General features: G+C 51.4%; 1 protein-coding gene across 2 annotated transcripts; it reads left to right on the top strand.

Annotated features, from left to right (window-relative positions):
- The first annotated feature begins 3020 nt into the window (after nucleotides 1-3020).
- LOC140393615 (laminin subunit beta-3-like) lies at nucleotides 3021-121600 on the top strand. 2 transcript variants are annotated; one of them, XM_072479885.1, is made up of 22 exons: nucleotides 3021-3065; nucleotides 3484-3544; nucleotides 6935-7098; nucleotides 18221-18347; nucleotides 43384-43457; nucleotides 44985-45170; nucleotides 45445-45508; nucleotides 46428-46627; nucleotides 47812-47932; nucleotides 49391-49579; nucleotides 54350-54546; nucleotides 60816-60924; nucleotides 65770-66139; nucleotides 69092-69261; nucleotides 75033-75241; nucleotides 89009-89197; nucleotides 98875-99019; nucleotides 104442-104649; nucleotides 110257-110398; nucleotides 113139-113315; nucleotides 117569-117719; nucleotides 121103-121600. In XM_072479885.1, exons 2-22 carry the CDS (start codon nucleotides 3520-3522, stop codon nucleotides 121240-121242), a joined length of 3357 nt encoding a protein of 1118 aa, XP_072335986.1. In that variant the 5' UTR covers nucleotides 3021-3065; nucleotides 3484-3519; the 3' UTR covers nucleotides 121243-121600. The 2 variants fall into 2 exon arrangements, with proteins under 2 accessions (XP_072335986.1, XP_072335987.1); XM_072479886.1 differs by lacking the exon at nucleotides 3021-3065 and adding an exon at nucleotides 3265-3368.
- The last annotated feature ends 1297 nt before the right edge of the window (nucleotides 121601-122897 follow it).

Raw genomic sequence — 122897 nt, forward strand, 5'->3', positions numbered from 1 at the left:
TTTAACTAAATCTCTGTGATTCACGCCGAGCTTTCTGAGCAGCCTGTCTAGACAATCTCCTCAGATGGGTTCATATTGAACAACCTTTTGCTCATAAAGAAAACAAACCACCACCCTGTTATTACAACCCAATGAGACGATTTTATAGGTGTTCCAACTTGTCTTAGGAAAATTACTGCAAAGGCCTGAGGAGACAATTCAGTATATTCAGTAATCCGATCCTTTTTGGCTTTTGGAAAGGACAGCCCACATGTCAAAATGCATCAGTTTAGAATTGGTGAATTCAGAAATTGGAAATTGGGCATGAGCCTATTGTGGAGGAATGATACAGAACCTATTTAGACCATAAGATGCAAGAGTAAAAACAGGCCATTCAGCCCATCAAGTCTGCTCTGCCATTCAATGAGATCATGACTGATCTGAAATGATAATCCTCAACTCCACTTTCCTGCCTTATCTGCATAACCTTTGATTCCTTTACCGATTAAAATCTGTCTCTCTCAGCCTTGAACACACCTAATGACCCAGCCACCACAGTCCTCTGCGGGAAACAATTCCACAGATTCATTACCCTCTCAAAGAAGAAATTTCTCCTTCTCATCTCAGTCTTAAATGGGAGAGCACAGAAATCAGAGAATAGTGCAGATGAATGCGCAGCTTAAGAGTTGGTGCAGGAAGGAGGATTTTATATTCCTGGATCACTGGGACCGTTTCTGGGAAGGTGGAACCTGTACAATAGGGACGGTCTACATCTGAACCAGAGCAGGTCTAACATCCTTGCGGACAGGTTTACTAGAATCATAGAATCCCGACAATGCAAAGGAGGCTATTCGGCCCATTGAGTCTGCACTGACCCTCGGAAAGAGAACCTACCTAGGTCCACTCCCCTGTCCTATCCCCGCAAACCCAACCAACTTTTCTGGATACCAGGGAACAATTTAGCATGGCCATTCCACCTAACCTGCACATCTTCGGACTGCAGGAGGAAACTGAAACACCTGTACAGATACATGGGGAACGTGCAAACTCCACACAGTCACCCAAGGCCAGAATTGAAACCAGGGGCGAGATTCTCCGACCCCCCACCGGGTCGGAGAATCGCCGGGGGCTGGCGTGAATCCTGCCCTCACCGGTTGCCGAATTCTCCGGCACCGGAGATTCGGCGGGGGCGGGAATCGCGCCGCGCCGGTTGGCGGGCCCCCCCCAGCGATTCTCCGGCCCGGATGGGCCGAAGTCCCGCTGCTGGAATGCCTGTCCCGCCGGCGTGGATTAAGCCACCTCTCTTACCGGCGGGACAAGGCGGCGCGGGCGGGCTCCGGGGTCCTGGCGGGGGGTCGGAGAATGGCGCCCAGGATATGTAAGCTTGCCACTTCAGGAGTAGATTGGCCAGAATTCTCTGTTCTTTGCGATTCACTTTTGGCACCAGCAGCACACCCATGCCCACAGATTTCCCGGCAGCATCAGGTGGCTACAAAGGGAAATTCCATTGACAAGCGGTAGAAGATAGAATCTCGCCTGTAGCAAACTGTGCGCTGCCAGAAACACGGAACTGGGGAACCAGAGAATCCTGCCCACCGTAGTTAGTCCCAATTGTTGAACTATCAAGTTAAACATGGGGCGGAATTCTGCGGGAATCGGCGGGTCAGGCCACTCTGACGTCGGGCCGTCCCGAAGGTGCGGAATCCACCGCGCTTTCAGGGGCTAGGTCAGTGCCGGAGTGGTTTGCACCGCTCCGGCTGCCGCGGAAGGGGCTTGGCGCCACGCCAACCGGCGGCGAAGGGCGAGTAGGCGCATGCGTGGGAGCGCCAGCGTGTGCTGGCGTCAACCCAGCACATGCGCAGGGGGGGGTTCATCTCCGCGCCGGCCGACGCGGAGGAATAGAGTGCCCCCAGGGCACAGGCCCGTCTGTGGATTGGTGGGCCCCAATCGTGGGCCAGGCCACCGTGGGGCCACCTCCCGGGGCCAGATCCCCCCGCGTCCGTCCGCCCCCCCCCCACCCCGCCCCCCCGAGGAACCCGGAGGCCGCCCGTGCAGTCAGGTCGCACCGGTAAGTACCTGTTGTAATTTACGCTGGTGAGTCCAGCCTAAAACGGGTGCCCGCTCGGCCCATCGCGGGCCGGAGAATCGCTGCTAGCCAAATCCCCGGCACCAGAGAATTCGGCAGCCGGCAGGGGGGCGGGATTCACGCCGTCCCCCGGCGATTCTCCGACCCAGCGGGGGAGTCGGAGAATCCCGTGTTTGCCAGCCAGATTCACACATCGTGAAGTTGGGAATTCCTACTTATTGCAGATGCATTTAAGACCAAGCTATCATTATGATCTAACGTTGATCACCAAGCCGTCAATGGCGCATTCCTCAGCCTATTATTAATATACAGCTTTAATCAATTATGAACAATGTTTCTCTATCTTGTACCAATTTGAAAAAGAAAACTTTGTGAAATATATGTCTTGCTTAAAAGCTTTCCATAAATGCCAAGTGATCCAAGTAATAAAAGTTATTGCAGAGTGCTGCAAGATTTCTGGACTTTTAAGTTTGGGAATTGTTTTTTTTAATTTAGAGTATCCAATTCTTTTTTTTCCAATTAAGGGGCAAGTTTGTGTGGCCAATCCACCTACCCTGCTCATCTTTTTGGGCTTTGTGGGTGAGACCTACGCAGACATGGGGAGAATGTGCAAATTCCACACGGACAGTGACCTTGGCGGTGTGAGGCAGCAGTGGGAATTTGGGAATTGTTTTAAAATATTGGTGAGAAATTATACTAGGAAGCCTTAAGCAAAATTTAAATTACAATGGAAAGGTAAATATTTAAAAATATTTAATTTTATTAATCGCAAATATGAAACCTAATAAGATAGACCTAATTGATATTTAAGGTAAAGATTGTAAGGTAATTGTTTGTGGTATTACACCAGAGGATATTGATGCCAATGGGTGTGAGTATGAATAATCCTGAGACATTCCTTCATCATCCATAGACTCATACAACCTTAACCACTCCCAGGTGAAGCCGTCATTTAAAAGAGAAACTCCCATGTTCAGAGGAAGAGACGTGACTGAGACAGGTAAGAACACCAGGTGGGGGGAAAGCATAATGCTAAATTTAAGAGCTTTTACTATTGGTAATTTTTGTAATAAAACTTTCAGAATTAGTGTGAAGTTGTTTCAAGTATTTCCCTAGGAATTACTGTCAGCTCACCTCAGTAAATCCACTGAACTGAATAAGGACTTTGATCATTTTTCAGATACGTTTGATCTCATTGGATTCAAAAGCCACAAAAATCTGTAACAGTCCATGTAACAAGGCAAAACTTGAAATCTTGAGCTTGATTTCTGATGCAATTGGATCGGGATTTCATTTTCAATAGGTTGAATATGGTTAAAAAAAACTTCATATAATTGAAAGTGGTTTATTAAATAGCAGTGGAAAGCAAGGACTATTTATTTTGAAATATTGTATTGTATTTATGTTTATCCTTACAGATTAACAATTTTAAGAGTTTCCATTCCAAGGTGAAGATGTTTCTGCTGTTCCTAAATCTAGGTGAGTTTTAAAAAAACATAAAATTAAACATGAAAATAGATGGATAATTAAATAAGTCAGTGAGCAGACATATTATAATCTTTCCGTGTTTTGTTTTGAAAATGAATACACCTCGGAAGCTAACTGGGGCTAATGGGGTGGCACAGTGGTTAGCACTGCTGCCTCACAGCACCAGGGACCCGGGTTCAATTCCGGCCTTGGGTGACTGTGTGGAGTTTGCACCTTCTCCCTGTCTCTGCATGGATTTCCTCCAGGAGCTCCGGCTTTCTCCCACAGTCCAAAGAGGTGTAGGTTAAGTGGGTTGGCCATGCTAAATTGCCCCTAACTGTCTAAAGGTTAGGTGGGGGCATGGTAGGGATATCATAGAATTTACAGTGCAGAAGGAGGCCATTCGGCCCATCGAGTCTGCACCGGCTCTTGGAAAGAGCACCCTACCCAAGGTCAACACCTCCACCCTATCCCCATAACCCAGTAATCCCACCAAACACTAAGGGCAATTCTGGACACTAAGGGCGATTTATCATGGCCAATCCACCTAACCTGCACATCTTTGGACTGTGGGAGGAAACCGGAGCACCCGGAGGAAACCCACGCACACACAGGGAGGATGTGCAGACTCCACACAGACAATGACCCAAGCCGGAATTGAGCCTGGGACCTTGGAGCTGTGAAGCAACTGTGCTATCCACAATGCTACCGTGCTGCCCAAAGGTGGACCTAGGTAAGGGGCTCTTTCTGAGGGAAGGCGCAGACTCGATGGACCAAATGGCCTTTTCTGCACTGTAAGGATTATATGATTCTAGTATATCACCGAAAAGGATTAGTACTTGGGTAGGTTTCTCCGTCCCGCCACACGCTGTCAGGAGCCTCTGGGAAATCAGTCCTTATCTCACTATCATCCCATGAATGAATATAAAAAACATTGAGTTTCCAGATATTATGCATCACAAATACAAATGTGAACATGTTCATGAGAAAAATGAAATGGATGCAACATGGCAAACCTGCAGTAAGAGAAGGTAACAGTAAGTAACAGGCTGAAAGTTGGGCAGCATGGTAGCATAGTGGTTAGCACAGTTGCTTCACAGCTCCAGGGTCCTAGGTTCGATTCCTGGCTTGCGTCGCTGACTGTGTGGAGTCTGCACGTTCTCCCAGTGTGTGCATGGGTTTCCTCCGGGTGATCGGGTTTCCTCCCACAGTCCAAAGATGTGCAGGTTAGGTGGATTAGCCATGATAAATTACCCTTAGTGTCTAAAAAGGTTGGGTGGGATTATTGGGTTATGGGGATAGGGTGGATGTGTGGGCTTGGGTAGGGTGCCCTTTCCAACGGCTGGTACAGACTTGATAGGCCGAATGGCCTCCTTCTGCACTATAAATTCTATGATTCTATAACACTCCTAAATACAGCAGCAAAATCTCCCAAAAGTATCTCTGGGTGACTAGAAGCTTCAATAATTTCATTGGACAATTGACGGACCATGTTTACTTGTGAAATTATCTCCAATGGATTATACTTTCTACCACCGTCAATGAAATTTTAGTTATTTTTACCACATTTTGTTGTTCTTCAATCCACCCTGAGGGAATCTGACAAAAACAGAAAATGCTGGATAGAGTTAAATTGCATCGACCTGAGCGCAAATGGCAACATGGGTGTGAATCCCGTGAGAGAGATGTGCAGGTTAGGTGGATTGGCCTTGCTAAATTGCCCCTTAGTGTCCAAAGATGTGCAGGTTAGATGAGGTTATGGGGCTAGGGTGGTGGAGTGGGCCTTGGTAGGGTGTTCTTTCAGAGGGTTGGTGCAGACTCAATGGGCCGAATGGCCTCCTTTTGCACTGTAGAGACTCTATATAGTCTAAAAACAAGATTCTCACTGACGAGATCTCATGGTGCGATTGTCCCTGCCCCTCACTTTTGATGTAAGAAGGTTCCTGCCCAGGGAGGTCGAGAACCTCGGGCGAAATTCTCCCCAAACGATGTCCGCCGACTGGCGCCCAAAACGGCACCAATCAGACGGGCATCGTGCCGCCCCGAAGGTGCGGAATGCTCCTCATCTTTGGGGGCCGAGCCCCAACATTGAGGGGCTAGGCCGACGCCGGAGGGATTTCCGCCCCGCCAGCTGGCGGAAACGGCCTTTGTTGCCCCGCCAGCTGGCGCGGAAATAACATCTCGGGGCGGCGCATGCGCGGGAGTGTCAGCGGCCGCTGACAGTTTCCCGCACATGCGCAGTGGAGGGAGTCTCTTCCGCCTCCGCCATGGTGGAGACCGTGGCGGAGGCGGAAGGGAAAGAGCGCCCCCACGGCACAGGCCCGCCCACGGATCGGTGGGCCCCGATCGCGGGCCAGGCCACCGTGAGGGCACCCCCGGGGCCTGATCGCCCGCGCCCCCCCTAGGACCCCGGAGCCCGCCCACGCCGCCTTGTCCCGCCGTTCAAAAGGTGGTTTAATCCACGCCGGCGGGACAGGCAATTTATCTGCGGGACTTCGGCCCACCTGGGCCGGAGAATCCAGCGGGGGGGCCCGCCAACCGGCGCGGCCCGATTCCCACCCCCGCCGAATATCCGGTACCGGAGGCTTCGGCAACCGGCGGGGGCGGGATTCACGGCAGCCCCCGGCGATTCTCAAACCCGGCGGGGGGTCGGAGAATGACGCCCCTCATCATCATCCCATTAGCGAGCTGCCTCACTATATCATCTCCCCACATTGGGATTTCCCCCTCACCGACGTGACATCACATTTCCGAGGTTTACAACAGGTTCGGAGCAACATGAACCAGGAAAAGGGACCTCACCGGGGTGCACAGGTAACTACAGCCCCCAACGGAGAGGGACATAGCCAGGCAGTGCCCTGCCAGTGCCCCCTGGCATTGCCCTGTGAAGCAAAAGTGCTAACCACTGTGCTACAAGCCACCATATCAGCCATGATTGAATGGTGGAGCAGACTCGATGGGCCGAGTGGCCTAATTCTGCTCCTTTGTCTTATGGTCTTATGGAGTTTTTCCTTCTGAGCTCTGGAGACAATATGGCTGTGCAGCTGGCGCCTGGTCTGGCAAGAAGCATTCTGCCCGTGACTTTGAGTCCAATATGACTCTTCCTCGGAACTGGATTGGATATTATTCCCCCAACTTTCGAATACATGCTCATGTGAGAAATGGCCAGTTTGGTCAGCAGTAGAGGGCAGCCACCACTCAGCACCCTTTAGTCACCCTCAGCATGGAACCTAAATGTGTAGGACTCTTCCCACAAACATGGTTTTATCTGAAGCCATTTCCCACCAATAAAGGTTGTGCAATGTACGTGCTTCATATTTATTCAATGATTATTAGCATTGCTTCAGTCTGATCTTAGTGGAGCTTTTTTTGTTCTTTAATTGTGACTCTTTATGTTTTCAGTATTTTCCAGTTGTGTAACAGCACAGACAGATTGCTCTCAACGAGCATGTTACCCCACACCAGGAGATCTAGTCATAGGTCGAGTGGATAAACTACAAGCTTCATCTACATGTGGTCTTTATGCATCTGAGAGATACTGCAGCCCAAAGATGTACTACGGACGGGTCAGTAATATTGGTACTACTAACTTGTTCCTGGGTTGTTGGCTATTATCAATAATCTGCACAATTTTAAACATCCTCATTGATCATTAATTAATCTGACGACCAAATGGGCAATTTTGCGGAAATCTCTGGAGCATTTCTGACCTGCAAATTGGTCCTGTGTAAGATGCAATAGATTCTTTTGACCAATTTAAGTTGATTTACAAAATACATCTATTCAATAGCACTTGTGAATGTATCCCAGACATTGAAGAGATACTTTAGCTTTACCTTTCTTATGTATTTTCCAGCATTTTACCATAACAGATGGAAAAATTCTGATGAAAACTGTTAGGGACAGGAGGGGGATTAATTTAGACCGAGAGGCCGGCCCACCGATTGGTGGGCCCCGTTTGAGGGCCAGGCCACCTCGGACCCACCCTCCCCCACCCCCACCCACGACCCTTCAACACTCAGCCTCAGGATCACAGAATCCCGCCCTGTGTATTTCTAAATGCTCTGCTATTACACGCGTTATAGTGTGTAATAGTGAGAGAGGTTTCATGGAAATGTTCAAAAGTATGGGCCGGGATTCTCCGTTTTGCCAGCGCCCGGGGGTTTCCCGATGGCGTGGGGCTGCCCACGATGGGAAACCCCAGTGACGAGCCGGCGTAACGGAGAATCCCGCCGGTGGGTCGGGGCAGAAATGTGGCGGGACGGAGAATCCAGCCCCAGGGGCGTCATTCTCCGACCCCCCGCCGGGTCGGAGAATGGCCGTTGGCCACCGTGAATCCCGCCCCCACCCCCGCCGAAGTCTCCGGTACCGGAGATTGGGCGGGGGCGGGAATCGGGCCGCGCCGGTTGGTGGGACCCCCCGCTCAATTCTCCGGCCCGGATGGGCCGAAGTCCCGCCCAGAAATTGCCTGTCCCGCCGGCGTAAATTAAAGCTGGCATTTACCGGCGGGACCAGGCGGCGTGGGCGGGCTCCGGGGTCCTGTGGGGGGTGCGGGGCGATCTGACCCCGGGGGGTGCCCCCACGGTGGCCTGGCCCGCGATCGGGGCCCACCGATCCGCGGGCGGGCCTGTGCCGTGGGGGCACTCTTTCCCTTCCGCCTCCGCCACGGCCTCCACCATGGCGGAGGCGGAAGAGACTCTCCCCACTGTGCATGCGCGGAAAACTGACAGCGGCCGCTGACGCTCCCGCGCATGTGCTGCCCCGACATGTCATTTCCGCGCCAGCTGGCGGGGCAACAAACGCCATTTCCGCCAGCTGGCGGGGTGGAAATCCCTCCGGCGTCGGCCTAGCCCCTCAATGTTGGGGCTAGGCTGCCAAAGATGCGGAGCATTCCGCACCTTTGGGCCGGCGCGATGCCCGTCTGATTGGCGCCGTGTTTGGTGCCAGTCGGCGGACATCGCGCCGTTGGGGGAGAATTTCGCCCCGGTAGTGGAGAATCCCGATAGCGGAGAATCCTGACAGTGGGGAATCCTGACAGGGAAGAACCCCGACAGGAGAATCCCGACAGCGGAGAATCCCGACAGCGGAGATTCCCGATAGTGGAGTATCCCAAGAGCGGAGATTCCCGACAGCGGGGAATCCAGCCCAGTACAGTTGCCTGAGTCTATGAATTATATAAATGTACTCTTTGGTTCTTTAACTAACTCAGACACATCATGCAGCACTGGGCATTTTTGCGAATTCAATGATGTTTATCGATCTGAGTTACTCTGGATTGTTATCCCACTTTGAGCCAGCCTTGTGACTTTTAAGTTGTAATCCAATATTTCTGTTTGGTTTCTCTGATCTAATTATTGCCTCACCCACTTTCTTTTCACTCTGTTGGATATTAAAGGAAATAAATGCAGACTGTTGGGCGAGGCTTTTTATTGAATCAGCAGAGGTGTGTCTCAGTTCTGTCTATCCAAAGGCCCGTTCATTTCACAGTGTGCTCACTGGCAACAGTTTAACCCATTCAGGATTTAACATGAGCATTTGAGCACTGAAAAATATACTATTCGTTATAGCCTAGTCACCATAATTAGTATAGGTTGCAGTTTTAGAGCTTTGGTGAAAAACCTGAAGCCATAACGTCCTGCGTAATATTAACTGGGCAATTCCATGTTAATCACTGCAGTGTTGACCTGATCCCCTGTGTATTATTTAAATCAAACTTAATGTTAAAATAATACTCTGTACAATAGATGTGAAAAAATGTTGGTAAGAATGAAAATGTGTTATGTAATTTGCATATATCCAGTTGAATATTGAATAATCTTATTGAATAATCTTATAAATGTGAATTAACCACAGGTCCCCCACTTATTGAAATGTAGGCATCAATCTGCATAATTTACAAACAACTCCAAATGGAATTGAATATCTCAATAATATTAATTAAACAATGAAAATGATATGGATTAGTGGAAATTTGGTGTTGAATTTATTATAAATTATTGGATAATTTGTATGAAATAACTTTTGAGTTGAGTGGAGAGGCTGAATTGATTAAGTTTATAATATTTTATATATAATTACTATCTTTCTAACTGAAAGAATCCTATTGAAACGCTTGACACAGCCAGATTGAGTGAGAGAATATTTTTGAGTATATTTTTTGAATATATTTGAGCTCGAGAATATTTTAGGACATGTATATGCATTTTGAATTCTTTCGACATGATTACATGCTGATTATTTTTTTGGAAAACAATCCAGCAGATTGATCACAGAGCTAACAAAGTGCAAAATGATGCAATCGGTGATACAAGAGAGACCCGAATGACTAAGCCACTCACAACACAGGACACAGAAAATAATATAATATATATCTCAAAATAGCACAGTTGGAGAGAAGGAATATTTCTATGATCTGGCTTCTGTGTTGCAAATGACATATCAGGGGCGACATTCTCCGACCCCCCGCCGGGTCGGAGAATCGCCGGGGGCTGGCGTGAATCCCGCCCCCGCTGGTTGCCGAAGTCTCCGGCACCGGATATTCGGCGGGGGCGGGAATTCTCCGGCCCAGATGCGCCGATAAATTGCCTGTCCCGCTGGCATAAGTTAAATCACCTACCTTACCGGCGAGACAAGGCAGCGTGGGCGGGCTCCGGGGTCCTGGGGGGGGCGCGGGGTGATCTGACCCCGGGGGGTGCCCCCACGGTGGCCTGGCCCGCGATCGGGGCCCACCGATCCGCGGGCGGGCCTGTGCCGTGGGGGCACTCTTTCCCTTCCGCCTCCGCCACGGTCTCCACCATGGCGGAGGTGGAAGAGACTCCCTCCACTGCGCATGCGTGGGAAACTGTCAGCGTCCGCTGACGCTCCCGCGCATGCGCCGCCCGGAGATGTCATTTCCGCGCCAGCTGGCGGGGCACCAAAGGCCGTTTCCGCCAGCTGGCGGGGCGGAAATTCCTCCGGCGTCGGCCTAGCCCCTCAATGTTGGGGCTCGGCCCCCAAAGATGCGGAGCATTCTGCACCTTTGGGGCGGCGCGATGCCCGTCTGATTGGCGCCGTTTTGGGCGCCAGTCGGCGGACATCGCGCCGTTTCCGGAGAATTCCGCCCTAGTTATGGACAAAACTCATTATCAACGGAAGACAGCTCATATTAAAATTCTAGAATCGTAGTTCAAGTTAATAGTCTGGGTTAGGTGTGCCCACTGTGTTTACTCCCCTCTCTTGATGACATTGATGTAGTTATTGACATATAGATGGTGAGAGATGTGAAATAGAAAACCTTCCCGAATTTTACTGAACAATAGTGTAATGATGCACTTTCAGGAACCTCAGTAGTGAGAAACAAGGGATTTATTAACAAGTCATGTAGAGCAGCAGCATGTTTACAACTAATTCTAGGATACCTCTGCCCAGGTGAAAACTCCTTCCCCTGGAGTGATTCCACGCTCTGGATCCCAATTGGTCACCCAGGCCAGGTGACCTTTACTCAGCTGTGTTTCCTCGTGGACAATCACCATGAATAGCAAATGACAGAAACCGTCTCTTTGACAAGTGCTCGTAAATTGTTTAGTTAGTCACCTTGTGGGGAATGTATTCACCTAATGCATGAGCTGTCTGTTTGATACTGTAACCTATGACCTGGAAGTGGTGATACAAGCTACTTCCAGGTCCTGTACTGTAACCCTGGTGGGCTCCGCCCTCACCGGGGCCATATATAGACCGGCCATCTGTGGGTGGCACTCATCTGTGCAACCGACTCTGGCTAGACAAGTTCATCAATCTCTCGGTGAATTGACAATACATCACACCTCAAATAAGTTGATTGAAATGTTGGCCTAGCCAGTGATACCCACATCCCATAGGGCTACACGGTGGCACAGTGGTTAGCACTATTGCTTCACAGCTCCAGGGTCCCAGGTTCGATTCCCGGCTTGGGTCGCTGTCTGTGCGGAGTCTGCATGTTCTCCCCGTGTGGGTTTCCTCCGGGTGCTCCGGTTTCCTCCCACAAGTCCCGAAAGATGTGCTGTTAGGTGAATTGGACATTCTGTATTCTCCCTCTGTGTCCCCGAACAGGCGCCGGAATGTGGCGACTCGGGGCTTTTGACAGTAACTTCATTGCAGCGTTAATGTGAGCCTACTTGTGACAATAAAGATTATTATTATTAAATTAGGAAAGAATGAGGGCCAGGATTCTCCATTTGCCGATGCCGAAATGGCGAAACGCGATTGGGCGGAGAATAGGTTCCGATGCCAAAATCGTGGCGGGCGCCAATTTGACGGCAAATCGCAATTCTCCATCACCTCGACAGCGGCATCAATGCATACTGGAACGCACGTACAATAAAAATCGTTTACATATCATTAGCCACCACATCAGCTTTACGGTTGGGGCCGTGGTGCATAGCCCTGGCGAGGGCAATGCCAGCCAATGGTACCTCTGGCATTGGGGCACCAGAGCCTGAGGTCTCCATGGTGCCAGCCACCGATGGGTCCAGGACTGCGGGGAGTGGGGAGCGGGGGGGAAGGGAAATGTGGGGGCAGGGTCCGGTGTAGCGCGGTAGACCTGGTTGGGCACGGGGGGGGTACGCACCATGCTAACCTATGCTAACATGTCGGCCTTTTGCCCCCTGCCAACAATGGATATTGGAATTCAACCAGAAATGGTGGCCTTCCTGCTGGTCGTCGCAACTCTGGGGGATGCCCTGCGGCTGTACGAGCTGGAGCTGGTCGAGGAGGAAGCTGCATCAATGGAGCGGCCAGCAGAGGACCGTGCTGCAGAGGCCTGCTGCGCCCTCCACAACATCGCGCAGTAGAGGGGTGATGCGCTGGAGGAAGAGGTGGAAGACAAGGCCTCGTCCGACGGGGAGGGTGCGGAGAAGGGCAAGGATGGGCAGGACATGGGGCCGAGGCAAGCACAGGAGGCTGCACGATATGTGCGCCAGAGCCAATGGTGGAGGGGGGGGGGGGGGGACTGGCCAGGGGAATTGGCACCACAAGTCACCACGCCCCCTCAGTCCCCCCTCCCCTCCCACCCACCCCCCGCCTACAACCCCCTCCGCGATACCTACCTGCCACATTATGGATGGAGGCCCTGGGGTGACAATAACAGCAGCTCTGGTCCATGAGATGGAGGATGGTGGCAACCCGCTCTGCGATGAGCTCTGGTGTTCCACATCGTTTGACAGTGTCTGACTCCTGCCCACGGTAGCACTTCCCACCTTCCACTGGGTGATTTCTGCTTGCGAGCCGGCCATTCCATCACACGGTCCCATCGAGTCCCCTGGGGTGACAGTGGTGGGGATGGTCAAGGGAGTGGGTGTGGAGCCCAGGCCACCCAGAGGGTGTGCCCATTCCCCCCCTTCCTGGCCAGCCCAGACCAGCCCACCCCTCACACCCGTCTGACTAGTACCCTGCACTTGTGCCAACGTAACTGGTGTCTAACCTTCTTGCCTTACGCTACATCTAGGTGGTTCCCCAGACAGCACAGCAGATGTGGAGGCGGCCTGCTGTGATTCCCACCCTGCGACCTGCCAGGCGTTGGCTGGCGTTTTCTGGGGCGACCCAGCCTGGATGTACCCGGTTGCTGCTCGGGTATCCCAGGTGGCGTGGTACCGCCCCGATTTGCCCGCTGCCCACAAGATGCACCAGGGACAGGAGAAGAGGAGTCACTAGAACGGGCCCCATCACCTCCTGCTCCCTTGGGGTGCCCAATAGCCCCCGGGATATTCCATGGGACAGGAGTGCAAGTTGAGCCATTCACTGAGGCTCCCCCACCATCTGGCGCTGCCAGTCCTGGAGGCCCGCTCTGGTCTCGACCAGGGTCTTCACGGTCACAGCCATGGAGCAGAGGGAGTGGACCATCTCCATCTGGGTCTGCACCACATCACGCTGCGACTGTGCCACCACCCTGAGGGTCTGTGTCGCATCAGCCAGTGACTGCGCCATCTCTCTCTGGGAGTTGGCCATCTCCCTCTGGGTCTGCGCCACATCAGCCAACGCCTGAGCAATGCCGCCGACATTCCCAGCCATGGCCTGCTGTGACTGGGCCACGCTGAGGAGAGCTGCTGCGATGATGTCCAGATGGCCCTGGCATATGTTTGCCTGTGAGTGGGCAGCCCTGTCCTGGGCCTCAGCCAGCACCGGCACAGAATTCCCCAGGCCTTGACATGCTGATCCATGGCCGAAACCAGTGCCCCCAATGCCTCCACCGCGGACGCCACCTGTGCGGTGTTGGCATGGGTGGCACGCATAACCGGCACCATCACCTGCTCCTGCACGCGGTTGGACTCATCCACCTGCGCCTGCAGGTGCTGGATGCTTGCCGCCAACCCCTCATGTAGTCCCTAGCTCTGTGACTGCATCTCCACAATCGATGGGACTGTCTGTTCCAGAAGACCGAGACCCGTCTGGACAGCAGCTAGTCCCTGGGGTCGTCCTGCCCTCCGACCATCCGCCCCTCGGGTGTTCCTACTTCCACCTGCTGTACCGGACCGACTGTGTGGTCAGCACCAGAGAGTGTCCCAGGAGTCTCTTCACTAAAATGCCAACCGAGCTGAGTGTCTCTGGGATGGTGAAGGGTGTTGGGACAGCTGCGATGGGAAATCTGTGTCCTCTTCCGACCCGAGTTTCGGGGCATCTCCCAGGGCTGCGGCTGCCCTCCGGATTGGGAAGGGGTCGGATGGACTGGGAAAATCCAGGTTGGTAGTGGATCCCAAGGAAAGGAATTTGTGGAATGCCTAAGAGATTTTTTTTTGGAGCAGGCAATTCTGGATTTGGTGATATGTAATGAGGCAGACTTGATTAGTAAACTTAAGGTGAAGGAACCCTTAGGGAGCAGTGACCACAATATGATAGAATTTACCCTGCAGTTTGAGAGGGAGAAGCTGCAATCAGATGTAACGGTATTACAATTAAATAAGGGTAACTACAAAGACATGAGGGAGGAGCAGGCCAGAGTTGATTGGAAGGGGAGCCTAGCAGGGAAGACAGTGGAACAGCATTGGCTGAGTTTTTTGTGGTTATTCAGGAGGCACAATAGAAATTCATCCCAAGGAGGAGGAAACATGCTAAGGGGAGGACAAGGAATCCATGGCTGACGAGGGAAGTTAAGGACAGCATGAAAGCAAAGGAAAAAGCATACATGTTAGGGTTAGGGTAACCCTAACCCTAACCCTAACCTGATGGTCTACACCCCAGGGTCCTAAAAGAGATAACTGAGGAGATTGTGGAGGCATTAGTGGTGATCTTGAAGGAATCACTGGAGGCAGAAAGGGGCCCAGAGGACTGGAAAGTGGCTAATGTAACACCGCGGTTTAAGAAAGGAGAAGGCAGTAGATGTGAAATTATAGGCCGGTTAGCCTGACTTTGGTCATTGGAAAGATTTTAGAGTCCGTTATTAAAGATGAGATCGCGGAGTGCTTGGAAGTGCATGGTAAAATAGGACTGAGTCAGCACGGCTTCGTCAAGGGGAGGTCATGTCTGACAAATCTGTTAGAGTTCTTTGAGGAGGTAACAAGGAAGTTAGACAAAGGAGAACCAGGGGATGTGATTTATTTAGATTTCCAGAAGGCTTTTGACAAGGTGCCGCATAGGAGACTGTTAAGGGTAAAATCCTGGCTGACTGGCAGAAGGCAGAGAGTGGGAATAAAGGGGTCTTTTTCAGGATGGCAGCCGGTGACTAGTGGTGTGCCTCAGGGGTCTGTGCTGGGACCACAACTTTTCACAATATACATTAATGATCTGGAAGAAGGTACTGAAGGCACTGTTGCTAAGTTTGCAGATGATACAAAGATCTGTAGAGGGACAGGTAGTATTGAGGAAGCAGGCGGGCTGCAGAAGGACTTGGACAGGCTAGGAGAGTGGGCAATGAAGTGGCAGATGGAATACAATGTGGAAAAGTGTGAGGTTATGTACTTTGGAAGGAGGAATGGAGGCATAGACTATTTTCTGAATGGGAAGATGCTTCGGAAATCACAAACGGAATTGGGAATCCTTGTTCACGATTCTCTTAAGGTTAACGTGCAGGTTCAGTCGGCAGTTAGGAAGGCAAATGCAATGTTAACATTCATGTCAAGAGGGCTGGAATACAAGAGCAGAGATCTGGGACGTCATTCTCCGACTCCCCAGCGGGTCGGAGAATGGCCGTTGGCCGCCGTAAATCCCGCCCCCGCCGGTTGCCGAAGTCTCCGGTACCGGATATTCGGCGGGGGCGGGAATCGGGCCGCGCCGGTTGGCGGGCCCCCCCGCTAGATTCTCCTGCCCGGATGGGCCGAAGTCCCACCGATAAATTGCCTGTCCCGCCGGCGTAAATTAGAGTACCTATTTACCGGCGGGACAAGGCGGCGTGGGTGGGCTCCAGGGTCCTGGGGGGGGCGCGGGGCGATCTGACCCCGGGGGGTGCCCCCACGGTGGCCTGGCCCGCGATCGGGGCCCACCGATCTGCGGGCGGGCCTGTGCCGTAGGGGCACTCTTTCCCTTCCGCCTCTGCAACGGTCTCCACCATGGCGGAGGCAGAAGAGACTCTCCCCACTGCGCATGTGCGGGAGACTGTCAGCGGCCGCTGACGCTCCCGTGCATGCGCCGCCCGGGGATGTCATTTCCGCACCAGCTGGCGGGGCAACAAAGGCCGTTTCCGCCAGCTGGCGGGGCGGAAATCCCTCTGGCGCCAGCCTAGCCCGTCAATGTTGGGACTCGGCCCCCAAAGATGCGGAGCATTCCACACCTTTGGGGCGGCGCGATGCCCGTCTGATTGGCGCTGTTTTGGGCGCCAGTCGGAGGACATCGCGCCGTTTGGGGAGAATTTCGCCCCAGGTTCCTTGTAACCACGGGTGGGATTCTGTAGGAATCAGCGGGGCGGGCAACTCCAGCACCGAGGAGTGGGGTGAATCACTCCGGCGTCGGGCCGCCCCAAAGGTGCGGAATCCTTGGCTAGCCCGGCGCCAGAGTGGTTTGCGCTGTGCCGGCCGGCGGAGATGGGGATTGGCACCACGCCAACTGGCGCCGAAGGGACTCCGCCGGCCGGCTCGAGTTAATGCGTGCGCGGGAGCGCCAGCATGTGCTGGCATCATCCCAGTACATGTGCAGGGGGGGTTCATCTCCGTGTCGGCCATCGTGGAGGATCACAGCGGCCGACACGGAAGAATAGAGTGCCCCCTCAGCACCGGCCCGCCCGCAAATCGGTGGGTCCCGATCGCGGGCCAGGCCACCGTGAGGGTACCCCCCGGGGCCACATCCCCCCGCACCCCCCCGAGGACCCTGGAGGCCGCCTGCGCAGCCAGGTCCCGCTGTAATATATGCTGGCGGGACTGGCCGAAAACAGGCGGCCACTCGGCCCATCGAGGGCTGGAGAATCGCCGGGGCGGGGTCGCTGCCAGCGGCCGCTGACCGGCGCGGCGCCATAAACCCCCCCCCGCCAAATCCCCAGCGCCAGAGAATTCGGCAGCCGGCGTGGGCGGGGGGTCGGAGAATCCCGGCCTATCTCTCAGTAATTCCACTAAATCCACCAAATGAGGGCTGGTTTAGCTCAGTGGGCTAGACAGAATAAGGCCAGCAGCGTGGGTTCAATTCCCATACTAGCTGAGAATTCTGAATTCTCCCTCCATGTACCCGAACAGGCACCGGAATATGGCGACTAGGGGCTTTTCACAGTAACTTCATACTTGTGACAATAAAAGATTATTATTATCATCATCATATCCTTCTGTCTCTATTTGTGTTGTTAAATCATTTTTATTCTGAATGCTCCCTCCCCCTATTCATTTTAAAGCCCTATCTACAGCCCTAGTTATGTGATTCGTCAGGACTCTGGACCCAGCATACTTCAGGTGAAGGCTGTCCCATCGGAACAGCTCCCTCCTTCCCCATTTCTGGTACCAAGGTCCCATGAGTTCAAACCCATTTCTCCCACACCAACCTTTGAACCACACATTTACCTCTTTAATCTTTTTGACTCTGTGCCAATTAGCTCGTGGCACAGGTAGTAATCCGTAGGTTATTAAGTTTTTGGTTTTGCTTTTTAATTTAGCTCCGAGCTGCTCATATTCCCTTAGCAGAACCTCTGTCCTTGTTCTACCTATGTCACTGGTACCTACGTGGACCACGATAACTGGACCTTTCCTTTCTCACTCCAAATTCTTCTGCAGCTGAGATGAGATATCCCGAACCCTGGCACCAGGCAGGCAACACAGCCTTCGGAATTCTCGATCCTGGTCACAGAGAACAGTCTCTATTCCCTTAACTATACTATCCCCAACACAATTGCATTTCTTTTTTCTCCCCCACACTTGAACAGCTCCCTGTACCACGGTGCTGGGGTCAGTTTACTCATCCTCCCCACAGTCCCCGTTCCAGTCCACACAGGGAACAGGAATCTCAAATCTGTACGACAAGGAAAGGGACTGAAGCTTCTTCAACCCGAGCTTGAAATATCCCCTGCACAATCCCATCTTTGACTATTGCAACATTCCTATATTAAATAGATCATCGGGTTAAGGTACGGACCAATTCTTGTTTACTTTAGTGCACTAATGGTTCATGAATTACAGCAATTCTGTGCCAACAGCACTTTAGCTGAAGGCGAAGACTCAATAAAGAATGAATAAAACATTCATCTTTTTATCATTTGTAGGGGAAAAAAGAGACTATCTTATAAAAAGTGAAATAATCCAGTGAAATGACTTTTATTTTGTGCCTCAGGATGTACTGCAGTGCTGCGTGTGTGATTCTAGGAATGAATACAATCCTGTATATTTCACAAACAGCTATCGAATTAAGAATGTGGTTCCTTCAGGTGCATTGAGGAGCTGGTGGCAATCAGAAAATGGTAAGATTAGCATTTATTTTATTTAAAGAGCACAGTTAAAAAAGGCATCATGTTTTCATGGAATTCTATTCCTATATTGACAACCTCATACCAAAATGACCCTGTTCGAAGCAGAACCAGAATTCGATAGTTTTGAAGTGGGTTCAATTGTTGGAATTGCCAGCAGCACACCAAAGTCCTGTACTGTAGCAGACAATTTATTAACTCTGAGGTCAAGGTCATTAGCTCAGCCTCCAGATATTTAGTTTATTTCATTATTCTGTAACATAAGGGCCCATTGCATAATTTTGGCTTCACACAAAAAGTCTAGCCATCTTGGAAACTGTGAATGTCCGTGAGGACTTCCCTGAGAAATGGCCTGATAGCCCCAACAGAGGGGAACATCGGGCCTGTTAGACTAAGCTGACTAACTTTTGAAGCCTGCTCATTCTCATTGGTTGAGTTTCATCAATTGTCAGATGTGCAGTGGGTTCAATGGCGAATGCATCTGAACAGATATATACACAGTTGACCAGGAATGATTTGGGGCTGGCTTGCAGATGGGAAAGGGCTGCTGGGTTGACCATTGCATTTGGGAAAGGAGACACATGGAGAAAGTTTTGTCCTCTGGCATCGCATCGCACTCAACTGAAAAAAATTATGGAATTTGATTGGAAAAGGTAAAGTTCAGTGAGATATTAGCTGGGCAGACAAATCAATAAATACATCACTGGGTCAACAGGAAGAAATCTCCAAATATGGCATTGAAGGGTGGAATCTCTGGTCACCTCAGCGCTCATCATCCAATTAAGGGCAGTTGGTGGGAAAGCCCAATGGGAGGGGGGCGCAGGCCTCCAGCTGGCAGACTCACGGGAGGAGACAGGTGATGAAGAGGGAATGCACAAAGAGGCCTCAAAATGGAGACCCGGGAAGGCCACAGATTTCTCACATGATTCTAGAGCTAGAAAATGTTACACTAACAGAGAGCAGTGGGACCATAAATAGATTTAAGCATCGATCAAAGCAGGAAAAATCCAACTTGCCCCATTATCCCATCATACGCTCTCGATCATAAGCAAAGTGAAGAAAAGTGTCATCAATAGTGTTCTCAAGCAACACTTACTCTCTAATAACCTGCTGACTAATACTTTGGAAATCTTCCATCAGGACCACATGGTTCCAGAACTCATTGTAGCCTTGGCTACCGTGCCACCGTGCCGCCATGCCACCATGACACCGTGCCACCGTGCTACCATGCCGCCAAACTACCATGCCACCGTGCCACCGTCCTACCATGCCACCGTCCTACCATGCCACCGTCCTACCATGCCACCGTGCTACAATGCCACCGTGCTACCATGCCACCGTGCCACCGTCCTACCATGCCACCGTCCTACCATGCCACCGTGACACCGAGCTATCGTGTTACCGTGCTACCGTGCCACCGTGCCACCGTGCCACCGTGACACCGAGCTATCGTGTTACCGTCCTACCATGCCACCGTCCTACCATGCCACCGTGACACCGAGCTATCGTGTTACCGTGACACCGTGACACCGTGCTACCGTGACACCGTGCTACCATGCCACCGTGCCACCGAGCTACCGTGCCACCGTGCCACCATGCCACCGTGACACCGAGCTATCGTGTTACCGTGCTACCGTGCCACCGTGCCACCGTGCCACCATGCCACCGTGCCACCGTGCTACCGTGCCACCGTGCTAACGTGCTACCATGCCACCGTGCCACCGTGCTACCGTGCCACCGTGCCACCATGCTATGGTGCTACCGTGCCACCGTGCCACCATGCCACCGTGCCACCGTGCTACCGTGCTACTGTGCTATGGTGCTACCGTGCCACCGTGCCACCATGCCACCGTGCTACCGTGCTACCGTGCTACCATGCCACCGTGCCACCGTGCTACCATGCCACCGTGCCACCGTGCTATGGTGCTACCGTGCCACCGTGCCACCGTGCCACCGTGCTAACGTGCTACCATGCCACCGTGCCACCGTGCTACCGTGCCACCGTGCCACCGTGCTATGGTGCTACCGTGCCACCATGCCACCATGCCACCGTGCCACCGTGCTACCGTGCTACTGTGCTATGGTGCTACCGTGCCACCGTGCCACCATGCCACTGTGCTACTGTGCCACCATGCTACCATGCCACTGTGCCACCATGCCGCTGTGCCACCAGGCTACCATGCCACCGTGCCACTGTGCCACCAGGCTACCATGCCACCGTGCCACCATGCCACCATGCCACCGTGCCACTGTGCCACCGTGCCATTGTGCCACCATGATATCGTGCCACCGTGCTACCGTGCCATTGTGCCACCACGCTATCATGCCACCATGCCACTGTGCCACCGTGCCACCATGCTATCATGCCACCATGCCACTGTGCCACCGTGCCACCATGCCATTGTGCCACCATGCCACCGTGCCACCATGCCACCGTGCTACCATGCCATGGTGCCACCGTGCTACTGTGCTAGCATGCCACCGTGCCACCGTGCCACTGTGCCACCGTGCCATGGTGCCACCGTGCTACTGTGCTACCATGCCACCGTGCTACCATGCCACTGTGCCACCGTGCCACCGTGACACCGTGACACCATGCTACCATGCCACCATGCCACCGTGCTACCATGCCACCGTGCTACCGTGCCACCGTGCTACCATGCCACCGTGCCACTGTGCCACCGTGCTACCATGCCACCATGCTATCGTGCCTCCGTTCTATCGTGCCACCGTGCCACCGTGCTACCGTGCTACTGTGCTACCGTGCCACTGTGCCACTGTGCCACCGTGCTACCGTGCCACTGTGCTACCGTGCTACCGTGCCACCGTGCTACCATGCCACCGTGCAACCGTGCCACCGTGCTACCGTGCCACTGTGCTACCGTGCCACCGTGCCACCATGCCACTGTGCAACCGTGCCACCATGCCACCGTGCCACCGTGCCACCGTGCTACCATGCCACCATGCAACCGTGCCACCGTACCACTGTGCAACCGTGCCACCATGCCACCGTGCCACCGTGCTACCGTGCTACCGTGCCACCGTGCCACTGTGCCACCGTACCACTGTGCAACCGTGCCACCATGCCACCGTGCCACCGTGCTACCGTGCTACCGTGCCACCGTGCCACTGTGCCACTGTGCCACCGTGCCACTGTGCTACCGTGCCACCATGCCACCGTGCCACTGTGCAACCGTGCTACCATGCCACCGTGCAACCGTGCTACCGTGCTACCGTGCCACCGTGCCACTGTGCCACTGTGCCACCGTGCCACTGTGCTACCGTGCCACCATGCCACCGTGCTACCATGCCACCGTGCAACCGTGCTACCGTGCAACCGTGCTACCATGCCACCGTGCAACCGTGCTACCGTGCTACCGTGCCACCGTGCCACTGTGCCACTGTGCTACCGTGCCACCGTGCCACTGTGCTACCGTGCCACCATGCCACCGTGCCACTGTGCTACCGTGCTACCGTGCCACCATGCCACCGTGCTACCATGCCACCGTGCCACCATGCCACCGTGCCACCGTGCTACCGTGCCACCATGCCACTGTGCCACCATGCTACCGTGCCACCATGCCACCGTGCCACCATGCCACCGTGCCACCGTGCTACCATGCCACCGTGCAACCGTGCCACCGTGCTACCGTGCCACCGTGCCACTGTGCTACCGTGCCACCGTGCCACCGTGCCACTGTGCTACCGTGCCACCATGCCACCGTGCTACCATGCCACCGTGCCACCGTGCCACTGTGCTACCGTGCCACTGTGCCACCGTGCCACTGTGCCACCGTGCCACCATGCCACAGTGCCACCATGCCACCGTGCTACCATGCCACCGTGCCACCGTGCCACTGTGCTACCGTGCCACCGTGCTACCATGCCATTGTGCCACCGTGCCACTGTGCCACCGTGCCACTGTGCTACCGTGCCACCGTGCCACCGTGCTACCATGCCACCGTGCTACTGTGCTACCGTGCCACCGTGCCACTGTGCCACCGTGCCACCGTGCTACCGTGCTACCCTGCTACCATGCCACCATGCCACCATGCCACCATGCCACCATGCTACTGTGCTACCGTGCCACCGTGCTACCATGCCACCATGCCACCGTGCTACCGTGCTACCCTGCTACCATGCCACCATGCCACCATGCCACCATGCTACTGTGCCACCATGCTACCGTGCCACCGTGCTACCATGCCACCATGCCACCGTGCCACCATGCTACCGTACCACTGTGCCACCGTGCTACTGTGCTACCGTGCCACTGTGCTACCGTGCCACTGTGCCACCGTGCTACTGTGCTACCGTGCCACTGTGCTACCGTGCTACTGAGCTACCGTGCCACTGTGCTACCGTGCCACTGTGCCACCGTGCTACTGTGCTACCGTGCCACTGTGCTACCGTGCCACTGTGCCACCGTGCCATCGTGCCACTGTGCTACTGTGCTACCGTGCCACCGTGCTACTGTGCTACCTTGCCACTGTGCTACCGTGCCACTGTGCCACCATGCTACCGTGCTACCGTGCCACTGTGCTACTGTGCTACTGTGCCACCGTGCTACTGTGCCACCGTGCCACTGTGCTACTGTGCTACCGTGCCACTGTGCTACTGTGCTACCGTGCCACTGTGCTACCGTGCCACCATGCTACTGTGCCACTGTGCCACCATGCCACCGTGTCACCGTGCTACCGTGCTACCATGCCACTGTGCTACCGTGCTACCATGCCACCGTGCTACTGTGCCACTGTGCCACCATGCCACCGTGCCACCGTGCTACCGTGCTACCATGCCACTGTGCTACCGTGCTACCATGCCACCGTGCTACTGTGCCACTGTGCCACCGTGCTACCGTGCCACCGTGCTACCGTGCCACCATGCCACTGTGCTACCGTGCCACCGTGCCACCGTGCGACCGTGCTACCGTGCCACCGTGCCACCATGGCACTGTGCCACTGTGCCACCGTGCTACCATGCCACTGTGCTACCATGCCACCATGCTAACATGCTACCATGCCACCATGCCACCGTGCCACCATGCTACTGTGCCACTGTGCCACCGTGCTACCATGCCACTGTGCTACCGTGCCACCATGCTACTGTGCTACCGTGCCACCGTGCTACTGTGCCACTGTGCCACCGTGCCACCATGCCACTGTGCCACCGTGCCACCATGCCACTGTGCTACCATGCCACCATGCCACTGTGCCACCGTGCCACCATGCTACTGTGCCACCGTGCTACTGTGCTACCGTGCCACCGTGCTACTGTGCCACTGTGCTACCGTGCCACCATGCCACTGTGCCACCGTGCCACCATGCCACCGTGCCACCATGCCACTGTGCCACTGTGCCACCATGCCACCATGCAACCGTGCCACCATGCCACTGTGCCACCGTGCCACCATGCCACTGTGCTACCGTGCCACCATGCCACCGTGCTACCATGCCACCATGCCACTGTGCCACCGTGCCACCATGCCACCGTGCCACCATGCCACTGTGCCACCATGCCACTGTGCTACCGTGCCACCGTGCTACCGTGCCACCATGCTACTGTGCTACCGTGCCACCATGCCACTGTGCCACCGTGCCACCATGCCACCGTGCCACCATGCCACTGTGCTACCGTGCCACCATGCTACTGTGCTACCATGCCACTGTGCTACCGTGCCACCGTGCCACTGTGCTACCGTGCCACCGTGCCACTGTGCTACCGTGCCACCATGCCACTGTGCTACCGTGCCACCGTGCTACTGTGCTACCGTGCCACTGTGCTACCGTGCCACCATGCCACTGTGCTACCGTGCCACCGTGCCACCGTGCCACTGTGCTACCGTGCCACCATGCCACTGTGCTACCGTGCCACCATGCCACTGTGCTACTGTGCCACTGTGCCACCATGCCACCGTGCCACCATGCCACCGTGCCACCGTGCTACCATGCCACTGTGCTACCGTGCCACCGTGCCACCGTGCTACCGTGCTACCGTGCTACTGTGCCACCGTGCCACCGTGCTACCGTGCTACCGTGCTACCGTGCCACTGTGCTACCGTGCCACTGTGCCACCGTGCCATCGTGCCACTGTGCTACTGTGCTACCGTGCCACTGTGCTACTGTGCTACCGTGCCACTGTGCCACCATGCTACCGTGCTACCGTGCCACCATGCCACTGTGCTACCGTGCCACTGTGCCACCATGCTACTGTGCCACCGTGCTACTGTGCCACCGTGCTACTGTGCTACCGTGCCACTGTGCTACTGTGCTACCGTGCCACTGTGCTACTGTGCTACCGTGCCACTGTGCCACCGTGCTACTGTGCTACTGTGCCACCATGCCACTGTGTCACCATGCTACTGTGCCACTGTGCCACCATGCCACCGTGTCACCATGCTACTGTGCTACCATGCCACCGTGCTACTATGCCACTGTGCTACTGTGCTACCGTGCCACCGTGCTACCGTGCCACCGTGCTACCGTGCTACCATGCCACCGTGCTACCATGCCACCGTGCTACCATGCCACTGTGCTACCGTGCCACCGTGCCACTGTGCCACTGTGCTACCGTGCTACCATGCCACCGTGCTACCATGCCACCGTGCTACCATGCCACTGTGCTACCGTGCCACCGTGCTACCGTGCCACTGTGCCACCGTGCTACCGTGCTACCATGCCACTGTGCTACCATGCCACCATGCCACCGTGCTACCATGCCACTGTGCTACTGTGCTACCATGCCACCGTGCTACTGTGCCACTGTGCCACCGTGCTACTGTGCTACCGTGCCACCGTGCTACCATGCCACTGTGCTACCGTGCCACCGTGCTACTGTGCCACTGTGCCACCGTGCTACTGTGCTACCGTGCCACCGTGCTACCGTGCCACTGTGCTACCGTGCCACCATACCACTGTGCTACCGTGCCACCGTGCCACCGTGCCACCATGCCACTGTACTACCGTGCCACCGTGCCACCATGCCACTGTGCTACCATGCCACCATGCTACCATGCTACCATGCCACCATGCCACCGTGCCACCATGCTACTGTGCCACTGTGCCACCGTGCTACCATGCCACTGTGCTACCGTGCCACCGTGCTACTGTGCCACCATGCTACTGTGCTACCGTGCCACCGTGCTACTGTGCCACTGTGCCACCGTGCTACCATGCCACTGTGCTACCGTGCCACCATGCTACTGTGCCACTGTGCTACCGTGCCACCATGCCACCGTGCCACCGTGCTACCATGCCACTGTGCTACCGTGCCACCGTGCCACCGTGCTACCGTGCTACCGTGCTACCGTGCCACCGTGCCACCGTGCTACCGTGCTACCGTGCTACCATGCCACCGTGCTACCGTGCCACTGTGCCACTGTGCCACCATGCTACTGTGCCACCGTGCTACCGTGCTACCGTGCCACCATGCTACTGTGCTACCGTGCTACCGTGCCACCATGCTACTGTGCCACTGTGCCACCGTGCCACCATGCTACTGTGCCACCGTGCTACCGTGCCACCATGCTACTGTGCCACCGTGCTACCGTGCCACCATGCTACTGTGCCACTGTGCCACCGTGCCACCATGCTACTGTGCCACCGTGCTACCGTGCCACTGTGCCACCGTGCCACCATGCTACTGTGCCACCATGCTACCGTGCCACTGTGCCACCGTGCCACCATGCTACTGTGCTACCGTGCTACCATGCCACCGTGCTACCGTGCCACTGTGCCACCGTGCCACCATGCTACTGTGCCACCGTGCTACCGTGCCACCATGCTACTGTGCCACCGTGCTACCGTGCTACCGTGCCACCATGCTACTGTGCCACCGTGCCACTGTGCCACCGTGCCACCGTGCCACCGTGCTACCATGCCACTGTGCTACCGTGCCACCGTGCCACCGTGCTACCGTGCTACCGTGCCACCGTGCCACCGTGCTACCGTGCCGCCATGCCACCGTGCCACAGTGCCACCATGCCACCATGCCACCATGCTACCGTGCTACCGTGCTACCGTGCTACCGTGCTACCGTGCCACCTTGCTACCATGCCACTCTGCCACCGTGCCACCGTGCTACCGTGCTACCATGCCACCGTGCTACCGTGCCACCGTGCCACCGTGCTACTGTGCCACCATGCCATCATGCCACCATGCCATCGTGCCACCGTGCCACTGTGGTACCGTGCCACCGTGCCACCGTGCTACTGTCCCACCATGCCATCATGCCACCGTGCTACCGTGCCACCATGCCATCATGCCACCGTGCTACCGTGCCACCGTGCCACCGTGCTACCGTGCCACCATGCCATCATGCCACCGTGCTACCGTGCCACCGTGCCACCGTGCTACCGTGCCACCGTGCCACCGTGCTACCGTGCCACCGTGCCACTGTGGTACCGTGCCACCGTGCTACCGTGCCACCATGCCACCGTGCTACCGTGCCACCGTGCCTCCGTGCTACCATGCCACCGTGCCACCGTGCTACCGTGCCACCGTGCTACCGTGCCATCGTGCTACCGTGCCATCGTGCCACCGTGCCTCCGTACTACCATGCCACCGTGCCACCGTGCTACCGTGCCACCTTGCTACCGTGCCACCGTGCCACCGTGCCACCGTGCTACCATGCCACCGTGCCACTGTGCCACCGTGATACCGTGCCAGCATGCCACCGTGCTACTCTGCCACCGTGCTACCGTGCCACCGTGCCACCGTGCCTCCGTGCCACCATGCCACCGTGCCACCATGCTAACGTGCCTCCGTGCCACCATGCCACCGTGCCACCGTGCTACCGTGCCACCATGCCACCGTGCTACTGTGCCGCCATGCTACCGTGTCACCATGCCACCGTGCTACTGTGCCACCATGCTACCGTGTCACCATGCCACCGTGCCACCGTGCCTACCGTGCAACCTTGCTACCGAGCCACCATGCCACCGTGCCTACCGTGCCACCGTGCTACCGTGTCACCATGACACCGTGCCACCGTGCCACCGTGACCCCGTGCTACCATGCCGCCAAACTACCATGCCACCATGCCACCATGCCACCATGACACTGTGCCACCGTGCCACCGTGCTACCATGCCACCGTGCTACCATGCCACCGTGCCACCGTGCTACCATGCCACCGTGCCACCGTGCTACAATGCCACCGTGCTACCATGCCACCGTGCCACCGTGACACCGAGCTATCATGTTACCGTGCCACCGTGCCACCGTGCCACCATGCCACCGTGCTACCGTGCCACCGTGCTACCGTGCCACCGTGCTACCGTGCCACCATGCCACCGTGCCACCGTGCCACCGTGCCACCATGCCACCGTGCCACCATGCCACCGTGCCACCGTGCCACCATGCTACCGTGCCACCATGCCACCGTGCCACCGTGCTACCGTGCCACCGTGCCATGGTCCTACCATGCCACCGTGCCACCATGCCACTGTGCCACCGTGCCACTGTGCTACCATGCCACCGTGCTACCATGCCACCGTGCCACCGTGCTACCATGCCACCGTGCTACTGTGCCACCGTGCTACCATGCCACCGTGCCACCATGTCACTGTGCCACCAGGCTACCATGCCACCGTGCCACTGTGCCACCATGCCACCATGCCACTGTGCCACCGTGCCATTGTGCCACCATGCTATCATGCCACCGTGCCACCATGCCACCATGATATCGTGCCACCGTGCTACCGTGCCATTGTGCCACCGTGCCGCCGTGCCACCGTGCCACCATGCCACCGTGCTACCATGCCAATGTGCCACCGTGCCACTGTGCTACCGTGCTACCGTGCTACCATGCCACCATGCTACCGTGCCACCATGCCACCGTGCTACCGTGCTGCCATGCCAATGTGCCACCGTGCCACTGTGCTACCGTGCCACCGTGCTACCATGCCACCATGCTACCGTGCCACCATGCCACCGTGCTACCGTGCTGCCATGCTACCATGCCACCGTGACACCATGCCACCATGCTACCATGCCACCATGCCACCGTGCCACTGTGCTACCATGCCACCGTGCTACCGTGCCACCGTGCCACCGTGCCACCATGCTACCGTGCTACCGTGCCACCGTGCCACTGTGCCACTGTGCAACCGTGCCACCATGCCACCGTGCCACCATGCCACCGTGCCACTGTGCCACCGTGCTACCATGCCACCATGCTATCGTGCCACCGTTCTATCGTGCCACCGTGCCACCGTGCTACCGTGCCACCGTGCCACCGTGCCACTGTGCAACCGTGCCACCATGCCACCGTGCCACCATGCCACCATGCCACCGTGCCACCGTGCTACCGTGCCACCGTGCTACCATGCCACCGTGCAACCGTGCCACCGTGCTACCGTGCCACCGTGCTACCATGCCATTGTGCCACCGTGCCACTGTGCCACCGTGCTACCGTATCACCATGCCACCGTGCTACCATTCCACCGTGCTGCCGTGCCACCATGCCACCGTGCGACCGTGCTACCGTGCTACCGTGCCACCGTGCTACCGTGCCACCATGCCACCATGCTACTGTGCCACCGTGCCACCGTGCTACTGTGCCACTGTGCCACCGTGCCACCGTGCCACCGTGCTACTGTGCCACTGTGCCACCGTGCTACCGTGCCACCATGCTACTGTGCCACCATGCCACCGTGCTACCGTGCCACCATGCCACCATGCCACCGTGCTACCGTGCCACCGTGCCACCTTGCTACCATGCCACCATGCCACCGTGCCACCGTGCTACCGTGCCACTGTGCCACCGTGCTACCGTGCCACCGTGCTACCTTGCCACTGTGTTACCATGCCACCGTCCTACCGTGCCTCCGTGCCACCATGCCACCATGCTACTGTGCTACCGTGCCACTGTGCCACCCTGCTACCATGCTACTGTGCCACCGTGCTACCATGCCACCGTGCTACCGTGCCACCATGCCACCATGCCACCGTGCTACTGTGCCACCGTGCTACCGTGCCACCATGCCTACCGTGCCACCTTGCTACCGAGCCACCATGCCACCTTGCCACCATGCCACCATGCCACCATGCCTACCGTGCCACCGTGCCACCGTGCTACAATGCCACCATGCTACCATGCCACCGTGACACCGAGCTATCGTGTTACCGTGCTACCGTGCCACCGTGCCACGTGACACCATGCCACCGTGCTAACGTGCCACCGTGCCTCCGTGCCACCGTGCTACCGTGCCACCGTGCCTCCGTGCCACCGTGCTACCGTGCCACCGTGCCAATGTGCCACCGTGCTACCGTGCCACCGTGCTACCGTGCCACCGTGCCACCATGCTACCGTGCCACCATGCCATCGTGCTACCATGCCACCGTGCTACCGTGCCACCGTGCCACTGTGCCACCGTGCTACCGTGCCACCGTGCAACTGTGCCACTGTGCCACCATGCCACCATGCCACCGTGCTACCGTGCCACCGTGCCACCATGCTACCATGCCACCGTGCCACCTTGATACCGTGCCACCGTGCCACCGTGCTACCGTGCCACCTTGCTACTGTGCCACTGTGCCACCTTGCTACCATGAAACCATGCCACTGTGCCACCGTGCTACCATGCCACCGTGTTACCGTGCCACCGTGCTACCATGCCACCGTGCCGCCGTGCCAGTGTGCCACCATGCCACCATGCTACCATGCCACTGTGCTGCCGTGCCACCGTGCCACCGTGCTACCGTGCCACCGTGCCACCGTGCTACCGTGCCACCGTGCCACCGTGCCACCATGCTACCGTGCTACCGTGCCACTGTGCCGCCGTGCCACCGTGCAACCATGCCACCGTGCTACCATGCCACTGTGCTACCGTGCCACCGTGCCACTGTGCCACTGTGCTACCGTGCTACCATGCCACCGTGCTACCATGCCACCGTGCTACCATGCCACTGTGCTACCGTGCCACCGTGCTACCGTGCCACTGTGCCACCGTGCTACCGTGCTACCATGCCACTGTGCTACCATGCCACCATGCCACCGTGCTACCATGCCACTGTGCTACTGTGCTACCATGCCACCGTGCTACTGTGCCACTGTGCCACCGTGCTACTGTGCTACCGTGCCACCGTGCTACCGTGCCACTGTGCTACCGTGCCACCGTGCTACTGTGCCACTGTGCCACCGTGCTACTGTGCTACCGTGCCACCGTGCTACCGTGCCACTGTGCTACCGTGCCACCATACCACTGTGCTACCGTGCCACCGTGCCACCGTGCCACCATGCCACTGTACTACCGTGCCACCGTGCCACCATGCCACTGTGCTACCATGCCACCATGCTACCATGCTACCATGCCACCATGCCACCGTGCCACCATGCTACTGTGCCACTGTGCCACCGTGCTACCATGCCACTGTGCTACCGTGCCACCGTGCTACTGTGCCACCATGCTACTGTGCTACCGTGCCACCGTGCTACTGTGCCACTGTGCCACCGTGCTACCATGCCACTGTGCTACCGTGCCACCATGCTACTGTGCCACTGTGCTACCGTGCCACCATGCCACCGTGCCACCGTGCTACCATGCCACTGTGCTACCGTGCCACCGTGCCACCGTGCTACCGTGCTACCGTGCTACCGTGCCACCGTGCCACCGTGCTACCGTGCTACCGTGCTACCATGCCACCGTGCTACCGTGCCACTGTGCCACTGTGCCACCATGCTACTGTGCCACCGTGCTACCGTGCTACCGTGCCACCATGCTACTGTGCTACCGTGCTACCGTGCCACCATGCTACTGTGCCACTGTGCCACCGTGCCACCATGCTACTGTGCCACCGTGCTACCGTGCCACCATGCTACTGTGCCACCGTGCTACCGTGCCACCATGCTACTGTGCCACTGTGCCACCGTGCCACCATGCTACTGTGCCACCGTGCTACCGTGCCACTGTGCCACCGTGCCACCATGCTACTGTGCCACCATGCTACCGTGCCACTGTGCCACCGTGCCACCATGCTACTGTGCTACCGTGCTACCATGCCACCGTGCTACCGTGCCACTGTGCCACCGTGCCACCATGCTACTGTGCCACCGTGCTACCGTGCCACCATGCTACTGTGCCACCGTGCTACCGTGCTACCGTGCCACCATGCTACTGTGCCACCGTGCCACTGTGCCACCGTGCCACCATGCCACCGTGCTACCATGCCACTGTGCTACCGTGCCACCGTGCCACCGTGCTACCGTGCTACCGTGCCACCGTGCCACCGTGCTACCGTGCCGCCATGCCACCGTGCCACAGTGCCACCATGCCACCATGCCACCATGCTACCGTGCTACCGTGCTACCGTGCTACCGTGCCACCTTGCTACCATGCCACTCTGCCACCGTGCCACCGTGCTACCGTGCTACCATGCCACCGTGCTACCGTGCCACCGTGCCACCGTGCTACTGTGCCACCATGCCATCATGCCACCATGCCATCGTGCCACCGTGCCACTGTGGTACCGTGCCACCGTGCCACCGTGCTACTGTCCCACCATGCCATCATGCCACCGTGCTACCGTGCCACCATGCCATCATGCCACCGTGCTACCGTGCCACCGTGCCACCGTGCTACCGTGCCACCATGCCATCATGCCACCGTGCTACCGTGCCACCGTGCCACCGTGCTACCGTGCCACCGTGCCACCGTGCTACCGTGCCACCGTGCCACTGTGGTACCGTGCCACCGTGCTACCGTGCCACCGTGCCTCCGTGCTACCATGCCACCGTGCCACCGTGCTACCGTGCCACCGTGCTACCGTGCCATCGTGCTACCGTGCCATCGTGCCTCCGTACTACCATGCCACCGTGCCACCGTGCTACCGTGCCACCTTGCTACCGTGCCACCGTGCCACCGTGCCACCGTGCCACCGTGCTACCATGCCACCGTGCCACTGTGCCACCGTGATACCGTGCCAGCATGCCACCGTGCTACTCTGCCACCGTGCTACCGTGCCACCGTGCCACCGTGCCTCCGTGCCACCATGCCACCGTGCCACCATGCTAACGTGCCTCCGTGCCACCATGCCACCGTGCCACCGTGCTACCGTGCCACCATGCCACCGTGCTACTGTGCCGCCATGCTACCGTGTCACCATGCCACCGTGCTACTGTGCCACCATGCTACCGTGTCACCATGCCACCGTGCCACCGTGCCTACCGTGCAACCTTGCTACCGAGCCACCATGCCACCGTGCCTACCGTGCCACCGTGCTACCGTGTCACCATGACACCGTGCCACCGTGCCACCGTGACCCCGTGCTACCATGCCGCCAAACTACCATGCCACCATGCCACCATGCCACCATGACACCGTGCCACCGTGCCACCGTGCTACCATGCCACCGTGCTACCATGCCACCGTGCCACCGTGCTACCATGCCACCGTGCCACCGTGCTACAATGCCACCGTGCTACCATGCCACCGTGCCACCGTGACACCGAGCTATCATGTTACCGTGCCACCGTGCCACCGTGCCACCATGCCACCGTGCTACCGTGCCACCGTGCTACCGTGCCACCGTGCTACCGTGCCACCATGCCACCGTGCCACCGTGCCACCGTGCCACCATGCCACCGTGCCACCATGCCACCGTGCCACCGTGCCACCATGCTACCGTGCCACCATGCCACCGTGCCACCGTGCTACCGTGCCACCGTGCCATGGTCCTACCATGCCACCGTGCCACCATGCCACTGTGCCACCGTGCCACTGTGCTACCATGCCACCGTGCTACCATGCCACCGTGCCACCGTGCTACCATGCCACCGTGCTACTGTGCCACCGTGCTACCATGCCACCGTGCCACCATGTCACTGTGCCACCAGGCTACCATGCCACCATGCCACTGTGCCACCATGCCACCATGCCACTGTGCCACCGTGCCATTGTGCCACCATGCTATCATGCCACCGTGCCACCATGCCACCATGATATCGTGCCACCGTGCTACCGTGCCATTGTGCCACCGTGCCACCGTGCCGCCGTGCCACCGTGCCACCATGCCACCGTGCTACCATGCCAATGTGCCACCGTGCCACTGTGCTACCGTGCTACCGTGCTACCATGCCACCATGCTACCGTGCCACCATGCCACCGTGCTACCGTGCTGCCATGCCAATGTGCCACCGTGCCACTGTGCTACCGTGCCACCGTGCTACCATGCCACCATGCTACCGTGCCACCATGCCACCGTGCTACCGTGCTGCCATGCTACCATGCCACCGTGACACCATGCCACCATGCTACCATGCCACCATGCCACCGTGCCACTGTGCTACCATGCCACCGTGCTACCGTGCCACCGTGCCACCGTGCCACCATGCTACCGTGCTACCGTGCCACCGTGCCACTGTGCCACTGTGCAACCGTGCCACCATGCCACCGTGCCACCATGCCACCGTGCCACTGTGCCACCGTGCTACCATGCCACCATGCTATCGTGCCACCGTTCTATCGTGCCACCGTGCCACCGTGCTACCGTGCCACCGTGCCACCGTGCCACTGTGCAACCGTGCCACCATGCCACCGTGCCACCATGCCACCATGCCACCGTGCCACCGTGCTACCGTGCCACCGTGCTACCATGCCACCGTGCAACCGTGCCACCGTGCTACCGTGCCACCGTGCTACCATGCCATTGTGCCACCGTGCCACTGTGCCACCGTGCTACCGTATCACCATGCCACCGTGCTACCATTCCACCGTGCTGCCGTGCCACCATGCCACCGTGCGACCGTGCTACCGTGCTACCGTGCCACCGTGCTACCGTGCCACCATGCCACCATGCTACTGTGCCACCGTGCCACCGTGCTACTGTGCCACTGTGCCACCGTGCCACCGTGCCACCGTGCTACTGTGCCACTGTGCCACCGTGCTACCGTGCCACCATGCTACTGTGCCACCATGCCACCGTGCTACCGTGCCACCATGCCACCATGCCACCGTGCTACCGTGCCACCGTGCCACCTTGCTACCATGCCACCATGCCACCGTGCCACCGTGCTACCGTGCCACTGTGCCACCGTGCTACCGTGCCACCGTGCTACCTTGCCACTGTGTTACCATGCCACCGTCCTACCGTGCCTCCGTGCCACCATGCCACCATGCTACTGTGCTACCGTGCCACTGTGCCACCCTGCTACCATGCTACTGTGCCACCGTGCTACCATGCCACCGTGCTACCGTGCCACCATGCCACCATGCCACCGTGCTACTGTGCCACCGTGCTACCGTGCCACCATGCCTACCGTGCCACCTTGCTACCGAGCCACCATGCCACCTTGCCACCATGCCACCATGCCACCATGCCTACCGTGCCACCGTGCCACCGTGCTACAATGCCACCATGCTACCATGCCACCGTGACACCGAGCTATCGTGTTACCGTGCTACCGTGCCACCGTGCCACGTGACACCATGCCACCGTGCTAACGTGCCACCGTGCCTCCGTGCCACCGTGCTACCGTGCCACCGTGCCTCCGTGCCACCGTGCTACCGTGCCACCGTGCCAATGTGCCACCGTGCTACCGTGCCACCGTGCTACCGTGCCACCGTGCCACCATGCTACCGTGCCACCATGCCATCGTGCTACCATGCCACCGTGCTACCGTGCCACCGTGCCACTGTGCCACCGTGCTACCGTGCCACCGTGCAACTGTGCCACTGTGCCACCATGCCACCATGCCACCGTGCTACCGTGCCACCGTGCCACCATGCTACCATGCCACCGTGCCACCTTGATACCGTGCCACCGTGCCACCGTGCTACCGTGCCACCTTGCTACTGTGCCACTGTGCCACCTTGCTACCATGAAACCATGCCACTGTGCCACCGTGCTACCATGCCACCGTGTTACCGTGCCACCGTGCTACCATGCCACCGTGCCGCCGTGCCAGTGTGCCACCATGCCACCATGCTACCATGCCACTGTGCTGCCGTGCCACCGTGCCACCGTGCTACCGTGCCACCGTGCCACCGTGCTACCGTGCCACCGTGCCACCGTGCCACCATGCTACCGTGCTACCGTGCCACTGTGCCGCCGTGCCACCGTGCAACCATGCCACTGTGCCACCGTACCACCGTGCGACCATGCCACCGCGCTACCATGCCACCATGCCACCGCGCTACCATGCCACCATGCCACCGTGCGACCATGCCACCGTGCTACCGTGCTACCATGCCACCATGCCACCGTGCGACCATGCCACCGTGCCACCGTGCCAGAAGGAGGCCATCCAGCCCATCAAGTCTGCACCAACCCTCTGAAATAACATCCTACCTAGGCCCGCGCCCCCACCCTATCCCGTAACCCAATAACCCCACCTACCCTTTTGGACACCAAGGGGCAATTGAGCACGGCCAATGCACCTAACCTGTACATCTTTTGGCTATGGGAGGAAACCGGAGCACCCGGAGGAAACCAATGCAGACCCTGGGGGTACGTATAAACAGTGACCCAAGGCTGGAATTGAACTCCGGTCCTGACCTTGTGAGGCAGCAGTGCTAACCACAGTGCCGCTGCAGCTTTTGAAGGCATATAGCCAGAATGTCTGACAGCAGTCAGATCTTTCCTGTAAAGCAGTGTCAGGAGATTTCTTCCTCAAAGAATATCTCTGTAAACAAGTATTCCTCTGTGCCATTGCTATTTAAGATGGATTGAGAGCTGCGATGGTTGTTTATTAAGGGTATTGTATTCACTGTATTGAGTAGCATTGTTTAAGGAGTAACTAAGCTATTTTCTGGTGTGATGCGAAAGGTTTTAATACTATGTTAGTAAAGTTTGTTTTAAAATACCATGGGCTGGATTTCCAGCTGGCGGGATCCTCCATTTCATCAGCAGCGCACTCACGCCTGCGGATTTCCCACAATGGGAAACCCCATTGGCCGGCTGCTGGGATGGGGAATCCTGCTGCCAGCGGGGAAGCACCGCAACAGAAAATGGTGGTACGGAGAACATAGAACATAGAACATAGAAAATACAGCACAGAACAGGCCCTTCAGCCCACGATGTTGTGCCGAACCTTTGTCCTAGATTAATCATAGATTAACATTGAATTTACAGTGCAGAAGGAGGCCATTCGGCCCTTTGAGTCTGCACCGGCTCTTGGAAAGAGCACCCTACCCAAACTCAACACTTCCACCCAACACCAAGGGCAATTTGGACATTAAGGGCAATTTATCATTGGCCAATTCACCTAACCCGCACATCTTTGGACTGTGGGAGGAAACTGGAGCACCCGGAGGAAACCCACGCAGACACGGGGAGGACGTGCAGACTCCGCACAGACAGTGACCCAAGCCGGAATCGAACCTGGGACCCTGGAGCTGTGAAGCAATTGTGCTATCCACAATGCTACCGTGCTGCCCTTGAGAACAAATAAATCTACACTATCATTTTACTGTAATCCATATACCTATCCAATAGCTGCTTGAAGGTCCCTAATGTTTCCGACTCAACTACTTCCACAGGCAGTGCATTCCATGCCCCCACTACTCTCTGGGTAAAGAACCTACCTCTGATATCCCTCCTATATCTTCCACCTTTCACCTTAAATTTATGTCCCCTTGTAATGGTTTGTTCCACCCAGGGAAAAAGTCTCTGACTGTCTACTCTATCTATTCCCCTGATCATCTTATAAACCTCTATCAAGTCGCCCCTCATCCTTCTCCGTTCTAATGAGAAAAGGCCTAGCACCCTCAACCTTTCCTCGTAAGACCTACTCTCCATACCAGGCAACATCCTGGTAAATCTTCTTTGCACCTTTTCCAAAGCTTCCACATCCTTCCTAAAATGAGGCGACCAGAACTGTACACAGTACTCCAAATGTGGCCTTACCAAAGTTTTGTACAGCTGCATCATCACCTCACGGCTCTTAAATTCAATCCCTCTGTTAATGAACGCGAGCACACCATAGGCCTTCTTCACAGCTCTATCCACTTGAGTGGCAACTTTCAAAGATGTATGAACATAGACCCCAAGATCTCTCTGCTCCTCCACATTGCCAAGAACTCTACCGTTAACCCTGTATTCCGCATTCATATTTGTCCTTCCAAAATGGACAACCTCACACTTTTCAAGGTTAAATTCCATCTGCCACTTCTCAGCCCAGCTCTGCATCCTATCTATGTCTCTTTGCAGCCGACAACAGCCCTCCTTACTATCCACAACTCCACCAATCTTCGTATCGTCTGCAAATTTACTGACCCACCCTTCAACTCCCTCATCCAAGTCATTAATGAAAATCACAAACAGCAGAGGACCCAGAACTGATCCCTGGGTACGCCACTGGTAACTGGGATCCAGGCTGAATATTTGCCATCCACCACCACTCTCTGACTTCTATCGATTAGCCAGTTCGTTATCCAACTGGCCAAATTTCCCACTATCCCATGCCTCCTTACTTTCTGCATAAGCCTACCATGGGGAACTTTATCAAATGCCTTACTAAAATCCATGTGCACTACATCCACTGCTTTACCTTCATCCACATGCTTGGTCACCTCCTCAAAGAATTCAATAAGATTTGTAAGGCAAGACCTACCCCTCACAAATCCGTGCTGACTATCCCTAATCAAGCAGTGTCTTTCCAGATGCTCAGAAATCCTATCCTTCAGTACCCTTTCCATTACTTTGTCTACCACCGAAGTAAGACTAACTGGCCTGTAATTCCCAGGGTTATCCCTAGTCCCTTTTTTGAACAGGGGCACGACATTCTCTACTCTCCAATCCCCTGGTACCACCCCTGTTGACAGTGAGGACGAAAAGATCATTGCCAACGGCTCTGCAATTTCATCTCTTGCTTCCCATAGAATCCTTGGATATATCCCGTCAGGCCCGGGGGACTTGTCTATCCTCAAGTTTTTCAAAATGCCCAACACATCTTCCTTCCTAACAAGTATTTCCTCGAGCTTACCAATCTGTTTCACACTGTCCTCTCCAACAATATCACCCCTCTCATTTGTGAATACAGAAGAAAAGTACTCGTTCAAGACCTCTCCTATCTCTTCAGACTCAATACACAATCTCCCGCTACTGTCCTTGATCGGACCTACCCTCGCTCTAGTCATTCTCATATTTCTCACATATGTGTAAAAGGCCTTGGGGTTTTCCTTGATCCTACCCGCCAAAGATTGTTCATGCCCTCTCTTAGCTCTCCTAATCCCTTTCTTCAGTTCCCTCCTGGCTATCTTGTATCCCTCCAATGCCCTGTCTGAACCTTGTTTCCTCAGCCTTACATAAGTCACCTTTTTCCTCTTAACAAGACATTCAACCTCTCTTGTCAACCATGGTTCCCTCACTCGACCATCTCTTCCCTGCCTGACAGGGACATACATATCAAGGACACGTAGCACCTGTTCCTTGAACAAGTTCCACATTTCACTTGTGTCCTTCCCTGCCAGCCTATGTTCCCAACTTATGCACTTCAATTCTTGTCTGACAACATCGTATTTACCCTTCGCCCAATTGTAAACCTTGCCCTGTTGCACGTACCTATCCCTCTCCATTACTAAAGTGAAAGTCACAGAATTGTGGTCACTATCTCCAAAATGCTCCCCCACTAACAAATCTATCACTTGCCCTGGCTCATTACCCAGTACTAAATCCAATATTGCCCCTCCTCTGGTCGGGCAATCTACATACTGTGTTAGAAAAGCTTCCTGGACACACTGCACAAACACCACCCCATCCAAACTATTTGATCTGAAGAGTTTCCACTCAATATTTGGGAAGTTAAAGTCGCCCATGACTACTACCCTATGACTTCTGCACCTTTCCAAAATCTGTTTCCCAATCTGTTCCTCCACATCTCTGCTACTATTGGGGGGCCTATAGAAAACTCCTAACAAGGTGACTGCTCCTTTCCTATTTCTGACTTCAACCCATACTACCTCAATAGGGTGATACTCCTCGAACTGCCTTTCTGCAGCTGTTATACTATCTCTAATTAATAATGCCACCCCCCCCCACCTCTTTTACCACCCTCCCTAATCTTATTGAAACATCTATAACCAGGGACCTCCAACAACCATTTCTGCCCCTCTTCTAGCCAAGTTTCCGTGATGGCCACCACATCGTAGTCCCAAGTACCGATCCATGCCTTAAGTTCACCCACCTTATTCCTGATGCTTCTTGCGTTGAAGTATACACACTTCAACCCATCTCCGTGCCTGCAAGTACTCTCCTTTGTCAGTGTTCCCTTCCCCACTGCCTCATTACACGCTTTGGCGTCCTGAATATCGGCTACCTTAGTTGCTGGACTACAAATCCGGTTCCCATTCCCCTGCCAAATTAATTTAAACCCTCCCGAAGAGTACTAGAAAACCTCCCTCCCAGGATATTGGTGCCCCTCTGGTTCAGATGCAACCCGTCCTGCTTGTACAGGTCCCACCTTCCCCAGAATGCGCTCCAATTATCCAAATACCTGAAGCCCTCCCTCCTACACCATTCCTGCAGCCACGTGTTCAACTGCACTCTCTCCCTATTCCTAGCCTCGCTATCACGTGGCACCGGCAACAAACCAGAGATGACAACTCTGTCTGTCCTGGCTTTTAACTTCCAGCCTAACTCCCTAAACTTGTTTATTACCTCCACACCCCTTTTCCTACCTATGTCGTTGGTACCAATGTGCACCACAACTTCTGGCTGCTCACCCTCCCCCTTAAGGATCCTGAAGACACGATCCGAGACATCCCTGGCCCTGGCACCCGGGAGGCAACATACCTTCCGGGAGTCTCGCTCGCGACCACAGAATCTCCTATTTATTCCCCTAACCATTGAATCTCCTACAACTATTGCTTTTCTATTCTCCCCCCTTCCCTTCTGAGCCCCAGAGCCAGACTCAGTGCCAGAGACCTGGCCGCTAGGGCCTTCCCCCGATAGGTCATCCCCCCCAACAGCATCCAAAACGGTATACTTGTTTTGAAGGGGAACGGCCACGAGGGATCCCTGCACTTTCTGCCTGTTTGTTTTTTTCCCCCTGACTGTAACCCAGCTATTCTTGTCCTGTACCTTGGGTGTGGTTATCTCCTTGTAACTCTTCTCAATCACCCCCTCTGCCTCCCGGATGATCCAAAGTTCATCCAGCTTCAGCTCCAGTTCCCTAACACGGCCTTTGAGGAGCTGAAGTTGGGTGCACTTCCCGCAGGTATAGTCAGTGGGTACACCGGTGGTATCCCTCACCACCCACATCCTACAGGAGGAGCATGTAACTGGCCTAGCCTCCATCCCCTCTTACCTGACAGAATATAGCTGCCCTGTGGACTAACTAGATCTCCGCCCTCCGACCCTGCTCCCAGTCAGCTACACTTTCTGTAAACTCCTGGCTCTCTTTGCACTCTTTGCGGAAATGTCGGAAACAAAATGAAAGGAGCACTTTACTCCCTCCTCACCTAACTCCCTCGGTCACCAAACTCTTACTATAGCACTCAAAATGCACCAAATTCAGCACTCAGTGCAAGCAAAGTCTGCACTGTAGGGGATCACTTTTATACTGTGAATCTCGCCTCTGAAAACTGGCCTAATCCAATTAACTAATTAACAAGCTCCAGCTGCAAGTGCCTACAAGTAGAAGCCTGTTTAAAGCTTATTGAAAATTCACCTTCTTCTAAACCAAACAGCAACTTTTAAGTTAATTAACTAAATAAAAGAAAGACTAAACTTTAGATAAAAATGAAGCCTTACACTCCCTCGGTCACCAAACTCTCACTATCGCACTCAAATGCACCAAATTCAGCACTCAGTGCAAACAAAAGAGAATCCCGCTCCATCTCCATATTTCATTGCAAACCCACTCCTGGAGCGAATTATCCTTTCCTCACAGTGTTACAAAATTAAAATAACATGGGCAGGATTCTCCCCTACCCGGCGGGGCGGGGGGTTCCGGCGGGATGGAGTGGGGGGAACCACTCCTTCGTCAGGCCGCCCCAAAGGTGTGGAAATCTCCGCACCTTTAGGGGCCAAGCCCTTACCTTGAGGGGCTGGGCCCGCGCCGGAGCGGTTTCCGCTCAACCGGCTGGCGGGAAAGGCCTTTGGTGCCACGCCAGCCGGGGCCGAAAAGTCTTCACTGTGCGACGCGGGTCCGTGCATGCGCAGGGGAGGGGGTCTCTTCCGCCTCCGCCATAGTGAAGACCATGGCGAAGGCGGAAGAAAAAGAGTGCCCCCACGGCACAGGCCCGCCCACCGATCGGTGGGCCCCGATCGCCTTGTCCCGCCGTTCAAAAGGTGGTTAATCCACGCTGGCGGGACAGGCATTCCAACAGCGGGACTTCGGCCCATCGCGGGGGTGGGCCCACTGACCGGCACGGTGCGATTCCCGTCCCCGCCCACCGGCGCGGATGATTCCCACCCCCACGGAATCTCTGGTGGCGGAGACTTCGGGACACGGCGGGGGCGGGATTCACGCCAGCCCCCGGTGATTCCCTGACCCGGCGGGAGATTGGAGAATCCCGCCCCATATTGGGGTTGGTGTCCAGTGTCCGAGTCACTAATGGGATCTGGTCTGGGATTGGAATATCAGACACAGGGGGTGGGATTCTCCAACCTCCCGCTGGGTCGGAGAGACGCCGGGGGGTGGCGTGAATCCCGCCCCACCACCCTGACGCCAGCTGCCGAATTCTCTGGCACCGTTTTTTTGGCGGGGACGGGAATCGTGCTGCGCTAGTCGCCGGCCGCTGGCAGTGGCCCACCCCGGCGATTCTCCGGCCCGCGATGGGCCGAATGGCCGACCATTTCCGGCCATTCCCGCCGACGTAAATCAATGGGGGGACCTGGCTCTACGGGCGGCCTGCAGAGTCCTCAGGGTGGCGCGGGGGGATCTGGCCCCGGGGGGTGCCCCCACGGTGGCCTGGCCCGCGATTGGGGCCCACTGATCCGCGGGCGGGTCTGTGCAGTGGGGGCACTCTTTCCCTCCGCACCGGCTGCTGTGAACCTCCGCCATGGCCGGCGCGGAGAAGAACCCCGCTGCGCGTCTTCCTGCGCTGCTGGCTGTTCCTGGCGGTGGTGCCAACGGCATGCACAGCCTCTGCCACCGCGCCCAGGCCTGGTTAACGTTGGCGGGTGGCAGCCTCCATCCCACCCCAGGAAACAGGGTGACCTGCCTCCCTCCACGGCATCCAGCAGTGTCTCCAGCTTTGCATCGACGAATCTCGGGCTGCTGCTCGGGGCGACATTTTCTTGGCTGGAATGGGGTGATTCTCTGCAGCTTGTAAGGCTCTTGAGTGTCAATCTTGACCCTGGTGAATAACACGGCGGCATGCGTTGGAATTGCACTAGTTCCAAATGGTGCCGTGCTAGTCCATTAGGATGCCTTGAATCGGCCCAGGACCGACGCCCTTATCGGGGCCGTAGGACACCCACAATTCAGTCCCGGCGTCAACACATAGGGTGCGATTTAACTAATGAGGAACAAAATCCCATAGCGAGCGCAGCGCCGATAAACATCTGGCCACACAACGCAACTCCCGTTGTAAAAGGGGCCAAGGTCACACATCGCCCTGTTTTTTACACCGAGGACCCCAAAGTGACTCCTGACCACCCCAGCCTGAATGTACTATGGGATGGTCCCCACATCCCCCCCCCAACACCCACACAGGGCATCCCCAGTCACATGCATGCACGCAAGTAATGCCAGCTTGGCACCCTGGCAGTGCCACCTGAGCACCTTGGCAGTGCCATTCTGGTATCCAGGTGGCACCAGCAGTTCCAGGCAGCTCCCTGCCCAAAGAGCATTCTGCTGTGGGCCTCCGTTCTCTATGGGAGACCCCCCACAATTACCACTCCGTCAGGTCCCCGTTTGTGGGGACGAGTGCCAAGCAACGCTTGCCCGTGGTCTCCAAGGCGAAGGGGATTAATCCTAAATCATGTACCTCAGAAATCTGCACATTAAAGTGAGACGAGCTGTCGAGCTCTAATCTGCAGATTTGCCAAAAATTGATCCCGCCCCCTGCCCTTTGTAAATTACATCTGTGCTGGAACATATTTGATTGATTTCTTCTGACACTGTCTCTATCTTTACATTTACAGATCTGGATCAAGTGTACATACAGTTAGACATGGAAGGGAAATTCCAACTTAATGATATTCTTCTAAGATTCAAGGTAAACACTCTTTAATATATTTGCCGTGTGGCTGTTTTCTGTTCCACTATTATTTTCTTCTTATATTCATACAGCCCTCAGCTTGATAATCGGATAGAACAATACCAGACAATTATTGATATCGCCAGAAAGGCAACTGACTCACATTTGCTCACACTTCTCAGGGTGAGAAGTCACCAACTTGCTCTCCATCCGACAGACATTTTGGTCCAACATTATCGGTTACAAGTGGCGGGATTTTCCAACCCCCCGCCGGGTCGGAGAATCGCCGGGGGGCGGCGTTAATCCTGCCCCCGCCGGCCGCCGAATTCTCAGGCACCTGAGATTCGGCGGGGGCGGGAATCGCGCCGCGCCGGTCGGCGGGCCCCACCCCCCCCCCCGCCGATTCTCCGGCCCGCGATGGGCCGAAGTCCCGCTGCTGTAATACCGGTCCCGCCAGCGGGAATTAAACCACCTCCCTTACCAGCGGGACCAGGCGGCGCGAGCGGGCTCCGGGGTCCTGGGGAGGGCACGGGGTGATCTGGCCCCGGGGGATGTGCCCCCACGGTGGCCTGGCCCGCGATCGGGGCCCACCGATCCGCGGGCGGGTCTGTGCCGTGGGGGCACTCTTTCCCTTCCGCATCGGCCATAGCCTCCACCACGGCCGGGGTGGAGGTGACACCCCCCCCCCCCCCCGCGCATGCGCGGGATGACGTCAGTAGCCGCTGACGCTCCCGCGCATGCGCGGACTTCCGCTGGCCGGCAAGTCCCTTCGGCCCCGGCTGGCATGGCGCCAAAGGCCTTCCACACCGGCCGACGGGACGGCAACCACTCCGGCGCGGGCCTAGCCCCTAAAGGTGAGGGCTTGACCCCTAAAGGTGCTCCGCACCTTTGGGGCGGCCCGACACTGGAGTGTTTCCTGCCATTCCATTCCGCCGGGACCCCCCGCCACGCCAGGTAGGGGAGAATCCCGCCCAAGAAGCTGAAGTGCAAATGTCAATTGAGTTCGGAGTTCAAACTCAGACCTTAAGAAATTCCATTTCTAACATTGCTGCTCTCTCAGCTTATCAGAAACACAGAGGAAATATCACTTACAAATGTCCCTGAAAATCCATGTACAATGCTGGAGTACAAAGCAGGGGTTTCTGGTTTCAGTATTCATTGCTCACTTGATAGCAACCAAAGACTTTGACCCTTCTGAATAGTGCCGAAAGAAACATATACATTAATGTATGACTGCTACTCTGATACTATTTCCAATTGTGTCCTGGTCCATTCTACTTGCAATGTGCCCTTGCTGGTCATCGTTGATTTGTAATATGCTATTGGCCAATGTCAATACTGTCCCTTCCTTGACCTATGTTGGTTCCCTCTTCCTTCACTGACTGAATCAATGCTTCCAGCTCTTTTTTTTTAGCCATGCTACTTTGAGGTAGGATATTTCAGGGAACAATGGTCAGACATTATCAACTTGGTTATCTTTACACAAATGCAATCATCTTAACAACTCTGAACTTTTTATTTTTTCTGATCTATTTTTACCTTTAGTCTCCACGGCCGGCAGCCATGATGATTGAGCGCTCCACAGATTTTGGTCAAACCTGGAAACCGTACCAGTATTTTGCTGATGATTGCGCTGCATCCTTCCCTCAAATCCAAACAGGGCAACCCCACAGCTTTGATGATGCGCACTGTCAAGTACAGCCCCGGAATCAAGATTCATCAGATGATCAGGTACAGCCACCAGCAATAGACTGAGAATCACAACTAAACATTGTCAACCTATATTCTCAGAATCACATTGTACTTTCCAACTATCCACATTCTTTTTCATTTGGGAAACACATGTCTGGTTTATAAGCTGTAACATGTAAATCAATGAGCGATATAATGTCACGAATATCAGCAATTTTATTTGTTGAATATGTTGCTAAATTACAACCTGTAAAAACTAGTACTAATTAAACAAAGCATTTTGACATTCTCTTCTTTCCATTTTTGATTCCAGGTTACATTTAACCCACTCAAGCTGATTGATTACATTAGTGGTACAAAAAGTGACAAGATTAACAGTAAGGCACTTTTTTAACCTAATAAATCCCAATTAGTGTTTATGATCTCTCAACTTTTAAATTAACTCTGAGTTTTTTGATGCTTCCATAAAGAGGTACAGTAATCAGAATAATTAGAACTTCTGTTTATCAATAGTGAGTTCCTACTCACATGTTTGCATTGGTAGAGAAACTGCTGAATATATCAATAAGCTTCCTGAACAGATATGGATTTCTGATTGAATTTTTTAGATTAGAAAATTGTTTCAAACAACCTTACAGGTTGTTTTCAAGTCAAACTATTGAATCTTTATTACATTGTTCAATGTTGTAGAACTGTTTTTTCCCCCTGTTGCTGCTAATGAACCATCAATAACCTTGAGATAATGTAAGGTTAGAGGTTAAATAATTAGGGCCAGGGAACACAATTTTAGTTTGAAAATCAATCCTTATTTTTATGTACTAGTTTAATGATATAATTTATGGTTATATAACAAAACTGATGGGAATTCGAAAAGTAGAAAAAGAATTGCCTGGGCGATCGGCTGCCAGATGCATAACCGAGGTACCCCAGTGACCACTCACAGGAGAGTGGAATGACAGTTTAACCTGGAACACAATGGCAGTTATCACCATGAATGTGAATGGAATGAACTTATAATGGAAAATGTTGACATCGAAATGATAACAGGAAGGTGTACTCAGAACGTGCAAATAGACTTATTGTAGATAAGTTCTGTTTGTTTACTTGGTGTGAGGGGTGTATATATTCTGCTTAAATGCCTCACCCTATTGCCTTGATACTTCAAAACTTGCAAAAAGACTATTATTCAATAATAAATCTCGCTCACTGTCGTGATTTAAAATGCATTCTTATAGCTTAATCATATCCAGGAGAATCACAAGATCATGTAAACAAACATTGTTTCTCTGTCCTTAGACATAGCACCATTTACAAACCTGAGGATTAATTTTATCAAACCATACAAACCAACTTTATCCCATGAGCTTCATAATGTCAATCATTTCTATGCTGTGTATGACATGAGGTTTCAAGGCAGCTGTTTCTGTAATGGCCATGCATCCAGTTGCACCTCGGAAGATAACTCTGTGGAAGCCCCCCAAGGAGCAAGAAAAACGGTGAGAATCCCATTATTATTCCATGGTCTTATTTCAATTTACTGCAGAAAAAAGCTACAGACGAACAATCTTTATTGTACACCTTTGCACACTTTGTCGAAAGCACTGGCCACTACCCTGCCTTCATGTACAAAACAATTTAATTGGATGTTATTTCAGAATAAGGTTCACAAACTGTGGAAATGGAAAGGAAATTCACAGAGATGCATTAATAAGATCAAGAGAAAAATTGTATAAGAGAAGAAATATGAAACCCAATTCCACCTAGAATACCAAAGAGAAAATGCTGGAAAATCTCAGCAGGTCTGGCAGCATCTGTAGGGAGAGAAAAGAGCGAACGTTTCGAGTCCCGATGACCCTTTGTCAAAGCTTTGTCCGCCTAGAATACCATGTACTAATTTGCAACTTATGAAAACAGCAATGTTGTTTCCTAAGGCTCACTCCCAGCTCAGCAAACACCCCTTTCCTCTTCACTAAAGCCTCTTGGTCTATTGAAGAAACCATTAGACATGCAAATTGAAGAATACAGTGGAAATTCAAGTCTTCCACACTGTTTACAATCAGGACTCAATTGGAGAACTATCTAGGGAGTAAAAATAATTTCAAGACAGTATTCGCATTTTCTTTCATTCTCAAAGTAAGAAATGCTGCTATCTCAGCAGTTCAGGGATTTCAGATTGCATTGAGGAAAAATTACACTGATGGAAATGGTACTCCTCGGTGCCTGGACCACCCGCCCACCAGGTAGGGGAGAATCCAGCCCCTGATTTTTGTTCCATGTATGAGACTGACCCTAAATAGAACGTGATTCAAATCAAAATAAACATTTCACGCACCACTTTCTGCGTAGAATTCGCCAGCATTTCCTGCTCGTGAGATTTTCTAGTCCTGACAACGTTGACCCGTGCCACAGAACGGACAAGGAATGTAAATTGCCAACAACATTGGCCGGACCGAAAGCTCCCGCTGCCGGCCACTGGCAAGGTGCCTCTGCTGTGGGAAAACCTACCATGGGGTGGGTGAATTCTGCCCATGAGTATTTATTGTAATGCAGTTTAAATGCTTTCAAATAATGGAAAGACTTGCACAGATCCCACTACAGATTGTTCAGAATTTGAGATCTCTGCTGCTTGTATGTATTTTTATAGTTGTGTTGCCAATAACTCACAGTCCATTTCTTTTAGATTCAGGAACAATGTGTCTGTAAGCACAATACTGCCGGTAGAAATTGTGAGGTGTGTGCGAGCTTCTATAATGACCAACCTTGGAAGCCAGCTGATGATTACAACACCAACCAGTGTAAAAGTGAGTCATTAGCTCAACCCTTTCTGTGACCCCAGGAAGAATTTCCTGGATTTAGAGCAGGGTAGCAATAATACGGATTTCCAACATCCCATTAGGAAATAGTATTTTAGATGGGTTAGTAGATTGTCAAACATTCATCGTTCATTGCCAAAAATTAGTACTGGGCTATACTTTCATGATATTTGACTATAGGGGTGGGGGCTGCATGGTAATTAGAGGATGGAGGCACTGTCCTGTCTCGCCCACCCTCCCACTCAACATCTGGTCTTTGGACTGTGGGAGGAAACCGGAGCAGCTGGAGGAAACCCACGCACACACGGAGAGAATGTGCAGACTCCGCACAGACAGTGACCCAAGCCGGAATCGAACCTGGGACCCTGGAGCTGTGAAGCAATTGTGCTATCCACAATGCTACCGTGCTGCCCTATGTATGGAGGCACTGTCCTGTCTCGCCCACCCTCCCACTCAACATCTGGTTCTATGCCTGATAAATTATTCCTCTCACCAATGTGTTAACACCCTTTATATCCCATTTTAGGGGTAATACTATAATTTCTTACTCCATTCAGGCACCAGGAGCACATCTGGAATTTGGTTACAATTGCTCCTGCATCTACAACTAACAGAATCAAGGAATGGAATATCTTCCTATTTAATTCCCACATGCTTAGCGAACAGTTTTATAAAATGTTCACTTATAAACTCCAGTTTTATATACAGTTACATGTGGGGCTGGATTCTCTGCTCTGACGCACCACGTTTCTGCTTCAACCCGCTGGTGGGATTCTCCGTTACGTCAGCTGGTCAATGGGGTTTGATATTATGGGCTGCCCCATGCCGTCTGGAAACTTCGGAGAATCACGGTGGAGAATCCCGCCCATGGTATATTTCAATAATTTTGTACTGGAAATAACTCCACATCCTGGTGATAACAGTCCTTATTTTTCAAATAGAACAGCAGGTAGGGCAGCACAGTAGCACAAGTGGATAGCATTGTGGCTTCACAGCGCCAGGGTCCCAGGTTCAATTTGCGGCTTGAGTCACTGTCTGTGCGGAGTCTGCACGTTCTCCCCGTGTCTGCGTGGGTTTCCTCCGGGTGCTCCGGTTTCCTCCCACAGTCCAAAGATGTGCAGGTTAGATGGATTGGCCATGATAAATTGCCCTTAGTGACCAAAAAAGGTTAGGAGGGGTTGTTGAGTTACGGGGATAGGGTGGAAGTGAGGGCTTAGGGGGGTCGGTGCAGACTCGATGGGCTGAATGGCCTCCTTCTGCACTCTCTGTTCTATGTTCAGGATACTGGCAGGGCCTTAGATCAGAGTTTGGGTTTCTAGGCATGTTGTCACAGCACCGTAGTTTCCTGGTCATGGAGATGGAAGTGCTCTGTTTAAATCTTGGTGCATTTAGGTAATGAATGGATGCAGCTTTTAGCGAAAATTTACTTCTCGCTTTCTCCTGCAGAGTGCAACTGTAACAATCACTCCCAGAAGTGTCGCTTCGACCCTGAGGTACACCGAGACAGTGGAGGAATCAGTGGTGGAGTCTGTGACGACTGCGAGCACAACACAATTGGAAGCAACTGTGAGAAATGCAAACCCTCTTTCTACCGCAGGCCAGGACGCGATATTACAGCAATCGACACCTGCATTGGTAAGTGAATTCCACATTGTATCAGAATCAGTGTTAGCAAAGAGAACATTCTAGATCAACATATTGCTGTCAAACGTTCAATTTACTGCAGTTTTGATGACACTCCAAACCTTTACATTGACTTAAACTGGGTCACAGATCATGTGGTATCAAACCCAGCACTAACTGAGAATAAATGAAGAGTCACATTTACATGAAACAGGAAGGTCTATCTGTGGTCTAAATTTTAGAAATTTCTAATCTCTCCCAGAATTTGTGATTCAAAAGCAGAGATAGCAGCAATGACAGGTGTGGAAAATAGAAACATAAATTTTGTACAAAAAAAGAAAGAATTTCCATTTATATAATCACCTTTCACAAACTTTAGTTTGTGAACTTTAGTAACAAAGCACTTTAAAAGCAAATAAATACTTTTGAAATATAGTCACAGTTGTAATGTGTGAAACATAGGAGTCAATTCACTGTTTCACAAACAACAGTGTAAAAATTATCGCAGAGAACCACCAATTGAAAAAGGCTGTAGGGATAAGCCAGGAAACTATAGACCAGTGAGTCTCACATCAGTGGTAGGGAAACTAATGGAGAAGACTCTGAAGGAGAGAATCTATCTCCACTTGAAGAGGCAAGGTTTGATCAACAATAGTAAGAAGTCTTACAACACCAGGTTAAAGTTCAACAGATTTGTTTTGAATCACCAGCTTTCGGAGCACAGCTCCTTCCTCAGGTGAGCTAGTGAATCAAAACAAACCTGTTGGACTTTAACCTAGTGTTGTAAGATTTCCTACTATGCCCACCCCAGTCCAATGCCGGCATCTCCACATCATAGAACATAGAACATAGAACGATACAGCGCAGTACAGGCCCTTCGGCCCATGATGTTGCACCAAAACAAAAGCCATCTAACCTACACTATGCCATTATCATCCATATGCTTATCCAATAAATTTTTTAATGCCCTCAATGTTGGCGAGTTCACTACTGTTGCAGGTAGGGCATTCCACGGCCTCACCACTCTTTGCGTAAAGAACCTACCTCTGACCTCTGTCCTATATCTATTACCCCTCAGTTTAAAGCTATGTCCCCTCGTGCTAACCATTTCCATCCGCGGGAGAAGGCTCTCACTGTCTACCCTCTCTAACCCCCTGATCATTTTGTATGCCTCTATTAAGTCTCCTCTTAACCTTCTTCTCTCTAACGAAAACAACCTCAAGTCCATCAGCCTTTCCTCATAAGATTTTCCCTCCATACCAGGCAACATCCTGGTAAATCTCCTCTGCACCCGCTCCAAAGCTTCCACGTCCTTCCTATAATGCGGTGACCAGAACTGTACGCAATACTCCAAATGCGGCCATACAAGAGTTTTGTACAGCTGCAACATGACCTCATGACTCCGGAACTCAATCCCTCTACCAATAAAGGCCAGCACTCCATAGGCCTTCTTCACAGCCCTATCAACCTGGGTGGCAACTTTCAGGGATCTATGTACATGGACACCTAGGTCCCTCTGCTCATCCACACTTCCAAGAACTTTACCATTAGCCAAATATTCCGCATTCCTGTTATTCCTTCCAAAGTGAATCACCTCACACTTCTCTACATTAAACTCCATTTGCCACCTCTCAGCCCAGCTCTGCAGCTTATCTATGTCCCTCTGTAACCTGCTACATCCTTCCGCACTGTCCACAATACCACCGACTTAGTGTCGTCTGCAAATTTACTCACCCACCCTTCTGCGCCCTCCTCTAGGTCGTTGATAAATATGACAAACAGCAACGGCCCCAGAACAGATCCTTGTGGTACGCCACTTGTAACTGAACTCCATTCTGAACATTTCCCATCAACCACCACCCTCTGTCTTCTTTCAGCTAGCCAATTTCTGATCCACATCTCTAAATCACCCTCAATCCCCAGCCTCCGTATTTTCTGCAATAGCCTACCATGGGGAACCTTATCAAACGCTTTACTGAAATCCATATACACCACATCAACTGCTCTACCCCCGTCTACCTGTTCAGTCACCTTCTCAAAGAACTCGATAAGGTTTGTGAGGCATGACCTACCCTTCACAAAGCCATGCTGACTATCCCTGATCATATTATTCCTATCTAGATGATTATAAATCTTGTCTCTTATAATCCCCTCCAGGACTTTACCCACAACAGACGTGAGGCTCACCGGTCTATAGTTGCCGGGGTTGTCTCTGCTCCCCTTTTTGAACAAAGGGACCACATTTGCTATCCTCCAGTCCTCTGGCACTATTCCTGTAGCCAATGATGACATAAAAATCAAAGCCAAAGGCCCAGCAATCTCTTCCCTGGCTTCCCAGAGAATCCTAGGATAAATCCAATCAGGTCCCGGGGACTTATCTATTTTCAGCCTGTCCAGAATTGCCAACACCTCTTCCCTACGTACCTCAATGCCATCTATTCTAATAGCCTGGGTCTCAGCATTCCCCTCCACAACATTATCTTTTTCCTGAGTGAATACTGACGAAAAATATTAATTTAGTATCTCGCCTATCTCTTCAGACTCCACACACAACTTCCCATCCCTGTCCTTGACTGGCCCTACTCTTACCCTAGTCATTCTTTTATTCCTGAAATACCTATAGAAAGCTTTTGGGTTTTCCTTGATCCTACCTGCCAAATACTTCTCATGTCCCCTCCTTGCTCGTCTTAGCTCTCTCTTTAGATCCTTCCTCGCTACCTTGTAACTATCCATCGCCCCAACTGAAACTTCACACCTCATCCTCACATAGGCCTCCTTCTTCCTTTTAACAAGAGATTCCACTTCTTTGGTAAACCACGGTTCCCTCGCTCGACGCCTTCCTCCCTGCCTGACCGGTACGTACTTATCAAGAACACGCAGTAGCTGTTCCTTGAACAAGCTCCACTTATCCAGTGCGCCCAACACTTGCAGCCTACTTCTCCAACCTATCCCCCCCAAGTCACGTCTAATGGCATCATAATTGCCCTTCCCCCAGCTAATAATCAGCATGGCTTTGTCAGAGGGAGGTCATGCCTAACAAATTTGATTGAATTTTTAGAGCACATGACCAGGTGTATAGATGAGGGTAGTGCAGTTGATGTAGTTTATATGGATTTCAGTAAAGTCTTTGACAAGGTCCCACATGGAGACTTATATGGAAGGCAAATGCACCTGGGATACAGGGTAACCTGATAAGGTGGATTCAAAGCTGGCTGAGCTGTAGGAAATAGAGGGTGATGACAGACGGCTGCTTTAGTGACTGAAAACCAGTGTCCAGTGGCGTACCAGAGATTCGCCAGGTGGTTAACAGTGAGGTTAGGTTTCTTGGGTTGCAAGAGGATATAGACGGGATGGTCAAATGGGCAGATAAGTGGCAAATGGAATTTAACCCTGAAAAGTGGAGGTATTACACTTTGGAAGGAGCAATTTGACAAGGAAATATTCAATGAACGGCCTGGGAAGTCCTGAGGAACAAAGAGACCTTGGTGTGTTTGTCCATAGATCTCTGAAGGCAAAAGGGCAGGTTAATAGGGTGGTGAAAAAGGCAGATGGAACACTTGCTTTAATCAATCGCGGCATAGATTACAAGAGCAGGGAGGTCATGTTGGAGTTGTATAGAACTTTGGTGAGGCCACAGCTGGAGCACTGTGTGCAGTTCTGGTCACCACATTATAGGAAGGATGTGATTGCACTGGAGGGGGTGCAGAGGCGATTCTCATAGAATTTCTCATAGAATTTACAGTGCAGAAGGAGGCCATTTGGCCCATCAAGTCTGCACCGGCTCTTGGAAAGAGCACCCTACCCAAGGTCAACACCTACACCCTATCCCCATAACCCAGTAACCCCACCCAACACTAAGGACAATTTTGGACACTAGGGGCAATTTAGTATGTCCAATCCACCTAACCTGCACATCTTTGGACTGTGGGAGGAAACCAGAGCGCCCGGAGGAAACCCACGCACACACGGGGAGAACGTGCAGACTCCGCACAGACAGTGACCCAAGCCGGGAATCGAACCTGGGACCCTGGAGCTGTGAAGCAATTGTGCTAACCACTATGCTACCGTGCTGCCCAGGATATTGCCTGGGATGCAACATTTAAGTTATGAAGAGAGGTTGGATATGCTTGGGTTGCTTTCGCTGGAGCAGAGAAGACTGAGGAAACCTGATCGAGGTGGACAAGATTCTGAGGGGCATGGACAGGGTGGATAGGGAGCAGCTGTTCCCCTTAGTTGAAGGGTCAGTTATGAGGGGGACACAGGTTCAAGGTGAGGGGCAGGAGGTGCAGGTGGGATTCGAGGAAGAACATTTTTACCCAGAAGGTGGTGAGGGTCTGGAACGCACTGCCTGGGAGGGTAGTAGAGGCGGATTGACTCACGTCCTTTAAAAAGTACCTGGATGAGCATTTGGCACATCATAATATTCAAGGATATGGGTCAAGTGCTGGAAATGGGATTAGGATTGTCAGGTCAGGGCCTTTCATGCGGTGGTACAGACGCGATGCGCTGAAGGGCCTTTTCTGGACTGTATTTTGCTGTGATTCTGAGAATGGACAGGATTGTCCAGCCCTTTCCCCCAAAATGACACCCCCTTCTTGGTGTCAAATATAATGTTGTAAATGTAAATGAGATCGGCTGTGAAAGAACCCCCCCCAGATCTCCCTCTGCTCTCCACCCGTGCCATTTTTCATGCCCAGCGCGAACTAGAAAGAGCCAGCCCATAAATTGAGAAAACAAGAATATTCTCAGGGTAGAACTGTAAGTATTTGCTTTATTTTTCAGAATGCTCATGCAATGGATTGGGGTCCCAACATGATGGCGGCTGTAATCCCATCACCGGCCAGTGTAATTGTCTACCAAATGTAATAGGCTCAAACTGTGACAGGTGCGCTGAGGGCTACTGGAACTTGAGAAGAGGAATTGGCTGTGAGCCTTGTAGCTGTGATTCCAAAAACTCTTTCAGCCAGCGCTGTGATGCGGTACGGTACAACTCACTATTATGTTCTTTGTATCGCAATTAATCGACAGAACTGTTGGTTACTTAGCCAGAACCATGATTTATTAATGTACACGTGGTAAGGTAATGATCAGATACCAAGCAAGTTATCATAAAGTTACATTACACTCTCCTGGAACTATCCTTATGCCCGACTGTCTTCATGTACGCCTTACGACCGTCTGGCGATAGCCGGATATGGCCTGACTTATATCAGCTGCCACCTGCTGGTGGGAGGCCAAACTTCTGAGTACATGTAATGTTATCTACAGGCATAACACCACATCCCCCTTCCTTGGGAGATATTGATGTTTGTGTACAAACATGGTTACTATCTTTACTTTATACATTGGTAATATACAGAAACAATATAAACAGATTTAACTAGGGTGCCCATAAACATATCCCTGGTAGTGTCCGTCTCTTTCGCACAGCTCGTTGTACCTCCCTCACGGGATCGTCCCTGCGACCATTTGGGCTGTAGCCAGCCTTTTCGAAGACTGCTTTACGTACCGGCGTCTTGCTTCATATCCTCTTTACACTGTGGCTTTGGAAGGCATGCATTAAGATTGCCACACGTGTGTCACCAGCTCCTTCTTTGTTCGTGTCTTCCAACAATGGTGTTTACTGCTTCGCTGTGTGTTTTTTGTTTCTTATGTCTCTGGCTTGTCAAGCATCACATCACCTTCTTCTCTTTTGTTTTTGTCAGTGGGATCAGCTTGCTCTCCCACTCTCCTCCTCTTCCACCTTCTTGTTTTAACAATTAGTTTGCAAATTCTTTTCATTTTATGTTTGGGTTTGGGTTTGGCAACCCCTGTTTCGGAGCTGGTCTGCACCCTGTGCTCAGAGCTGGTCTGCACCCTGTGCTCGGAACTGGTCTGCACCCTGTGCTCAGAGCTGGTCTGCACCCTGTGCTCGGGGGTCTGCACCCTGTGTTCAGAGCTGGTCTGCACCCTGTGCTCCGGGGTCTGCACCCTGTGCTCGGGGGTCTGCACCCTGTGCTCAGAGCTGGTCTGCACCCTGTGCTCAGAGCTGGTCTGCACCCTGTGCTCAGAGCTGGTCTGCACCCTGTGCTCGGGGGTCTGCACCCTGTGCTCAGAGCTGGTCTGCACCCTGTGCTCAGAGCTGGTCTGCACCCTGTGCTCGGAGGTCTGCGGATGCTCAGGTGGAACCTGAGGCGCCGGCATGCCATCACGGAATTGTGTGGCCACGCCCAATTCTGCGCCCTCCATTGGAGGTTGGAGCGCTTCGCTCTCTGGTGCCTGGGTGGAAGTCACATCTACGACAACTTGTGCTGTCCCTTCTTGGCTCGCTGGAGCAATGCTCAATGGCTCCTCATCACTGGAAATTTGGGTGCAATCACTCTCTAGCACTGACGACACAGGCGATGGGCCATCCTGGTCTTGTTCGAGTAGATGCGTGTGATCATCTTCTCTAATTCATCGTCCGGTGGAGTTGACTCAAGGATCAGTCGACTATCGGAACCATTTCAGAGACCTGAAATGATTCACCAAGTGCCTCTGGAGCAAGCTTCTCTAAGATTGGTACAATGTCGTCTGTTACTTGCTTGTTCAAGAGCTGTTCCTCTGAGATATCAGCCACTGCCATCTTACTTTTTATTTTGGAGTGCGCCACCTCAGAGCTCTTGCCCTTCTCAGTGTCGTGCGCGGTCTGGGCATCCCCCGTGACCACCTCATCATACGAACATTTCATATCTGTCTTCATCTGGCTCACCTTCCGCACCTTAGCTTTCCACCTCATCTTCGAGGTCAGCATATATATCTTTGTCGTATTCATCATTGGAGTCAGCATCGTCTGCAATGATTTCTCCTGTAAAAAACAACATTGCTCTCGGAGTTATGTGATCACGCAGGAGACAGACAATTTCAAAGCCAGCCTCGGGTTTTGCTGCCGTGCTCTTATTTAACATTCCACCCTGTGGAACCTCAGGAGGACTGAAGAAATTGAAGAGTGAGTCATTTGGTACAGTGTTTGTAACTGTTCCGTGAATGCTTTCGAGCTTTGTGCTTTGGCTTAGTTTTAATTGTTTTCAACGTGACATTTTTTCTTTTCTTCCAGTTGATCTAGCAGCCTGTGCATCCCATGATTTCTAGTTCATCAAAGAAGGAAGATTCAAGCTTGTCAGGCTGTGAATCCATCTGGTGTAGAATCATAGAATCATAGAATTTACAGTGCAGAAGGAGGCTGTACTTTTGTCATCACCACATTTGTAAAATGCCCATTAAGCTCGAACCTAAAGCCCAGAGTAAAGCTCCTCGGCTTCTCATGCTCTCAACATTTAACATTCACATCTTGCAGGTGCTTTAATACGGGCTCATCATTCCCCTGTATCACGCCACTGAGCAGTTGCACCTTCTTGAAGACTGTTAATCAGAATTGCGGAATGCTCTTTGGCTCTTCCAGCTCTTTGTTTGATATGTCATCCTCCGCCTGGATTTCAGCTGAATCCTCATCGAATGACTGCACTATGATATCTTGTAGGGATTTGTAGTATTCAGCTGGCCACCCGTCTTCTGGGACATACAATCGCTCAACTAAGTTTGGGGATTCACATGCATCCTCTCCGATGGTGGACTCAATTTTCATGTCTACAATATAAAACAGTAACATGCACGTTGTGTCGTACGTGCAAAGCTCAAGTTCACACTTGCCAAACGTCTCCATCTTTTTAGTACCGTAGTGAACCGCCAGTCCCGGCCAATCAACGACTTTCAGCTACGTGTTCAGCTTGTGCAAAGCAGACTGACTGAGGGGTTGGCCCTCATTCCAATGTCCAGGTGATAATGAGTTAATTAGAAACACCGTAATTTTCCATCCGGTTTTGATGGTTTCCGGCGAATTCTTACTTGTTTCGTTCTTTTCTGAAATTATATCTTCATCTTTTTGGGTCGGACTCTTCCGGTCCTTGGTTTTAATGAGATCGATAAAGAACTGTTCATCCGGAGACATCTCATCAACAACATTTACTGAGCTTATTTGGTCCACTGTGGGATGAAAAAAACACTGTTTTGCAAAATGACCAACATGGCTGCACTTGGATCAGACTTTTCCAAAGATCAGTCATTGCCATGGGCCATGTCGATTGCCACATTTTTGGCAAAAGATGCGGCTCCTGTCGGTGACTTAAAATGGCCACCTGTACTGAGACCATGGGGTGGATTCTCATGCCGGCAACGCCGAAATCGCACTCGGCGACGGGCCAGAGAATCCAAATTCCCGACAGGATCGGGGCAGCGCCACTTCCGCGATGGTCCGTCCGCTCTGAAGAGGCAACTCACAGAGCCATTGCCTGAGGCCTGCCCCCCCGATGCTCCGCGCCCCCCGACCGGCCGAGTTCCCGATGGCATGGGACACATCTGGTCTCACCCGTCGGGAACACGGCGTGGCGTCAGCGACTCAGTCCAGCGCCACCACAGTCGGGGGGGGGGGGGACTGTTCCGCGGGCAGGGGCAGACATATTCGGGGCTGGGGGCACTGTGGTGCGGCGGTGCAGGCTGCGCGAGTTGGCCTCGGGGTGGACTATTTCGCAGGCCGGGTTCGCGAGTGGCATCCGCCATGTAGCACGGCACGGCCGCTGCAGGCCGCCGCCGAGCGCATGCACGCCACGGACCCGGCAATTCTCCAGGTCGTATCGGCAGCTGGAGCCGAGTGCGCTATGCCCCCAGCAAAACGGGGAATCGGTGCCGTTTTGCACCAGTCGTTCCCACGTCGGCATGGGGACATAGTCTCCAAATCGGAGAATCCAGCCCCACGTTTCATTATGACATACGTCACAACACTAATGGCGCTGGCGTCTTCCTCTATGTTGCTGCCAAAATTCTTCTAGCTGAGTATCACCTACTTGATGTGTTGGGTTCTCTGCTACACAGACGAACCAACATGGTTGCGAATGATACAACTCAGTTTTATTACTAACATTTATTTACAGTGGTAAACTGGTTACTGAGGTTCGATCATAACCCTAGAATCTATGGACCTATTCCTAATACTATCTTGGAGTGGCACTCAGCACATGGTGGATGTCTGAGTGGCTTGCTGTGAGCTCTGTGCCCTGAGCTGTCTCCTGCTGGAATGCCCGGGAAGTGTTGTGTTCCCTGTTTTGTACTGTGTATGCTCTTGCCTGTGATTGGCTGTGGTGTTGTGTGTGTGGTGATTGGTCCGTTGATCTGTCCATCAGTATGTATGTATGTTTGTACCATGATGTTTACCTGAATATCATGATATCCCCCCTTTTTTACAAGAACATGTGCCTATGTGGTTATAAATAGAGATGTGTACTGAGTGCAGCTGAATGTGTGTGTGTGCAATATCTACAGCATGTACATGGGGCTAAACTATATACAAGGGGCGATGTCGGGTGCGACATAACAACAAGGTTGTACCATAAACAAAGAACGGGGAAATGTTGAACGACAAAACGAACTCCTGTAACGACAAGGAAGAACAGAAACATATTAACACAGCGGTATTATGAGTTCAATGTACAAACAGGCTCATAAGTCCAGTCTAGTAGGTGGGCGACGAATTCGGGTTGACCGCCTCAAGAGTGGGTCTGAATCCACCAGATAGGAATGAGCCTGGCCACGGGCGACGACGGAAGGGGCATGGTGGCAGGAAGCTCCACGAAGTCGATATCAGGAACAACAGGAGGGCGTGGTGCCGGCGTAAGTTCCCGTAGCGAGCGTGGAAGTAGGCGAAGAGCCCGGCGATTGCGTCTGCGAATGGATCCATCAGGCATGCGAACCAGGAACGAGCGGGGAGCCACGCGTTGAAGAACTTCGGCAGGTGCTGACCAGCCACCTTCTGGTAGGTGGATGCGGACTTCGTCTCCAGGGGCCAGGGCGGGAAGATCAGTTGCCCGTGTGTCATATACCCTCTTCTTGCGAACGCGCTGCTGTTGCAGTCTGTGTAGTACCGGAGCATGGTTGGTTGTGGATGGATGGCACAGTGGTCCTGAGGGCGCGACCCATCAACAGCTGGGCTGGTGAGAGGCCAGTGGCTAGTGGGGCCGAGCGATAGGCCAGCAGGGCTAGGCAGAAATCCGATCCGGCAGCAGCAGTATCATGACACTACTCACCACTAAAAATGCTGCTAACTATTCCAATTAAAGATGTGCTTAAATTGAGCAGCATTCTGTCTCATTCCTGTTGTTAATTAATTTATTGTCTTTTTTATTATTCATTCGTACGATATGGGTTCCACTGCAAGGCCAGCATTTATTGAGTGTGGAATTGCACTAAAAAGAAGTTGCTTTCTGACGTTTTCTTTTTGTGGGCTTACAGATTTGGCTGGTCTTATATTTCCAGGCAGAGGAAAGTAAAACATGATCTTAAACCCAAGGTTTCATAGCGCATTGTGTATTGAAGTTGTTTCTCTTCCTGCACCTAGTGTTGCACTAAGACTGACTTTCATCTGTTCCCATAGCTACTTATTCCTGGAACAGGTTGCCAGCTTGTCACCAGAGGCTTATAACTTGAGGGATCCACTCGGCACCAAGCATGACAGACTAGGAATCTCTCCCACTCTTACTGCCTCTCATTGACGTGCAGTGAAAGGATTCAGAAGGTTGATACTATTGGCTGCATTAAAAACGCACCTTTTTTGACCATCAAGTCCTGGGGTTGGACTTGAACCCTGGGTTTCTAGCTCAGTGGAAGGGACCCTACCCACTGGGTCAAAAAGCCTCCTGCAGATTGAAGTATTGATATACAATTAGTATAGGTGTAAAGCTATGAAATGTAAATTACACCAATATATTTCCCTAAAATATTTTTTGATATTTGATTGACAAAATAGATGATTCATACTCTGGTATAATTTTTACCCAGATTTTAGAGAGATATGGCGGATACGATGCAAGTGTGATTCAATTAAGCATAAACAACAACTAGCATTTACATGCCACCTTTCACATAGTCAAACATCTCAGGGGTCTCATAGGAACCTTACCCAACAAAATGTGATACGTTTAGATGACAACTATGGGCTTGTGTTCTAACAAGGTGTGTTCAAATCTACAGATTTGTTCTTTGGATAGAGAACAACATCTTTATCTTGGATGATCTTTCATAACATCTTGCTAATATGTTAAATGTCATGCTACACACAATGCTTACAGTATGTCTTTAGGACAACCCTGCCTGAAATACCAAGAAAAATCATGTTTTGAGGGCTTCTCACCCAAGCTCGATGTAAGAGAGTACTGATACGTTACTATCTTGTTGTGACCAGGTGACAGGACAGTGCCCTTGCAGGAATACAAACACTGGAAGAACATGCGGCAGTAGACATTTACATGACTGTCCAGACAACTACTACAGTTTTGGTACAGAATGCAAGGGTAAGTGTCCCAGACCTTAAATTACTTTGTTTCATGAAAAATACATAGATTTTCTCTGATTGAAACATCTGAGTATTTTTCTGTCCAACTGACCTGCTCTGTTAGATTCTACTGAATTCCTGTCGATTTTTGAATCAGGTCTTGTTCCTTTTATCCAAAATGTTATGGAACCTCAATTGTGAACACTGGGATGTTATTTATTAACTGAATCAAATACCTCAGCCTATAATCTCATTCCATTTCTTAACTTTTGACCATAGAGGGTATCAAACACAGAACCAGAGGAAAGCGGCAGGAAAAGGCCATTCAACCCATCATGTCTGTGCGAGCCCAAAAAACAGAAGAAAATTAGTTGTTCATTTAATCACACTTTCCAGCACCTGGTCCATAACCTTGTAGGCTATTGCACTAAACATACATGCAAACATAAACATATATGCAGACATAAACATATATGCAGGCATTGCGCAGCACGGTAGCACAGTGGTTAGCATTGTTGCTTCACAGTGCCAGGGTCCCAGGTTCGATTCCCGGCTTGGGTCACTGTCTGTGCAGAGTCTGCACGTTCTCCCCGTGTCTGCGTGTGTTTCCTCCGGGTGCTCCGGCTTCCTCCCACAAGTCCCGAAAGATGTGCTGTTAGGTGAATTGGACATTCTGAATTATCCCTCTGTGTACCCGAACAGGTGCCGGAATGTGGCGACTAGGGGCTTTTCACAGTAACTTCATTGCAGTGTTATTGTAAGCCTACTTGTGACAATAAAGATTATTATTATAAACATTTATGCACACATATAACATATATGCATACATAAACATCAACATATATGCACACATGAACATGTATGCACACATAAACATAAACATATATGCACACATGAACATCAACATTTATGCACACATAAACATAAACATGTATGCACACATGAACATGTATGCACACATAAACATATATACACACATAAACATCAACATTTATGCACACATAAACATAAACATATATGCACACATGAACATGTATGCACACATAAACATATATGCACACATGAACATCAACATATCTGCACACATAAACATAAACATATATGCACACATAAATATCAACATACATGCACACATAAACATCAACATATATGCACACATAAACATCAACATATATGCGCACATAAACATCAACATATATGCACACATAAACGTCAACATATATGCACACATAAACATAAACATATATGCACACATGAACATGTATGCACACATAAACATCAACATATATGCACACATAAACATATATGCACACATAAACATCAACATATATGGACACATAAACATCAACATATATGCACACATGAACATGTATGCAAGCATACACGTATAAACATATGTAAACAGGACTGGAAGTATGTAGGAAACCAACTGTTATCTGTTTAAAATGGAAACAGGTGATAGGTAAATGGTCGTGGTGATATTAATATGAGATAATGAAAGAAATAAAAGAGACACCGAGAGCCTCTGACTAGCTGAGGAAACTAGAGAAGGACGGGTTGAGGAAGTGAATCAGAACTGTACTGTCTGCAGAGAAGCAAACAGCAGGCAGACACAGACAGAATACTCTGTCAGAATAGTGATCAAATGGAAGGTTCTCGCCAATGATAAACACATTTCCCCACCACCACTCTCTGGATATATTAATGTACCCCGCCCTCATCATCAACATTTGCTGAAGACATAAACATCAGGGGTGGGATTCTCCGACCCCCCGCCAGGCAGGAGAATCGCCGGGGGGGCGGCGTGAATCCCACCCCCGCCGGCTGCCGAATTCTCCGGCGCCGGGGTTTTGGCGGGAGCGGGAATCGCGCTGGTCGGGGGCCATTGGCAGCGCCCCCCCCCCGACGATTCTCCAGCCCGCGATGGGCCGAGCAGCCGCCCGTTTTAGGCCGGTCCCGCTGGCATAAATTAGACTTGGTACTTACAGGCGGGACCTGGCTCAGCGGGCAGCCTCCGGGGTCCACGGGTGGGCGCGAGGGGGTCTGGCCCCGGGAGGGGTCCCCAGGGTGGCCTGGCCCGCGATCGGGGCCCACCAATCCGCAGCGGGCCTGTGCCGTGGGGGCAATCTTTCCCTCCGCACCGGCTGCTGTGGACCTCCGCCATGGCCGGTGCAGAGACGAACCCCCCTGCAGATGCGCTGGGGTGACGCAGCACACGCTGATGCTCCTGCACATGCGGCAACTCGCGCAGGCCGGCGGAGGCCCTTCAGCGCCGGTTGGCGCGGCGCCAACCCAACTGGTGCCGGCCTAGCCCCTGGAGGATTCCACACCTTCCGGGCCGCCCGACGACAGAGTGGTTCACGTCACTCCTCGGTGCCGGGACCATCCGCTCTGCCGGGTAGGGGACAATCCCACCCTAGGTCTATATTCTTGGTTGAGCACTCAACCCATTCAAATCTTTCTCTTACTTTGTGTTATATTTGTAATCTCTCATTCCGGTTCACTACTGTAAAGTTTCAGAATTATGACTAATCATAAAATATGATGTGAGAGCTGATCCCAGTACTCTTATGTAATAATTTTAACTTGATTTTATTCCCTTCAGAGTTTCTTCAAATCTAAGAACTGTTTCTTATCCTTTTATTTCTCTCTCTCTTACTTTTGTTTGCCGTGGGAAACTGGTCAAGTCAGACACGAACAATCCCAAGGCAGCTGTGCTGCAACAGTGGAAATCTTTCTCTGATAGTTTTTCTTTGACTGTGCAGGAGCTCCATCTAGGGGTCTGATTAAGAGCTGCAGTTCAAACTTGGTTCCTCAGATCTGTGCCGAAGCATCGGGCTGGATTCTCCGGTTTTGAGGCTATGTCTGGAGGAAGTGTCTGGTTTTACGACAATAATATCGCAAGACCCCAGCACCAACCCTCTGACCAGTGAGGGGCTGACAGCCGTGCCTTGTGGAACATCCTTACCGTTAGAAATGTCTGGAGAATTGCTGGATCCGTGGCCGCGCATGCGCACAGCGACGACCTGCAGCAGTCACGCCGTACAACATGGGGCCGGCCACGTGCGGACCCGACCTGCCAGACAGTGCCCCCCTGGACACCACTTCGCCACCTCCGGGCCACCCCCCCACCAGTCCCCCCAGCCCTCGGCGAAGCCCCCCCCCCCCCCGCCCGACTGTGGCAGCGCTGGACACAGACTGCCGTCGGGAACTCGGCCCATCGGGGGCGGAGCATCGGGGGAGCGCCTTCAAGTAACGTCCTGAGGCCGTCCCAATGGCGTGCGCCGTACCCCTCAATGACGCCGTTTTGGAGGGGGTGGAGCATCCAAAAACAGGCCCTGCCCCTGATTCGGTTGTAAACAAGGATTCTCCTCTCGATCGCCGATTACGATATCGGCATCGGGCAGCAGAGAATCATCTCATTCCAGTCTCCTACTTTTCCATCACACCCTCTAATATTCCTCTTTTTCAGCCAACCCTTTAATATTGATTCCCTCGCTGTGTCCTTAGCAGCATTGGACAGGGGATCATGGCCCTGTATTCACATGCTAAGTTGCTGATAGAAATATGTCTTATGCATTTCTTGACATTATTGAACCTCCATCATATGGCTGACAGAATGTTTGAGAAGTGGTAATACAGGCCACCCCAAAATAAATGGAACAAAGAGGAGAAACCTGCAAGTGTAAGTCTTCCCCTGTTGGAAATCAAGTTAGGTTTTGCTCTCAGTGTCCTGGTCTTGATCATGCTGCGATTCTATATTAATCACTGTGAGGGGAGGTAGTGGTGTAGTTGTATTGTCACTGGACCAGTAATCCAGACACCCAACGTAATGTTTTGGGGTCCTGTGGTTGAATCCTGCCGCAGCAAGACGGTGAAATTTGAATTCAATAAAATCTGGAATTAAAATTCTAATGGTGACCATGGGCGGGATTCTCCGACCCCCCACCGGGTCAGAGAATCACCGGAGGCTGGTGTGAATCCCGCCCCCGCCGTGTCCTGAAGTCTCCGCCACCAGAGATTCGGCGGGGCGGGAATCGTGCCGCGCCGGTCGGCGGGCCCACCCCCGCCGATTCTCCGGCCCGCAATGGGCCGAAGTCCCGCTGCTGGAATGCCTGTCCCGCCAGCGTGGATTAAACCACCTTTTGAATGGCGGGACAAGGCGGCGTGGGCGGGCTCTGGGGGGGATGAGGGGCGATCTGGCCCCGGGGGGTGCCCCCACGGTGGCCTGGCTCACGATCGGGGCCCACCGATCCGTGGGCGGGCCTGTGCCGTGGGGGCACTCTTTTTCTTCCACCTTCGCCATGGTCTTCACTATGGCAGAGGTGGAAGAGACCCCCTCCCCTGCGCATGCGTGGACCCGCGAAGCCCGTCGAAGACCTTTCGGCCCCGGCTGGCATGGCACCAAAGGCCTTTCCCACCAGCCAGTGGAGCGGAAACCCCTCAAGGTGAGGGTTTGGCCCCCTCCGCACCTTTGGGGAGTCCCAACGTCGGAGTGGTTCCCGCCACTCCATTACGCTGGGGCCCCGCCGGGTAGGGGAGAATCCGCCCCAGGAAACCATTGCCATTGTAGTAAAAACCCATCTGGCTCACTAAAGTACTTCAGGGAAGGAAATCTGCCGTCCTTACCCGATCTGGCCTACATGTGACTCCAGACCCACAGCAATGTGGTTGACTCTTAAACGTCTCCCTCTGAAATGGCCAAGCAAGCCACTCAGTTCAAGTGCAATTAGAGATGGGCAACAAATGCTGGCCCAGCCCAGCGATCCCCAAATCCCAAGAACGAATAAAGGAAACATTGATGTTGCATGATATTAGTTGAATGCTCTGAATCAATCCTCTTTGAAACTTGCTGTCTTGACAGAATGTGATTGTGACCAAAGTGGTACTGAGACCAGCGGATGTGACAAAAGTACAGGACAATGCCTGTGCCACGCAGGCTTTACCGGGAAGCGTTGTAACGAATGTGAGCGGGTCCGTGGTTACTGCTCTGACTTTCCAAATTGCAAACGATGTCACCCATGTTTCCAGATTGTGGATAACCAACTAAGCACGTTAAATATTCAACACAAAGCCTTGGTGAACATAAAGCTGCCAGCTCATGTGGGAAATCATTATGATTCTGAGATACGTGCCCTTGATAATAAACTGCAACAAGTTGAGGCAATAATGGACAATCCAGCTGTGACAGACAGCACAGTCACGAACGTGCACAACAACTACAAGCAGCTCAGGTAGGATGGATGAAATAATCGCTAAAATGTTAATTTGTCACTGTGCACTTTTGCATATTTACTCTTCTTTCAATTGTTACGACACCTTGGGCTGGTGCGCGGTCAATTCTAGCCCCACTTGACCCGGAGTTGCAACACAGGTGAAATTAGATTTTATATTAATGCCGGTGGTTTTGGTTAACCACCCGGGGAGGGGGTAGAGCAGTGGTATTGTCACTGGATTGGTGATCCAGAGACCCAGGGTAATACTCTGGGGACACGGATTAGAATCCATGGCAGATGGTGGAAATTGAATTCATTAAATATCTGGAATTAAAGGTCTAGTGATGGCCATAAAACCATTGTCGATTGTTGTAAAACCCCATCTGCTTCACTAATGTCCTTTAGAGAAGGAAATCTGCCGTCCTTACCCGGTCTGGCCTACATGTGACTCCAGACCCACAGCAATGGGGCTGACTCTTGAATGCCCTCGGGGATGGGAAAGCCACCCAGGATGAAGCTACAAAGCCAACAAAAAGGAATGAAACCGGACAGACAGCCCGGCATCGACCCAGGCACCGGAAACGACAATGGCAAACCCAGCCCTGTCGACCCTGCAAAGTCCTCCTTACTAACATCTGGGGGCTTGTGCCAAAGCTGGGAGAGCTGTCTCACAGACTGGTCAGCAACAGCCTGACACAGTCATGCTCACAGGATCATACCTTACAGGTAACGTCCCAGACACCACTATCATCATCCCTGGGTATGTCCTGTCTCACCGGCAGGACAGACCCAGCAGAGGTGATGGCGGAGTGGTGTACAGTCAGGAGGAAGTTGGCTTTAGTTGAGTTAACCAACCGGGGAGGCGGTGGAGCAATTCTCAACACCCACTCTGGACTCCATGACGTCTCATGGCTTCAGGTCTAACATGGACAAGGAAATCTCTTGCTAATTACCACGTATCGTCCACCCTCAGCTGATGAATCAGTCCTCCTCCAAGTTGAACACCACAAGCAGCTCTGGATCTGCAGGAGCGACGCTGACATCTCCCTCTGAATGCCCCGGCCGCTACCTATCATCTCCATCAGCTCCGGGTAACCTTGTTCCAGAGATTCAGCATCAGACTGGGACCCAGCTGGGTCCTGGGATCCAGCAGCCCTCCCACTGCTGTCTCGCCTGTGGGTTTCTGCCTCCTCCTGATGTACATCAGCAGCAGTGTGGTGCTCACCAGATTACACCCCAGAAGCCTGTCCACAAACATGTCCCACCGAGGTGCGTGTATCTGCGCTGGGGGAGGGTGGGGTGACAGCCGTGTCGCGCCTATCTTCGTGGCATCCACGGAGCTCTCCTCCGATGTGTTCTCCCCGGAGTCAGGAGAGGGGGCCGCCCGGGATGGGCCGTGCCTTCGGTGGAGGACCTGCGGGAGAATGGACATGTGGTCAGTGGGAGGGATGGGTCAGTTTGTAAGGCAGTAATAACTCACGTTGGACAGGTCCTCTGGGTGGAGCCCGGTGGTTCCTCACATCTGCGGCCTCCGCCAGCCTCCGCGTGGGTGACCGCCCTGTCCTCAGCCACACCGGTCACTCCAGGGCCCGCTCCTCAAAGGAGGTGAGGATTCTGTTATTCGGCACCCAATGCCAGTCTGGGGGCCCTCCCGGTGATTGTGGGAGAGCTTTTCCTGAGTGGGCATCGTTAGTCACACGCGTGGCTCAATATGGGGGGGGAGGGGTCATCTGGGTGGTTGGGGGGTGTGGCTGCTCACTCATGCTGCCCGGTGTAGGTCGTTGACCTTCTTCTTGCACTAGAGGCCAGCCTTTCTGGTCACACTGCCCGAGCTTACAGCTGCCGCCACCTCGTGCCAGGCAGCACTGGCTGCCCTAAGGCTCCAGGACCTCGGGGGAACAGGAGATCCCTCCTGACCTCCATGGTGTCCAGGAGCCTCCCTAGGTCAGCATACCCGAATCTTGGGGCAGGTCTCCTCGATGCCATTGCTGCGAGCTGGCTGGGGTTGGCTGAGCAAGTGCAGTTTAGATGCTGCTCGACCTTGTTAGCGGGGGGCTGGCGAGCGCGCTGCCGGCGAATCAGCTGGCAAGCCAGCATTCGGGGCGAGATGCCCATGAGGCCTCGTTAAGTGAATCAATTAACGATGAATTGTATTGCCGGACTCGCTGGGCCGAGCGGCGGGAAGCTCGCGGCAATTCCAGCTCACAGCAACACTTAGAAATGTTTCTGGAGAATTGCGCCCTAAGGAGTGGGAAGATGCACAAAAATAGTAAACTTACTCTGGAGTTATGTATCCTGAGGGTCATGTTGCAGTGGTTAGCAAGCAGGCTTACATTAACACTGCAATGAAGTTACTGTGAAAAGCCCCTAGTCGCCACACTCCGGCGCCTGTTCGGGTACAGAGAGAGAATTCAGAATGTCCAATTGACCCAACAGCACGTCCTTCGGGACTTGTGGGAGTTACCGGAGCACCCGGAGGAAACCCACGCAGACACAGGGAGAACATGCAGACTCCGCACAGACAGTGACCCAAGCCGGGAATCGAACCCGGGACCCTGATGCTGTGAAGTGACAGTGCTAACCACTGTGCTACCGTGCTGCCCAATAGATCAGCCGTCATTTAGTTGAATGGCAGAATAGGCTCGACAAGCCAAATAGCCATTCCTGCTCCAAAGTTCATTTCTGTTAACCAGGGTTGATTCACTCATTGTGAAATCTGCCTTTGACTCAGCATAAGGCTGCACCGTCAAACTTTAATCTATAAAATGATCTTTCTGATCTATGTTAAGAAGTTCAGTCACTCGCAGTTGTTGTGTCAGATTTGTGATTGGAGAAAAATGCAAATGTGAGAATTCCACAATAAAACTTGTAAGGGTTTTGTAGAATCTGAGTTTCACCATTCCCTGTGTGTTGGTGTCACACTAAAGCAGAACTTTATTCCTCAGTCTATTTGTTTATATTTGGACACAGGGTGGAAGCTGAGCAAATCAATCCTGATACTGATATAGTGGATCAAAGTTATCGGCTGAGCAACGAAATGGATGTCTTGGACAGAAATGTAAAAACCATCAACAGTCAGCTGCAGAGCACAAAGGAAAAAATTGAACTTTTCATCAGTGAAGATTCACAAGGCACACAAGGTATCACACCCTAGAACCACACTGACCTTCTGTTGCAGTAAATGCTCTAATGTTCAACATGTGTGCAGATAGCTTTACAGACCAGGGGCGTCATTCTCCAACCCCCCGCCAGGTTGGAGAATCGCCGGGGGCTGCCGTGAATCCCGCCCCCGCCGGTTGCCTAAGTCTCCGGCACCGGATATTCGGCGGGGGCGGGAATCGGGCCGTGCCGGTTGGCGGGCCCCCCCGCTCGATTCGCCGGCCCGAATGGGCCGAAGTCCCGCCGATAAATTGCCTGTCCCGCCGGCGTAAATTAAAGTACCTATTTACCGGCTGGACAAGGCGGTGTGGGCGGGCTCTGGGGTCCTGGGGTCCTGGGCGCAGGGCGATCTGACCCCGGGGGGTGCCCCTACGGTGGCCTTGCCCGCGATCGGGGCCCACCGATCCGCGGGCGGGCCTGTGCCGTGGGGGCACTCTTTCCCTTCCGCCTTCGCCACGGTCTCCACCATGGCGGAGGCGGAAGAGACTCCCTCCACTGCGCATGCGCAGGAAACTTTCAGCGGCCGCTGACACTCCCGCGCATGCGCCGCACCGACATGTCATTTCCGTGCCAGCTGGCGGGGCAACAAAGGCCGTTTCCGCCAGCTGGCGGGGCGGAAATTCCTCCGGAGTCGGCCTAGCCCCTCAATGCTGGGGCTCGGCCCCCAAAGATGCGGAGCATTCCGCACCTTTGGGGCGGCGCGATGCCCGTCTGATTGGCGCCGTTTTGGGCGGCAGTCGGCGGACATCGCGCCGTTTGGGGAGAATTTTGCCCCTGAAGGGTGAGAAAGTAAGAGTGTTTGAAGGGAGGAGAGAAGTTGAAGTGGTCAATGTCATGCCAGTGTTTCTTGATTACAGGATTTAGGGAGGGTAAATGGCCAGACAGAGGGGCCTGGGCCAAAGAAGTGGGTACAGAGGCCAAGAGGACTGAAGGAAAGCTCAATGTTGTCCTCAGTTCAAATTTGGTTGAGGTGGGGGTGTCAGGTGGATGAAGCTGAGGCCTTTGCTGAGGACAGATCATTCAGAGTCAGAGATGGGAAGGTCAGAGGATAAGGGGTCCACGTCCATAGATCCCTCAAAGTTGCCATCCAGGTTGATAGGGTTGTTAAGAAGGCGTATGGTGTGTTGGCTTTCATTAACAGGGGGATTGAGTTTAAGAGCCGCGAGGTTTTGCTGCAGCTTTATAAAACCCTGGTTAGACCACACTTGGAATATTGTGCCCAGTTCTGGTCGCCTCATTATAGGAAGGATGTGGATGCTTTGGAGAGGGTGCGGAGGAGATTTACCAGGATGCTGCCTGGACTGGAGGGCATGTCTTATGAAGAATGGTTGAGGGATCTAGGGCTTTTCTCACTGGAGCGAAGAAGGCAGAGAGGTGACTTGATAGAGGTGTACAAGGTGATGAGAGGCATGGATAGAGTGGACAGCCAGAGACTTTTCCCCAGGGTGGAAATGGCTGTCACGAGGGGACATAAATTTAAGGTGATTGGAGGAAGGTATAGGGGAGATGTCAGAGGCAGGTTCTTTACACAGAGAGTGGTGGGTGTGTGGAATGCACTGCCAGCAGAGGTGGTGGAGTCAGAGTCATTAGGGACATTTAAGCGACTTTTAGACAGGCACATGGACAGCAGTAAATTGAAGGGGTGGAGGTTAGGTTGATCTTAGATTAGGATAAATGGTCGGCACAACATCATGGGCCGAATGGCCTGTACTGTGCTGTACTGTTCTATGAAGCAAGGTTTGGATTCCAAGAAGGGATTGCGCATAGCGATCCGGAAGATTCCAGGTTGATTCGAGTTGATGCTGAGTCAACCATTGCTGGCTAAGAAGGTAAAAATAAATCAGTCAGGTTTTGCGCTGCAGAACACTCACCGTTTGAGAAAGTGCATGTGGCAGATATTAGGTCAACATTGGGATTGGGGTGTGGGATCCACACCTCAGATTGGAATAGCCAGTAAACTTTCACAATCAAAACTCACTTTGACAATAAGGCACAGGGTAACTAGCAGAGAATAACTGGCACCCATCAAACCAAATGAAACCTAAAGTTACAGCTTTGGAAAGCGGGAAATTTAAAAAAGATATTGGGTGGGATTATCCAGCCGATCGCTGGTGGCAGGATTCTCTGATCCCACCAGCAGTGCCCCCCCCCCCCGCCCCATCCCAGAGATTTCCGGGTGGCATGGGGTGTTTTCAATGACAACTCCATTGACAACCAGTGGGAATCCTGGCACCAGCCAACGGTGCAACCAAATTTTCTGTTCTCGTTAGCAGTGGTAGCGGGACAGACTCCCAACGAGGAATCCAGGCCATTGTGTCTTGTGAGACTGGATATTGTTGTGTTGTCTGATGTGCCAGTGGATCGCTGAAGTGTTGAGTCTGAGTCAGGCCATCAGGAGGAGGCTTTCGCTCGTCAGGTGGGGGAAATTTGGCAGTAAGTTTTCCTGTATCTCGATCTCCCTGCCTCCCAGCTCTTGGATTAGTTTGGAAAATATCGACCAATAGCTGTGAGTGTGGTGCTTGCCCAGATTCTCTGCAGGGTAGTGTGGATAGGAAGCCTATTGAGAAAGTGAAATGAAAACAAAAATCCGAACACATTCACTTTTCTTCTGAACACAAAAACTTTTAACATAGAATATAGAACATAGAACAGTACAGCACAGAACAGGCCCTTCGGCCCTCGATGATGTGCCGAGCATTGTCCAAAACCAAGATCAAGCTGTCCCATTCCCTGTCATTCTGGTGTGCTCCATGTGCCTATCCAATAACCGCTTGGAAGCTCCTAAAGTGTCCGACTCCACTATCACAGCAGGCAGTCCATTCCACACCCTAACCACCCTCTGAGTAAAGAACCTACCTTGGACATCCCTCCTATATCTCCCACCCTGAACCTTATAGTTATGCCCCCTTGTAACAGCTACATCCACCCGAGGAAATAGTCTCTGAATGTCCACTCTATCTATCCCCCTCATCATCTTATACATCTCAATTAAGTCGCCTCTCATCCTCCTCCGCTCCAAAGAGAAAAGCCCTAGCTCCCTCAACCTTTCCTCATAAGACCTATCCTGCAAACCAGGCAGCATCCTGGTAAATCTCCTTTGCACCCTTTCCAATGCTTCCACATCCTTCCTATAATGAGGTGACCAGAACTGCACACAATACTCCAAATGTGGTCTCACCAGGGTCATGTACAGTTGCAGCATAACCCTGCGGCTCTTAAACTCAAGCCCCCTGTTAATAAACGCTAACACACAATAAGCCTTCTTCACGGCTCTATCCACTTGAGTGGCAACCTTCAGAGATCTGTGGATATGAACCCCAAGATCTCTCTGTTCCTCCACATTCCTCAGAACCCTGCCGTTGACCCTGTAATCCGCATTCAAATTTGTCCTAACAAAATGAATCACCTCGCACATATCAGGGTTAAACTCCATCTGCCATTTTTCGGCCCAGCTCTGCATCCTATCAATGTCTCTTTGCAGCCTACAACAGCCCTCCACCTCATCCACTACTCCAGCAATCTTGGTGGCATCATCAAATTTACTGACCAATCCTTCAGCCCCCTCCTCCAAGTCATTGATAAAAATCACAAATAGCAGAGGACCCAGCACTGATCCCTGTGGTACACCGCTGGTAACTGGTCTCCAGTCTGAACATTTTCCATCCACCACCACCCTCTGTCTTCTATGTGATAGCCAGTTACTTATCCAATTGGCCAAATTTCCCTCTATCCCACACCTCCTTACTTTCTTCATAAGCCGACCATGGGGACCCTTATCAAACGTCTTACTAAAATCCATGTATACGACATCAACTGCTCTACCTTCATCTACACACTTAGTTACCTCCTCAAAGAATTCAATCAAATTTGTGAGGCAAGACTTACCCTTCACGAATCCGTGTTGACTATCCCGGATTAAGCTGCATCTTTCCAAATGGTCATAAATCCTATCCTACAGGACCTTTTCCATTAACTTACCGACCACTGAAGTAAGACTAACCGGCCTATAATTACCAGGGTCATTCCTATTCCCTTTCTTGAACAGAGGAACAACATTTGCCACTCTCCAGTCCTCTGGCACTATCCCCGTGGACAGTGAGGACCCAAAGATCAAAGCCAAAGGCTCTGCAATCTCATCCCTTGCCTCCCAAAGAATCCTTGGATATATCCCATCTGGCCCAGGGGACTTGTCGACCCTAAGATTTTTCAAAATTGCTAATACATCCTTCCTCAGAACATCTACCCCCTCCAGCCTACCCGCCTGTTTCACACTCTCATCCTCAAAAACATGGCCCCTCCCCTTTGTGAACACTGAAGAAAAGTATTCATTCAACGCCTCTCCTATTTCTTCTGACTCCATGCACAAGTTCTCACTACTGTCCTTGACCGGCCCTAACCTCACCCTGGTCATTCTTTTATTTCTCACATAAGAGTAAAAAGCCTTGGGGTTTTTCTTGATCTGACCCTCCAAGGACTTCTCAAGCCCCCTCCTAGCTCTCCAAAGCCCTTTTTTTTAGCAAATTCCTTGCTACCTTGTAACCCTCAAGCGACCCAAAAGCTAGGGCTTTTCTCATCCTTACATACGCTTCCTTTTTCCTCTTGACAAGACATTCAACTTCTTTTGTGGACCATGGTTCCCTCACACAGCCATTTCCTCCCTGCCTGACAGGGACATACCTATCAAGGACACGCAGTATTTGTTTCTTGAACAAGCTCCACTTTTCATTTGTGCCTTTCCCTGACAGTTTCTGTTCCCATCTTATGCTCCCTAATTCTTGCCTAATTGCATCATAATTGCCCCTCCCCCAATTATAAACCTTGTCCTGCCGTATGGCCCTATCCCTCTCCATTGCTATAGTGAAAGACACCGAATTGTGGTCACTATCTCCAAAGTGCTCTCCCACAAACAAATCTAACACTTGGCCCGGTACATTACCCAGTACCAAACCCCCCTCTTGTCGGCCTAGCCACATGTTGTGTCAGGAAACCCTCCTGCACACTCTGTACAAAAACTGCCCCATCCGAACTGTTTGACCTATAGAGGTTCCAATCAATATTTGGAAAGTTAAAGTCACCATGACAACTACACACCTATCCATAATCTGTTTTGCAATTTCTTCCTCCACATCTCTATTACTATTTGGGGGCCTATAGAAAACTCCAAACAACGTGACCGCTCCTTTCCTATTTCTAACTTCGGCCCATATTACCTCAGTAGGCAGATCCCCCTCGAACTGCCTTTCTGCAGCCGTTAAACTATCCTTGATTAACAATGGACTCCTCCACCTCTTTTACCACCTACCCTACTCTTACTGAAACATCTATACCCCGGAACTTCCAATAACCATTCCTGTCCCTGTTCTAACCATGTCTCCGTAATGGCCACAACATCGTAGTCCCAGGTACCAATCCACGCTCCAAGTTCACCTACCTTATTCCGGATGCTCCTTGCATTGAAGTAGACACACTTCAACCCACCTTTCTGTCCGCCGGAACACACCTGCAACCTTGATACCCTCCTCAGTACCTCACTACTCTCAACACTAGCTTCTGGCTACAGCCCTGACAAATTAGATAAACCCCCGAAGAGCAGTAGCAAATTTTTCTCCCAGGATATTGGTGCCCCCACCTGTCTGCACAGGTCCAACCTTCCCCAGAATGTGCTCCAAAATAACTGAAACCCTAACCCTCCTACACCATCCCTACACAATGTATTTAGATCGAGGTGACTGATGGTTTCTGTTTCCTCCAGGTACTTTCAACAACATTCTTTCATCATATCAACAGTCTGGAAAAGCAAAAGACGGGATTGTTGCTGTGGAACCCATCATTCTTAAATCTAGAGAAGCTCGGTTAACTGCAAATCAGCTCATTAAACATATAAACACAGACAACAGGAATAAACTGGAAAATCTGAAGCACGGTCTGAAGTCTCCCAACGTAAATCCTCTCATCAACAAAGTAAGGGACCATTTAAACAGTGGAGCATGTGAATTTGATGGCAGGTTCAATTTGCAGCTATGTCAATACGGGTTTGTAGTGGGATTCGCTGTTTTCATTCAAACACTGACATATGACCTCTCCGATTGTTACAATTCAATTGAATCAGCTATGTGAGTGCAAAAAAAAGTTGACAATTAAGACATTCAGAGGGCATATGTTTCCTTTTCGTACCTGAGTTTAGGGATCATTGAATATTTGCATTTCAACTATCATAACTGACAAAACACAATGGGTGAAATTTTCCTGAAAATCAGCAAAGGTCAGTAGCGGGCAGGAAAAACAATGTTGAAGCCACTGGCAGCAATGGCGGCTTAATCCAGTATATCTCGAGCACTCAGTCTGAAAAACATAAAGGGACAGCTTCCACAACATAACTCTGGCTCTGAGTCGCTCCGTTCAGCAACTTAATTGAAGATTGGGGCACTATTTTCTAAGGCAGCCCTAGTGCACAATAGTTTGTTAGGATCCACCCCGCCAAGAAAAAGCTCCCTCCCCCATCCCAGCACTTCCCAGGGACTGTCCCCTGACACTGACCCGCTCCCCCTGAGTGATACACTCATCTGAGCTCTAGGTCTGTTCGCCAGATGTACACCTGATAATAATAATCTTTATTGTCACAAGTAGGCTTACATTAACAATGCAATGAAGTTACTGTGAAAAGCCCCGAGTCACCACTTTCCAGCGCCTGCTCGGGTACACAGAGGGAGAATTCAGAATGTCCAATTCACCCAATAGCACATCTTCCTGGACTGTGGGAGGAAACCGGAGCACCCGGAGGAAACCCACGCAGACACAGGGAGAACGTGCAGACTCAGCACAGACAGTGCCCAAACCGGGAGTCGAACCCGGGTCTCTGGCGCTGTGAAGCAACAGTGAGTGGACGTTTTAATGGGAGGAAGTGGTGTTGGTGATTCAGTTGATAATGAGATGCTAATGAGATAATGAGATGATAATATATTCACGATGTTTCTGACATTGAGCATAGGGAAACGCCCCATATCACTGGTGGGGGAGGAACAATAGCATCTTATGTTTATATCAGCATGAAACGCAATTTGGGTCACTCACAAGATTTTCCACTCCGTTGCCAGCCCGGCCGATATGCAAAGTACCACCCAATATGTCTGAAGTCTATTTTCCCTGTAGTCTATTTCATTTTGCACCTCAGCTAAATAATATCATAGAAGGCCTTCGCTTTGTGGCTTACTGTCTTCATCCTTGATTAAATTTGGGTGAGAACAAAGAACATTACAGCACAGGAACAGGCCCTTCAGCCCACCAAGCCTGCATCGATCCAGATTTGTTATTTACACCGACTACCTATTGCCCAAAGGATCTGCATAGCCTCCATTCCCCGCCCGTTCATGTGGCTATCAAGATACATCTTTAGTGCTGCTATTGTGCCCGCCTCTACGACCTCTAATGGCAGCGCGTTCCAGGCACCCACCACCTTCTACGTGAAAAACTTTCCCCGCACATCTCCCCTAAACTTTCCCCCTCTCACCTGGAACCTGTGCCCTCTTGTAATTGAGTCGTCCCCCCTGGAATAAAGCTCTGACTATTCACCCTGTCTATTCCTCTCGTAATTTTGCAGACCTCGATCTGCCTTTCCATCAAAAACAATTTGAGTTTAATCCTCATAGCTAACACCCTCCAGACCCTCCTGGCAACATCCTCGTTAATCTTCTTTTCAAAGAACAAAACAAAGAACAAAGAAATGTACAGCACAGGAACAGGCCCTTCGGCCCTCCAAGCCCGTGCCGACCATGCTGCCCGACTAAACTACAATCTTCTTCACTTCCTGGGTCCGTATCCTTCTATTCCCATCCTATTCATATATTTGTCAAGATGCCCCTTAAATGTCCCTATCGTCCCTGCTTCCACCACCTCCTCCGGTAGCGAGTTCCAGGCACCCACTACCCTCTGCGTAAAAAACTTGCCTCGTACATCTACTCTAAACCTTGCCCCTCTCACCTTAAACCTATGCCCCCTAGTAATTGACCCCTCTACCCCGGGTAAAAGCCTCTGACTATCCACTCTGTCTGTGCCCCTCATCATTTTGTAGACCTCTATCAGGTCTCCCCTCAACCTCCTTCGTTCCAGTGAGAACAAACCGAGTTTATTCAATCGCTCCTCATAGCTAATGCCCTCCATACCAGGCAACATTCTGGTAAATCTCTTCTGCACCCTCTCTAAAGCCTCCACATCCTTCTGGTAGTGTGGCGACCAGAATTGAACACTATACTCCAAGTGTGGCCTAACTAAGGTTCTATACAGCTGCAACATGACTTGCCAATTCTTATACTCAATGCCCCGGCCAATGAAGGCAAGCATGCCGTATGCCTTCTTGACTACCTTCTCCACCTGTGTTGCCCCTTTCAATGACCTGTGGACCTGTACTCCTAGATCTCTTTGACTTTCAATACTCTTGAGGGTTCTACCATTCACTGTATATTCCCTACCTGCATTAGACCTTCCAAAATGCATTACCTCACATTTGTCCGGATTAAACTCCATCTGCCATCTCTCCGCCCAAGTCTCCAGACAATCTAAATCCTGCTGTATCCTCCGACAGTCCTCATCGCTATCCGCAATTCCACCAACCTTTGTGTCGTCTGCAAACTTACTAATCAGACCAGTTACATTTTCCTCCAAATCATTTATATATACTACAAAGTGCAAAGGTCCCAGCACTGATCCCTGTGGAACACCACTGGTCACAGCCCTCCAATTAGAAAAGCATCCCTCCATTGCTACTCTCTGCCTTCTATGGCCTACCCAGTTCTGTATCCACCTTGCCAGCTCACCCCTGATCCCGTGTGACTTCACCTTTTGTACTAGTCTACCATGAGGGACCTTGTCAAAGGCCTTACTGAAGTCCATATAGACAACATCTACTGCCCTACCTGCATCAATCATCTTAGTGACCTCCTCGAAAAACTCTATCAAGTTAGTGAGACACGACCTCCCCTTCACAAAACCGTGCTGCCTCTCACTAATACGTCCATTTGCTTCCAAATGGGAGTAGATCCTGTCTCGAAGAATTCTCTCCAGTAATTTCCCTACCACTGAAGTAAGGCTCACCGGCCTGTAGTTCCCGGGATTATCCTTGCTACCCTTCTTAAACAGAGGAACAACATTGGCTATTCTCCAGTCCTCCGGGACATCCCCTGAAGACAGCGAGGATCCAAAGATTTCTGTCAAGGCCTCAGCAATTTCCTCTCCAGCCTCCTTCAGTATTCTGGGGTAGATCCCATCAGGCCCTGGGGACTTATCTACCTTAATATTTTTTAAGACACCCAACATCTCGTCTTTTTGGATCACAATGTGACCCAGGCTATCTACACCCCCTTCTCCAGACTCAACATCTACCAATTCCTTCTCTTTGGTGAATATTGATGCAAAGTATTCATTTAGTACCTCGCCCATTTCCTCTGGCTCCACACATAGATTCCCTTGCCTATCCTTCAGTGGGCCAACCCTTTCCCTGGCTACCCTCTTGCTTTTTATGTAAGTGTAAAAAGCCTTGGGATTTTCCTTAACCCTACTTGCCAATGACTTTTCATGACCCCTTCTCGCCCTCCTGACTCCTTGCTTAAGTTCCTTCCTACTTTCCTTATATTCCACGCAGGCTTCGTCTGTTCCCAGCCTTTTAGCCCTGACAAATGCCTCCTTTTTCTTTTTGACGAGGCCTACAATATCACTCGTCATCCAAGGTTCCCGAAAATTGCCGTATTTATCTTTCTTCCTCACAGGAACATGCCGGTCCTGTATTCCTTTCAACTGCCACTTGAAAGCCTCCCACATGTCAGATGTTGATTTGCCCTCAAACACCCGCCCCCAATCTATGTTCTTCAGTTCCCGCCTAATATTGTTATAATTAGCCTTCCCCCAATTTAGCACATTCATCCTCGGACCACTCTTATCCTTGTCCACCAGTACTTTAAAACTTACTGAATTGTGGTCACTGTTACCGAAATGCTCCCCTACTGAAACATCTACCACCTGGCCGGGCTCATTCCCCAATACCAGGTCCAGTACGCTCCTTCCCTAGTTGGACTGTCTACATATTGTTTTAAGAAGCCCTCCTGGATGCTCCTTACAAACTCCGCCCCGTCTAAGCCCCTGGCACTAAGTGAGTCCCAGTCAATATTGGGGAAGTTGAAGTCTCCCATCACCACAACCCTGTTGTTTTTACTCTTTTCCAAAATCTGTCTACCTATCTGCTCCTCTATCTCCCGCTGGCTGTTGGGAGGCCTGTAGTATACCCCCAACGTTGTGACTGCACCCTTCTTATTCCTGATCTCTACCCATATAGCCTCACTGCCCTCTGAGGTGTCCTCTCGCAGTACAGCTGTGATATTCTCCCGAACAAGTAGCGCAACTCCACCTCCCCTTTTACATCCCCCTCTATCCCGCCTGAAACATCTAAATCCTGGAACGTTTAGCTGCCAATCCTGCCCTTCCCTCAACCAGGTCTCTGTAATGGCAACAACATCATAGTTCCAAGTACTAATCCAAGCTCTAAGTTCATCTGCCTTACCCGTAATGCTCCTTGCATTAAAACATATGCACTTCAGGCCACCAGACCCGCTGAGTTCAGCAACTTCTCCCTGTCTGCTCTGCCTCAGAGCCACACTGTCCCTATTCCCTAGTTCTCCCTCAATGCTCTCACCTTCTGACCTATTGCTCCCGTGCCCACCCCCCTGGGTGGGCACTTTCTCCAAAACATCCACGTCCTTCTGGTACTGCGGCAACCAGAACTGCACGCAATATTCCAAATGTGGCCTACCTAAAATTTTATACAACTGCAACATGACCTGCCAACTCTTGTACTCAATGCCCTGGTTGATGAAGGCAAGCATGCCGTATGCCTTCTTGACCACCTTCTCAACCTTCATTGTCACTTTCATGGAACTGTGGACCTGAACGTCAGATCCCTCTGTATGTCAATGCTCTTAAGGGTTCTGCCATTTACTGTATAATTCACACCTGAATTTCACCTCACACTTGTCCAGATTGAACTCCATCTGCCATTTCTCTGCCCAACTCTCCAATCTATCTATATTCTGCTGTATTCTCTGACCCTTCACTATCTGTAATTTCACCTATCTAGGCGTCATCCGCAAACTGGTTCATCAGACCATCTACATGTTCTTCCAGATCATTTCTATACATAACAAACAACAGTGGTCCCAGCACTGATCCCAGTGGAACACCACTAGTTACAGATCTCCATTCTGAAAAACTCCCTTCCACTGTCTCCTGTTGCCAGGCTTTATCCATCCAGCTACACACCCCGAATCCCATGCGACTTTACCAATGGGCAGCACGGTAGCACAAGTGGATAACACTGTAGCTTCACAGCGCCAGGGTCCCAGGTTCGATTCCCCGCTGGGTCACTGTCTGTGCGTAGTCTGCACGTTCTCCCTGTGTCTGCGTGGGTTTCCTTCGGGTGCTCCGGTTTCCTCCCACAGTCCAAAGACGTGCAGGTTAGGTGGATTGGCCATGCTAAATTGCCAGTAGTGACCAAAAAGGTTGAGGGCTTATTGGGTTACAGGGTAGGGTGGAAGTGAGGGCTTAAGTGGGTCGGTGCAGATTCTATGGGCCGAATGGCCTCCTGCTGCACTGTATGTTCTATGTTCTCCCCGTGTCTGCGTGGGTTTCCTCCGAGTGCTCCGATTTCCTCCCTTTTGTGAGTGCCATGAAGAATCCAGCATGAGTTGAAGGATAGAAAGAAATAACATTTATTTACAAGAACATATATATATACACAACAACAGCAGCAGCAGCAATTCCCTTGCTGCTCACTCCTCTCTAGCTGATTCCACACTGGCCAGCTTTATTTATCCAGGGAATCTGCAAATGATTTCTCCGCCCCCCTCATTGGGGAAGCTCATACTCCCGAAGGATTGTGGGATTGCCATTAGTCTCCAGCCAGTGGTAAGCAGGCAGGTTATAACATCCCTCCCCGCCCCCCCAAAGTCCAAGGAATCCACCGAAGACCCTGGTGAAGGAGGGTGTCGGACTCGTTTGGCCGCAGGCCGGACACCATTTGCATGCGGCGCTGGATCGGGCGGCGTGTAACGAGATGGAGAACTGCGCTTCCGTTATGAACGGCGTAACGGTTGTACATCCATGGCCCGTGGGCCTGAGGACTCCCCCTCTGATGCGTCCTGTGTCTCCATCTCGGAGTCGGAGTCCGCTACCTCCGTCATCTCAGTATCTCTATCTCCGCGCAGTTCTGTAACGACCTTCGCAGGCTTTAAGTGTGGCGCCAGAGGAAGGTCGTAAGGAATACTCTCCACTGTGTCTGGTCTCTGTGGCTGTAGAAGTGAGCTCCGGTGGCGGGGAATCTTTGGAAGAGATGGTCTTCTGGACCGAATGTGGTCTACATGCTTGTGCTGGAGACGACCCTGGGCTTGCACCTGGTAAGAGATAGGGTCCGTTCGGCAAAAGATAATGCCAGGGACCCACTGGACACCACCAGCAAAAGTTCGAACGAACACTGGGTCACCGGGTGCAAACTACCAAATCAGCCGATGCCGAGAAAAACAATGTCCGAGTGCGGGAATTTGCACCAACGTCCGGGAAAACCATGCTAAGGCAGGTGAGAAGTCTCCGGCCCATTCAGAGTTCCACGGGAGCTACCCCAGTCACCGCATGTGGAGTGGTCCTGTATGAAAACAAAAAACGAGCCAGTCTCGTGTCCATAGATCCGGAAGACTGCTTCTTTAGGCCCCGTTTGAATGTCCGACAACCCATTTGAAGCCGGGTAGTATGGAGCGGTGCGGATATGGCATATGCCATTCATCTTCATGAACCTCGCAAACTCCTCACTTGTGAACGGAGTGCCGTTATCCGTGACCAGCACCTTGGGAAAGGCCATGCGTACTGAAAGGCAAACGCATCTTCTCGATTGTTGCGCAGGACGTTGTGCCTACCATCTTATGCACCTCTAACCATTCAAACTGGGCATCGATTAATAGAAGGAACATGGATCTTTGAAAAGGGCCTGCGAAATCTACATGCAAGCGTGCCCAAGGCCGCCCTGGCCATTCCCAGTGATGTAGGGGCGCGGCCGGCGGAAGCTTCTGATTCTCCTGGCAAATGGAGCAGTTTTGGTGTCGAGGCCTGGCCACCAGACATAACTCCGGGCCAACATTTTCATTTTGGTCACACCTGGATGCCCATTGTGCAAGTCTCTTAGTATCAGCTCCTGGCCTTTTTCCAGGACAATCACACACGTCCCCCACAAGAGGATGCCGTCTTCCACGCTGAATTCTGACAGCTTGGAGGAAAATGCCCGCAACTCGCCTGGGAGCTGTCTATGCTGCCCACCATACAGGACTATGTGCTGAACCTTTTTCAGGACAGGCTCCGTCTGGGTCCACTCACGGATCAGAGGCTGTTTAGCACAGGGCTAAATCGCTGGCTTTGAAAGCAGACCGAGACAGGCCAGCAGCACGGTTCAATTCCAGTAACAGCCTCCCCGAACAGGCGCCGGAATGGGGCGACTAGGGGCTTTTCACAGTAACTTCATTTGAAGCCTACTTGTGACAATAAGCGATTTTCATTTCATTTCATTTTGTGATGCCGTGACAGGTAAGGAGTCCATAAAATGTAGGGTTGCAACCACCTCACCAGTCGTGGGGGTCGACATGGGGCCGGTTAATAAAGGCAATCGGCTCATTGCGTCGGCATTCGCTATCTGGATCCCTGGTTTGTGCTCCAGAGAATACTCGTAGGCAACAATGCCCAGCGCTGGATCCGTGCGGAAGCAATGGGCGGTATTGGCTTATCCTCTCGGAAAAGTCCCAGCAGAGGCTTATGATCAGTCACGATAGTGAAGTGGCGGCCATACACATACTGGTTTCCCCGCAAAAATCACCGCCAGGCCCTCCTTCTCGATCTGTGCGTACTTCCTTTCCGCTGCAGTCAATGTGTGGGAGGCAAAAGCTATCGGCCTCTCGGCGTCATTCTCCATCTTGTGGGACAGGACGGCCCCAACACCATACGGGGATGCGTCACACGTGATGAGCAAAGGCTTTCCAGGATCATAGTGGGTTAGTTCCCCAGACGACGACAATTTTACCCGCCAGAAAGCGGTTTCTTGCAGTTGACCCCAAACCCGCGTGTGATTCTTCTTTAGCAGAAGGTACAACGGGGCCAGCGTAGTTGCCAGATTGGGGAGGAACTTCCCGTAATCGTTTACGAGGCCGAGAAAAGAAGGAAGATGCGAAGTGTCAGTCGGGGTGGGGGCCTGTTGAATCGCACGCACCTTCTCTGCGACGGAGTGCAAACCTTCGCGGTCCACCCGATAACCTAGGTAGACTACTTCCTTCACCTGAAAGACGCACTTTGTATGACGTAAACGGACTCCAGCCTCTAAAAAGTGTCTAAGGACAGCCTCCAGATTTTCCAAATGTTCCTGCTCCGCGTCCCTGTTATCAAAACGTCATCTAAGTAGACAGCGACATGCGTTAAACCTCTCAAGATGCCCTCCATAACACGTTGAAAAATAACGCAGGCAGAGGATACCCAAAGGGCAACCGTGTATATTCATACAGGCCCCGGTGTGTATTAATCGTTACATATGACCGGGAGGCAGGGTCCAGCTCCAATTGTAGGTAGTCGTGACTCACGTAGAGATCCTCTGTGTGAGGCATTGGATATCGGTCGAGCAGGGAAGCCGTATTCACTGTAAGATTATAGCCGCCGCACAAGCGAACTGTGGCATCTGGCTCCTTAACAGGTACAATTGCTGCTGCCTAGTCAGCGAAACGGACGGGCCTGATAATACTCAAAGTCTCCAAATGAGTGATCTCCCCTTCTACCTTCTCGAGCAAGGCGTAAGGCACCAGGCGTGCCCGGAAATAGCGCGGCGTGGCTCCTGGTTCGACTTGGATATGGGCTACGGACTCCTTTATTTTCCCCAAACCGGGCTGGAATATGTCTGGGTATCATCCTAGCACCTCAGTCAACCCTTCAGAAACTGTTTGGAGGATGTGCTGCCACTGCAACCGCAAATGGCGCAACCAGTCCCGACCCAACAGGCTGGGCCCATGGCCACGCACCACGATAAGTGGGAAACGCCCCTCCTGGCATCCATAAACAACAGGGGTCATTGTAGTTCCTGCAATGTCCAATGGTTCCCCCGTGTAGGTGGCCAACCTGGCCTGTGTGTCGGTTAATGTAAGGGTCTGTATACCCTGCTTGATGCGGTCGAATGTCCTCTGGGCGATCACGGAGACCACTGCGCCAGTGTCCAACTCCATCTCAAGTGGGTGGCCATTGACCCGTACTGTCACCTTAATGGGGGCCACACGGGGAGCTGCCACACAATGCAGCTGCAGGCAGTCGTCCTCCGTCTCCACGTTCTCGGGAGTAGTCACCGCAGGTTCATCCAAATGGAAGGTACGGCCCCTGGGCTGGCCCCAGTTTCTCTCGGGATGATGGCGCCTCTGGCGCCCCCAGGACCGGCGTCCGCGATGGGGTCGGCGCCCACATGTCTGACACGGACATGGCTCTTCATCCATTGGTTCTGGAGAAGGCTCCCTTCGGGGAGGAACGTCCGGCAGCCACTGGCGTCGATCCGGATGCCGCCCCGCCCAAGGTACCGCAGGAGTGCGGGAGACGCTTTTGAGCAGAAGGGGTTGCGCCCCAAGACGTGCACCTCCATTCCCTGTAGCTCCTGCACTCCCCGTTCTGCGCTCTCTCGGGACAATACTATTTGAATGGCCTGTTGAAAATTCAATGTTGGCTCAGCTAACAACTTTTTCTGGGTGGCCGCATTGTTAATACCCCAAACCAAATGGTCGCGTAACATTTCTGACAAGGTCTCACCATAATCACAGTACTCTGCAATCATGCATAGCCTGGATAGAAACTCTGCAAGAGATTCTCCTGGGGTCCTCTCAGCAGTATTAAACTGGTAACGCTGGACTATTGTGGACGGGGTTGGGTTAAAATGTTGCTCCACTAAGTTCACAAGTTCATCAAACGCCTTGGTGTCCGGCGCAGCTGGGTACGTAAGGCTCCTAATCACCCCAAACGTATGCGGGCCGCAGCCAGTGAGCAAAATGACCACCTGGCACTCGTTTTTGGTGATATTGTTTGCCCGGAAATAGTAACGCATCCGTTGTGCGTACTGGTTCCAACTTTCCAGCGCAGCATCAAAAACATCCAAACGTCCATAAATAGGCTTAGTGCAACAGAAAAAAAACTTCCGACCTGTATCCAACAAAAATCCAGGGAGGTGGCTTCAGCAGTGTAGACAGCTATCCACTTTAACCCTCGTCACCAGTTTTGTGAGGGCCACGAAGAATCCAGCACGAGTTGAAGGATAGAAAGAAATAACATTTATTTACAATAAATTTGCTGGCTTTGAAAGCAGACCAAGGCAGGCCAGCAGCACGGTTCAATTCCCGTATCAGCCTCCCCAAACAGGCGCTGGAATGTGGCGACTAGGGGCTTTTCACAGTAACTTCATTTGAAGCCTACTTGTGACAATAAGCGATTTTCATTTTTCATTTCATTTCATATATATACAACAGCAGCAGTAACTCCCTTGCTGCTCACTCCTCTCTAGCTGGTTCCAAACTGGCCAGCTTTATTTATGCAGGGAATCTGCTAATGATTTCTCCGCCCCCCCTCATTGGGGAAGCTCATACTTCTTAAGGATTGTGGGATTGCCATTAGTCCCCAGCCAGTGGTAAGCAGGCAGGTTATTACACTCCCACAGTCCAAAAATGTGCAGGTTAGGTGGATTGGCCTTGCTAAATTGCTCTGTAATGTCCAAAGGACTGGTGGGGCTACTGGGTTACAGGGATAGGGTGGAGATGTGGGCTTAAGTAGGGTGCTCTTTCAAGGGCCGGTGTAGACCCGATGGGCCAAATGGCCTCTTTCTGCACTGTAAAAAAAAAATTTTTTAATTATGAAAATTCTATGCAAGCCTCACGAGCACATGGCATGGGGAGTAACCCTGAAATGACTACCCTAAAGGTCCTGTTTTTTAGCTTACTACCGAACTCCCTGTAATGTCTTTGTAGAATCTTGCTGCTCTTCCTGCCTATATCATTTGTATCAATGTGGACAATGACATCTGCCTGTTTGCCCTCCCACTTCAGGATGTCCTGTTACTGCTCTGAAACATCCATGACCCTGGTACCAGGGAGGCAACACGCCATCCTGGAGTCACTTTTGTGACCACAGAAGCGCCTATCTGTGCCGCTGACTATCGAAACCCCAATTAGTAGCTCTATTATGCTTTGCCCCCCTCCTCTGTACAGCAGGACTTGCTATGGTGCCACTGCTCTGGCTACTGCTGCTGCTGTCACCTGATGGGCCTTCCTCCTCATCAGTATCCAAAAGGGCATACTTGTTAGAGGGGGCACAGCCACAGGGGACTCCTGCACAGCCTGCCTGCTCCGTCTAAGAACAAAGAACAAAGAAAAGTACAGCACAGGAACAGGCCCTTCGGCCCTCCAAGCCCGTGCCGACCATGCTGCTCATCTAAACTAAAAACTTCCTGGGTCCGTATCCCTCTATTCCCATCCTATTCATGTATTTGTCAAGATGCCCCTTAAATGTCACTATCGTCCCTGATTCCACCACCTCCTCCAGCAGCGAGTTCCAGGCACCCACTACTCTCTGTGTAAAACACTTGCCTCGTACATCTCCTCTAAACCTTGCCCCTCGCACCTGAAATATATGCCCCCCAGTAATTGACCCCCTACCCTGGGGAAAAACCTCTGACTATCCACTCTGTCTATGCCCCTCATAATTTTGTAGACCTCTATCAGGTCGCCCTTCAACCTCCGTCGTTCCAGTGAGAACAAACCGAGTTTATTCAACTGCTCCTCATAGCTAATGCCCTCCACACCAGGCAACATCCTGGTAAATCTCTTCTGCACCCTCTCTAAAGCCTCCACATCCTTCTGGTAGTGTGGCGACCAGAATTGAACACTATACTTCAAGTGTGGTCCAACTAAGATTCTATACAGCTGCAACATGACTTGCCAATTCTTATACTCAATGCCCCGGCCAATGAAGGCAAGCATGCCGTATGCCTTCTTGACTACCTTCTCCACCTGTGTTACCCCTTTCAGTGACCTGTGGACCTGTACACCTAGATCTCTCTGACTTTCAATACTCTTGCGGGTTCAACCATTCACTGTATATTCCCTACCTGCATTAGACCTTCCAAAATGCATTACCTCATATTTGTCTGGATTAAACTCTATCTGCCATCTCTCCGCCCAAGTCTCCAAACAATCTAAATCCTGCTGTATCCTCTGACAGTCCTCATCGCTATCCGCAATTCCACCAACCTTTGTGTCGTCTGCAAACTTACTAATCAGACCAGTTATATTTTCCTCCAAATCATTTATAGATACTACGAACATCAAAGGTCCCAGCACTGATCCCTGTGGAACACCACTAGTCACAACCCTCCAATTAGAAAAGCACCCTTCCATTGCTACTCTCTGCCTTCTATGACCTAGCCAGTTCTGTATCCACCTTGACAGCTCACCCCTGATCCCATGTGATCACCTTTTGTACCAGTCTACCATGAGGGACCTTGTCAAATGCCTTACTGAAGTCCATACAGACAACATCCACTGCCCTACCTACATCAATCATCTTTATGACCTCTTCAACAAACTCTATCAAGTTAGTGAGACATGACCTCCCCTTTACAAAACCATGCTGCCTCTCACTAATACGTCCATTTGCTTCCAAATGGGAGTAGATCCTGTCGCGCAGAATTCTCTCCAGTAATTTCCCTACCACTGACGTAAGGCTCACCGGCCTGTAATTCCCTGGATTATCCTTGCTACCCTTCTTAAACAAAGGAACAACATTGGCTATTCTCCAGTCCTCCGGGACATCACCTGAAGACAGTGAGGATCCAAATATTTCTGTCAAGGCCTCAGCAATTTCCTCTCTAGCCTCCTTCAGTATTCTGGGGTTGATCCCATCCGGCCCTGGGGACTTATCTACCTTAATATTTTTCAAGACGCCCAACACCTCGTCTTTTTGGATCTCAGCCTCCCCGAACAGGCGCCGGGATGTGGCGACAAGGGGCTTTTCATAGTAACTTCATTGAAGCCTACTTGTGACAATAAGCAATTTTCATTTCATTTCATGTGACCCAGGCTATCTACACACCCTTCTCCAGACTCAACATCCACCAATTCCTTCTCTTTGGTGAATACTGATGCAAAGTATTAATTTAGTACCTCGCCTATTTCCTCTGGCTCCACACATAGATTCCCTTGCCTATCCTTCAGTGGGCCAACCCTTTCCCTGGCTATCCTCTTGCTTTTTATGTATGTGTAAAAAGCCTTGGGATTTTCCTTAACCCTAATTGCCAGTGACTTTCCGTGACCTCTTCTAGCCCTCCTGACTCCTTGCTTAAGTTCCTTCCTGCTTTCCTTATATTCCACACAGGCTTCGTCTATTGTCCTGTACCTTGGGTGTGACCACTTCTTTCTGCCTCTCGTAGCTGCACCTTCTGCAAGTTCACACTGAGGTTCCAGGTGATTCCATACAGTTGTAGGTTTGTAGCTTACCTATACCCACAATACCGGAGCTGTGACAATCTGGTAGATTTTCTTTTTAGGACTTTGCAAAACCTGTTTTAAATTTTATTAACATGGAATTGCTTTTGTTGAAGATGTATCACTATTTTCAACCAATGCTATTATGACCTTTTTTCAGATCTGTGGTGGCTCTCGGATGGAACCTTGCACTGCAGAAAGGTGCCCAGGTGATCTTTGCCCTGAGCCCTGCGAAGGTATCAATTGCCAGGGGACACTTCACCTGGCCAAGAAAGCCATTGAAGATGCCGAGAGAGGAAGTATTTCGATACCAGACGTCTCAAACAGAATCACTGAGCTTGCCAAAAGGGTAAGACATTTTCTAAAATGTTCAGAAATAATAGTGATATATGAAATAGCACAGGAATACTTAACCCTCCTTATCTATAAGTTTAAGTATTGCCATAATTTTTCCCTACAAGCTTTTTGTGGTAGAATTGGAATATTGGCAATTTTACTTTCAACAGTCAAATCTCGTCAGCAGCTATACGTAATTGAATATTCCTTCATTATTACGTCATTGCAGTGTCAATGTAAGTCTACTTGTGACACTAATAAAGATTATTATTATTTTTAAAATTCCTCCTCCCTTTCCCCTCTGTCCCCTCCCCTTACCTCAGCAACGAATGCTGACCAGCTCGTTGAAATAGAGAATTAGCAGGTGCCATCTTTGGTAGAAATCCTCAGTTGCTCCCGTCACGGTTGACTTGACTTTCTCGAGGTATAGAAACTCCATCAGACCTCCCAGCCACACTGAGGCACTGGAAGATAACCTCCATCCCATCAGCACTCACCACCAAACAATCAGCGAGACAAAGGCAGGACATCGGCCCCCGTGGCCGCCTGCGGCTCCGGCAAGTCTGACCCTCCAAATATGGCCACGAAGGGACAGGGCTTCAGCTCAATCTTCAGAATGGCCGGCATGGTGCTAAAGAAGACGACCCAGAACCCCACGAGCTTAGAACATAACCAGAACATGTGTAGATAGTTAGCCAGGCCCCTCCGACAATGCATACACTTGTCCTCCACTCCCGCAAAAAACCTGCTCATCCTAGACCCAGTCAAATGAACCCTCTGCACTACCTTAATCTGTATTAAACCGAGCCTGGATCAAGAGCAAGTGGCGTTCACCCTCCACAGAGCCTCACTCTACACCCCATCCTCCAACACCAGCCCCAACTCCTCCCATTTGGCCTTAAACCCCTCCACCGATACAACGTCTTCAATCATAATCCTGCCACAGGTACCCGATGTACTCCCCTCTTCCAACCCTTCCAGCGAAAGAACCCTCTCCATTAATGAGGTTGGCGGCACCACAGGGATGGTCGGAAAGATCCGTTTCGCAAAGTTGAGAACTTGCAGGTATCTGAACGAGTCAGATCATGAGAGTTCAAATTTCTCCGATAACAACTCCAAACTCGCAAACCGTCCCTCCAAGAACAGATCCCCCATTCCTTCCAACCCCTTCCTTCCCACCCCCTCCAAATGTAGAACCTAATCTCACAGGCTCAAAAATATGGGGCTGGATTCTCCGTTTTGGAAGCTGGTGGTCCGGGGCTCGCGAGCCGGACAAATGGGGGCACTATTTTGCAGGTTGGGTCCGCGAGCGGCCGGGGCCAGGTTGCACGGTGCGGCTGCTACAGGCCGCCGCTGTGCACATGCGCGGCCACGGACCCAGCAACTCTCCGGGCCATATCGGCAGCGAGAGCCGGGCGCTCTACGCTGTTTGGCTACTAGCCCCCAAACGGACGATCGGTGGCTGTTTTACGCCAAATGTTCAGTCGTAAAACGCCACTGTTCCCACGCCAGCGTGGGGACACAGCCTCAAAATCGGAGAATCCAGCCCCCTCTGGTCCACAGATCCCCCCCCCTCATGTTCCCCCTCCACCTATCTATAGCCCTCAGGGCAATGACCAAAGGGACTATCACCACTGCAAACAAGAGAGGACGGGGCGAACCCTGTCTCATTCTCCTGTTCAACTGAAAATACCCCAAGCTCACGTTATTTGTGGTGCTTTTTACAACAATCATCCGATGACACAAACTTAGGCCCTTTCCCAAACTTTTCCAGTACCACAAACAAATGCCCCATTCTACCCGATCAAAAGTCTTTCCAGCATCTCGTACGACACTGACTTCCAGGGACAACACCACATTTAACAACTGCCACACATTAGATGCCAATTGCCAATCCTTTTTTTTATTCAAAATTTTTACAAAACCACTACTGACAGAAGGCAACAAAAAACAAACAAACAAAAAAAAATGAAGTAACAACTTAACAAAACAAGGTGGGATATCTGCCCTTTACTTGTAAAATCTATCCACAACCCATACAGCCCCCCCCCCCCTCCCGGTTTGCTGCTGCTGCCGACCTCCTCACTTAACGTTCCGCGAGAAAGTCAAAGAACGGCTGCCACCGCCTGGAGAACCCCAGCAAGGACCCTCTCAAGGCAAACTTTATCCTCTCCAAACTTAGAAACCCAGCCAAGTCACTGACCCAAGTCTCCACACTCGGGGGTTTCGCATCCCTCCACATTAACAAGAGCCATCTCTGGGCTACCAAGGAGGCAAAAGCCAAGACTCCGGCCTCTTTCGACTCCTGCACTCCCGGATCTTCCAACACCCCAAATATCGCTATCCCCCAGCTCGGCTTTACCCGAGTGTCCAAGACCTTGGAAAGTGCCTTTGCAAAGCCTCGCCAGAATTCTTTAAGTGCCGGGCATGCCCAAAACATATGGACATGGTTTGCTGGGCTCCCTGAACACCTCACACACCTGTCCTCCACCCCAAAGAACTTGCTTATTCTTGCTGCTGTCATATGCGCCCTGTGTACCACCTTAAATTGAATCAGGCTAAGCCTGGCAATAGATGAGGAGGAATTGACCCTGCCCAGGGCATCCGCCCACAGGCCCTCATCCAGCTCCTCCCTCAGCACCTCCTCCCACTTGCCTTTCAGCTCCTCCACCAAGCCTCCTCCGCTTCCTGCAGCTCCTGGTATATGTCTGATACCTTTCCGTCACCTACCCACATGCCCGAGACCTGTCCTGTATCCTACGGGCAGGCAGCAGCGGGAATTCCCCCACCTGCTTCTTCAAGAAAGCGCGGACTTGCAGGTACCTAAAGGTATTCCCTGGGGGCAACCTGAATTTCTCTTCCAGCAGCCTCAGGCTAGCAAAAGTCCCATCAATAAACAATGATCCTCAATGCCGCCATCACCACCGGGCTCGTGGTGTACCGCGTTGGCGGGAGCGGCAGCGGTGCCGTTATCAGTGCCCCCAAGTTAGTATTCCTGCAAGACGCCGCCTCCTGCCATTTCCACACCACCCCCCCTCCCTCTACTACCCATTTCCGGATCGTGGATATGTTCGCTGCCCAATAATAGCTGCAGAGGTTCGGCAGCGCCAGCCCCCCGACTGCGCTCTAAGAACAGTCTCTTAGCACGCGGGGTCTTATTTGCCCACACAAATCCCGTGATAATCCTGTTCACCCGCTTGAAGAAGGACTTGGGGATGAGGATGGGAAGGCACTGGAAGACGAACAAGAACCTGGGGAGGACCGTCATCTTCACGGACTGCACCCTGCCCGCCAGGGAAAGCGGCAGCATGTCCCACCTCTTAAAGTCCCCCTCGATCTGATCCACCAGCCGCGTTAGGTTAAACTTGTGCAGGGCATCCCAACTCTTAGCCACCCGTATGTCCAAGTAGCGAAAGCTCCTCTCCACCATCTTAAGCAGAAGCTCTCCCAGTCTCTTCCTGGCCCCTCGCATGTATCGCAAAAAGCTCACTTTTCCCGACATTCAACTTCTACCCCGAGAACATAGAACATAGAACATAGAAAATACAGCACAGAACAGGCCCTTCGGCCCACGATGTTGTGCCGAACCTTTGTCCTAGATTAATCATAGATTATCATTGAATTTACAGTGCAGAAGGAGGCCATTCGGCCCTTTGAGTCTGCACCAGCTCTTGGAAAGAGCACCCTACCCAAACTCAATACCTCCACCCAACACCAAGGGCAATTTGGACATTAAGGGCAATTTATCATTGGCCAATTCACCTAACCCGCACATCTTTGGACTGTGGGAGGAAACCGGAGCACCCGGAGGAAACCCACGCAGACACGGGGAGGATCTGCAGACTCCGCACAGACAATGACCCAAGCCGGAATCGAACCTGGGACCATGGATCTGTGAAGCAATTGTGCTATCCACAATGCTACCGTGCTGCCCTTAAGAACAAATAAATCTACACTATATCATTTTCCCGTAATCCATGTACCTATCCAATAGCTGCTTGAAGGTCCCTAATGTTTCCGACTCAACTACTTCCACAGGCAGTGCATTCCATGCCCCCACTACTCTCTGGGTAAAGAACCTACCTCTGATATCCCTCCTATATCTTCCACCTTTCACCTTAAATTGATGTCCCCTTGTAATGGTGTGTTCCACCCGGGGAAAAAGTCTCTGACTGTCTACTCTATCTATTCCCCTGATCATCTTATAAACCTCTATCAAGTCGCCCCTCATCCTTCTCCGCTCTAATGAGAAAAGGCCTAGCACCCTCAACCTTTCCTCGTAAGACCTACTCTCCATTCCAGGCAACATCCTGGTAAATCTTCTTTGCACCTTTTCCAGAGCTTCCACATCCTTCCTAAAATGAGGCGACCAGAACTGTACACAGTACTCCAAATGTGGCCTTACCAAAGTTTTGTACAGCTGCATCATCACCTCACGGCTCTTAAATTCAATCCCTCTGTTAATGAACGCGAGCACACCATAGGCCTTCTTCACAGCTCTATCCACTTGAGTGGCAACTTTCAAAGATGTATGAACATAGACCCCAAGATCTCTCTGCTCCTCCACATTGCCAAGAACTCTACCGTTAACCCTGTATTCCGCATTCATATTTGTCCTTCCAAAATGGACAACCTCACACTTTTCAGGGTTAAACTCCATCTGCCACTTCTCAGCCCAGCTCTGCATCCTATCTATGTCTCTTTGCAGCCGACACCAGCCCTCCTTACTATCCACAACTCCACCAATCTTCGTATCGTCTGCAAATTTACTGACCCACCCTTCAACTCCCTCATCCAAGTCATTAATGAAAATCACAAACAGCAGAGGACCCAGAACTGATCCCTGTGGTACGCCACTGGTAACTGGGATCCAGGCTGAATATTTGCCATCCACCACCACTCTCTGACTTCTATCGGTTAGCCAGTTCGTTATCCAACTGGCCAAATTTCCCACTATCCCATGCCTCCTTACTTTCTGCATAAGCCTACCATGGGGAACTTTATCAAATGCCTTACTAAAATCCATGTACACTACATCCACTGCTTTACCTTCATCCACATGCTTGGTCACCTCCTCAAAGAATTCAATAAGATTTGTAAGGCAAGACCTACCCCTCACAAATCCGTGCTGACTATCCCTAATCAAGCAGTGTCTTTCCAGATGCTCAGAAATCCTATCCTTCAGTACCCTTTCCATTACTTTGCCTACCACCGAAGTAAGACTAACTGGCCTGTAATTCCCAGGGTTATCCCTAGTTCCTTTTTTGAACAGGGGCACGACATTCGCCACTCTCCAATCCCCTGGTACCACCCCTGTTGACAGTGGGGACGAAAAGATCATTGCCAATGGCTCTGCAATTTCATCTCTTGCTTCCCATAGAATCCTTGGATATATCCCGTCAGGCCCGGGGGACTTGTCTATCCTCAAGTTTTTCAAAATGCCCAACACATCTTCCTTCCTAACAAGTATTTCCTCGAGCTTACCAATCTGTTTCACACTGTCCTCTCCAACAATATCACCCCTCTCATTTGTAAATACAGAAGAAAAATACTCATTCAAGACCTCTCCTATCTCTTCAGACTCAATACACAATCTCCCGCTACTGTCCTTGATCGGACCTACCCTCGCTCTAGTCATTCTCATATTTCTCACATATGTGTAAAAGGCCTTGGGGTTTTCCTTGATCCTACCCGCCAAAGATTGTTCATGCCCTCTCTTAGCTCTCCTAATCCCTTTCTTCAGTTCCCTCCTGGCTATCTTGTATCCCTCCAATGCCCTGTCTGAACCTTGATTCCTCAGCCTTACATAAGTCACCTTTTTCCTCTTAACAAGACATTCAACCTCTCTTGTCAACCATGGTTCCCTCACTCGACCATCTCTTCCCTGCCTGACAGGGACATACATATCAAGGACACGTAGCACCTGTTCCTTGAACAAGTTCCACATTTCACTTGTGTCCTTCCCTGCCAGCCTATGTTCCCAACTTATGCACTTCAATTCTTGTCTGACAACATCGTATTTACCCTTCCCCCAATTGTAAACCTTGCCCTGTTGCACGTACCTATCCCTCTCCATTACTAAAGTGAAAGCCAATCTGTTCCTCCACATCTCTGTTACTATTGGGGGACCTATAGAAATCCCTGAAATCTTATAGGATCTGCATGACCTCCCCAATCCCCTCCACCGGATCTGAAATATACAGGAGCAGGTCATCCACATATAGGGCAAACAGCAGGGGGGACAGGGGGCACGCCTGCCTCGTTCCCCGAAGCAGCCTAAAGTACCCTGACCACAGCTGGTTCGTGGACACACTCGCTACAGGGGCCTGATACAGTGATTTGACCCACCCTATGAATTCCTTGCCAAATCCAAATCTGCCTAACACTTCCCACAGGTACTCCCACTCCATCCGATCGAAGGCTTTCTCCGCATCCATTGCAGCCACCACTTCTGCATCCCCTCCTTCCGAGGGCATCATGATCACGTTCAAGAGCCTCCGCACATTCGTGTTTAGCTGCCTGCCCTTGACAAACCCCGTCTGATCCTCACTAATCACCCCCAGGACACAGTCGTCAATTCTGGTGGCCAGGATCTTGGCCAACAGTTTGGCGTCTACATTAAGGAACAATATCGGCCTGGAGGAGCCACATTGCAACGGGTCCTTATCGCGCTTAAGGATGAGAGAGATCAAGACCCGCGACATCGTCAGGGGAAGGGTTCCCTTTTCCTTAGCCTCGTTGAAGGTTCTCAACAATAGCGGGCTCAACATCTCTGAGAATTTCCCACAGAATTCTGCGGGATATCCGTCTGGTCCCGGGGCCTTGCCCGACTGCATACCCTCCAAACCTTTAACCAATTCCTCCATCTCAATCGGGGCCCCCAATCCCTCCACCAGGTCCTCCTCCACCTTCGGGAACCTCAGTTGGTTCAAGAATTGCTTCATCCTTTCCCTCCCCTCCAGGAGTTCTGACTCATACAGTTTGCCATAAAAATCCTTGAAGACCTCATTGATCCTTACCGAGCTCAGGACCGTGTTACCTCCCCTGTCCCTAATTCCCCCAATTTCCCTGGCCGCCTCTCTCTTCCGCAGTTGGTGCGCCAGCACCCTGCTTGCCTTCTCCCCATACTCGTACACCGCTCCTTGTAACTTCCTCAACTGGGCCTCCGCTTTCCCTGTGGTAAGCAAGTCAAACTCCGCCTGCAGGCTCCGGCGCTCTTTTAGCAGACCCTCCTCGGGGGACTCCACATACCTCCTGTCCACCGTGGGTATCTCCCCCACCAACCTCTCCCTCTCCATCCTCTCTCTTTTCTCTCTGTGGGCCCTGATAGAAATTAGCTCCCCCCTGATAACTGCCTTCAGCGCTTCCCAGACCATACCCACTGAAATCTCCCCTGTATCGTTGGTCGCCACAGAGCTTTGGATACTCCTCCTAATCCGCCCACAGAACTCCTCATCCGCCAATAATCCTACATCCAGTCTCCACAGAGGGCGTTGGCCTCTCTCCGCCCCCAGCCTCAACTCCACCCAGTGCGGAGCATGGTCCGAGATCGCAATGGCTGAGTACTCTACCCCCTCCACTCTCGGGATTAGCGCCCTGCTCACCACGAAAAAATCAATTCGCAAGTACACTTTGTGGACATGGGAGAAGAAAGAAAACTCCTTCGTCCATGGCCAAGCGAATCTCCACGGGTCTACTTAGCCCCATCTGGTCCATGAACCCCCTCAGGACCTTGGCCGCTGCCGGCCTCTTACCCGATCTAGACCTAGACTGATCTAGGGCCGGGTCCAGGACCGTGTTAAAGTCCCCCCCCCCCATTACCAGACTGCATGACTCCAAATCCGGAATCTTACTCAACATCCGCTTCATAAAACCCGCATCGTCCCAGTTCAGAGCAGACATGTTCAGTAACACCACTCACCATGATATATCTACCCCCTTTATCCACCACAATACCCCCCACCTCAAGTGCTACCCGATTGCTCACCAAGATTGCAACCCCCCTGGTCTTCGCATCCAGCCCCGAGTGAAAAACCTGCCCACCCATCCCTTCCTCAGCCTGGTTTGATCAGCGAGCTTCAGATGCGTTTCTTGTAGCATGGCTACGTCTGCCTTCAGCCCCTTCAAGTGCGAGAGCACACGGGCCCTCTTAACTGGCCCATTCAGGCACCTCACGTTCCACGTGATCAGCTTGGTCGGAGGGTTAATTACCCTCCCCCCCCCGCCAACTAGCCATCTCCTTTTCTAGGCCAGCCACGTGCCCGCGCCTCCCGCACACTCCAGCCCCCCAGCCAGAGGCTCCCTGTCCCTACTCTCCCTTGTACTCCAAAAGTTGCTTCCCCTACAGCCAGCAAAGCAGCATCCCAGTCCTCCCCCCCCCCCCTTGATCACCCTCACCCTAGTCAAGCGTCCACTTAACCCCCCCCCCATTGCACTCCCGTAAGTCAGCTGACTCATGCTGACCCCGGCCGCTCCCGCCTCTACCTCCAATCCCACTGTTGGCTCCCTCTACGGGTCTCCAACCTCCCCCGCACCTAACCAAGTGAGGGAGAGAGAGAGCCCCCCCCCCTTATTCCCGTGTGTCAAGAGAAAAAACAAAATCTCAATCAAACAAACAAACTCCGGGTGCTGATGAAATCAGCTGGGACACTGTCGGCGTCCCTCACCTCAAACATTCTGCAGGAGGAACATTGCACTACCTTCCCTGCCATCCCCCGAGATAAAAAAAGAAAAAGAAAGAACGAGCTTACCTGTTATTCACTCCCCTTCTCAGCAAGCACTCACTCAGCAACCTCTGCGCCCCGCACGATAACACCTGAGGGAGTATAAAAGAAAAACTACTTACCAGTCACCAGCCAATCCCTTACCTGCAGGCTGTGGTGTCACGGTTCAACTTCTTCCTGACCTCGAGCCTTCCTCTTGATCTTTACATCGGTTGTTATTTTTTTGGTTAGAGGAGGGGGTAAGGAGGGAAACACTGAAGAAGTGTTTCGGGTTTAAGTGTCACTTGCCAACAGCTCCCCCACAAACTACCTTCAAATTAGGTGACCACAACGGGGGCTATGCAAATTTCCCTTGCAACACCAATCAGCAGCTCCGCTCTACTGCCCTCTGCTGGATGCTTGTCGTCACTCGAACAGCTAGGGTCTTTAGCTCAGGTACACCTTCAAGTTAGGGTGACCACGACGGAGGTATGCAAATTTCCCTTGCAACACCAATCAGCAGCTCCGCTCTACTGCCCTCTGCTGGATGCTTGGCTTCACTCGAACAGCTAAGGTCTTGAGCTCAGGTACACCTTCAAGTTAGGGTGACCACAACGGAGGTATGCAAATTTCCCTTGCAACATCAATCAGCAGCTCCGCTCTACTGCCCTCTGCTGGAGTAGTTAGAAAGGGAGGGGGAATTGGGAAAGGAGTATAGATAGTCGGTTACATTTTCTGTGAGTTTAATTACAATACTGTATATAATAAAAGGTTACTTGTATTAAAGTTACAAACCTGGTGACTGCAGTTTACTGGCTCAACCAAGGACCTCGGCTATTTTAAAATAACATCTAATTTCATTTGCGTTGTGACTCTGGGTCAAGTGAGGCAGGAATTGACCGCACACCAGCCCAGGGAGTCATAACAAAACATATGGAAACTTCAGTGGTGGAGAATGTATTGTAATTTAACCTGTGCTACCTTTCAGATTGAAAATACAGATCAAAAGGCACAACAAATGAAAAGCAACGCCTTGCGTTTGACAAATCAAGTTGCCTCAGTCAACAATCAGATGAAAAAGAACATTGCAGACATCAAGACCTTCATTGCCACAATCAAAGATTTCCTGACATGTATGTGATCTACTGTCCAAAGTCTTGATTTAATCTATTTTGATTGATTTGTGTCACAAGGGAGGCAAATAACAGATTTCTGTCCAAAGCCAACAAACATTTTCATGTAGTTGCTCTTCTGCAAACTCACGTATTGTACTTTATACCTTTCCCATTATGAAGAAATGATTCTCCTGTCACAACGCAAGAAGTGAATTATACTAAAACCAATAGAACAATCTGCCTTTCACAAACAGTGGAATTAGTCTAATGAAGCTGCGTTGTAAGCTTTCAGGTTTTGTGAAAGGTGCAACACTGTAGGAGTGAATAAGCAGCAGTATCATTGCTGTCATTCAATTGCATAGCTGCTGCATTGAAGTGAGCATTGAAAAGTGAGCATCAGTGATGCTGTTCTTTCTGACTTAAATATTACATATTGGGAGGGATTGTCCCGCCGCCTCATTTTCCAGTGCAGCGCAGCCCCACTGGCAGTGGAATTCTCCCTCCCGGCAGCCGGACAATTGTGGGCACCCCCACGCCTAGTGCGCTGCCGGCAAAACTGAGGATCGAGCCCATTTCATTCCACCGACATTCCACCTGAACCAATAAAAACTCGGGAATTCACATATAATAACATTTATTTTGCTGATTGATGCACGATCAATTGTACAAAGACTAAGGTTGGATACAACTGTGGCATTATTGCAGTAAGATGTGTGGCCTCCCACAGCAGCTGGCGAAATGGCTGCTGAATAGAGGACACGCATATTTATACTCCTCCTACTGGGTGGAGCCAGCAGGCAGGGGCTACTGGTGAACCTGTAGTACAGGTCCTACCTTACATCGCCTAATACAGGTGTAACAGTGGTTTACCACATTCACCCCCTGTTAAAAATGAGTCCGGCGGGAGTGGTGGAGAACTATATACAGTAGTGAATTTATGTACAGTGTTTTATTAGAAGAGAAAAAAAATGTCTTTTGAAAGTCCAGTGCCAGTTAGAGACTGGTCTGGTGCCTTGACGTTCTGCTGGGAGCGACGTAACGGTGGCGGCGACGTCGGTGCCGGCCTGATGTCAGGTGACCCCGGGAACGTGCCAAAATCCTCTTCATCCTCTTGCGTGGGCAGGGGAAGTAGGGATGGTCCTGGTGGGGTTAATGTCGGGGGCATCGGGGGAGGGTAGGGTGGCGCCGGGCTGGGGAAGTGTGTATGAGTGGAACCTGCTGGTGCCAGGTCCCTGAGGGAGACAGTATCCTGGCAGCCATCAGGGTACACCACATAGGCATACTGGGGGTTGGCATGGAGCAAGTGCACCCTATCCACCAACGGGTCCGCCTTGTGGAGTCGGACGTGCCTACGGAGCAGGACCGATCCTGGAGCTGCGAGCCAAGTCAGGAGCGACACCCCGAATGTGGACTTCCTGGGGAAGGCAAAAAGATGTTTATGGGGTGTGTTATTCGTCGCGGTGCACAGTAGTGACCGGATGGAGTGTAGTGCATCAGGGAGGACCTCCTCCAGCGAGAGGCTGGGAGGTTCCTGGACCGTAGGGCCAGTTGGGCGGCCCTCCAAACCGTCCCGTTCTCCCTCTCTACCTGCCCGTTTCCCCGGGAGCTATAGCTGGTCGTCCTGCTGGAGGCGATACCCCTGCTGAGCAGGAACTGACGCAGCTCATCACTCATGAATGAGGATCCCCTGTCACTGTGGATGTAGGCGGGGAAGCCGAACAAAGCGAAGATTGTGTTGAGGGCCACGGTGGCAGACACAGGGGATGGCGAAGGGGAACATGGAGCACTCATCGACCACACTGAGAACATACGTGTTACGGTCGGTGGAGGGGAGGGTCCCTTTGAAATCCACGCTGAGGCATTCAAAGGGGCGGGAGGCTTTCACCAGGCGCGCACGGTCCGGCCGGTAGAAGTGCGGCTTGCACTCCGCACAGACCTGGCAGTCCCTGGTGACTGTCCGTACTTCCTCGACGGAGTAGGGCAGATTACGAGCCTTGACAAGATGGTACAACCGTGTGACCCCCCGGGTGACAAAGGCTGTCGTGTAGGGCCCGGAGTCGATCTACTTGTGCGCTGGCACATGTACCTCGGGATAGGGCGTCTGGGGGCTCGTTGAGTTTGCCGGGGCGATACAGAATCTCGTAATTGTAGGTGGAGAGCTCGATTCTCCACCGCAAGATTTTATAATTTTTGATCTTGCCCCGCTGCGTGTTGTTGAACATGAAGGCAACCGACCATTGGTCAGTGAGGAGAGTGAATCTCCTGCCGGCCAGGTAATGCCTCCAATGCCGCACAGCTTCAACGATAGCTTGGGCCTCTTTTTCGACAGAGGAGTGCCGAATTTCTGAGGCATGAAGGGTGCGGGAAAAGAATGCCACGGGTCTGCCTGCCTGATTGAGGGTGGCATCAAGTGCGCCGCCTGATGCGTCACTTTCTACTTGGAAGGGCAGTGTCTCGTCTACTGCGTGCATCCCGGCCTTGGCGATATCAGCTCTGATACGGGCGAAGGCCTGTTGTGCCTCGGCCGTAAGGGGAAAGTGGGTGGACTGAATGAGTGGGCGGGTCTTGTCTGCGTAGTTTGGGACCCACTGGGCGTAGTAGGCAAAGAACCCCAGGCAGCGTTTGAGGGCCTTGGGGCAGTGGGGGAGGGGAAACTCCATGAGGGGGCGCATGCGGTCGGGATCGGGCCCCAGAAGTCCGTTCTGGACCACATAGCCGAGGATGGCTAAGCGGTTTGTGCTGAACACGCACTTCTCCTTGTTGTAGGTGAGGTTGAGGAGAGTGGCGGTGCGGAGGAATTTAGCAAGGGTTTAGCATCGTGGTCCTGCTGATCATGGCCGCAGATAGTGACGTTGTCTAGGTACAGAAAGGTGGCCCGCAAACCATTCTGGTCGACCATTCGGTCCATCTCCCTTTAGAAGACCAAGACCCCGTTAGTGACGCTGAAGGGAACCCTGAGGAAGTGATGGAGACGACTGTCCGCCTCGAAAGCAGTGTATGGACGGTCCGATTTACGAATGGGGAGCTGGTGGTAGGCGGATTTTAGGTCTATCGTTGAGAAGACCCGGTACTGTGCAGTCTGATTGACCATATCAGACATGCGTGGGAGGGGGTACGTGTCGAGCTGCGTGTACCGGTTGATGGTCTGGCTGTAGTCCACGACCATTCTGTGCTTCTCCCCAGTTTTAACCACTACCACTTGGGCTCTCCAGGGGCTGTTGCTGGCCTCGATGATGCCTTCCCGAAGCAGCCGCTGGACCTCGGACCTGATGAATGTCTTGTCCTGGGTGCTGTACCGTCTGCTCCTGGTGGCAACGGGTTTGCAATCTGAAGTTAGATTGGCAAAGAGGGAGGGTGGGTCGATCTTTAGGTTCGCGAGGCCGCACACAGTGAGGGGTGGTAGGGGCCCGCCGAATTTGAGGGTGAGGCTTTGGAGATTGCACTGGAAGTCCAGGCCTAGTAGTAGTGCAGCGCCGAGATTAGGAAGGACGTAGAGGCGGAAGCCGCTGAACTCTACGCCCTGGATCGTGAGAGTGACCGTGCAGAACCCCCGGATCGCGACAGAATGGGATCCGGAGGCCAGGGAGATTCTTTGATTGGCGGGGTGGACCGCGAGGGAGCAGCGCCTTACCGTATCCGGGTGGATGAAGCTTTCGGTGCTCCCGGAGTCCAGCAGGCAAGAGGTCACGTGGTCGTTGATTTTCTCCGGTGGCCAGGTTGTGTGGACGAGACTGGTCGAGCGTCATTGAGGCGCTGCAGTTGGTCGTCTCTGGCGTCAGAAGATGGAGAGCGTGGTGGGGGGGGGGGGGCCCAGGTCGTGGAATGTTGTCGGCGTCCATGCCCTGTGGGGAAGACAAGATGGCGGCCTGAAGATCCTGCGGGGGACAAGATGGCGGCGCCCATGGGCCGCACGTGGTCCGGGGAGGTGAAGATGGCGGCACCCATTGGCCGCGCGTGGTCCGGGACGAAGATGGTGGCGCCCATTGTGTGTGGGTCAGGGGGGAGAGGGCGATAGCGGCGACTGCGCGGGCCTGGCACACCGCGGCAAAGTGGCCCTTTTTGCTGCAAGCCTTGCAAATGGCAGCGCGGGCCGGGCAGCGTTGGCGAGGGTGCTTCTACTGGCCACAGAAGTAACATTGGGGACCCCCGGGGTGCGCTGATAGGGGTGTGATGCAGGCATATTGGCTGGGTAAAGCCCCGGCTGGGGCGGCCGTTTGTGGGGTCCAAGAGGGATAGGAAGTGTGGGCCGCGAGGCCGGAGGGGTCGGCCTGAGCACTACGTGAGGCGACCGTCATGGAGAGTGCTAGCTTCTTAGTCTCCGCTAGGTCGAGCGTGGCCCCTTCAAGCAGTCTTTGGCGAATGAGGTCCGACCCAATCCCCGTTACAAAAGCATCGCGCATAAGAAGGTTAGAATGTTCGGTGGCCGTAACGGCCTGACAGTCACTGTCCCGGATGAGAGGGATTAGGGCCCGCCAGAAGTCTTCTATGGACTCACCAGGGAGTTGAGAGCGAGTGGCGAGTACATGCCTGGCAAAGAGTGTGTTCGCTTTCTGTGCGTAGTTTTCTTTGAGGAGCGTCATGGCGTCCGCGTAGTTCGGGGCGTCCTGAATCAGTGGAAACACTTTGGAGCTCAACCTTGAGTACAGGATCTGTATCTTCTGAGCCTCCGTCGGAGGGGTGGTCGCTGAGTTGATATAGGCCTCGAAGCAGACTAGCCAGTGATTAAAGTCCTTTCTGGCATCGCTAGACTGCGGATCCAGCTGCAGGTGATCTGGTTTGATTCGGAGGTCCATCTTCTAGAAAATCTTACTGCAATAAATTGATGCACGATCAATTGTACAAAGACTAAGGTTGGAAACAACTGTGGCTTTATTGCAGTAAGATGTGTGGCCTCCCACAGCAGCTGGCAAAATGACTGCTGAATGGAGGACACGCATATTTATACTCCTCCTACTGGGCGGAGCCAGCAGGCAGGGGCTACCGGCGAACCTGTAGTACAGGTCCTACCTTACATCACAGTGTGTAACAGTGGTTTACCACACTGATATCAGTGGATGAACACATAGTGAATTCCTCTGTTCACTCTTCTGATGCAGGAATTAATCTTTAAATCAGTTAATAACTCCACCGACAAAGAAATACAAAGATCGCACAGATGAGTTAAGGTCATCAACAGCCATTTTGAGGTTCTAATGTGGCCAATGACATTTGTAGAGCTTATTCACATAAGGTGCACTTTAGACTTACTTTACTCAGTGCAGTGTGAGATCGTAAATGAACTCATAGTAAAAGGTAGTTAAGGGGGAACAAAAGCTGTATCTTTAAGCACATCCAAAGGGTGCGGTGTTCCCAAATCATGAAGCTTTAATGATGTCTATGGGCTAGGTTCCCCGGCTGCTTTAATAACATTGTCTGTTTACACGTTGCTTAATTTTTACAGCTACACAGGCCGATCCAGATGAAATTCAGAGAATTAGTGAGTATGTTCTCTCACTCAAACTTCCCACTGACGCGATTACAATCAGAGATAAGATCAACAGTTTACGCAACATTGCAGCCAGAATTCCTGATGTAAGTGAAATCCTGGCAAATACACAGGATGATGTTATCAAGGCAAAGATTCTTCTCAAAGATGCAAACGAAGCCAGGTATTATGTGAATCTCATTATCGATATAATTAGGCTTGGTAGAGAGAGGCAATCTCCTCACTGTAATCTAGAACCATTTGATACATTCCTGCATGGGGGTCATTTTAAATGTCTCAATTTTTTTGGAGCCACACTTATTACAATATATATTCATTTAGCAATTGCCATAATATCCACGCATGTATATAATGAGATGCAGACAGGCAGTGATTGACACACAGGATGACCAGTAAGCATACAGCACAGTGCAGCCAATCACCAGACAGGACACTACCACTATAAAGCCAGAGGGCACTAGGATTCCCGCTCTCTCTGGACCCAGCCACTGAGACAGTCAGAGTCCACGAGCTAGCACAGTGCAAACACCATGCGGTAGCTAGTAAGTCTTGGTCAGGCTAGTACTACGTCTCCAACCAGTTCAGTATGGTGTCAACCCACAGCTGAGTATGTATAATAGTTTGATCATTCAATAAAACTGTGTTGGATCTTCAACGGTGTTAGAGATCTGTTTCTCGCATCACTGCATCAAGTGCAGTCCCTACCGAACCAGCCTGCCTAACACATCATGGTACTACGGAGTGATACTGACAATTGACAGACCTACCTCGAGTGAATCAGCCTTGACCAGCAAGCAACCATCCGGTAACTTGGAAAACACCCAGCCTCCTCCACAGCTCCGCATCTCCGGCAACCTCGGCGCAAATTGGAAGATCTTCAAGCAAAAGTTCCTCTTGTACATCGAGGCCTCCGACCTCGAAGCTGCATCGGACGCCAGGAAGATTGCGCTCTTTCTCTCCACAGCGGGGGACCATGCCATCCACATCTACAACTCGCTTATGTTCGCTGAAGGCGAAGACAAGTCAAAATTCGAAACGGTCCTGCTGAGGTTCGACAGCCACTGCGACATTGAGGTGAACGAGAGCTTTGAACGGTACGTTTTCCAGCAAAGGCTTCAGGGTAAGGATGAACCTTTTCAGTCCTTCGTCACCCATCTCCGCATCCTAGCGCAGTCATGTAACTATGACTTGACAGCCAATTCCATGATCCAGGACCAGATTGTTTTCGGGGTCCACTCCGACTCCCTTCGGCAGCAGCTCCTGAAAGTCGAACAGCTAACCCTCCCTGTCGCTATCGAGATGTGCGTTGTCCATGAGCACGCTAAGAATCGCTACTCCCACATCAGGGTGACAGAGACCGCGAAGCTGGCCTCCCATGAGGCGGAACGGATGCAGGCCATTGCACAGATGCAGGGCCTGAGCATCGAGGAGAGTGGCCGTTTCACACGCTTTTCCCGGGTCCCTGCGCATGCGCGCCACGACCGAGTGGACGACGAGACCGACAACCCAACTGCGCAGGTGCGTACGTCGAGCGACCGCACTGCGCATGCGCGATGGCGCATGGAACGCGCTGACGTCGCGTCATGACGTGTCCGAATTGTGGCTCCGCCCACTTAAAGCGGCAATGTCCGGCAAAAGGACGCCAGTGTCCACAGTGTGGCAAGCTTGGCCACTACGCAGCCCTTTGCAGATCTGCTCCACCGCTCAGCAGCCAGCGATCCCAGATGCAGCGCAGAAGTGTCCATTCCATACAACACGGAATGCCAGATTCCGATCCCGACAGTCCAACAGACCCTGATGCTGTGTGCCTCAAGTCCCCATACCGGGTGGGCATCATAACGACGCATGCGCTACCTTCCGCCACACCTACGCAACGCCTCTTGATCCTCAGTGTGGATCCCGACGATGAGTGGTGTACTGTTCTTACCGTGAACAAGGCTCGCATCCAGTTCAAACTGGACACTGGCGCATTGGAGAACCTCATCTCGAAGTCCGACCTCAACACCATCTGCGCCAGACCAACCATTCTTCCACCGGCCTGCCAGCTCCTTGACTACAATGGCAATCCCATAGCCGCCAGTGGCTCATGTCAACTCGGGGTATCTAATAAGGCCATCAAAGCGACGCTGCGGTTTGAAATTGTTGGGCCTGACAGAGCATCTCTGCTCGGTGCTCGTGCCTGCAAGCTCCTGAACCTGGTTCAGCGCGTCCACACCATGTCATCATCACCGGCAACGGCCTCGCCCGATGGAAACTTGCAGGCCGACATAGATGACATCATCACGCAGTACCACAGCGTGTTCAATGGTATGGGCATGCTCCCATACCGATACAAAATCTTGCTCCGGCCAAACGCCACCCCTGTGATTCATGCACCTCGCCGGGTGCCAGCGCCCCTCAAGGATCGCCTCAAGCAGCAATTACAGGACTTCCAAGACCAGGGCATCATATCGAAGGTCACAGAGCCCACAGACTGGGTCAGCTCCATGGTCTGCGTCAAGAAGCCGTCAGGGGAGTTTTGCATTTGCATTGACCCTAAGGGTCTAAACCGCAATATCATGAGGGAGCATTACCCAATACCAAAACGGGAAGAGCTGACCAGTGAGATGGCTCATGCCAAATTCTTTACTAAGTTCGATGCCGCCAAGGTTTTTGGCAAATACAGCTGGATGCATCCAGTCGCAAGCTGTGCACGTTCAACACCCCGTTTGGTCGTTACTGCAACAACCGGATGCCTTTTGGCATCATATCTGCCTCCGAAGTATTCCACCACATCATGGAACAGATGATGGAGGGCATCGAGGGGGTGCGAGTGTACATTGACGATGTTATCATCTGGTCCACAATGCCCCAGGAACACATTGTTCGCCTCAAGAAGGCATTCCAAAGAATCCATGAACATGGTCTTCAGTTCAACAGGGCCAAGTGCTCATTTGGTCAATCAGAGATCAAATTCCTAGGTGACCACATCTCGCAGCAGGGCGTGCAGCCAGACGCCGACAAGGTCTCGGCGATCAACGCCATGAAGACCCCGAAGGACAAGAAGGCGGTTCTCCGCTTTCTCGGAATGGTCAACTTCCTCGGGAAATTCATTCCCAATATGGCATCCCACACCATGGCCCTCCGCCACCTTGTCAAGAAGTCGACGGAATTCCAGTGGCTGCCCACGCATGAAGAGGAATGGCACGAGCTGAAAGCAAAACTCACGACAGCCCCGGTTTTAGCGTTCTTCGACCCAACCAAGGAAACCAAGATATCAACTGATGCAAGCCAGGACGGCATTGGAGTGGTGCTCCTTCAGTGGGATGACTCCTCGTCCTGGGCTTCAGTGGCGTATGCCTCCAGGTCCATGACGTCCACTGAGCAACAGTACGCTCAGATTGAGAAGGAGTGCCTGGGCCTCCTAATAGGGATAGTCAAGTTCCACGACGATGTTTATGGCCTGCCGAGATTCACGGTTGAAACGGACCACAGGCCTCTAGTCCATATCATCCAGAAGGATTTAAACAACATGACACCGCGCTTACAGCGTATTCTTCTAAAGCTATGCCGCTACGACTTCGAACTGGTCTACACGCCAGGTAAAGAGCTGATTGTTGCAGATGCCCTGTTCAGGTCCATTACCACACCACATAAGCAAAGTGACTTCATCTGCCACATAGAAGCCCAAGTGCAGATGTGTGCCTCGAACCTTCCGGCCTCCGACGAACGGGTGGTCCAAATTCGTGAGGAGACAGCCAAGGATCCTCTGCTGCAGCGCGTGATGCAGCACCTCAGCAATGGCTGGCAGAAGGGACAATGTCCCCAGTTTTATAATGTAAAAGACGACCTGATGGTGGTGGAGGGAATCCTTCTGAAACTCGAAGGATCGTAATTCCTCAGAGTATGCGTGCTATGGTGCTGGGCCAACTCCATGAGGGTCACCTTGAGGTCGAGAAATGCCGACACCGTCCTTAATTGCCCTACCTGTCAGAAATTTCAGCCAGCTCAACCCAAAGAAACGTTGCAGCAGCACGAAATTGTGACCTCTCCGTGGTCCCTTTTCCACGCCAAGGGGCGTGACTATGTACTCCTGGTCGACTACTTCTCCAGTTACCCAGAAGTAGTGAAACTGTCCGAGCTCACGTCGAAGGCGGCAATCAAACCCTGCAAAGAAATGTTCGCCAGGCATGGGATACCGCTCACGGTCATGAGCGACAACGGCCCTTGCTTTTACAGCCAGGAATGGTCTGATTTTGCACAGTCCTACAACTTTCATCAAGTAACCTCCAGTCCCCACTACCCACAGTCAAATGAGAAGGCCGAAAAAGGGGTCCACATTGTAAAGCGCTTGCTGTGCAAAGCTGCAGACTCAGGCTCCGATTTCAACTTGGCAATGTTAGCATACAGGGTGACCACGGGATTGTCTCCAGCGCAGATGCTCATGAATCGCACGCTGCGGACCACAGTTCCAGCCATCCACATTCCCGATCTTGACCACCTCACGGTCCTACAGAAAATGCAGCAGTCCCAGGCCCAACAGAAAGCCACGTACGATGCTCATGCCGCGGATCTACCCGAGCTGGCCCCGACTGATCATGTTCGCATACAGTTGCCTGAGGGCAGCTGGTCAGCCACAGCTGTTGTGCTCAAACAAGTGGCCCCAAGATCATTCCTTGTCCGCATGGCTGATGGCTCCCTGCTACGGCGCAACATACGGGCACTGCAAAGAGTTCCACGCCCACTACCTGACTGCCGTGCCCCGCCGCCTGCGATGCCTCCTCCGGACGTACCCTACCACGAGGCCACCGATCTGCCAGCAATCCTGCCGGCCCACGCGCCCACCGCGATGCCAGCCATCCCACCTATCCAGGTGCAGGCGGCTCCTGATCCACCTCTGCGGCGATCAACAAGAATTCGTCGCCCACCGCAGAGACTAAACCTATAAACTGAATTTTTGTACATTTCTTGTGACTTCATCATTTTGACCTCTGTAAATATTGTTTCGCTTGTCATGTATCTGCACTATCGCCACCTTCCTATGTATATACGTTCATTGAGACACATTTCTGTATATAGTCAGGCACATACACATATATATATGCGCATGCACACCGTAGTATTTATTTATCTGACAAAAAAAAAATGGGGGGAGATGTCATAATATCCACGCATGTATATAATGAGATGCAGACAGGCAGTGATTGACACACAGGATGACCAGTAATCACATAACACAGTGCAGCCAATCATCAGACAGGACACTACCTCTATAAAGCCAGAGGGCACTAGGATTCCCGTTCTCTCTGGACCCAGCCACTGAGTCAGAGTCCACGAGCTAGCAAGTACAAACACCATGCGGTAGCTAGTAAGTCTTGGTCAGGTTAGTACTAGGTCTCCAGTCAGCTCAGTATAGTGTCGACCCACAGCTGAGTATGTATAATAGTTTGATCGTTCAATAAAACTGTGTTGGATCTTCAACGGTGTTAGAGGCCTGTTTCTCGCATCACTGCATCAAGTGCAGTCCCTACCGAACCAGCCTGCCTAACACATCAGCAATAATCTTCAAAATTACACTGCATTTTGATGCACTGATCCTGCTATCAAGTAATCGAAAATAAGGTAGGATATGATTGGAAAAGCACACCTAAAGTTAAGTTTAAATCCTGATAGAGACCAATACACCACCTATGCTTTAAAGCGGTTATTTTTCTATTGTCTTTGATGTATGATTAAAGCTACATTCAAATTAAGATGTCCTTATTCTTCTTCCATTGCTGTTGTGATCTAGGGACAGAGCTAGCAGAGTGAAGAATAACATTGACAAGGTTAAGGATGCTCTGGCTGATGCCAATAAAGCCCTGAAGAATGTGAATGACATGATTGAAGATGCCACAGAGGCAATTGACACCGTCCAGGATCAAAGCACAAAGGTAAATGAAGCATTTTATTTTCAAACCTCCTTCAACCAGAATGAAAATAACAGCAACATTTCTGCACCAAGTCCTCCCTGAAACATTGCAGCCAGTATTCCTTCCTCACCGTCACACAGGTTCTTCCTTTATACAAAACACCAATTGTCTGAATTTCAAATGTCTCCACATTTTCCCTCAATATTGCTCCAAGCTCAGTCAACACAAGCCAAGATTAAACAAAGCAGACATTTTTCCATCTTTCCTCTTTAGTGATGGAGGATCTTGTTTTTGTACCTTCCCAGTACAGCTCAGCAAATTGGAGCAAATGGATTTTATTGACAATTAGATGGAGAATTTGAACACCAAAATATTCTGATCACACATCAAGTGCTGTACCATTTACATCACAGACCAAACGCACATGAGCACATAGTTTTTATCTTTATTTTATTGACATCTATTTGTGACAGAAAATATGTCAACCCAGATTTTCCATTTTCTGGATGGTCATACGGTGGAGTTATCCTGGGAGATGCACTGGGGGTCCTCTTGAATGTCCCCATGCACTGACACTATGGGAATTGCCTGGGAAGTTTCAACTTCCATTGGGCAATTTTCATGGACAGAAACCCTCCAAAACTTGATTTAAAGTCAGAGACTTCAGGTGGTTCTGATTTTCTTACCAGAATAGTTACACAGGTAAAGTTAGAAGGATTAAAAGTAGTTACCCTTGAATAACTATGCTACTAATCTGCCTGACCTCCCCCACATTGGATCATCTGACTCCCCTCCCGAACCCCTGACTAACCCGTGACCACAGTTCTGAACATCCCAACTACTCTCCCGACACCCCCAGACCATCCTCCTGATCCCTCTGACTACACTCCCAACCCTATATATCCTCCTAACTCCCTGAATGCTTCCCAATGCCACATACCCGCTCTATCACTCTCCTGATCACCTCTCCATCCCTCCAACGTCTCCATCGAATAGCCTGCCCAACAACCCCCCTCCCCCCAAACCCCACGCTGAATCACTCGACTACCCACCTGGCACCCTGCTTTCCCACTGCCCTGCCATTCCCTGACTATCCGTTTAACCCACTGACTGCTCTCCCACCCCCATTGCCAATGACCTCGCCTATTTCCAACTGGATCCCCCAACTACACCCTAGCCCCGGACTTCCCCATTCCTGAATACATCCTAAGCTCCCGATTACACTCCCAACCCTAAAAGATCCCTCTGATAAACCCCACACCTGAGACTACCCACTCAACTACATCCTTGAATACCACCCACCCATCAACTGCCCCCCCCCGACTACTGCATCCCGTCACTCACACCCTCAATATCCCCTGTCTCATCCAACCCCTTCCCCCACTTCTCTCACACTCTCATCTCCTGTCTGAGTTTATCAAAGTGGCTGCCACATTTACACTTACCAAATGTGGTGGCTAATGCCGTTAAAAGGGGGGGTGGCTTGGGTAAGATAATAGGTTGGGGGCAATTGCACAAATTCCAAAAGCAAAGTGGTGATTGGCTCTCCACAAGACGGCGATTGGCTCTCTACAGGAAATTCAGCCCACCACTGCTTGAAAACAAAGCAACTTATTTAGTAATGAAATGGATAAGTTGGAATTTATTTAGCTATCCACTGAGACTTGGAAAATTCCGAAGCAAATTTTGAAAATGGTACAGTTAAGAATATGTTTTTATTGTGTTATGGTAAAGGAATATGGAACAGTTCTAAACTAGAGATAATTAGGAAGCAGGGTGGCACAGTGGTTAACACTGCTGTCTCATGGCGCTGAGGATCCATGTTCAAATCCCGGCTCTGGGTCACTCTCCGTGTGAAGTTTGCACATTCTCCCCGTGTCTGCATGGGTCTCACCCCCACAATCGAAAGATGTGCAGGGTAGGTGCATTGGCCACGCTGAATTGCCCCTTAATTAGAAAAAAATAATTGGGTCCTCTAAATTTATTACATTTTCCCTCCATGATTAATTTGCAGTAAATTCCGAAGAACAATGCAACTATGAAGCGGCACGGTGCCACAGTGGTTAGCACTGCTGCCTCACAGCTGCAGGGACCCAGGTTCAATTCTAACCTTGAATGACTGTCTGTGCAGAGTCTGCGCTTTCTCCCCATATCTGCATGGCTTTCCTCCAGGTGCTCCGGTTTCCTCCCACAGTTCAACAATAATAATAATTATCTTAATTAGTGTCATAGGTATGCTTACATTAACACTGTATTGAAGTTACTGTGAAAAACCCCTAGTCGCCACATTCCGGCGCCTGTTCGGGTACACTGAGGGAGAATTCAGAACGTGCAATTCACCTAACAAGCACGTCTTTCGGGACTTGTGGGAGGAAACCAGAGCACCCGGAGGAAACGTAGAAACGGAGAGGATGTGCAGACTCTGCACAGACAGCAGACAGTGACCCAAGCTAGGAATCAAACCCGGGTACTGATGCTGTGAGGCAACAGTGCTAACCACTGTGCTACCATGCCGCCCCTGCAGATTAAGTGGATTGGCCTTGCTAAATTGCCCCTTAGTGTCAAAAGGTTAGGCAGGGTTCTGGGTTATGGGGATAGGGTGGCGGCATGGGCTTAAGCCGGGTGCTCTTTCCAAGGGCTGGTGAAGACTCGATGGGCCGAATGGCTCCCTTTTGCACTGTAGGGATTCTATGATTCTATGATTGTCTGCTTCGATTTGGGGTCTTAATAGTAACATGTCCATATCATATCTCTTTTTCAGATCGAAGACAAGCTCACTCATACAGAAACTAATTTGCTAGAAATGACCGAGCGGTTAAGGAACCTCACTAATAGAATCAACAACCTTCAGAAGCAAAATGATCTTAATTGGAGGAAGGCCACAGCGTTAGAAACCAGCGCTCTTGTTTCACGGAGTTTGGGTGACGAGGCTGAGCAGGTAGATAATCATTAAATTAAATCGATCACGGAAAAACATTTTAATGGGGTTTCAGTGTTTATTTTATTTCACGTGTTGTTAATTATGTATTAGTTCTACAAAAGCTAAGTTAATAGGAACTTCTTACCTCCCAATTATGCTACAAAACTTGACCCAGGAGTGCACAGGATGAGTATCTGTTGCAAACTGAGAAATGTATTTTTCAGACAGCCTCTTCTCAGCTTTAATTTAATATTTCAACAATGTGGCTACATCCCAAATTATTTGTATATGAATTCTGAAAACTTTCTATTGCTTTTTGAAATGCATTTTGTTTAATGTCATCTGAACAAGTGCATTGTGTGATGCTTTCAGTCCTTCCTGGCCTTTCTTTGATGTGATGTAACTGGTGACAGGTTTCATTTGGAACAAAAAGTCTTAACAATCAACTGAAAAATGAAATGAAAATGAAAATGGCTTATTGTAACAAGTAGGCTTCAAATGAAGTTACTGTGAAAAGCCCCTAGTCGCCACATTCCGGCACCTGTTCAGGGAGGCTGTTATGGGAATCGAACCATGCTGCTGGCCTGCCTTGGTCTGCTTTCAAAACCAACGATTTAGCCCGGTGCTAAACAGCCCCGGTTGCATTTGTTATCGTGTACACATACAAGGTTTCAATTCACACCAGGATAAGGGCATAAGAAGCAGCAGCGGGAGTAGACCATTCGTTCCTTTCAGCTTTCTCTGTGTGCTGATCTGCTGCCTCACTTTCCTGCACTATCCACGGCCCAGTATTTCCTTTTAATCCAAAAACCTATTGACCCCTGTTTTGAATACACTCGACAACTGGGCAACTACAGCTATCTCAGGTAGAGAATTCCAAAGATTCACAACCCTCTAGCTTGCTGAACATTCCCATTGTACAATCACCTCAATTAAGGAAGCAGTCCTGTGAACATTTATTGGAGACAGTGTAAGATAAATATAGCCTTCCTCAGGTAAAGAGGCCTAAACTGTGTACAGTACTCTGGGTGTGGTCTCACCAAAGCCCTACAATCCTACAGAGTTGCATTTGGCCTCTTTACTCTTATTGTCCAATGCCCAGACATTAGGGGCTAACATACCTGAGCAGCATAAAGTGGGAACAGTTGTTCTTGGGGAAATGCACAACTGTAATGTGGGAGTTGTTTAAGGAGCACTTGCTGCGAGTGCTGGATAGTTTTGTCCCACTGAGACGAGGAAGGAATGGTAAGGTGAAGGACCCTTGGATGACAAGAGAAGTGGAGCTTGCTTCTAGTCAAGAGGAAGAAGGAAGCTTATGTAAGGTTGAGGAAGCAAGGATCTGGCAATACTCGAGAAGGTTACAAAGTAGCCAGGAAGGAACTCAGAAATGGACTGAGGAGAGATAGAAGGGGGCATGAAAAAGCCCTGGCGGGAAGGATTAGGGAAGGACAGGGGAGGCCCTAAATGAATATTTTGCTTCAGTATTCACGAGAGAGAGGGACCTTGTTGCTCATGAGAACAGTGTGAACCAGGTTAATAGACTCAAATAGGTTGATATTGAGAAGGAGAATGTGCTGGAAATTTTGAAAAGCATCAGGATAGATAAGTCCCCTGGGCTTGACGGGATATACCCAAGGTTACTACGGGAAGTGAGGGAGGAGATTGCTGCGCCGTTGGCGATGATCTTTGCGTCCTCACTCTCCACTGGAGTAGTATTGGATGATTGGAGGGAGGCGAATGTTGTTGCACTGTTCAAGAAAAGAAACAGGGAAATCCCTGGGAATTACAGACCAGTCAGTCTTACGTCTGTGGTGAGCAAAATATTGAAAAGGATTCTGAGAGATAGGATTTATGATTATTTAGAAAAACATAATTTGATTAAAGATAGTAACCTGGCTTTGTGAGGGGCAGGTCATGCCTCACAAGCCTCATTGAATTCTTTGAGGATGTGACGAGACACATTGATGAAGGTCGGGCAGTGGAAGTGGTGTTTATGGATTTCAGTAAAGCATTTGATAAGGTTCCCCATGGTAGGCTCATTCAGAGAGTTAGGGGGCATGGGATACAGGGAAATTTGGTAGTCTGGATACAGAATTGGCTGGCCAAAGGAAGACAGCGAGTGGTAATGGATGGAAAGTATTCCGCCTGGAGGTCGTTGACCAGTGGTGTCCCGTAGGGATCTGTTCTGGGACCTCTGCTCTTGGGGTTTTTATAAATGACTTGGATGAGGAAGTGGAAGGGTGGGTTAGTAAGTTTGCCGATGGCATGAAGGTTAGTGGAGTTGTAGATACTGTATAGGGCTGTTGCAGGTTACAACAGGACATTGACAGGATGCAAAGCTGGGCTGAGAAGTGGCAGATGGAGTTCAACCTAGATAAATGTGAAGTGATTCATTTTGGAAGGTCAAATTTGAATGCTGAATACAGGGTTAAACGCAGGATTCTTGGAAGTGTGGAGGAACAGAGGGGTCTTGGGGTGTACGTACATACATCCCTCAAAGGTGCCACCCAGGTTGATAGGGTTGTTAAGAAGGCGTATGGTGTGTTGGCTTTCATTAACAGGGGGATTGAGTTTAAGAGCCGCGAGGTTTTGCTGCAGCTTTATAAAACCCTGGTTAGACCACACTTGGAACATTGTGTCCAGTTCTGGTCGCCTCATTATAGGAAGGATGTGGATGCTTTGGAGAGGGTGCAGAGGAGATTTACCAGGATGCTGCCTGGACTGGAGGGCATGTCTTATGAAGAAAGGTTTAGGGAGATAGGGCTTTTCTCACTGGAGCGAAGAAGGCAGAGAGGTGACTTGATAGAGGTGTACAAGGTGATGAGAGGCATGGACAGAGTGGATAGCCAGAGACTTTTCCCCAGGGTGGAAATGGCTGTCACGAGGGGACATAAATTTAAGGTGATTGGAGGAAGGTATAGGGGAGATGTCAGAGGCAGGTTCTTTACACAGAGAGTGGTGGGTGTGTGGAATGCACTGCCAGCAGAGGTGGTGGAGTCAGAGTCATTAGGGACATTTAAGCGACTCTTGGACAGGCACATGGACAGCAGTAAATTGAAGGGGTGTAGGTTAGGTTGATCTTAGATTAGGATAAATGGTCAGCACAACATCGAGGGACGAAGGGCCTGTACTGTGCTGTACTGTTCTATGTTCTATACCATTTGCTTCCGAATTGCTTGATGTTGCCTGCATGTTAACTCTCTGTAATTCATGTACAAAGGTAGCCAAGTTGCTCTAAATATCAACATTTTCCAGTCCCTCATCTTTTAAAACTATTCTGCTTTTTCCTGCCAAAATGATTAACTTGGCATTTCTTTGCATTATATTACACTTAACCAATGTCTTTTAAAAAGCATTTAGACAGTTATTAAGGGTACGTTGGGTATAGAGGGATATGGGCCAAATGGGGGCAATTGGGGCTAGCTTAGTGGTAAAAACTGGGCAGCTTGGACAAGTTGAGCCTGTATCCATGCTGTAAACCTCTATGACTCTATATCCCATTGCAGTCTCTGTGCATCCTCCCCACAGCTTGTCTAGCTCCAACTAGCTTTGTATCCTCAGTAAATGTGGATCTCAATTATGCTCAGTGGATCTATTATACTCAGCTGGGATTTATAAAGCAAGATTTTAATGCATTCAAAACACTTCAATTGCACAGAGTTAAAATTGGGGCCCATATGAACTCTATTGAAATATCATTTTAAATAGTTTCAAAGGTACATTTAATTTCTGAAAGTGTGCAGAAATCTAGGGTGAGATTTTTCATCTGGATATAGCACTTGGGGAGAATGGGATCAAAGGCTATGGGGAGAAAGCAGGATTAGGCTTTTGAGTTGGATGATCAGCAGTGATCGTGATGAATGGTGGAGCAGGCTTGAAGGGCCAAAAGGCCTCCTCCTGCTCTATCTTCTATGTATCTATATATCCCTGCCCGCCAAAGGAATTGTAACGGGCGGGATGGAAAATGTGACGGACCAGCAAAATATGCGTTGACTTTGAGGGGGCCGCAGGACTGAAAAATCGCACCCCTCTTCATTCCAAGAATGATTAACTCCATGAAAACTACAAAGCTGAATATCAAATGATTTGATGCCTATCAATTTTTGCTTCATTAGGTTATTTTTTAAAGCTTCACAACCTTTCAGAACTGCGATACAGAGGGAAAAGCAATTGCCCAGTTGGATTGATGAACCCCCGTATGCAATATATGTCTGTATGTTTGTAAAGTTCAAGGGGGAATAGCTTGAATTAATTTTTTTCATCTTGCTCAGAATCTGAAACAACTTATTTCATTGCACGGAAAACTACAAAATAATGTTCCGGAATCACTGCCAAAAGACCTGATTGATCGGGTAAATCACATTAGATTTGAGGCTGATCATTACTTTAAAGACGTTCAACAGAGGGTGCAGGAAATTGGAAGTAAGTTATTGGAAATTATTTACTTTGAAGTCAAATGTATTTTGTGTAAAGATCAGTTTGTAATGTTGAAGAATTATGGACAAATGTTTTTGATGTTGCTGATCATTCAATTCCAATTTAGAAAGAAACAGCTCATTAGGAACATCAAAACTGGCAGGGGAGGTCCACACGTGTTCCACACAAACATCATTACACAAAATATCGTAGTGAAGTTCCATTTGTTGGATGTGAGTTTGGAGGTGGAAAGGACATTTGATCAGCGGGAAGATGCAGGGTGGGTATTCTGCCACATCCACATCTCCACCTGATTAGGTCCAGCGTGGGAATATTCATGGATAGCCATCGCTCTCGGACACTAAATAAGGCTTTTAGGTGGGCAATTGGCCCTATCCTGCCACCATCAGTATTCAACAAATGGTAGGCAAGGGAGTCGCCATTTGGGAACACTGAGAAGCAAACCCTGTTGACTTTGCTTGCAACCTCCCAGAGTGCGGTACATGGACACCCTGTGCCCAATAAAAGGACCTCACATGAGGAACAGGAAGGCCACTGAGAGCCACACCCCTATCCTTTCATCTGCCACCTCAGCTAGCACACCTCTACCTTTCTTTTGCTTCCCCCAAGCTGGCAACCTCCTCCTCATGATCTCCATCTCACCCTCATTTACCTCTAGCCTGGGTTTCTCAGTGAGCCTCAGCCTCTCCCTGGGTGCATTACCAATATTAGCCACTGCTCCCAGGGGCACCTATGTCAGTAGGGAAATTACTGGAGAGAATTCTTCGAGGCAGGATCTACTCCCATTTGGAAGCAAGTGGTCATATTAGCGAGAGGCAGCACGGTTTTGTGAAGAGGAGGTCGTGTCTCACTAACTTGATAGAGTTTTTCAAGGAGGTCACAAAGATGATTGATGCAGGCAGGGCAGTGGATGTTGTCTATATGGACTTCAGTAAGGCCCTTGACAAGGTCCCTCATGGCAGACTGGTACAAAAGGTGAAGTCACACGGGACCAGAGGTGAGCTGGCAAGATGGATACAGACCTGGCTAGGTCATAGAACATACCTCTTCATTCACCTGAGGAAGGAGCAGTGCTCCAAAAACTAGTGTTTGAAACAAACCTGTGCACTTTAACCTGGTGTTGTAAGACTTCTTACTGTGCTCACCCCAGTCCAACGCTGGCATCGCCACATCATAGGTCATAGAAGGCAGAGAGTAGCAATGGAAGGGTGCTTTTCTAATTGGAGGGCTGTGACCAGTGGTGTTCCGCAGGGATCAGTGCAGGGACCTTTGCTGTTCGTAGTATATATAAATGATTTTGAGGATACTGTAACTGGTCTGATTGGTAAGTTTGCGGATGACACAAAGGTTGGTGGAATTGCGGATAGCGATGAGGACTGTCAGAGCATACAGAAGGATTTAGATCGCTTGGAAACTTGGGCGGCAAGATGGCAGATGGAGTTTAATCCAGACAAATGTGAGGTAATGCATTTTGGAAGGTCTGAATCAGGTGGGGAATATACAGTGAATGGTAGAACCCTCAAGAGTATTGACAGCCAGAGAGATCTTGATCCACAGGGCACTGAAAGGGGCAACACAGGTGGAGAAGGTAGTCAAGAAGGCATACGACATGCTTGCCTTCATTGGCCGGGCATTGTGTATAAAAATTGGCAAGTCATGTTGCAGCTGTATCGAACCTTATTTAGGCCAATTTTTTACACAAAGGGTAGTGGGTGCCTGGAACTCACTGCCGGAGGAGGTAGTGGAAACAGGGACAATAGTGATGTTTAAGGAGCATCTTGACAAATACATGACTAGGATGGGAATCGAGGGATACGGACCCCGGAAGTGTAGAATATTTTAGTTTAGTCGGGCAGCATGGTCAGCGCAGGCTTGGAGGGCCAAAGGGCCTGTTCCTGTGCTGTACTTTTCTTTGTTCTTTGTTGGCATTGTATATCTATCAAACCCTGATTTTCTGGCAGCTGGGGGTGTGGTGGTGGTGGGGGGTGGGGGGGGGGGGGAATTTCTTGCCCGGGGGTCCTAAATCTCAGGGAAAGGCTGACACTGAGCACTTATGTGGCTGATGGACATGGATGCATTGTGGGAATCCTCCCAGTTTACCCAACAGCGGGCAAGATTCCCATTGCCAAAATTGAATTCAATCCAATTGGTTAGAGCTTTGGAATAAGCTTTGGAAAGAAGCAAAGAGTCAAAGTATTTGAAATTTGACACAGATCAGTTAGGACTGATCCACGGCCATTTAATGCTCCATTCAAGCTTCCAGTCGGAGTTGAGGTGGCAAAATGCTGAAGCCACTGGATAGGTTACCCAGAGACACTGGCTAATGCTCCGGGGACTGATGTTTCAGTCCCATCACAGCAGCTGGTGGAATCTAAATGAGTTAATAAATCTGCAATATAAAGTGATCATGTCAATTATCATCGATTGTTGTAAAAATCCCATCTGGTTCAACTTCAGGTGGCGCTCGTGAGTGGAGCGGTCACTAAAGAGGGAGGCTCCCGGCCATGGAGATTTTCTCTGAGTTTTCGGTGTTTTGGGTTTTTTTACGACCTTTTTTCGGTCTTTGGGGCTTGAAGGACAGGTGCCTAACCAGTTTAAAACCGGTGCTAAATCCAATGAGAGTGCGGGGTAGCCGGAGCGAAGGCATCGAGCCCGGTGTGCGGGGCGATTGGAGTGGCGGGGACAGAGTCTGACACACACGAGGCATTCGAGGTGGCGGGACTGAGGGCAGAGTGTGAAGCAACCGGAGCAGCGGGGGAGTCGGAGCGAGGGGGCTGGGTCCAGAGCATGGGGCAGTCGGAGCGGGGGGGCTGCATCCGGAGCACGGGGCAGTCGGAGCGGGGGGGGCTGGATCAGGAGCACGGGCAGTCGTCGGGGCGGGGGCTCGGTCTGGAGCACGGGGCAGCCGGAGCGGGGGGGGGCTGGATCCGGAGCATGGGGCAGTCAGAGTGGCTTGAGTCACTGTCTGTGTGGAGTCCGCACGTTCTTTCCGGAGCACCCGGAGGAAACTCACGCAGACACGGGGAGAACATGCCAACTCCGCACAGACAGTGAACCAAGCTGGGAATCAAACCTGTGTAACTGGCACTGTGAAGCAACTGTGCTAACCACTGTATTACCGTGCAAATATGTAAATTAATCTACTATTTTAGTCAACATTCCCTTTTGGTGAATTTTTGAACCACCACATTACAACAGAGCGGCGGATTTGGCCTAGAAGGGGTGGTCTTTCGAAGGGTGGGTGCAGACTCGATGGGCTGAATGGCCTCCTTCTGTACTGTAGAGATTCTATGATTTTCTGATTCTATGAATACCTGATGGATTGAACCCAAAATATAACCCTGACATTTTACTTGTTTTTATTTTAGAAATTGAACAAGACCTTGCAAAAGGAAATAAGCAACTGGAGATGAAATTTTCTCAACTGGATAATTATCAGGATCAAGTCACTAAGATCAAGGAATTCATTGAATCACAAGCACAATACTATGATCAATGTGCACCATAACTATTCCTGGGTATTGTGTGAGATTTAGAAAGGTTACTTCCTTGATGGTCATCATTATGTTTGAATATTATTGGGCCATTAAATATGAGATTCAAGCGGAATGAGAGATTCAGCCCCACTTGGAAACAATTTTGTCCTCAACTATGAATAAGAAATACCCTGATGAACATTTTTACTCTCACTTGCACATTTCCACCTTTTCATGCTAATGAGTCAAATTTTAGCGACCAAAAAAACTTATGTTTACCACGCTGCAAAATAAGAATCTTTATTTTCAAATGTTAGATATTTCATAAATTGTCTAAAACACAATGTTTTATTGAGTTGTTGTAATTCAATAAATGATAACTTATCACAAGTCTTTGGTATACAATCTGGGATTCAGAATTATTTGCAAAAAGTGTCAAACAATTCTTGCGACGCTTGACGAAAGAGAGCTGTCTTGCTGCCACTAGGTGGCGAGCCCATAGGGTCGCAACATCTGCGTACGTAGTGCGCGCCGCAAAATATTTGCACATTTTAGGAGGCAATAAGTAGCTTAAAATGGCATCCTTCAATCTAATTTTTAGGGTTAGGGTTAGGGGTTAGGGCTAGGGTTAGGGTTAGTGTTACGGGTTTGTAAAAAGTGTCAAAAAGTTAGGGTTAGAGTTAGGGGTTTGTAAAAAGTGTCAAAAAGGTAGGGTTATGGTTAGGGTCAGGGTTAGGGTTAGGGGTTTGGGTTCGCGTTAGGGGGTTGTAAAAAGTGTGAAAAAATTAGGGTTAGGGTTTTGTAAAAAGTGTCAAAAAGTTAGGGCTAGGGGTAGGGTTAGGGTTGGGGTTTGTAAAAAGTGTCAAACAATTAGGGTTAGGGCTAGGGTTAGGGTTAGGGTTAGGGGTTTGTAAAAAGTGTCATCAAATTCGTGCGGCGCTTGACGAAAGTGAGCGGTATTGCTGCCGCTAGGCGGCGAGCCCATAGGCTCGCAACATCCGCGCACGTAGTGCACACCGCAAAATATTTGCACATTTTAGGAGGCAATAAGTAGCTTAAAATGGCATCCTTCAATCCAATTTTTAGGGTTAGGGTTGGGGGTTAGGGCTAGGGTTAGCGTTAGGGGGTTGTGAAAAGTGTCAAAAAGTTAGGGGTAGTGTTAGGGTTAGGGGGTTGTAAAAAGTGTCAAAAAGTTAGGGTTAGGGTTAGGGGTTTGTAAAAATGTCAAAAAGTTAGGGTTAGGGTTAGGGTTAGGGGGTTGTAAAAAGTGTAAAAAGTTAAGGTTAGGGTTAGGGGTTTGTCAAAAGTGTCAAAAAGTTAGGGCTGGTGTTAGGGTTAGGGTTAGCGTTAGGGGGTTGTAAAAAGTGTCAAAAAGTTAGGGTTAGTGTTAGGGTTAGGGGTTTGTAAAAAGTGTCAAAAAGTTAGGGTTAGGGTTAGGGGGTTGTAAAAAGTGTCAAAAAGTTAGGGTTAGGGGTTTGTAAAAAGTGTCAAAAAGTTAGGGCTAGGGTTAGGGTTAGGGTTAGGGTTAGGGGTTTGTAAAAAGTGTCATAAAATTCTTGCGGCGCTTGACGAAAGAGAGCGGTCATGCTGCCGTTAGGCGGCGGGCCCATAGGCTCGCAACATCTCCGCACGTAGTGTGCGCCGCAAAATATTTGCACATTTTAGGAGGCAATAAGTAGCTTAAAAT

This window comes from Scyliorhinus torazame, chromosome 17 (genome assembly GCF_047496885.1).
Source record: "Scyliorhinus torazame isolate Kashiwa2021f chromosome 17, sScyTor2.1, whole genome shotgun sequence".
In the NCBI taxonomy this organism is placed as follows: domain Eukaryota; kingdom Metazoa; phylum Chordata; class Chondrichthyes; order Carcharhiniformes; family Scyliorhinidae; genus Scyliorhinus; species Scyliorhinus torazame.

Excerpts from the sequence above, each read along its gene's own strand:
- LOC140393615 (XM_072479885.1), top strand. The coding sequence starts at position 3,520 with ATGTTTCTGCTGTTCCTAAATCTAG. Across the intron at positions 43,458-44,984 it reads ATATTCTTCTAAGATTCAAG|TCTCCACGGCCGGCAGCCAT; the intron begins GTAAACACTCTT and ends TTTTACCTTTAG. Across the intron at positions 49,580-54,349 it reads AGCAATCGACACCTGCATTG|AATGCTCATGCAATGGATTG; the intron begins GTAAGTGAATTC and ends TTTATTTTTCAG.